The following is a 101,443-nucleotide window of genomic DNA, read 5'->3' on the forward strand; positions in this document are numbered from 1 at the left end:
AACACTGGAACTAGGGCCCACCAAATTAAATTAATAGGCAGCAGGTTTAAAACAAACAAAAGGAAGTATTTTTTTCACACAACGCAGTCAGTCTGTGGAACTCTTTGCCAGAGGATGTTGTGAAGGCCAAGACTATAACAGGGTTAAAAAAAAGAACTAGATAAGTTCATGGAGGATAGGTCCATCAATAGCTATTAGCCAAGATGGGCAGGAATGGTGTCCCTAGCCTTTGTTTGCCAGAAACTGGGAATGGGCAACAGGGAATGGATCACTTGATGATTACCTGTTCTGTTCATTCCCTCTGGGGCACCTGGCATTAGCCACTGTCAGAAGGCAGAATACTGGGCTAGATGGACCTTTTGGTCTGATCCAGTATGGCCGCTCTTATGTTCTTATATCCTGAGATGCACAGGCTGCCACAGCTTTAGTCATGGACAGGTCACTATACATGTTAAATTTTAAGCAATATATTCTGGGAAGATTTGTACTTCATGTGTTTACTCTTGGAATGACTCATCTCTCTGCATCTTGGAGTGATTTAACCAGTCTTTGAAATCTATGTCAAGAGTGAGAATTAGCTCATTATACCTAAGTGAATTTTTTTAATACACTGGAATGAGAATCTGTAATGCATTAAAGCCTCTTACACTTATCTAAAGAAGACCTCTTCATTTCAGATCTTCAGCATTTAGGACCTGATCCAAAGGCCATTGAAATCAGTAGCAAGATTTGACTTCAGTGGGCTTTGAATTAGGTCATTATTTTGCAAAATACTTTATATATGTAAATTCAGTGCTCTACATTTTGTTGAAATAGAATGCATACACAGACCAAGTGTGCATTCTATCTGCTTGTATATAGTTCTAACATAAATCTTTGAAGAAAGGAGGGATTGTTCAGTGGCTAAAGCATTAGGCTGGGACTTGGGAGACTTGAGTTCAAGTCTGCTGTACTATAGACTCCCTGTGTGATCTTGGGCAAATCACTCCACTGCCTCAGTTCCCTATCTGTAGACTAGATACATTAAAAAAATTGTGGTACACTCAGGTGCTACAATAATGGGGGCCAGATAAGTTCCTTAGATGAGATATATTAAATCAATATACAAATGTATACTCTGTATACAGTATGACACAATTTTAGGGCCTGATCCTACTTACTTGTGTAACCCCCAAGGAGATTACATAGATTCCTGGAGCTCTGTCTGCTGGCAGCTCAGGGAGGAGGAGCCAAGGCAAACTCAGTGTCTGCCCAGCAACCAATAGGGAGTGAGATGCCCCTCCCAGGGAGTTCAGGAGAGGGGAGAAGCCATTTTGGAGAGGCTGGAGCCAGCCAGGGCAAGGGCAGAACTGGTTGTGTGGGGAGCTGGTGAGTCCCAGGCCTGCAAGCAGGGTTCCCCTTGAGAGCTGGCCTCTAGGAACCTGACAGCCGATCCCTCACCTGGGTTTTCTTTCCCCATGGATGAGTCCCAATTGATAGCGTTTGCTGAGAAATTTCCCCAGCCAGGCTGGGTTCACCTCCAGCCCCCTAGGTGAGACTAGTCACCACATGGTCAGCTCTGCTAGTCCAGGGAAGCTGCTTGCTGAGTGTGTGACTGGAGGCTGGGCTAGGAGGCTACAATTTGGATGTTAGGGTAGTTGTATAATCTACACCTTGAGCCCTGCACCCCTTTGTGGTGAGGGGAAATCCTGGGACCAACGCAGCCTGATTCCTGCTTGAGGAGGATCTGACAGCAGACAGCAGCCCCTCTGCAGTGACTGAGGAGTCCAGCATCATCTTCAAACCTGAAGATCATTCATGGAGTTCATGAATGCACCGTCTTTTAGTTAGTCAGGGAATTTGTTTTGGGGACCCCCTACTCCCTGAACTGTGTCCTCAAGCCAGGGAGTAAGGGTTTGAGGATTTTATAACCTGCTGCTTATTATACCTGTGGAGGGATTCACCACCTCCTCCCACTTGTAGGTCCTTTGGGCTGTACTGAACCCAGTCAGCTACACTGCTAAACCACTGCAGAGAATTTTATAGGTCATCAAGGGCCCCAGCAAAGTACGCGTACCAACAGGACACTAATTTTACACTTGTTACATCAAGTCACGGGTATTTTCAGTGTGGGCACCGGTGACCCTAAAAATAGTATTTCACCCTGTTATGTTGTATTTGTTGCGTGTTAAAAATATATTCAACACAATAATTATATTAATGTGTTGTGTTATTTCTTGGAAGTCTCCAACTATCTGGCAAGTAAGTGGGGATTACTCTGTAATTAGAATTTTCCGCCCAAGCTGCCCTGGTGACCCTGCCAGGAAGGAGCGAGGGGGGTGGAGGCACCGCCAAATAATTTCATAGAAAAAAAAGAAAAAAGATTCACTCTGCTGAGTGGGTGGCGGGATCCAAAAGAACCCAGACCTGTCCATCAAAACCTGTAAGCGGATTGCCATTAAAGGAGGTAACCAGGTGGAGAGGGGCGCTACATTGGAGGCACCGCTGGGATCCCGTCTTTTAAACTCAGACCTTATATACACCCCTGCTGTCTTCCTGGGAAATTAAGTAAATTCCCAGTATGGATTGCCAGAAGAGGCTTGTGTCTTGGTGTGAGCTGGAGGGGGCTGACCCTGAACGCCACTTCCTGCTCACGAATATACCCACTGAATGGGAAGTTATTAGCCAGTGGGGACCTACTCATATGGGTAAGGGCAGCAAGATTAGACTCTTATTTTGTATAATGCCTTTCATACAAACTGTACCCCCAAACACTTCACAGAGTTAAATATAACTACAGAGTTATAAGAATAGAAGGAGAGTGTGATGGGGCATCCACCCCACACTGGCCTGTAAGGAGTATTTGCTGCATCAAGTTTTAATGCGCAATTCAGATGGTTTGGTTCATTTTGCTTAAATGATAGTGCCATCTAGTGTAGTACTAGCATAAAATAATCCAGCAGTGTTACCAAATCCATTCTCCTTGATCTCATGTTCCAGCTAAGGACCTTTCTACACTACACTTACAATTAAATCAAGCCAAGCATTTACTTTCAGACAAAGCGTACTGAGTCATGTAGGTACCCTGGACAATGCCTGTCGTGCAGTGCAAAGAACTACAAAGATTAGGCAATAAGAAGAATCTTTTAAAAAAATGTGAATGCCATGAAAAGCATCATATTGAGAGCCTGTGGTGGGGTGCATGAGCCCCACACTGGTGAACTACGGGTTAATGAGCAGCTTTGGGTCCAGAAGGCCCTGCCCAGTCACCCCTGCTGGGCATGCTCACATTGGAGGCTGAGCTCAAAAGGGAGCAGCTCAGGGTAGTGGAGCAGTTGTGTGCTGCAAGCTTCTGCAGAGAAACTGCCAGGTCTCCACATGGCTGGGACCAGGTCCCACTGCCCAGCAGACACAGGCCCTTCACCCCTGGGGGCCAGGACTGACAGGCTGTGACTGATAGAGGAAAACCCTCCAGAGCATGAACAGAGAGGACTCCAGGGGGAATCCAAATGCAGTCCAGTGGCGCCAGTGGAGGATCTGAAGCCAGGGTAGGAAATGGCCCAGGGAGCAGGTATGGGGGCAGCCACCCACGTGGCTGCACAGTTAAACTATTACTCACATGGCCCAGGGTCAGAACCCGGTAGAACAGGGTGGGCTTGGGTTCCCCTACCCCAGCCATTGACTCCTACCACTGGGTGGTGTTGCCTGGTTCAGACTTCAATCCCCTGACAGAGCCTTAAATTAAAGTACCTCATCTATCTATGGGACAGGCACTGCTCATGTAATCCTTGACCTCTTTGCTCACAGGTGCCAGCTGTGAGACAGACATCCATCCATCCATCTGCTAGAAAACTGACCGAAATCACCAACTCTATTAACATAGGTGACCAAACAGACATCAGATGGTAACAATTTATAGACATTGCCAATCTAGCCTTGATTAGAACTGTAAATCTGGAGGTGAAAGGCCCTGGAACCCATTACTTATCCCCTGAGTCATAGAGTCCCCTAGTTATAAATAAAAACTGAGCAAAATGATAAAATAATATATAGTAAAGATCATAATATCAATATGACATTTCTACTTAAATAAAATTTCCTCAGGGATAGTTCTGCATTCATATGTCTTAAGTAGCTAGACAGTGCCAATATTATAATTTTGATCAGAGCATGTTTCAAAGGGTTACTAAGGATAGTTTTAAGGGAAACTATCCTTAATTTCTTTCATTTGGAGAAAGGAAACCTCTTTACTGTTAATAAAATACACTTTATTTTGCTTTGTTATTGCTTTAGTTATTTTATATGGCAATGTTTTTTAATAAATGGCAATGTCTGTGGTGCCTTGGATGATGATAACATACATAGAGTCCCTTATGTATAGTTTTACATAAGGTACCTTATCCAGGCTTTGTTGACAGAATGGCTGGAATTGGGCCAGCACTGGTTTAAACATGCTTGTTGACCGAACATCTTATAATTTCTCTGTTCGGTGTGGGCAGGGCATGCTAGAACTGTGCTAGAAAAATGGTGCTAGAGACTGTGGGTAGTTTTATGCCCGTATGCTAGATCAGTGGTGCAAACAAGTACATTTCAGCACTCATCTTCTCCTGTCTTGCCCCTTTACCACAAGTAAAAAGTGACAAGAAGATTCAGGACGCTGACTAAACATGTTCTGAGTGTGATAGGAGAGACAGTAACGGTAACACACAGAGCAATACCCCCCATCTCAATAGAAAGAGGGGCTGTAACAGACAGCAACACCCCCACCAACTCAACCTGAGAGAGACTGTAATATACACATAGCAACAACTCCCATCTCCATATCCCCAGAGAGAGAGACACACACACAGACAGACCCCACTTACCTTTTACCTTTAAAAAGCAAAGCACTGTAAAGGGGCCCTAAACGCCCTGGTTCCAGCATGGGGAGGATTCCCCTGATGTAGGCATTGTGGAGATATCCATAAGGCTGCCCTCTAAGGATCCCCTTGCAAGGTCTGGCATAGAAAGCATATCAGGTTTGGGGCTTGGGGCATGAACCTGAGTGGGGCCTTGGCACCCAGTGCTGTGGAGATTCTGGGAAGCTCTGTAGCCCAAAGAACACCCAGGAGGCTGCTATAACTTACACAGGCCCCTGGGACTAAGTTAGATCTGGGGCCTCTGCAGCTTCCAGAGCAGCCCAAGCACAAGAGAGTACAAAAGTGATTTAAATCAGCATAAGCCCCTGTAGTAAGAGGGCGTGGTCACCCTTCGGGCCTGATGGGGAGGAATCACCGCCCAACCACTGGTGAGCGCAGCCAGGCCCGCCCTGCTGGAAGCAGATGGGTGTGTAAGGATTTATTTCTCTCTAGGCCGATCTGATCAGAAGATCTCGGGGAGCCTTACAATTTATCCTCCGCTGAGTCCCCCTTTTAAGCCCATCTATCAGAGCTGACTCCAATGAACTCCACACACACACAAATATAAAATAAACAACACCACTTTATTTGCTAAGGGGAAAGGAAGGAAGGGAAAGGGGAATGGATTAATGATTCTGGAGATTCGGGATAACACAAAGGCACACACACATGCACTCTGTAATACAAGATGTTATTCTACCTTTACAGATGTCAGCGATGAAGAGGCTGCAGAATCCAGATGACCGAAGCCAGCGATGAACACTGACCGTGGATGACAGATGAAATAGAGAGGTACGTATCCCTATCTTAACTCCCACCCTAACCTGGGTGCACGATTGATCTAACTAATCGGACTAGGTCCGTGTGTGGAAGTTTGCTTTCCCAAAATAACAAAACAACCAACAACCCCAACTTAATTAATAAGTAACTATTGCAGGTCAATAGTCAGTGCCAAGATTGTACCGCACTACGAGAGAGAGCTGGCCACTTGAACCTCTGACAACTCAAAAGCTCAAGAGCCCCCTGGCTCCTCCCCTCATCTGTCTTTATAGGGAGCTGTTGCCGGGCAAGGTCAGATTCCCGCTCTTCCTATTTTCCCACCCTTTTTTTGGTATAGAGGAACAAGAACCTAACACAAAATGGAGGCTACCTTGTTTTTGCACTAAACCAAGATGGCCTTTGATTTACAGAACTTATTTTAACTATATTTACATTAATAATTTGGCAAGATTAAACTGGAACTAACAGGTGCAACAGGAAGTATAAAAGGCAGGCCCTGCAGCTCAGTTGGGTTGGAGCTGCTGAAGGAGGCAGACGCCTCTAGCCTGCTGCTGGGGCTTGTTCCCAAGAGGGATCTCTGCAGCACCGAGGACCCAAAGCATAGGTGCTGGAACTTGGATTGCAGTGGTTTCCATTGTATACAGGGTTTACAGTTTGGTTTAATGGCTCTCAGCACCACCTCTATACACATTGTTCCAGCACCCCTGACCCAAAGGGATTGCCAGAGCTGCCAGCCGACAAGGGCACCAAGGAGCTGCTGGGAATGCTGCTAACTGTGTACCCCAGGGAGATGGTGGATACCCATGACGTGAAGGTACCCAGTGAGGGGATCATAGGAAGTAGCCTGGGGACACCAGACAATAGCCCGGTGTTGTGGACAGAATACTGGTTAGTGTGTTGTGGTGGGATCCCCGCTGACCGAGTGACAGAGCCCTCCACCACTGTTAGGGCCTGGACTGGGACCCAGTGGAATAGGGTGAGCCCAAGTACCCCAGCCACCAAGCCCACCCTTGGGGTGGCAGCCTCCCCGCTTTAGGCCAAGAGGCCTGCATTTGTCTGCCGTCTACCTGAGTTAGGACATTAGGCGAGAGACTGTTTGGTGCTTAGGGTTGCCAGATGTCCAGTTTTGACCAGAACTCCTGGTCAAAAAGGGACCCTGGTGGCTCTGGTCAGCACCACTGACTGGGCTATTAAAAGTCCGGTTGGTGTTGCAGCGGGGCTAAGGCAGAATCCCTGCCTGCTGTGGCTCCGCGCGGCTCCTGGAAGCAGCGGCATGTCCCCTCTCTGGTTCCTACAGGTAGGGGCAGCCAGGGGGCTCCATACGCAGCCCCCACCCCAAGTGCTGGCTCTGCAGCTCCCATTGGCTGGGAACTGCGGCCAATGGGAGCGGCAGGGGCAGTGCCTCCTGTCTGGCCGTGCCTACATGTAGGAGCCAGAGTGGGGACATGCCGCTGCTTCCGGGAGCTGCTTGAGGTAAGCACCACCTGGAGCCTGCACCCCGGACCCACTCCTGTGCCCCAACCCTCTGCCCCAGCCCTGATCCCTCTCCCACCCTCTGAACCCCTCAACCCCAGCCTGGAGCCCCCTCCTGCACCCTAAGTCCCTCATCCCCAGCCCCACATCAGAGCCTGCACCCCCAGCAAGAGCCCTCACCCCACCCCCACACCCCAACCCCCTGCCCCAGCCCAGAGCCCCCTCCTGCACCCTGAACCCCTCATTTCTGACCCCACCTTGGAACCTGCACCCCCATCCCAGAGCCTGTACCCCCTCCCACACCCCAAACCAGTGCCTCAGTCCAGAGCCCCCCCCATACTCTGAACCCCTCGGCTCCACCCCCAGCCCCGAGGTCCCTCCTGCACCCCAAATCCCTCATCCCTGGCCCCACCCCAGAGCCTGCACCACCAGCTGGAGCCCTCACCCCCTCCCGTACCCCAACCCCTTGAACCAGACCAGTGAAAATGAGTGAGTGAGGGTGGGGAGATCGAGCGACAGAGGAAGTGGGAGATGGAGTGAGCAGGGGTGGAGCCTCGGAGAAGGGACGGGGTAGGGGCTCAGAGGAGGGGCGGGGCAAGGGTGTTCGGTTTTGTGCAGGTAGAAGGTTGGCAACCCTATTATTTCTCCGACCTGGCGAGAGGGTCAAGGCCTTGCTGCTGAGGAGGTCAAGTTAAGATGGTCCAGAGTTTTAGTGGTATGCGTCTTTATGTGTAGATAAGAATGGTGCTGTTGGATACAATTATGTGGCACTTTTCCACCCATACTACTTCACATTTTACATCTTTCACTAGCCAGACAATGGCTTTAAAGACTCCTATCCCATGGCATGTTGCGGCACAAGTTTCCTTTCTTTATGCCATCACAGTTTCTGTTGCATCTCACCTTCTCCCTAAGCCTTTTGCACTACTTTTTGTGGGAGAGGAACATATGGTCTAAATTATTATGATCCATATAAATCACAAAGACTAAAATTTCACTAAAATGGATCAACTATTTAGTTGTCCCACTTAAAGATAATAAATCACAGCAGCACCAGAAACCTTTTAAGGAATAAAAATTGTTGATTACAAAGCTACTGCTCACCTCAAGAAATCGGAAGAAATCTTCACAATGTCTACTAATGAAAAAAACTTAGAATGCAGCAGGAAGTAAACAGATCAACTTGCATAATATGTAGTCTTTCACATTAAGTAAATTTACAGTATGAACTTTCAACCTAATGTTATTTATACAAGAATCAAAACAAGTATAACACATACTATATACCTATTATATGCAGTAAGCCTAATCACTAGAACAATTTTGAAAGGTTTACAAGATTACAAAGAGACAGAAATTCTCTTGAATATAAAAACACATCATGATGGGTTCTGAGAGCCTTATTAAGCCATTTTTGTTATGTCACAGGCCAAAGGAATGGAGATCCATTTCCCTGACTCTTCAAAGACCCCCTTCAGGGCTCTCCAGTTGCTACTGTGGCAGCTGTCAATCAGAAGGGCACAGATCCTCAAAAGCAGGGCTGCCCAGAGGGGGGGGGCAAGTGGGGCAATTTGCCCCAGGCCCTGGGCCCCGCAAGGGCCCCGCGAGCCCTGGTCCAGCGGCAGTCCGGGTCTTCGGCGGCATTTTGGCTGGTCCTTCAGTGCTGCCGAAGACGTGGAACGACTGAAGGGCCCCCCGCCGCCGAAATGCCGCCGAAGACCTGGACCGCCGCCGGGTGAGTACAAGCGCCGCAGCTCCCCCCCTTTGCCCCAGGCCCCCTGAATCCTCTGGGCGGCCCTGCTCAAAAGTATTTAGGTGCCTATCTGTCTCCTTAGGAGTCTAAGCCCACTGTTTAGGCACCACTAACATTTTCAAAACTGCCACTCAGCTGCCGCCTAACCCCATAGGTGCCTCAGTCTCCTAGGAGCCTAAGTTTTTGCCAGTCGGCATTTGCTGTCACCTAAGTCCTGACACCATCCCACAGTAATGAACAGCTCCAACCATTAGCTCATGCTAAAGCCCAGGAGGTCCCTAAGCGGGATTCTCAAACTACCCAGAGGATTGTCTATTCTGCCAGTGGGACCTGATCCCATAGGCATGCTCTGACCAAGCCTAAGACCTGATGCCTGTCAAATCCTGCAGCAGGAGGAATGTAGGCCACCATTACGTAGGGGGGATAGCACAGCACTTGCACAAAAGGCTGAGCTGGGAGCACAGGAAAACATAGGACAAGCATGAGAGAAGTACTGAGCAGGAGACTGAGAAAGAGATGGTTTTGATTACTAGGGCAAGGGCCAGCCTGACTTGGCTTAGGTGTCTAACTCCAGGAGAGGGTTTGCAGCTGAGGATCCTGAGTGGACGGAGGTGCCTATTTTTGGCCCATCAGCCAAGTGCACCAGGCAAGCTGCCTAGGAGCCTATACCCTCTCCTCTTTCTCCTCAGAATTTCACGCGGGCTAGTTTGGCTGCTCCCCATTCAGCTTGCTGGCTTCTGAGGATCTCTTTCCTAGGCACCTAACTCTCCCCATTCCTTGTATGGGGAGCCTGGGTGCCCAGCTTGGGGCTGAAGATTCCACTAGGTGGCGGGCCTCCTTGGTGTTGGGTGTTACAATGCTGAGTGGAACAACACCTAAATACATTTGAGGCTCTGGGCCAGGTTCCTGAGGAGAACAGAATGCCTTTCCCAGTCACATTTATTTCCCTGCTCTTCTAGTCAAATACCATTAAAATTGATACTGTACATAAAATTCTTAAAATGCCAAAATGTATCTAAAATGCTTCACTAAACATAATCACAGCATCTGTGAAGAATTCTTGTCAATTCATTAGTGCAGCAAATGGTATATTTTCTCTACTTCTTCAGTCTCTCCAATTTGGCCAGATGGGCAAAAGTGTTAAAAAGAGTTGAAGTGCTGCACCTATTTCTTTATATGAAATATCAAGTATCAGACCAGCTCATGATCAAACAAAAAGAAATTACTTCAGTGCATTTGAATCTTAATACCTCAAGGGCTTCTTAAAACATAATGTGGCAAATCCTTCACTTTGCCCCTGCTACTTGGTCATCACATATTTTAAGATGAGAATATGTCGCTGCGACACTGCTGAGTAATTTTATTCCAATATGGCTCATGCAACTGCAGATCTCAATTTGTCATTTTTATCTGTGGTCACATATAATACTGCTAGCCTCTAAATTTACTCAACAGCCCACTGGACATGTTTTTAGGTCTCTAATTGTCTTTATCTATCTGCACAGGCGTCGACTTTGTCCTTTCCCCAGAGGGTTCTTGACCCCCTGCTCTGCCCTTCAGACCCCGCCCCGACCCCTGCTCCTTCCCACCCTGCATCTTCCAGCCCCGCCCCTGCCTCTCCCAGCCCATTCTGTCCCTCCCCCAAGCACACCCTGCCCTCTCTCCTCCCCTTCACCCCAGCACCTCCTGCACACCACTAAACAGCTGATCCGCGGTGGGTGGGAGGTGCTGGGAGGGAGGGGGAGAAGCTGATGGGGGGCTGCCGGTGGGTGCTGAACACCCACCATTTTTTTTCCTGTGGGTGCTCCAGACCCAGAGCACCTACAGAGTTGGCACCTATGTCTATCTGCAAAGCCATATCTGTCAATTTTTTTCCAGGTGAGGTTCTGAGCTCTTGGAGGGGGTAGTGCTTCTGGAAGTTCCTATAAACAGGAAACTCTGGTATAGTTTAGATGGACTTGAAATATTTTAGCTGTTCCACTTAATATAAAAATTCCACAAGCCGGATAGCAGTCTAGAAATGAGGCTCTAGCAGCTGAACTCTAATGCAAGTAATGATCCAAAGATAGCTATTGACACTGCAACCATTTCCTTGAATCAATTTGATATAGTAATACATGTCCTCTTGCTGTATAGAAGATCTTTGCAACAATGGCTTTAAAAATTTGTAGTGCAGCTTGAGGAACATCAACAATGAGTTTTTAAGTGAAACTCTCAGCTTTTTTTTTTTTTTTTAAGTTTTTCATTCTCATGGTTGCAGAGAAAGTCTTGAAAACGTGAATGTAGTATTGTCAGTCACAAACATCCAAGAATCATGAGTCTGGCCCCCCCAAATTATGAAATTGTCTTAAAAATCATGTGATTTTTTTAAATGTAATAATAAATTTTAAATAAATAAATAATATTTTTTGTGTTTTTTATTTGCCTTTTGTTTTTTGAGCCTTTATTGTTCACTTGTCACACTTTCATGCTTTTCTTTGTAATCACGAGGGCTAGAAACTTACTTTTTTAATGAAAGTAGAGAGTCTTGCATAATCACACTTGTCTCCAGGAACACAGGGCTTAAATTAAGCAAGACTGATAAAACTACGAGAGCTGGCAATACCGGGAATCCTAATGCCTCAAAAACCAGAAGACAGAAAGAATACAAAGGCCCAGATCCTCTAAGGTATTTAAGCACCTAATTCCTTCTGAAATCATTGGATTTAGGCACCTAAATGCCTGTGAGGATCTGGGCCAAAATGTATTATTTTTTAAATCTTATGTTATTTAAAACAAACTCACGATTTTTTTTATGACATATGATATGTTAGAATGGGAAAAGGTACTGAGAAGGGCAGCAAAAATGATGAGGTATATGGAACAGCTTCCATACAAGGAGACATTAAAAAGATTGGGACTATTTAGCTTAGAAAAGAAACCACTAAGAGGGGATGGTATGGAGAATAGTGAATTTTTACTTAGCCCTTCATATAAGAACATGGGGTCACCCTATGAAATTAATAAGCATCAGATTTAAAACAAACATAAGGAAGTACTTCATACTATGTGGAATGTGGAACTCCTTGCCGGGGACCTTGTGAAGGCCAAAAGTGTAACTGGGTTCAAAAAAGAATTGGTTAAATTTATAGAGAATAGGTCCATCAATGGCTTAGCCAAGATAGTCAGGGAGGCAAACCCCATGCTCCAGGTGTCCCTGAATTTCCAACTGCCAGATGCTGGAACTGGATGACCGTCGATGGGACGCATCACTCAAAATTGCCCTGTTTTTTACATTCCTTTGAAGCACCCGGACCATTGGTCTGATGCATAATGGCCATGCTTATAATTTTAGAATGCCTGATCATGGGCAATTTTGTTCCGTCATATGGAGGTTCTTGTACCAGGCCTCATCACTGTAGTATCTGAGCACCATCCAGATATGATGAGACTAATGGCTATCGCATTTGGTTCATTTGCTCTCTCATCCCCTGGCATACTCCTCTCCCCCCCGCCCCCCCCCTTGTGTTTGACTGTAAGCACCGTTATTGCAACTGAATCCACACGTGCCCATCCTAATGCCCAGGGCTCCTTGCAGACACTGGGTCCTGCTGCCTGCGCCCAACCAGTTACACGATTAGGACTTTAGATTCAAAGCCCTCTGGGGCAGGATCTGACCCTGACTTGGGGTCTGGGCAGCCCTCCACCCCAATGGGGCGCCAGGCTAGGGCTTGCGAGCACGGCAGAATTCTGATTATAATGGTCACCAATCCCACCCCTCCAAGAGTGGGGGAGCCTGGTCAGAGAGCAAACCTCGAACCCGCGTGGGGTGACACGCTCCCTGACTGGGGGGGGGGGGTGCTGAGAGAAACTCCCCAGCAGTCCTGTGTGACACCCCCCGCCTGGCGCGGGTTCAGGCGCATCCTCTAGGGGCAGCAGTGGTAGCTGCTGCAATAACCGGAAGTTCCCCTTCTCCTTCCGGAAGTGATGTTAGCTCCCCCTCACCAGCGGCGGCGGCTCTAGACCCGGGCGCGGCGGGTGACGGAGGCGGCGGCCCGAGGAGCGGGCGGGATCATGGCGGACGGCGTGGACCACATAGACATCTACGCCGATGTGGGCGAGGAGTTCAACCAGGTACGCGCGGGCGGCACCGGTCCCTGCGTCGCCTGCAGGGCCGCGCGGCGGGGAGGAGGCGGCGCCGCCGCCGCCATTGTTGGTGTAGGCGCCCGGCCGTGGGTTTCCCGCGGAACGCTAGGCCGCTAGCGCAGGCCGCATGCGCGGGGCCCGGCAGCAGGGGAAGAGGGGAGGTCGCGCCGCTAATTCCGAAGAGGGTAACGGGCCTCAGCCCGGAGAGCGAGAGCGGCCTGCACCGGGCGTCTGCCACCGCAGCCAGCCCGCCCGCTCCCTCATGGCGCCGCCCCCCTCTGCCTTGTGGATGCGTGCGCGGGGGAGAGACTAACGCAGCCAGCAACAACCCCCCATCTCCCCACCCCGAGAGACCGTAACGCACCCAGCAACAACCCCCATCTCCCCACCCCGAGAGACCGTAACGCACCCCGCAACAACCCCCCATTTCCCCACCCCCGAGAGACCGTAATGCACCCAGCAACAACCCCCCATTTCCCCACCCCCGAGAGACCGTAACACACCCAGCAACAACCCCTCATCTCCCCACCCCCGAGAGACCGTAACGCACCCAGCAACAACCCCCCATTTCCCCACCCCCGAGAGACCGTAACGCACCCAGCAACAAGCCCCCATCTCCCCACCCCGAGAGACCGTAACGCAGCCAGCAACAATCCCGCCATCTCCCCACCCCGAGAGACCGTAACGCACCCAGCAACAACCCCCCATCTCCCCACCCCCGAGAGACCGTAACGCACCCAGCAACAACCCCCCATCTCCCCACCCCGAGAGACCGTAACGCACCCAGCAACAACCCCCCATCTCCCCACCCCGAGAGACCGTAACGCACCCCGCAACAACCCCCCATTTCCCCACCCCCGAGAGACTGTAATGCACCCAGCAACAACCCCCCATCTCCCCACCCCGAGAGACCGTAACGCAGCCAGCAACAATCCCGCCATCTCCCCACCCCGAGAGACCGTAACGCACCCAGCAACAACCCCGCCATCTCCTCACCCCCAGAGACCGTAACGCACCCAGCAACAACCCCCCATCTCCCCACCCCGAGAGACCGTAATGCACCCAGCAACAACCCCGCCATCTCCTCACCCCCAGAGACCGTAACGCACCCAGCAACAACCCCGCCATCTCCCCACCCTGAGAGACCGTAATGCACCCAGCAACAACCCCGCCATCTCCCCACCCCGAGAGACCGTAACGCACCCAGCAACAACCCCCCATTTCCCCACCCTGAGACCGTAACGCAGCCAGCAACAACCCCCCATCTCCCCACCCCCGAGAGACCGTAACGCAGCCAGCAACAACCCCGCCATCTCCTCACCCCCAGAGACCGTAACGCACCCAGCAACAACCCCGCCATCTCCCCACCCCGAGAGACCGTAATGCACCCAGCAACAACCCCCCATTTCCCCACCCCGAGAGACCGTAACGAACCCAGCAACAACCCCGCCATCTCCCCACCCCGAGAGACCGTAATGCACCCAGCAACAACCCCCCCATCTCCCCACCCCGAGAGACCGTAACGCAGCCAGCAACAACCCCCCATCTCCCCACCCCCGAGAGACCGTAACGCAGCCAGCAACAACCCCCCATTTCCCCACCCTGAGACCGTAACGCAGCCAGCAACAACCCCCCATCTCCCCACCCCCGAGAGACCGTAACGCACCCAGCAACAAACCCCCCATCTTCACATCCCCCTCCCTGAGAGACCGTAACGCACCCAGCAACAACCCCCCATCTCCCCACCTCAGAGAGACCATAACGCACCCAGCAACACTTCCCTCATCTCCATATCTGCCTCCCGAGAAACTGTATTATACAACCAGCAACATGCCCCCATCTCTGTATCTCCCGAAAGACTGTATTATACACCCAGTAACAACCCCCCCATCTCTACATTCCCCGAGAGACTGTAGCGCACATACAGCAACTGTTCAATATCTCTAAAGAGAGAGAGACTGTATTATACACCCAGCAACAAATGCCCTGCCCCCCCCCCCCCCCCATCTCTGTATCTCCCGAGACACTAACCCACACAGCAACTGGGGTGGTGGGGCTCGGGCTTCGGCCCCCTGGGGTGGTGGGGCTTTGGCTTTGGCCCCCCTGCCTGGGGCGGTGCCCCCCCCCCCCCACAGGTTGTGTAGAATTTTTTGTCTTCAGAAGGGGGTCATGGTGCAATGAAGTTTGAGAACCCCTGCTCTAGAGCAATACCTAACTCCTTTATCCCCATGGAATGAGAGCAGCTGTAACACAGATACAGAGCAATGTCCCCTCTTATCCCCATAGAGAGAGGTTGTAACACACACACAGCAATGCCTCCTGTAGCCACAGAGAGAGAGATTGCAACTGTAGCACACACACAGAGCAATGGCCTCCAGATATCCCCAGAAAGAGTAGCTTTAACACAGACATAACAGACAGAGAGAGTAATGCCCCCATATTCCTGTAGAGCAGGGGTTCCCAAACTTGCTTCACGGTGAACCACGGCCACTGGGAGCTGCGAGCGGCCATACCTGCGGACGCTCAGGTAAACAGAGCGTCTTGCGGCCCGCCAGGCGCTTACCCTGAACAAGCTGCGAACAAATTTTGGAACCCCTGCTATAGAGTGATTGTAACACACAGAGCAACAGCCCCCTGGGTTATTGACAGATACATATAGCAACAATCCCTGTAGAGAGAGCAACGGTAACACACAGAGCAATACCCCCCATCTCAATAGAAAGAGGGGCTGTAACAGACAGCAACACCCCCACCAACTCAACCTGAGAGAGACTGTAATATACACATAGCAACAACTCCCATCTCCATATTCCCAGAGAGGGAGACACACAGACACACACAAACAACCCATCCCCAGAGAAACTGTAACACACAGCAAAATCTCTCTCATTTCCATATTGGAAATCCACTTATCCCTTGAAAGTCTGTAAAACACATGATTCCCACCAGCACCAAAGAGGGGGTAGAGATAGTGTAACACATGCATGAAAATCCTTAGTCTACAGATGGATAAAGAAACCATAAAACGAGCATGATTTCTTGCCTTATCCAAGGTCTCCTAGTAGGAGAGACTAAAATGTGGCAAATTTATCATCCAGAGGGAAGGAAACTGTAAAATATGCACTGCATTTTCTTGCACACTGCAGAAATTAATAAATAAATATTAGGAGAGAGACTTGGACTAAGCAAAACTTGTCCAGTGTGTCTCCGGAATGTGAGAGTTGGACCAGTCCTGAGACACTTGGGGTATATAGATTAACAACCCTTTTTGCCTCCTAATGATAGAGCTTTGTGGAAACACATCTACTTTTTTCCTGTATTACAGCCAGTTGATTTTCAGCTGTTTACTCTTATAGTTCTTGCTCTTTCTCCTTTTTCATTCATCTCAAAAAGTCTACTTGCCCTTACCAAAATTCATGTCATGTTCTTATCAGGTTTGCTGTAACCTAGTTACCATCTGTATTTACGTCAAATGGGCTCTGGCATTACCCTAGGTCGTCATACCCCAGATTGCATTGTTTCTGCCCCAGAGCATGAGAAATTAAATAAAGTGGCCACCCTCCTGCAGACACTTCCAGACCTGCAGAGCTACTAATGCTCTGCAGTTGGCACTTGAGCACATCTTTTAGCAGGGGGAGGTTGATGTGTGTCATAGAGGGAAATAGAGAAAATGGGGGATGATGGGGCAAGAGGGAAATAGGTGATTGTATTGGGGAAAAGTTGTTTTATTTGGGTGGTGGATAGAAAAGGAACAGAAGAGTGATTATCACATGTTTAAATAAACATTTAGACATTTGCAATTTCTTTAAATCAATTAGTCATTTTGGTGAGACTACATATTACATAGGAGTGACATACCATAAAGTAAGCAGACAATGGAGAAGACTGGTTTGTTCTCTTAGGCCTTGTCTACTTGGAAAAGTTGCACAGATATAACATAAGGTGTGAATTTAAACGGATATAATGAAATTGGTGCAAAATTCTGTAGAAACACTCCTATTCCAGCATAAGAGTGCTTTCTTTGGTGTAGTTTAAGTTGCTTGGGAACTGGTTTAAATTAAGCTGAAATACTCTTATGGCAAACTAAGGGTCCACACAGGGTTTGCACTTCGTTAACTAAGTCAATTTAATTAAGCCAGTGCAAGCTTGTGTGTAGAGAAGCCCTCAAAGTGGGAATACCGTGGCTACAAATATGGTGCAGATACCTACCCCCTTCACTTCCTTCTTGAAGCCATTGTTGCAAACATGGCTGCCAAAGAGGAGAAGACGGAGAATATGCTGTCTCTTGCGATATGTCATTGTGATCCAGGGCTACCCAGTGCTGGGCATTCTCTACAGTCATTTTGATTGTCAGGACAGTGGTACCAAAGAATATTTATTCAAGCTTCTTGTTTAGATATCAGTTTGCCATATCACTTTTGTTAGGCCTTGTCTATACTAGAAAGAGTTTGCTGGTATAGCTATTTCAGAAAACCTTCCTAGTGAAGACACAGCTCATACCAGCAAGAGTTCTTTCGCTGAGACCGCTTAAACTAGTTCCCCAAACAAAATAAACTATAACAGCAAAAGGACTTTTTTGTTGGTGTAACTGCTTCTACAGTAGGCTTTTTGCTAGCATAGGTTGGTTGAAATATGGGACTCCTCCTCTCCCCCCCCCCCCCCCCCCCGATGTAGCTATGCTAACAAAAGTAGGTAGACTAGGCATTAGTTTCGACTGTCATCTTTCTTTCTCTGGCAGATTTTTTTCTTCCTTGCTGTAAAATGCTATTTTCCCGGTGGTTTTACCTCTGGTGATGGTGTTTCAAAACCTCTCTAGAAAAGCACTTGAAGTTTGTGACATTGTATGTAACGTTTCAGTGAAGAGCTCCAGGAAAGCAGTCATGAAACTTACCGAGCAGTTTCCACTGTGTGCTTCTGATCCCAATAAAGTGGCAAATGTCTAGAATGCTGTTCGATTTTATTCTGTGTTTTCTGGATAGTACATATCCTCTCTTACGTTAGGAAAAGGTTACATACATAATTGCGTACTACCTTTCTTTCTTAGCATCTAATTGAGTCAACAGTGCTCTAATAGACACTAGCTACAAACAAATCTGCCAAATGAAAAGCAAAGTATTAAAAAACAAAACAACCATCTCTGTTAAGTCTGAGGTTTCTTTTAATGTGGTAGTAATCCTGGAAATTTCTGCTGTGACTAATTAGAGCTGTCTCTCAGGCTTCTGGCAAGCTGCCACATGGCCCAGGTTGTCTGTTTTCTCTTTGCTCCAAAAATGCACACAAGCCATTGCTGCGCAATTGCTCATGGGCCTACAGTAAATTCCAGAGATGTAGTGGGGTTCAGGTTGTTAACTCGCACCTGCCAAAGATGGTCCCAGGCACGCAACTCCCTTAGCCAACTGATAATCTTGTTAAGGATAAAGATCTGGTAAGCAAATGAAATTGAGATAATAAAGAGGTTCTCCCCAACAATATTTAGTCATTTTGTCTTATATTGACTACTTAGCATAAACACACTCCAGAATACTAGGCCTTTGAATTGTCATCTTTGTGTAATTTTTCTCTAATCCCCATTTTTGGGGCTTTGTTCATCTCATTACAACTTTTAATTCCTTCTTGTTTGCATTTTTTGACCTTGTCACAATGCTCATTTTACTTCCTCAGACTTTGCTTATTTTTTTTACCTTTCAGACTGCCTTTCTTATAAGGTAGGTAGTGGCAGTTGAACAGTAATATTTTTAAATGGAAAGGTGCCAAGGAAAATACTGATCACCATCTTATTCACTTTTTCATTTCAGTTCTTCCAGATGTGAAGTACTTCTGATTATCATTCTTACTTCTACTACAGTAGTGCCTGGGTTGTCCTAATTGGGATTGTGGCCTCATTGTGCTAGGTGCTATAGAAATTTATATGAGATGGTCTCTGACCCCAAAATCATACAAGTGGCACGATCAGGGTGATGACTGGAAAATCTGTTGCAGCCTCAAAGTGGTTAGCATTAGTCAGTTCTCCTCTTTAGCAAGCATTTTACACAGGAGCCAAGTGCAAAGGGAACAGCTTGCTATTGTATAAAGTGCTATATGCTGCTGCTGTTGGTTTAGATCACCCCAATGCTACAGGAGCCACTAGTTTAGGATGGGGACTGAGAAATCCTGAAAGGGTTTGTGAATCCATTAAGTAAAGGGCAACTCTACTTATACCCAAGTTATTTCATTACATACCTCTCATTTGTATCAGTGACATAGGACTTCAGTTATGGTGAGCCACATCACTTTCCCTTGTCCTCTGCTTCAGGATTCCATACCGCTCCCCCCCTCCTCCCCATGCTGGTTGTCAGGTGGTCTCTTCCACCCTAGGCTGCTTTGATTCTATATATACACTACAGTACTACTGTAGTTTTGATGCTATCAGTTCAAGTACCATAATAAAACAAACAGGAAGAATAAAGACCTCCCATCTGAATACCCCCACAAGGAGTCCAGTCCTGGGTGTACACCCACACATAAGCCCCAGCCACGTTTGAATGAATGGCTTTGCGACCTATTGCACAAGGTGCAACATCACTCAAATTTGGCACTACTGCTTCTCCGTCATGATGAGCACATGCAGGTGTTTGTAGAGGTGTCCACAAGGTAGCTTGTGGTGGGGTTAGAGGGTAAAGGTGCTATCAGGACAGAGTTGTTAGTAGTGTCCTTTACTCTCCAACATAGGTTGGATACCCCCCTCCTCCCCAAGCCTTCAGTCCAGGCTGTGTGTGGGGCCTGAGCCTCTGTGCCCTGAGCTGGCCCCAACTTGGAGACCCTTAGAAGCCCTGTGAAGGGGCTGGCACTGCTGGGGCTCCCCAGTCCTGCCATCGAGCTCTTTGGGAGGCATAAGTCCCAGCTCCCACCTAGCCCCACTTACTGGGGCCTCCCCAAACTGGTTCCCCAGCTCAATTGTGCTGCTGAAGAAGGCAAAGTCTTTGAGGTTGTCTTCCTCGTACACCACCATAGCCCCATCTCATGCACTACGTTGCATCGCTACTCACCCAAGTTTTTCTTGGTTGTCAAGCAAGGTCACAATACTAGTCACTAAAATTTGCCCCGGCTGCCCCTCCACCATGATGGAGGAGAGGCACTAAAAGTTGCAGTGAGTATTAAAAGTTACAGTTTCTGCAACACAGTCACAGCCCACAAATTTCTTACTGTCTTACTTATAGTCAGCCTTGTCTGACCTTCCGCTTTCCTGTAAGCCTGTGGTTCGCTACCTTCTCTTGATGTTAAAACTGGCCATGGAGAGAGACCTGCACTGTTAGTGAGAACTGCGATAATGTTCTTTCCTGCAAAATTCAGATATATTTTGGGGAGCTATAAGAAAAAGCCCCAAAAAACGGGACTGTCCCTTTAAAAATGGGACATCTGGTCACCCTATTCAAAGAAGAAAAAATGGTTACTTACCTATATTGTAACCCATCTGCACCAGAGTCCCGAGTCACTATATTTTGGTGCAAAGGAACTCTCGGGGATCGGGGCAGCATTGCCCTTATATAGCCTTGAGATGGGCCATGAGGATGTGCAGAGTGTGTGTGCCACCTTGACAGGTACACCTACAGAAAACACTCGGGCTCTGACTGGGTGCACTCTCCAATGTGGAATACATATGTGCAACCACATCTCAAAGAACATCAGTTACAATACAGGTAAGTAACCTTTTTTTCTTGGGAAGATCTTGAGACAACACAGATTCATATGCCAGTAATACATGGACAACACCAACTATACGTCTCCATTATGTCAGATACAAACAGTGCCTTCCCTTAGCTGTTATAGGGTATATCTGCACAGCAAAAGCTGTGTAAAGACCAGCCTACTAGAGTTAGCTTGAATCTAGCTAGCACAGGTAATATAGCAGTGATGGTAGTGCACTCTGGGCTTCAGTACATGTAGTACAAGCCTGGGATGGATCCTGGGTATGTACTTGGCTTGCTAGCCCATTCAGAAGCTCATGTTGCACTGTCTTCATCACTGTTGTTACCCACTCTAGCTGGATTTAAACTAGCTAGGGTAGGCTAGCCCGTACACAGCACTAGCTCAGGTAGGTTAGTCAGTGCACAGCTTTTGCTGTGTGGACATACTGTTAGTGTCAGCGAAGAGCAGATGACTGATACTAAATGTGGGCAATACAGAGTGATGCTAGTGGAGAGAAGATAATGCTTCATAGAACTCAGAACCACATTAACACCCTCCATGGGGTGGGGCCAGCTGGAATCTTCATTGTTACTAGATGCCCAAATAAATATGGCTGCTGAAAAAGAGCTCTTCTGCCTAAAGCTGGCCAGGAGACTGCACCCCAGGGTGTCAGTTTTGGAGTAGGCCACAATGATCCATGCATTAATGACCATCTGCATTTATTGTTGCAACATATTGTACCTGATTGTGGAACACTGATGCATGTTGGTACCTCCTATTCTCTGCCTGTGGCACATAATAGTCTAGTTTCCACTGGACTATAATATTTTGGTCTAATTTCAGTTGTATTTAGTGTGCAGGTGCTGGGTAGTGTAGGCGGCATGTTATGTACAGGAGGTCTCTTCTGGCCTTAAACTCTTGACTCTCCGATTGTACCACATTGTCCAATTAGTTCAAAGTGAAACAGCTTACCTACTTAATAACATGGGTTGCTGACAGCGTATCACCACAATGTTCTGCTCATTTCACTGGCTACTCACTGAACCGAGTCAAACTTGGGGTTTCAGTACTGATCCTCAAAGCCCCTCATGACATTGTCATGAGCTGGTTTAAAAGCTTCTTCTCAGTAATTATAAACTCCCATGTCAGCTGCATTCCTCAGGAACTGGAACTACTAAAACATGTGAAGACTTATAAATGCAGGTGACAGAACTGAAAGCTGCTGGCCTAGAAGTGTGAAACTTGTTTCTGCAGGAAATTAAAATGATCTTGAACCTAATTTTCAGAACAAAGTGCAAAATTCACCACTTTGATTTAGCTTTCCTGCATTTAAAATAGCAATCAGGAGGGAAAGAAACAGAGACTCTTTGACTTACAGAATTTGTAAGACCGTTAAATACTGTGGTGGTGCGTGTGGCCTTCATATATTTACTGACTCAATTAATGTGTGGGTGAAGTAGATATTTAAAAACAAAAGTTAAGATACAACAGAATTTTATATAGTAGAAAGGGGTTTATGTGGGGGAGATCTTGCTGTAAAATACAGAACTTTGGTAGATGGAGATTTGTTTTGCCAAGAGAATTTTGGAGGTTCATTTCACAAGGGAGAAGATGGGTGTTATAACTTGGTATTTTTAGTAGTTGTGCAACTGACTCCTTTACAGAGCATCGGGAAACACTCTCCTCTTATAAAGAGTATGTAACCAGCTTTTCCTGCCCTGTGGTCTGGAATCCTGAAGTGGGGGAAAGCATCATGGGGAGTGGTTTAAGGGGAACGAACCTGTTATGCGAGGGTCTGAGGAGAGTTTGTTATGGCAGGGCCCTAAGGCAATGGTCTAGTCCCTGTAAAATAATAATTGTAATACAGGTAATGCCAGTGCGTTGTCACTCTGATTTTGTGGGTGAGGGACCAGTAAGACAGATGCTAACTTCATTTGCCAAGTTGTCCATTTATATCAGTGTTTTTCAACCTTTTTTTGGGCAAAGGCACACTTGTTTCATGAAAAAAATCACGAGGCACACCACCATTAGAAAATGTTAAAAAATTTAACTCTGTGCCTATATTGACTATATATAAAGTAATCCTCTTGAATAGGAATCAAATAAACACAAAGAAAGTATTTTATAATTACTTTATTATGAAATAGTAAGTAAACAGAAATATGAAAAATTATAAAATACTTTATTCAGTGCGCAACCTGGGCCTGTTTGGCTGAACACAAAGCTGATATTCTGGCTGGAATCGAAGAAAGACACACACGTAGCTCTTCGTCAACAGCTCTCAGTCTCTCTCTGTATTTAGTTTTTATAGCAATCATGCTTGAAAAGCTCATCTCACACAGATATGTAGTGGAAAATGGGAGCAATGTCAAAATAGCTTTGTTTGCCAGAAGGGGGAACTCCTTGGCAGTATCCAACCAAAAACTGTCCAAAGGTAGATCAGCAAATCTTAGCTTGAAACCACGATTTTGTCTCAGTTCAGTTAGTTCCTCCTGCTCCTGTAAAGTCATGTCCTTTCCACCAACTGATGCTGAGCTATAAGGGTCCCTAACCCAGTCAAGGCATTCAGTGGAGACTGAAGAGAAATAAAATGACAACTTCTCCTCGAGAGTTTTTAAATGTTTAACTATTATCTCACACAGTGCAGCAGTGTGAACACCTTGCCATTGCTTGGTGAGTGTGAACATTTCAAGATTGCCACTTTCCACGTGTTGATGCCAGAGTTGCACCTTTGAACGGAATCCATTTATTTTATCTGTACTTGTAAGCAGGTTTTCATTTCGGCCTTGCATTCGTGTGTTCAGTTCATTCAGATGATGAAATATATCTGCCAGGTATGCCAGCCTTGCACACCACTCATCACTTGCAAGCAGCTTTGCGTAATCTGACCTCTCATTTGTCAGAAATACTTTAAGTTCCTCCCGCAGCTCATACACACGAACCAAGACCTTGCCACGCGACAACCACCGGACCTCCGTATGAAACAGCAAGGTTTTATGCTTCGCTCCCATCTCCTCACACAAAGCTGCAAATATGCGACTTTTCACGGGTCGTGACTTTACAAAGTTTACCATGCGCACAACATCATCCAACACATGAACTAGGTCTGCTGGTAAAGTCTTGGCTACGAGGGCCTCACGGTGTAAAAAACAATGCGTAACAATCACATCTGGATTTCTTTCCTTCACTCTGCTTACAAAGCCTTTGGTGCGCCCGACCATGGCTGCAGCTCCATCGGTGCAGACACTTGTGCAGTTTTCCCACTTAAGTCCTCCTTGTTCAAGGTATTCTGATGTGACCCGAAAAATTTCTTCTCCTGTTGTTTTTTCTGGCAATGCCTTGCAAAAAAAGAAGTTTTCTCTAATTGCATCACCATCAACAAAACGCACATTGGCCAAGAGTTGAGCATGTCCACTGATATCAGTAGACTCGTCAAGTTGCAATGCAAATTTCTCACTGATACGGATCTTTTCCAAAACCACACTTTCGATGTCTGCAGACATGTCATTAATACGTCTGGAAATTGTGTTGTCTGAGAGAGGGACTTTGGCTATTTCCTTAGCTGCTTCAGGTCCGAGCATCTCCTCTACAATAGCTTTGCAGGCGGGAAGTATTAATGTCTCTGCCACAGTGTGCGACTTTTTTGACTTGGCTATAAGTTCAGCAACTTGATAGCTAGCTTTAAGAGCTCTTTCATTTACCTTTGTGGTTTTTCTCATGAAAGTTGCCTGTTTCTCCGTGTTTTCACGCAGGCGAACAAAATAGTCCGCATTCTTGTTTTGAAGCGAAGGGTGTTTCGTTTGGAGATGGCGTTTAAGTTTGCTTGGGACCATAGCACTGTTAGCTAGCTTTTCACCACACACCACGCACAGTGGAGTTGGTTTGTTTGCATCTCCGGTGAAAGTAAATCCAAATGAAATATAGCTTTCGCTATATTGCCTTGTGCCAGAGAATTTGCTTGAGCTAACCATCTTTGCTTTCTTTTGATCCCCACTCATACTTGGGCTCTCATCTGGCTCCAAATTTTGTTCAGAGTCCAGTTCTTTCCTTTTCAAAAACTTGTCCATCACTGCAGTATCTCACTGTCACTCAGTACTTACTGCGCTTGTCTCCTCCAGATAGCCGCTGTCCGTCACACTCAGCACTCTTCTGCGCATGTCTCCATCCAGATCCATCAGTCAGCGCTCTTCTGCTCATGTTTCCTCCAAATCCAGATCCATTGGCGCTCTTCTGCTCATCGGCGATCTACTGCGATGTCTCCTCCTGTCCTCCTCCTGTTAGTGTAACAGTGACACTGGAGCTATTTATAGTCCTTAACATCAGTGGTGGGATTCAAAAATTTTAGTAACCAGTTCCGACATTCAAGCATGGTTTAATATTTTTTTCCCACGGCACACCAGGCAACATCTCGCGGCACACTAGTGTGCCGCGGAACAGTGGTTGAAAAACACTGATTTATATGACTGTAAGTGGAGATTAAAAAATGTAAATGGCTGCATCAAGAGGAGTCTTCAATTTAGAGAAGATACTCTGGATTAAATCTTTTAATACATTTATTACTAGAGCCATAGCTAGGAATTTTTTTTATACGATGCCCCCTAATTGCAAAGAAGAGTATGTTGCCCATTTTAATGTTAAAATGTCTAAATTTTAAAAAGAACGTGGACTGATAACTCAATTAAAGATTGATTTATTTTATGCTTCTATCTTAGTCATTTCCCATTCCAACTCATATTGTGATGACACGGTGATACCAGAAAGTGGGATATAGCTTTCTTTGAAACAGTCAGTGTTTCTCCTTTATATTAAGTGGGATCATTAGAGTATGAAGTGCTCCCTTCTTGACCCTTTATTGGAGAATCAGGGATCAAGTTTGGGATCCAATCTCTGAAAAGTTTGGCTGTATGTTGTGTTCATTGCCAGGACTCTCATAAAAGCTCAAACCACTTTCCCTATCAATTTCTTCTAATATAGGAAAATATTTACTTTGTTTTTGCATAAGAGCTGAAGTTAACATGCTGCTATTTTGCTTACCAGCATCATTAATGTCAGCAACATGCTGAGAATAGGATTTGTGTTCTCTTGTTTGTCTCTATCAGTAGAACAAAATCATTGTAGGATTAAGCAGTAACTATAGGCTTTTTGTTAATTTTCTGTCAGTTTGGTGGAATTTTTTTAAAAGTAGAAACCAGAAGGCAGTAACATCAGATTTATATACATTTGAATGTAGATCAAATTGGGGCGTAAACTGTTTCACAAAGGAGGGATATACTGTTGCACTTCAAGCCCAAATGTGTCTGTCTTACCTCATGTGATAATTCTCTGGGACATTTAGAGCAGTATTTGTTTTGAATAAATATTAAGAGTATTTTAGATAATATGTAATCTACAGCATATTTTTTTGTATTTTAGGAAGCTGAATATGGTGGACATGATCAGATAGATTTGTATGATGATGTCATCTCTCCATCTGCAAATAATGGCGATGCCCCAGAGGACCGTGATTATATGGACTCTCTCCCACCATCAGTTGGAGATGACGTAGGTAAAGGAGCAGCACCAAATGTTGTCTATACATATACTGGAAAGAGAATTGCATTGTACATTGGAAATCTTACTTGGGTAAGTGTTGGAATTCAGCTACACACATGCTTTTTTATTATGGGCAGTAATCTTACTCTGATCAAATATACTCATTGTAGTTGACAGAATTTTACTAAAATATATAACTTTTTGGCACATAATACAAGAAAAATAATTTACTGATATCTTAGAACAGAGAAGCAGGTTTTCCAAACATTTTAATGAAAATCTTGGGGGAAGAATACAGTTTTGGAATGTTCATTAAAATGGAGGATATTTACAATATAAAGGTTCAGTTGTGTCTTACTTGTAGAATAAGTTAAAGGTGAAAGGGGAAGCTTTCTGGGAAAGCATGGTAGGTTTGCCACCCTATTAGGGCTTTGGGGAAATTCTGAAGAGAAGGAACAGAATAAATTAATACTATCTAGTGCCTTATGACTATAGACTTATTTATTTTGAATAATCCCTTGTTGAAGCTTTTACTTTTAAAAGAGAACTGTAATGTTCTTTGAGGTTTCTTTGAGAATTCATCCTCAAAGACTCTGCCTTGCAGTGACTTTCCAGGCAAAACTGTTCCAAGCATCTATCTTAAGAGTAGTGCCTGCAGTATTTTCAGGTACTACAGAACTAAGAACCAAACTTGTATTTCCCCGGGGAAATACGTTTTGTTGTTGGCACTAATTGTTAACCTTCAGTATACTTTTTAAAAATAAAAACGTGTAAGATGCTAAATCAGTATCTGAACTAATTAGCCTTTACTATGACAGTTAATCTGAAAAGCAATTTCTCACCCCTTCCATGCAAAATTTTGAGTTCATGGTTGCTTCCTCTGCTAAAACCTATACTAGTGCCAGGCATGCAGGAAAATGCGTCATACTTTGTTTTAAGTGTTTGATGTCGTTAAGCGTTGCAGTATCCTGATTTCAGGCTCTTTCCAGGTAAGTAATGTGTTTACCTTCTTAAGGATTGTCAAGTTTTTCTTTGATTTTTTTTTTTTTAAGTGGCATGAGATTCAGCAATGTAATTTGCTTGCTGTGAGCCAGAAGGGTGTTGAGGGTTCTATACTAGAGCTGGGGGGAGGATGGTATATAAGGAGTTTGAAAACTTGAACACCCAGTTCCCTCTCTCTCCTGAGATTTAGGGGGGGTTCTGGAGTTAAAGATTTTCTTCTTACTCCAACTCCTTCAGTACCAGTGCACACTTATGATCAGGGTGAACGTGTTTAACTTCAGAAATGGATAATGTTTGACTTAGACATTTGCTTATAGCAGAGTCAGTTAGATGTTGATGGATGTCACATATCCATGGGCCACTGAAGTGGCTGATAAACTCTGCTTTTCTTAATCTTTTTCTGTTTTTTTTTTTTCTCTGCCATCAGTAAGTAGAACAAAACTTCTTAGAATCTTGCTGTCTAAACCTTAAAAAAAACAGCAGTTCATGGTTCGGGATTTTAGTAAATTAAATTTCACTTGGGCCAGTTTTGGCACTGGTATAGAGCACCATGTATAAAGGGTACAAGTGTGCTAACACATCTGAAAGTGAAGCACACTATTGAAATGGTCTTGAAATCTGACCTTGTTCAGAGATGTAGGATTTTGGGCTAATAGAAACTGAGTAATAATCTATTTTAAAGAGGAAAAATTTGCAATCCTTGAGGTATAAAACAAACAAACAAAAAAAGTGACTATTGAAATTGGTCAGATTAAGCCTTGCAGCCTTGAAAGTATGTTTTTGTTTTTCATAAAAACAAAACTTCTTCTAACCTAGCTTTCTTTAAGAAGTAACTGTAAAGTGTCACTTTAAATGTTTTCTGGCCTTTTCTACAAACAGCCACAGAAAACATCCAGTGAGATGCACTACTACTTGATCATTTTCACAATAAAGTAAAAAGCAATAGTACAAACATACAGGATTAGACTGCTGTATTCATAGTGAAAATTGGCATCTTAATGTGTTTTGACATTTGAATATAAAAATATTTTGCAGTGGACAACAGATGAAGACTTAACTGAAGCAGTGCATTCACTGGGAGTAAATGATATTTTGGAGATAAAATTTTTTGAAAACCGTGCTAATGGCCAGTCAAAGGGGTAAGAATTTGTAATCCACGTTTCCTGCTATTGGTCATTGATCTGCTACAGTGAGGATGAGTGGTCTGTGTTTTCCGCAGCTAGCAATGAGATGTTTACTTTTGTTGGACAGCTAATATCTAGCAAGGGGTTTGTACCTTATTATTCCACATTGACGACTAATTCAATCACAGATATAAGTTCTAAAGACAATACTATAGGTTTCACTAGTCCCTGACTAGGATTGTGATATTGGCATTCCTTATACATTCATTTTCCTAAATTTCAGACTGTGTACTCTTAATTTTTTTAACCTCTCATCAGTGTGAAAGCCTTCTTCTTCTATCTTTTGACAAATCTCTTTTTTAAAACTTGATTTGTTAGCCTTTTATTTCTCCATTTTCATTTTGCCCAGCTCTGCCAGTGCCTCTCAATCCCTACTAACAACACATCTCAGAATCCAGTAAATGGTTTTTTGTTTACTATAAATTGTCAATTGTGTGAGTTTTGTGATGTGGACAAACTGACTATTTCAATTGTGATTTAAACTATATTTGATTTAAGGTCTTCATGAATGCCAGGTTAACTGCCACCCCCCTTTTGTGTGTGTGTGTGTGTGTGTGTGTGTGTGTGTGTGTGTGTGTGTGTGTGTGTGTGTGTGTGTGTGTGTGAAACTAAACTAACATTCAGAGTGCAGCTTTGATTAATTTATAATGAAAAGAAGAATCAGTTGCCTAATGCCAGTTTTATCAAATACAGCTCAATGGTGGAAGATCATGTCCTTTGGTAAAATATTGATTTTTTTTTAATCCTTTTAAGCTTGACTAAATTTGATTTATCTTGTTATAGTCTAGTTTAGTTATCTAAAACCTAAAATAAGTTTCCTTAAGAAATCCTAATTTGTAGAGGAGGAAATATTCATTCTTTACCTTTGAGCTGCTTTGAAAGTCTCTATGAGAGAGACAGCTTTCCTTAATCCATTTGTTGAGTTTATCTCTGCAGTGATTCTTTCCTTAATGAGGCTTTTTAGTCACTAGAAATGTATTCAAAAATTGGAAATTGAAGTAAAGGGTCTAAATTTTGTGGACATGCCAGCTAAACAGGTGCATACTGTATGGTTGAGCAGAAGAAAAGTTACTTTCCCATCTCCATCCTTTTCATGGGCATTTCAAATTGAATTGTGGGAAAATTGTAATTCTTAAGTTCATATTTACATTTAGCGTTCTTTTCTCATATCTTGAGAGTTGGCGTTATGATTTTTCAAGTATCTTTAAAACTCAATTAACCAAGTTTGTGGGGAGGATTTTTGTCAAATGTTCTTTGCTTGCCATGGATTTATCCTTTCTCTGGAAGGCCATCAGATTTTTCTGGTGCAAGAAATTGATGCAGCTTTCCCTCCTTCTTTTTAGGTTTGCCCTTGTAGGTGTGGGATCTGAAGCATCCTCCAAAAAGTTGATGGATCTCTTGCCTAAAAGAGAATTGCATGGGCAAAATCCTGTTGTAACTCCATGCAATAAGCAGTTCCTGAGTCAGTTTGAAATGCAGTCAAGGAAAAGTAAGTCTTCTCTTCTTAGTTGCGTTGTAACAAAGGTCCATTTCAGAAAAGGTATTGCAGTGTGCACTCGTCCCATGATAATATGTATGGCTCCAAATAGCTATGAAATGTTTACGGTTAGGGAAACTTGTCAAAAGGTGTCTGGAGCTAATACCTTTATGGATCTTTTCCCTATAGTTCTTTGAAAAATACTATGTGCGTGAAAGTATTCAGACAACCAGATTGAACAAAATGAATACATTAACAACTTGGACATTTGCAGACAAATTGGACTAGATTCTGATATCTGACTGAGCTCTGCTTGTTGCAGGACCTGGAATGAGATGGATGTCACTGCTCTGTCCTTCGCACAGCATTTGGGCCATGGCATAGCTTTGAGCTGCCTGAGGGCTAGTATAACTGGCTTCTGAATGCAGTGGGCCCAAGGTGCTCTTCCATAGCATGAAATACTTCTTTGTTCTAGCCAAACCCCTTTCCTCAGCTGAATTCCCTATGATGGAAAATGGGAAACAAGAAGATTTGATGTGTGGCTGGCTATGCCAGTCTGATCACACCAGGGGAATTCTTGACTAAGTGAGCTTTGCTGGGGCTTTGTTCTGGTGGACCAATATAATACAGTCAGAGCAGGGGCCATGATTTGACCCATTAAATCCACTTCACTCCTTTTGAAAGGAAGGAAATTATCAAGAAATAAAAAACTGCACAATGGGAAACACAGTTTTACATGTAATAAAGAAATTTTAAAAAATCATCAATGAACTTCTGATGTGAGTAAACATATTAATTAACTTTTTTGTATCATACTTTTTATTCAGATTCTATGCTTGGTTCCCTTCTCCACATGCAGGAAGAAAGGGAAAAAGGAACCAAGCATAGAAGCAGAATAAAAACAGCTATGATTCACTCCCTGGTCTTCTGGTCTGAACTTGCCTCTCCCTGGTGGCTGACAGCTCAAATCCGCTTGTGGCTCTGGCCCAGAGAATGGCTTCTGTTTTCTCTTCTCCTTTATTATGTAGAAGCGGAGTCCCTAAAAGAGTTAGTTAGGCAGGCGCCTCCATATTTCCAGGTCCTTTTGTAGGCTTCTAGGCTCTTTTTTCCCCTTCCCTTTTTATCTGTTTCGTGAAGAGCCTAGATATCTGTTGTAGAAGCAGCTAGACGTAAGAATAGCACCATGCGATCATCCACTTTTCTATCTGTGGACCCCTAGTTGTCTGCAGACCACATTTAGGAATCTTTGGTTTAGTGGCCTGAGCATGGGACAGGTGGTTAAGAGATTGAAATTCAGTTGCCAACTCTTCCACTGATTTGCTGAAAGAATTTGGACTAGTCACTTAACTTCTCTGTGACTGTTTCCCTATCTCTAAAATAGGGAGAAGGAGGCTTTATAAAGCACTTTGAGAACTGTGCATGAAAAATTCTATATAAATATGAAGGGTTAGTACTCAGCATTGTTGCAGTAACTATTGAAGAGCACACAGCAATGCTACCTCCTCACCCCCCAAAAAAACAAAACAAAAAATGAACTCGTTTGGTCACGAATTGGGGGGGGGGGGGGAACCCTTCATGTTACGGAATGATAATATACTTTTGCTTCCCTATTGCAGCTACACAATCAGGCCAGATGTCTGGAGAAGGTAAAGCTGGTCCTCCAGGAGGTGGCTCACGTGCAGCGTTTCCACCAAATAACAGAGGACGAGGCCGTTTTCCAGGTGGCATTCCAGGTGGGGACAGATTCCCTGGACCTGCAGGACCAGGTGGACCACCACCTCCTTTCCCAGGTAAAGAAACTAAAACCTTTGTTTAATTTCCTAGCTTACCACTTTCAGTTTTTAATATAGCCAAATATTAATATAGCACACTTTCTAATTTGTTTTGGGAATTACAGAGACCCAGGCAATTGGACTTGTTTACAATAAGTCTTCACTTTGTCACTGGAATGTAGGATTCTATGGGAGCTCTCACTGTTCAGCATAGGGGAATCCAACTTCTGATATCAAAGGGGTGTTTTCAGGCTCCAGAGAAGGAGCATGAGTATAAACAAGCTTGATAACAATATTATAACAAAAATCCTTAAAGTGATAGATAATTTTATTTAGTGTCACAATGTATATTTTAAAACAGTAGTTACACTGACTCACCACTCTGCGCAGGCTTGTCTGCGCTGATCTGTTAGTTCGATATCCAGTTAGCCTAGTTTGAGTGAGAGCAGTCACTGCAAAACAACACTCAAGCAGCAGAGAGCGATTGTATTAGCAGCACAGTTCAGCGATATTCTTCGAATGCTTGCTCGTGTGCTTTCCATGTTAGGTGTGTACACACTGCGTGCACCATTGCCAGAGATCTTTCCCTCGGTGGTATCCTTCGGGCTGGCTCTAGCGCCCTCTGGAGCTGTGCGCTTATATGCCAGTATAAGGGGCACCGCTGCCACGCACCCTCTCAGTCCCTTCTTACCACTTGTGACGGTTGCTGGAACGACCCCTCTTGCTCCAGCAAGGCTTTCTTCCCTGTGGTTTTTGGATCATAGTTCAGTGCGTATATATAGTTTTTGTAATTAGTGTTCGTGTACATAGCGTAAATAAATATCTTCTGTCGTCGAGGGCCTCTTTTGTCCCAGGGGCTGGGCATGCCCCGTCCCTGGGCTTCAAGACTTGTGCCTCCTGTGGCAAACCTATGTCTGTGAGTGACCTGAACTCCAGCTGCTTGAAGTGCTTGGGGGAGACTCATGTGAAGGACAATTGCCAGATTTGTCGGGACTTCAGACCCCGCACTAAAAAACGACAGAGACATTAGGTTGAAGGCTATCCTCATGGAAGTCGCTTTCAGACCAACCTCAGAGCAGAGCCGCTCTGATTCGGGCCAGGCACTTCGGCGTTGGTGCAAAACCCTCCCCTGAGCTCTTCCCGGCACCGTTCACCATCTCCAGTTCTGAGGAAGAAGGACTAAAAGCAGCTCTTTAACAGAGTGCAATCGGTGGTGCAGAAAAAATACAAGCAGGGAGAAGGCAGTACAGTGACATCTGTGCTGGGCCACTCTTCCGCTCCTGGGCCTGTGATGGCACTGTCAACTCTGCCTAGAGCGTTGAGTCCAGTGCAGGGCCTGACACCTGGAAGCCACCATAGTATCAGTGGTCTGACTGTTCCATTGACCCAGGAGGCGTTCCAAGTGGCTAGGGGCCTACTTTCTCGAACTCAGGCCCCTTCCCAACACCGTTCCCTCCCTGTACCTTCTAGGGGTAAGCTGTCCCTAATCCCATCATCCCGATCACCTCCAGTCCGCTGCCGGTCCCAAGAATTCCGGCACCGCATCGAGGCAGAAGCAAGTACTGCTCCACCAGGGTCTCCAAGAGAAGACTCCTGAGTCTAAAGGGGAGCCTTACATGCAACTGAAAGCCCGCCACCGGTACCTTGCCTATGTGCCACTGGACTTCGGTGCCGGCACCTGGCCCGCGGGTCACTGGCCTATGCAATGGCCTTACTGGAACTGCTGGGGCTTTCCCTTGGTACCAGATCCTCCCTCCCATTGCTCTTACTCAGTGGTTTCTGAGAGACTGGCTACTGCTCCTTCCCACTTGGCACCAGACCCCGACTCCGGTACCGACATTCAGGAGATGGCTCCAGATGTAGTTGAAGAAGAGGAAGGAGCCCCTCCTCCGGTGCAAGCCTCCTTCTCCCCCGACGAAGTTGTCGTGGGATCCTGTAGCCTGCTTCCGCAGGATGATTTCAGGACTCATCAGGACCTTCTGAAGTGGGTAGCTGTGAACCTGGGTCTTGAAATTGAGCAGGTCAAAGAGATATATCACAGCCTTATTGGTATTGTATTTGCATCCCCCTCACCCCTGGTGGTGTCTGCAGCAAATGAGAGGGACAGACAAGGCCAGTCAAGTGCAACCCCCAAACAAAAAGACACTAAAAGACTGAACCTTTTCGGAAGAAAGATTTAATTGACGGGTAACCTTCAACTACATATCTCCAACCAGCAAGCTTTGCTGGGGAGATACAGTTATAATCTATGGGACTCCTTGGCTAAGTTTAAGGAATCCCTGCCCCAAGATTCAAGGCAGGAGTTCACTGCTCTCATGGAGGAAGGTAGGAACATGGCCAGGACCTCTCTCGAGGTGGCTTTGGATGCTGCAGACTCGGCAGCCAGGACAATGGCCTCTGCTGTCACCATGAGACATTGTTCTTGACTCCAGTCCTCCAGGCTTCCTCATGAGGTCCAACAGTCTATTCAAGACCTTCCATTCAAAAGCTTCTCTTTTCTAGGAGTTGTCTGATACGAGACTTCATGGCCTGAAGGACTCAAGGGCCACCCTATGATCCTTAGACCTTTACGTTCTGTCAGCTTCCAGGGAGCACTTCAGGTCCCAACAGCCGCGTCAGTTCTCAGTGCCTCCAAGACAAGAGCCCTACAAAAGAAAAGAGAGAGGTTATAAACTGTGCCAACCACTTCCGTCCACCTTCAGCCTCCCATTCGGATTTTCAGAGGTACTCCGGAGGGCTCAACCAAGCCTTTTAAAGGTGTGCCCAAGGGCGCTGTATCAGTCACCATTTCGGATCTTCTTCCCCTTTTTTGTTTTTGGACCATCTATCCCTCTTCAGCCTAGCATGGTTATACATAACATTGGACCGCTGGGTGCTGAGTACAGTGTCTGTTATACTCTTCAGTTTTTATCAACCCATCTCTCTCACCCTCCATCCCTGTCCCTCTTCAGGGACCCTTCTCATGAGCAACTCCTCGTCTAGGAGGTACAATACCTCCTATGAATGGGGGTTGTGGAGGAGGTTTCACAAGACTTGAGAGGGAAGAGGTTTTACTCCTGGTATTTCCTAATCCCAAAGGCGACCTCCGGCCCATCTTGGACCTGCATCGCCTCAACAGATATCTCAAGAAACTGAGGTTCTGCATGGTTTCTCTGGCCTCCATCATTCTCTCCCTGGATCCAGAAGACTGGTACACTGCCCTTGACTTAAAGAACGCATACTTTCACATTTCTATCTTCCATGTTCACAGAAGACTTACCAGGTTTATAGTGGGTCAACACCACTAACAATTGCCCTCCGGGTTTTCAAGAAGTGTATGGCGGTAGTAGCAGCCTTCTTCAGACAGTGAGGCTTCTTCAGACAGAAAGGTCTACCGGAACCTCAACAACTGGCTGATCAAGGGTCGGTTGCAGGCTCACGTACAGAACATCATCAGGATGGTCTGAGCCACCTGGTCTGCTGATAAATGAGCAGAAGTCAACTTTTGTCGTGGTTCAGATAATAGAATTTATTGGGGGCGGTTCTTGACTCAACCCAAGCCAGGGCCTTCCTGCCCAAACCTGATTCCAGACTATGTCAGACCTGATATCCAGTGTCATGGTCCACCCAATCATGACTGCTCGGGCTTGCCTCAAGGCCTTGTGGCAAACCCCTTCTCTGCCCCCCCCCCCACCTCAGGTATGGGACCACTGCTATGGGGGCACATGGCTGCATGTACTTACATGGTCCAGCATGGAAGGCTGTGTCTCAGACCCCTTCAGATGTGGCTAGCATCAGTATACTCCCCGAGCAGACACCACTTGGACTCAGTGCTCATGGTCCCTCTCGTGGTCCTTGTCTCCCTGGACTGGTGGAAATCGATAATGATGGGAGTGCCCTTTGTTACCCCTCAACAGTCGGTAGCTTTAGTCTTGGACGTTTCAGACCTAGGGTGGGGAGCCCACCTCAACAACCTCAGAACTCAGGGCCTCTGGTCCCATGAAGAACTCTCCCTGCATATAAGCATCAGGGAGCTCAGGGCGGTATGCTTAGCATGCCAAGTGTTCCGTCCCCAGATCTCAGGTGAGATGCTGTAAGTCCTGACAGACAGTACCGTGGCTATGTTCTATATCAATAAACAGGGAGGGGCCAGATCTTCGGCCCTGTGTCAGGAGGCCATCTGTCTGTGGGACTTCTGCACGAAGCACTCTATTCATCTCTAGGTGTCACATCTCCCTGGAGAATGGAATGTACTTGCAGATCCCTTCAGCAGATCCTTTTTCTCTCACAAGTGGTTCCTTCACCCAGAGGTCATCAGGTTCATCTTCCAAAGGTGGGAGCTCCCCAGGTGGACCTGTCACTACCAGGCAGAACAGGAAGTGCCATCAATTTTGTTCCCTGCCCTGGCACAGCCCCGGCTCCCTCTCCGACACTTTCCTGCTCCTGTGGATAGATCTCCTATTTTATGCCTTTCCCTCAATCCCCATGTCCCTCCTAAAAATCAAATGGGACAAGGTGAGAGTTATTCTGATAGTCCGGTGTGGCCACATCAACACTGGTTTGGCATGCTCCTGGATCTGTCGGTAGCAACTCCACTCTCGCTCCCACTCCATCTGGACCTAATTTCAGAAAACCACGAACAGTTGCTTCATCCAAACCTCACCTGCCTGCACTGAACTGCATGGATGCTGCATGGCTGAACCCAGAAGAACAAGCTTGCTTAGAACAGGTCCAGCAGATCTTGATAGATAGTAGAAAGCCTGCCACCAGGGCTACCTACCTGGCCAAGTGGAAGTGCTTCTCAATTTGGGCTTCTCAAGGTGTGCTCTCTCCATCTCAATCTTCCCTCCAGTCTGTCTTGGACTGTTTGTTCCACATAATGCAGCAGGACCTGGCCCTCTCATCTGTCAAGGTGCACTTAGCAGCCATCTCAGCCTTCTACCCTCCAGTGAACAGCAGATCATTGTTCTCCCACAAAATGACAGTACTGTTTCTCCAGGGGCTGGAGAGGCTCTGTCCTCAGCCCCAAACCACCACCACCCTTTTCCCCCCGGGATTTAAACCTGGTTCTGTCAAGACTCACGGTTCCCCCCTTTGCTTTTTTAGCATCATGCCCCCTGTTACTTCTCTCTTGGAAGGTCGCCTTACTGGTGGCGATCACCTGGGCCAGAGGGATCTCTGAAATCAAGGCCTTTATGTCAGAACCGCCTTATGCTGTGTTCTTTAAGGAAAAAGTCCAACTGCGCTCCTATCCAATCTTCCTACCAAAGGTGGTGTCACAATTCCATAACAACCAAGCCATTTTCCTAACAGTCTTCATCCCGAAACTTCACAAGAACTCTGAGGAATGGCTGCTTCACTTGTTGGACGTTAGATGTGTCCTTGCCTTTTATGTTGAGAGGACTAAACCCTTCCTCAGGTCCACACAACTCTTTGTTGCAATAGTGGAAAGGATGAGAGGGCTTCCTGTGTCAGCTCAGAGGATCTCATCCTGTATAACCACCTGTATTTGGGCTTTCTCTGGCCACCTTAACCGCTCACTCCACAAGAGCCCAGGCTTCATAAGTAGTGTTTCTCGTGCAGGTCCCAATCCAGGACATCTGCAGAGCCGCAACCTGCTCGTCGATGCATACCTTCGCATCCCACTACACCATCACCCAATGGGCCTGAGACAATAGTAGTTTCGGAACAGCATTGTTGCAGTCAGTATGTCCGTGAACTCCGAGCCCATTGCCTTGGATACTGCTTGTGAGTCATCTAACATGGAACGGACATGAGCAAGCACTCGAAGAAAAAACGGTTACTAACATTTCGTAACTGTTCTTCAAGATGTGTTGCTCATGTCCATTCCATGACCCACCCCCTTATCCCTCTGTTGGAGTTAACCTGCAAGAAGGAACTCAGAAGGGTGTGGCTGGTAGCACCCCTTATACCAGCGCATAAGCTCGCGGCTTTTGAGGACTTTTTGAACCAGCCCAACGGATACCACTGCGGGAAAAATCTCTGGCACACACACGCACCTAACATGGAATGGACATGAGCAACACATCTCAAAGAACAACAGTTACGAATGGTTCGTAACTGTTTTTTCCTATTGCATATTAGCTTGAACGTCACAGCACTTGAGCTTTTAACTCATGCCCTCTGACAGACCAGTTAGCTTGTGTTTAAATCACCTCTTCACTTGAGCTAGAGATTTTTGTGTGTGGACGGGAGCTGATACTGCAGTGAAGAGAAACCCTCTGTGTGTTGTGGGGCAAGTTTAAGTATCTCTAATAAGTATGGTCGTGCAGCAAAATGAGTTGTCTGTAACATTCAGATTTAAATGAACACTCAAACTGAAAATCATTAATTTAAAAAAGAACTGAAAGCAGATTTGGGTGCTACACCCGGCCTTAGTTTTCCTTAACAATACTTGTGGATTTACAATCACTTTTCTGTATTTAAATATATATATTTCCTTTTTCTGTGAAAGACCCACACAAACAGCAAGGTTAAGCTGACTTAAATCTTTTCCAGTACTAGTAGCCTTTGGTGTTACTTGTATCAATAATAAGTGCCAGATTTCCAGACAGCAATATGATTTTAACAAGATATTAATGGTGTCCCTTTAAATGTTAATAGTCAAGTACTTTTTTGAACTTTATCAAATAATTTGCTTTTTCCAAAGGTGGGAATGCATAATCTCTCATGCACATCAAAATTGTTCAGTGAGACTTGCAAAAGTTTGGTTAAAATCTAATTATGGAAATAACTTAATTTTCCCATTTTTCTTTCAGCTGGACAAACTCCACCACGTCCACCTCTAGGTCCTCCTGGTCCCCCAGGCCCACCAGGTCCTCCACCTCCTGGTCAAGTTCTTCCACCTCCATTAGCTGGGCCTCCTAATCGTGGTGACCGTCCACCACCACCAGTTCTGTTTCCTGGACAACCCTTTGGTCAGCCTCCGCTGGGTCCACTTCCTCCTGGTCCTCCACCTCCAGTTCCAGGCTATGGCCCCCCTCCAGGTCCACCACCACCACAGCAAGGTCCACCTCCGCCTCCCGGCCCTTTTCCCCCTCGTCCGCCTGGTCCACTTGGGCCTCCCCTGACACTTGCTCCTCCTCCACATCTTCCCGGGCCACCTCCAGGTGCTCCCCCACCTGCTCCACACGTGAATCCAGCTTTCTTCCCCCCACCAGCCAATAGTGGCATACCTACTTCAGACAGTCGTGGTCCACCACCAACAGATCCATATGGCCGACCTCCACCTTATGACAGGGGTGACTATGGTCCACCTGGCAGGTGAGTGCTTTTAGTGTAGTGTGCTTGGTAGCACGTTTATTCCATGTAGGAGGCATCAGATTCTCTTTGGCTTTTAAGTAGCTTCTTTTCCACTTTCTTCATTAAAACATCTGTCAGAATGTTTTTCTAGGTGTGGAAGCATCCTCAGATGCAGTGTCCTTCTCCTCTTTTTCCCCCTTCAACTCAGACCTTTGTCTGCCTTCACTTTTTGTAATCTTGGTGTCATTATTGACCTTCTCCAACATTTTCTATTTCTATCTGACACTACCTCTGCAATGGTTTATTTATGCTTTTGCCTCAGCTATACCTCTAGAAATCTTCACCTTCATCTTCTCTTTCTCTATTTGGCAACTGTCTTCTCATGGCCTTCCCAAGTCCCAGGTCTGCAGACTCCATCCTATGCAAAATGCTGCTGTCCTTTTTCTTAACATTTATATAGTTCAGTATTTGTAATTACAGTAAAGAACCATGACTATATCACTTTCATCTTCATGCAATGCCACTGGCCCCCATTTTTGTCAGGATTGGAATCCTTGTCACAGAAACCCTCCATGGATTTTCTCCGCCTCTGGGACTTTTAACTTCCTTCCTCTCCCACCTCCATCTGCTTATTTAGTACCAATCTTTCTATAGTTGGTGCAAAGTCCTTCTCTGCAACTCCTGCTATCTGGAACAGCCTTCCTGATTCTCAAATCTTATCTGTAATATCTCTTCTCCTTTGCCTATACCATGGGTTCTCAAACTGGGGGTCGGGACCCCTCAGGGTGTCGTAAGGATATTACCTGTCAGTCTCCACCCCCAAGCCCCGCTTTTCCTCCAGCATTTATAATGGTGTTAAATTAAAAACACTTTTTTATATGTTTATTAGGGTGGTCGCATTCAGAGGCTTGCTGTGTGAAAGGGGTCACCAGTACAAAAGTTTGAGAACCACTGGCCTATACCTCTTAGTTTCTTTATACCTTCACTGTTTTTTATTATCCATTGTATTTGTGTTAAACTCTGTAAAGCATTTGGGGACAGTATGTAAGAAAGGCACTGTACAAAATGAAGTTTTATTGTATTTACATATAGATCTTATGAGTTACATTGGTCATACTTCCAGTGTGAGGAAGACATGCATATTCTGTCCTTTAATATTAATTTTATTTTTTCTGTTTCTGTTTGGACATTGGTTCTGGTTCTTCCAATTATGGAATTCATAAGTAAAAATCAATTATTTATAAATGTAATGTTCATATAGAAATTGTATGGAAATTTAGAGCATTTGGCATAATTACCTTGTATATAATCGTAATAAACACCAGGTCTTTTCTGGTAACCAAGATTGAGGTTGTCCACAGTTCGTAGAAGGATGGGGGAGGAAAGGGGTGGGAGAACAGGACAGAACCACTGCACTTGCTGTCCAATATTTTCATTATCATAATTTCAAAATTACAATCCATAACTATTTAAATTGTCATTAATTATATATCATAGGCGTTTCACTGGAAATAACATGTCCATAAGAGAACAATTACATATTCCATTGTATTGGAGGCATACGAAAAATAATACTCAAAACTCAGGGAGGTATGAATTTTTAGACATTTCCTCTTATGCTAAACTGGCTATAGGATCTTGTTCCACTTCTTGCTCTTAAGAGGATAGCATTGCTTATCATTCTGCATTTTCTTTCTACCAGAATAACTAACACTATTTTAGTAATAATATCCAGCAGTGAGCCAGTTTAACAGTCTCATTAACATCATCCTCCAGATATTCTATATAACAGAGACTGGCTGATAGAACACTGCAGAATTGGATGGGAAATTTTTTATCCCCATTTTGTATAGGTTAATTTCCATTTCTGTGGAAACCAAATACACATGATCAATAAAATATTATTTACAGCATTCAGCGAGAATACAAGAATTCCCTTTTACAACCCTAAGTGTAAGCTTGACACTTTCTCCTTAAGATTTCTTGTTAAAACAGTAAATTGGAGCACCCTTGAACTTGACCAGCAAAATATTGGAAATTAAAGCAGAAATAAAATCTTTGAAATGTTATTCAGGAGGTGGAGCATTAATAATGCTAGACCATATTTACTTCATCTGCTGCATAACTTAAAGTCCTGATGTGATAGTTAGAGCAGGGGACTAGAAGCCAGGAATTTGAGTTCTAATCCCATTTTTGATATCAATTCCATCTCTGTGGGCAAATCGCCTGACTCCCCTGCCTCAGTTTCCCCAACTATACAATAGGGATAATACCTGCTGGTGTTATAGGGATGTTGTGAAGATTAGTTAAAATTTTGTAAAGCATTTTGAAGATGGAAAGCACAATATAACTGCTTCTAAATCTTCAATATAAATGGATGATCAAAGATAGCTTAAGCACATTTACACAGCAGATGTTTTAATGGTATTGTACTTTTTTTTGCCTGCAAGTTTTGTACCATAAAACTTTTTTAAAAACAAAAACAACAAACCCAAAAACCTGCTTTCTGTCCTGTTTGTCACTTTGCTTAAAGTTGCAAACTTGAGTTGTTGATAACTGCAATGCTATCTTCACAAGCTTTGGGTTACTTTTTTAAACTTTAGTTTTATTAATTGCAGAGAAATGGATGCGGCAAGAACACCTTTAAGTGAAGCAGAGTTTGAAGAAATCATGAATAGAAATAGGGCCATCTCAAGCAGTGCCATTTCAAGAGCTGTGTCAGATGCCAGTGCTGGTCAGTAAATCTTCAGTGTCCCTCCTGTTCCATCCCACTAAAAGCAATTTTATATAATTTCCCCATGGGAATCTTGGAGATGTGAAGCCACTTTGATTTGATTTTTTTTTTTTTTTTTTTAAACACAGAGTGCCATCCTGATTGTAGATATTTCTTGTGACTGACTTGAACTATACTCAAATTAGATTTATATGGACACTTGCTGGGTACAAACATAGACCATGTTTTTAATAGCTGGTCCACAGAAGTGGCTTCAATGGCTGTTGCAGAGAAGACCAGCTGCCAAAGGATAATAGTTTTACAGATAGATTTTTATTACATTTTAATCTCTTTAACATCGAATTTACTTTCTTCTTTTCAGGGGACTATGGAAGTGCTATAGAGACCTTAGTAACTGCTATTTCCTTAATTAAACAATCCAAAGTATCTGCTGATGATCGTTGTAAAGTACTTATTAGCTCTCTGCAGGATTGCCTTCATGGAATTGAGTCTAAGTCTTACGGTTCTGGATCAAGGTAAAGCTTTCCTGTTTCATTCACTAGCTGCACTCTAAATAAACAAGACCTATAAAGGATAGGAGAAAGGTGTTTTATCCTCATTTTACGGATGGGGAACTGAGGCACAGAGTAATTAAGTGACTTGCCTAAAGTCACACAGGAAGTCTGTGGTAGAGCTAGAAATTGATCCTAGATCTCCTGAAACCCAGTTGATTGTCCTAAACAAGGCCATCCTTCCTCCCCAAACTGACCTCTGTAGCCTCATGTTAAATGTAATTTTAATTAGAATTATATTTCTTTACATGCTGCAATAATATGTAAACATCAAAACAAAATTAATTACAAACTTGTGAACAGATTGATATATAATCATGATTATGAATGTAGTTATTAAAATTACTTCTAAATTATACAAAATCAGTTTTCATTTTTATGGTAGTTATCTGTATTCTTGTCTAGATAATTTTAAATGGCAAGAAAATTGGATAATGTTCTTCTGTTATTATAATTATGTGTTAAGGCTACTAAGAGAAGACATGAGGGAGAAAGGCAGATTGAAGTCCATCAGGCTTCACCCAATACTAACCAGATATTCATATTTCTTCTAGAATTAACTCCATATGGAATTTGGACAGATACTCAGTTTGTAGTCAGTCCAGATACTGTACTAATAGTGTAACTTACTGATATTCATATTCAAACAAATGCAATACCACTGTCTCCACAAATTTTCAATACCTAAAATGGCTGCCACACTTGCAGCAGCCATTTTAGGTTGGATACATTCCCAAGAGCAGCTGTCTTGTCATCCTCTCCTCAGTTTTTTCTACCTCCTTCCTTTCTCCTTTCAGTCCCCAATAGTAACACATCTCCTCAAATGGTAAGAACAGGAAATAGAAAGTATTGTGCTGGATCTGCTGCTGGAATCCTCAAAAGTGAAGAAGAAATGGGTTAATTTGGAAAAGTGGGAGTAGGATACATATTCAGTATTCTCTGAATACCAAGTCTGCACTATTAAGTATTTGGTGGCTGCCTGAAATAAAAAAACAGATTCACCCCTTCTGTGCACTATACACATATGCATCTCTGTATCAAAATAAACATGTCCCTTTTTTTTTTTTTCTTCTCAACATTCTTGTTTGAGCATTTTCATTTTATTAAACAGGCAGAACTTAACACATCTTAATTTTCTGGTGTTGTGTGTGTATTTTCAGTAAAAACTAATGAAGTAATTTCTTTTAGAAGACGTGAACGGTCAAGAGAGAGGGACCACAGCAGGTCAAGAGAAAAAAGCAGGCGTCACAAGTCCCGTAGCAGAGATCGCCATGATGACTATTACCGGGAAAGAAGCCGTGAAAGAGAGAGACATCGTGATCGTGACAGAGATCGTGATAGAGAACGTGACAGAGAACGAGAGTATCGCCATCGTTAGAGAAGGTGGGCATTTCAGTTTTATGTTGTGTAGGGTTGATGGGTACTTGAATTAACAGTAACTACTTTGGCTTTGGGATTATTTATACAGTAAATATGTACACTTAAGTGTGGTCCAGCAATATGTATTGAATCCTTTCCTTCTTGTAGAATCTGAAGAGAACTTTGGTAAGTAATGACAGGTAACTATCTTGACTTGATGTGGGTTTTTTTCTTTTGCTAATTGCATGAATATGTAATTTCTGTGGTGTGGTGTCAATCTTTTTCAGTTTTTATGGATGGGAGGATTAAATATGTTACTGAAAAGGCAGTAGTAAATCAGACTAATCAAAAGGAGTCTGTTCTTGCTTCTCTAAACTTTGAAGATTAGGATACTCACAACTCTTAATCACATTTTGCAGTTTCATTTAAAGATTTAGAAATGTTTAAATTGTGATTATTTCATTGTAGGCAGTACTTGCATATATAAAATCCGAAGGCCTAAGTCCTACAGAGCTAGCTAAGTTGTTATACAGGTGAATTTTCTGTTGGTTGCAATGAAGGTTTTGCTCAAGTAAGGACTGAAACAGGATGTGGCTCTTTCTTTTATAAAATGTGACCTCTTAATATTTCCTGGTCCGTGAACTAAATTCAGGTGTTGTCCCCTTTCAGTTTTCTGTGCTGCACAATTGGTGATAGAATTTCTGCCTATAATCTAAAGATTGGTGAACAAATGTACAACACCGGGAATGGGTTTTTTTGGTTATTTTACACTCACTAAATGCTTCAGACATCCGCAGTCCTTTTATGGATTAAACTTTATTTAAAAAAAACAACAACCAACCAACTATGTAATTAGCTGTAGAGTAGCACTTTGGGTAGACACTTAAAGAACTCTGGCTAGCCACTGAAAAAATGTCAGTGTAAATATGCAATGAATATGTAACTTAGTTATATACACAGTTTGAGGATCTTGAATTGAAATTGCTTGAAATTGACAATTGAAACCAAAACCTCTCTGTATTTGTCATTTGGAAGTCATAATCTTTTCCTATCCTTGCGTATTTAGAACAGTTCTTTAATATACTGTGTTAAAAGTCACACTCGGAAGAAATGTCTCCTGACAGTACTTTATTACAAATTTGAGAAACGAAGTTTTAATGTGGCATTTAGTCATAGAAATTCATTTAAAAGACATTAATATAGTTGGAGCAAAACTATTCTGAGAATCATGAAAATCTTAGTGAGCCTTAAGTAAAAGGAGTTATATAAGCCATTTAAAGTGAATGTCAGTTTTTCTTGGCATGCCTTGTAGCATTTCTATGCACTAGAGACACAAGTCTGACCTTAAAATATCTGATCCCACTTAATATTGGGACAATATGTATTGTCCTTGGTTCATGCATTCCTTAGTGGCTGATCCATACAGTAATGGCCTATGGAAGGGGAATCAGAGGCTGAAAAGAGGCAGCTGAAGTGAAGTTGGCAGTCTTAATATACCTTAATTGCTTAAGTGACAGTGGTCACGGTTTTACTTTGTACAGTGTACTATTTTAGTACAAACATTCCTGGAATTGTAAAAAAAATTATTCACCATGGTTGCTAAGCATAAAATGTCAGAACAAAAAGTTTCAAATTTACATGATTGAATGTGGTTTCTTTCACTAAAGCGGATTTTCCTTAGCTACCACAAATTTGTTTTTAAATGTACAGTAGAACCTCAGAGTTATGAACACCTCAGGAATGGAGGTTGTTCATAACTCTGAACAAAACATTGTGGTGGTTGTTCCAGGAATTTACAACTGATCACTGAGTTAATACAGCTTTGAAACTTTACTATGCAGAAAAAAAATGCTGCTTTCTCTTTATTTTTTTAGTAGTTTTTGTTTAACACAATACTGTACTGTATTTGCTGGTGCTTCTTTTTTTTGTGGTCTCTGCTGCTGTCTCTGGTACTTCCAGTTCCAAATAAAGTGTGTGGTTATCTGGTCAGTTCGTAACTCTGAGGTTCTGCTGTATTTAAGTGCTACACGTAGGTAGTATTGTGTAGGAGGTAACCCAGTTGAGCTCAATGATAGTTGCATTTCCAAGGCTTTCACTTCTTCAGTGGAAGATGAGTAAATGATATTAAATACTGTTAATTTGAAGTTCCCTAAATAAAAATTAAGATGGGAAGTTACTTTGGATGCATTTGATTATTGAAGTTTTATATTTTCATGCATTCAGACCAGGTGTCTGTATCGTGGAACTTCTATACTAAGTATAGATATATTCTCTCCCACAAAGTGTCTGAGGGAACATGGTTGCATTTAGTACTTACCATAACACTGTTTTATTTATTTATTTATTTATATGCTCACACATTTTAAGCATGATGTGTGAGATTATCTGAATTATTATGGATTCAACTCTGAGTACACATGGATTTACATATGCAACCTCCCTTTAAATTTGTGTGTTGTGCACCAGGACTTTCATTAGAATTAAGAGGAGTTGAGTAGATATATTCCCCTTCATCAAGAGGAAAATAGACTGCAATAACTTTATTTAAAGGACAGATTTAGTGAACTACATGCAAATGAGAAGTTGGTATTTTAAAAGATAAATTGTAAACAGTTTGTCTTGTTGTCCTTTTAAAGAAGGGCTTAATTTTTGTAGTTTTTGTTAAGTACTTAATTTCAGTAATCTTCTGGTGTGTTTCATTTTCACCAGAATATATGTTTTTATACTTTTTTGGGGGGGCGGAGAGGGTTTGCATTAGATTTGTTTATGAACAGTAACCAAAGGTTCCCAGACACTTACTGAAATAATAGAAATACTGAGAGGAACATCACCCTTTCTGCCAGTGTTTTACCAGATAATGCGAGTTTGTCTGTGCCTAAAAGATATGAATGACAGTGGTTTTCCTCTCTTTATTCCCATGTAAATTTAGTAGTGCTGTGATACTCTACTGGCATATTTTAACAAAAATGTTAAACATGCTCATTTTAGAAGGGTTTTAAAAGTTCATTGTAAAGTTTTGTATGCTGTGAAACATTAATCAGTTTTTATTACTCATTTTGTCATTTGTATCTACTTGCATTCATGTAGCTGGATTAAATTTGAATAATTAATAAATGTTTTATACAATTTTATTGAAAAAAAAATCAAATGTACCATATCAAATTTTCACACTTCTGTTTGTACATTTAGAGATCAAAAACTAAGTTGTCAAGTTGACTTATGCGCTTTCAGTTGGGCAATTGGTCCTTAAGTGCATTGCCAGTGTAATCTTGGCAAATAGTTACTTAATTTGAATGTTTTCCTGAAGTCTGTAACTTTTGCTAGCGTAGTGGTATAATTATTAATGTAAAAGTGCAGAACGTGTGGTTGACTTTTTTTTAAAAAGTGAAATTTTCTGATGTAAAGTAATCTAGAAAATCAAGAACCTATGTGTTAATAATCAGAGGAATCTGATTTAGAGGAGGAGTAACACCAAAATGAACATATACAAACAGAAAAGTAATGTAACTTCATCAACATTAGCCCCTGATTTTTAGAAAGGTTTTAGTTTAACTGGTGGTTCAATTATGTATTTCAGCTATTACTGTCCCATCTTAATCTCACTGTCTGGATTTTAATAACTTCTGAATGTTACACATTATTTCATTTTATGTTTTTGTTATTTGGATAGCTGTTTTCTAATTGTATAATTTTTTTGCACAATTAAACTGAATTTGGAATGAACTGCAAAGAGAAAAGTACACGAACATTGTAATATTCAATATGTATGTAGACTTTGTGCTCCATTTTTCATAACTTATTTCTCTTCCTGTTCTCAGACCACTGTAAGCAAAATCCTTAAGCCTTCTAGTGTACTTCTGGAGTATACAGTCCCAAAATAAAGTACTTGTGTCCATCTGTAGTAAAATAATCTTGAGCAGGGGTTCTCAAACTTCATTGTACCGCAATCCCCTTCTGACAACAAAAGTTACTACATGACCCAGGAGGGAGACCAAAGCCTGAACCTACCACCACGGGCAGAGAGGCCAAAGCCCAAGGGCTTCAGGCCCAGGTGGGGGCCTGTAACCTGAGCCCCACTACCCAGGGCTGAAGCCCTTGGGCTTTGGCTTTGGCCCTGGGTGGTGGGGCCTGGGTTTTGGCCTTGGGCCCCAGCAAGTCTAATGCCAGCCCTGGCGACCCCATTAAAAAGGGGTTGTGACCCACTTTGGGGTCCCGACCCACAGTTTGAGAACCGCTGATCTTGAGTATTAGTGTCGCTTAAAAAAAAGAAAAAGAAATCACACAACTTGTCCTTTCTGTGTCTGTAGAAGAATATTGTACTTGATAATACATTGTTACAGGTAGATTCCTGTTTTCCATGGAAAATAAAGTTGAATGCTCATAAGACTGACAAGCACTTCACTTGTTAAATGTCAGATAAATGAGCCTGTTTTTTGAGAACTTGCAATTAATGGAAAAATGTTTATTTTGCAGATAGTTTTATTATTAAAACGAGTAACTATTAGCGTATCTCAAATAAACAATACAGTAGTACTGTTCAATGCCCAACTGTACTAAGCAATTTGGCATTGTTTCAGTGATAGTTAATTTTGGAGATATTGCTACCATTTTTCTCAGATACACCTAGTCTCTGATTTTAAAAAATATTGTACTTGGGGAAACATGATGTTAATTTGGAAACTGAAAAAGATGGCAACAGCTATAGAATGTGCAATATTATGTCTTTCTCTTTCGTTGTACTATGAAAACTCTTTACTTCTGTCAAATTAATAGGCCATTTTTTGTAGAGCTAGCATTCCTCATAAGAGGTATCATGCTTTTTGTATATTTGGTTGAATTCATGAAACTCATTCTGGAGGAGAGAGTGTAAAAGAGAAGCTGTACCTCAGTGGTATGCTCTTCCTTTTTTGCTGTATAAAATTTATTTTGTATTATTTGCGACTGCCTCAATGCTTTATGGGAGCGGGTAGTCTATCATTTAAAAGTTTTACAGAGCCTTTGAACAATTTCTGCACTTTCATCATCTCCTTCGGGGGTGCTCTGATAAAATCCATGTTTGGTTTTTTTTTTTTTTTTTAAAACAAAACTAATATCTTGCCTTTTAACTCTTTTCAAATGTATAATTGTATACCGTTTCTTAATCCTATTGGTATCTGATATCTTTTTTGTCTGCACACATTACTGTAATTTTCCTGCCAATCTTATGTTGCCTACTAATGGGCCTGGGATTCATTATATTTCCATCTTCCCTACACCTTGCATTCTCTCTTTTTCCCTAAGTTGTACAGTCAATATCTATGACTGAAATTTGCACTGTGAAGCAGTTCCACAAGAAATGTATCTTTAAGGTGGCTGCTTTACATTTGAAAACTGTCAAAGGATTGGCTGGATACAGTATTGTCCAATGAATGAATAAATTGGGTTAGGTTTTATCCTTTTGCTTACTGTGGTTTGAGAACTAAGTTGTTTGTTTAAAAAAATCCAACATATTTCCCTTTTTATGTTTCTCTGTGGCAGCTTGATCTGCCTTTCTGTGTCTTCCTCATACCTGAATGTGAAAGATACTTGCCTAACAGCTTTTTAATTTGTAAACTAAAACCTAGTTTCTTCTTTTCAAAGAGAGAAATTGCATTTAATTTTTTAAATGAATCCTTATGAAAATTTTCTGTATTCTGTAAAAGGGTATATATTTCAGTATATTGATGTCATATTTTTAGTAGTCTGTTTTATTATAGGTAAAACACAGCAACATTAAAAATCTAATTTGTTAGGCAAATTGGTTAGAAAATGCAAATCTCTCTGCTGAACACATTTATGAACTAAGTTACCAGTTATTTTCAAAGAATAGACAATCTGGGATAATAGAAAAGGTTTAAAGTGACATGAAGCTGGAGTTTGGGAATATATTTTCCTTTCATAATAGTTATTTTTGTGGGGTAGGGGTGGTTTTGGTGTCAACCTTAAAGTGTACATTAAGGTAGAACAAAAGTGTAAGGTAAGTACAGTAGTAATAGGTGAAGCATAATATGTAAAAGGGTAGTGAAAGTAGTGAAAGAATAGTAGCATTTACACTAATGATAAACAGAGCTGAATTCATACAAAGTCTTCTGACTTAAATACAGAAGAGCAAATGAATTTAGAGTCATGGTTGAAACTGTTCTCTGCTCACCCTGTCGCACATAAGTGTTACTGAAAAATATAATCACACTTTTGGAAGGTATGTAATAATATGGACACTAGGTTGAGTTGAGGAATGAATTTCAGCCTTGAAACTGAATTTTTGTAAGATTTGACCTTTGTGTGTTAATTAATGATTTTGTTTGTGTATAAAATAAGATAAAAGGAGAATTTTATTGCAGTACATGAACACGTTAGGAACTATTAGTATGTGGAATAAATCTGTATTTTTACCTCTTCTCTCTCCGCCCCCAAATGTGAATATACGGTGATAGACTGTAACTGTTCGTTGAAATGGATACGTTTGGTTAGGGTATTGCATTTATTTAAAGGGCATACGCACATTAAATATAACAATAGAAGAGAGTTGTCAGACTTTCATTTCATAGCTGTTTAAATACTTATATGGGACATGCAGAGGTTTAAAAAAAAAAATTCAAGCTGCTACTGCAAGCTCCACCAAATAAATAAATAAATAAATAAAAAGGACCTCTTGAGCCACATTAAAAAAAGTATATTAGAAAATGAAGATAATCTCACTCTGTATATGAAAAACAAAAAAATGCCCAACACTGGCAAATTAAATCATTACATAAATATACCTTAAGAGGTGAGCAAAGTGTTTGAGATTACTTTTAGGTGATGTGGGGGACATAGACCAAGACCAAAAGTTTTAGCCTTAAGCAGGCTATTCTACAAGTAAGATATTTAAAATGTGAGGGGAAAAAAATCAGTTTTATTAACAGGAACACTGAAAAACTCCGTATTGTATGGAAATAAGCAGTTCTTAGACAAAGAAAAAAGTTGTATTGCCAAAAGGCATTGACTAAAAAAAAAATTTCAGTATGTAACCTTTTGCATTTTACCCTTTTTATAAGCTGTTTTGTACTTCAGTTTTCTACAAAGTAGAATGTTGAAAACGTTAATGCATACAGATTTATTTCCTACTATAGGAAGCATTAAATCTAAGTTGGCAAATTAGCCAGAATATGTTGACAGGTTTTTTTTTTTTTTTTAATGAGAATTTATACCAGTTTGGGGAATTTTAGTGTTTTATGTTTTGTAATTTATAATTTAGCTTCAGTATAATCTTGACAGTCTCTTAAAATCTGCATAGTGCCCTAAATTAAAAAGTGGTGATCCCGTACAGGTTCTTCAAAAGTACCTGTGATTCCTTATGAACTCTAGAAAATCTAGCAAACTCTCCCGTTGGACTCAAACTTTTTATGCTGGTATTGTAAATCAAATGGATGCTTTTGGATCTGTTAACTGTCACTGTAGCAGTGCTGAAAGATCCACTATTTCTGCACAGCATTGTATTGCAAGAGCAGCAAATTCTGACATGCAGTCTCGCAGCTGTCATTTATTTATTTGCTCCTCTGAAACATTGAGATCCCGTGTTTGCATTAATAACTTGGCTTTCAATTGCAAATGTTTGTTTTGCATGCAGGTGACACTTTAGTACTACTTTGCTATTGAAAAATCGAGTTTTAAAAGCAGCTGTGGGGATCTGGTCTCTTTTGGAGGAGAGAATCCCCAAAGGAAGTCACTAGTCAATACATTTGTCACTTGATAGCAAACTTCATGAATTTGAAAAGGTCTTCCAGGCACTAGTTCAAATTTTAGTGATTCTGCTGTATGCAGACTGTAGTATATAGGTAATATACTCTTCTGTTTATTTTATTTTTTTTTAAATCAAACATTACCAGTCATTGTGGGGGAAGGAAGGACAACTAATTATCTATCATCCATACAATACAAGTTTGCTTCCTAATTATCTTGAACCATTTTAGTAGTACAAGAATCCTTATGACAGCTGTGCATTGGTGTGTTCATGAAATTGCTTCTCTAAATGTCTGATTTTTTTTAAATGACCGGTTAATGTGTTTGGTTCTTTTAAGCAACTTGATTTAAATTCTTATGAAGTTGTTGAATATAGAAATTGTGACCTATTGATAACGTACAGTTAACTAGTTGTGTTTTGTAATGGAATTTAAATGAAGCATCAGTGAATGGAATTATACCATCCAAGTATTATGTGAGCTCTACAATTATATTTAAATGAGTTGTTGTGATTCCTTTATTAGATACATTGGTTGCTGAAATAATTAGTCTAACTAGGATGTAGGGTGTTTTGTTTTTGTTTTGTTTTTGTGTGGGGAAACCTGAATTCTCATCTGTATTGTATTTTTTTAAACAAAGTGGGTTTTTGTAATTTTGTGACAGTACTTTTTTTTAAAATCCGGAGACCCTATTAATTTTAGTTTCCAAATTTTGTAACATTGGCATCAAGCTGATAAATTGCAGAAAATATTGTGCACTGTTAAATATATTACTAATCTGTAAAACACCCACTTCATTAAACATTTAGTGCAGTATTTAATTGTGAAAGAACCAGTTTAGAATTGCTGTAAATGGGTGGGTAAAAATGTAAAGAACAAATCTGGTTGTAGCATCCTCATCCAAGTACTTTTCTTATTGACTCTTGCAGTATGAATATTTCAGGAAATGTTCTATATAAATGTTTCCATCATTCACAGAAACAGTAGCTATTTGTTCCTTGTGGTTTGGTATATTAATTGTTAAATTGCATTTTTTCAACTTTCTTGTATAACTATTAACATTTAGTAAAAATAGATTTTTATAGAACAATTACACTTTGAGAATTTTCAGACAAACAAGTAGCTACTGCTTCAATATCTTTTATTTGTGTTAGATTACATTATGGTGAAGTAGGTGCACGACTTGTGTATGTATAGTTAAGCCAACATTTTTCTGTGTATTATGGGGACTAGCAAAATCTACATCACAAATTTTGACACATTACAGCTGAAGGAAGAGGAACACCTTGCAAAGACAAGAAACATTCTTCATGGAAAGATGCTTGTCCAGCGGTTTGCTTCTTATGATTGAACTGAGCCTGTAAGGATTCATGGATAAAATGAACAGGAATAGATCTGAATAAAGCAAATCTGCATACATGGTAACCAGTAGCTCTTTTACTTTTTTATGTTGCTTAACTGTTTTATTTGAGGGAAACCTGTGTGATTTAAAACTTATAGCTTTTGCAACTTTATTACTGGTTATATACATTTGGCAACTATAATGTGCAAGCAATTGGAAAAAAAGTCAAGTAAATCCTTGTTTTTATAGTAGTTTGTTCTTGTTAAAAATGTTCATATGATAATGTCTGTACACAGCACCACTTTGATTACAGTAGATGTAGTGTTGTAATAAACTCTTTAATGGGGCTGATGTGTAAAGCTGTTCAAGTTATTTGATGTTTACACCTCAGGGAAAGTCTTGTGTTCAGCAATATTTAAAGATAATGATTCTATGAAAACATTTATACTGTCTTTAAAAAAGCATTGCAATAGAGTTTTTGCATATGCATCAACCTAATCTTGCGTTCAGTGACTTAAAAATACTAATGCCACTCTTTCACACTTGATTTTGATATACAAATAGGTGATTACACAAAGGCTTTAATAATTTGCTTTTCCAGCAATTTTTACATAGATGGCCTGTGAATTTGCTGAAAGGCATGTAAAATTGTAAAAACTGCAGTTTGATTGACATTCTGTGATCCACATAGTCTGTCATTGTTTTGGGGAGAGGAAATCCTAGGTTGATGATTTTAGTAAACTGAAAACTGTCTCCTACAACATGCAGCTGGACTAAGACACTACAGTTTACATTATTTTCATTTAAACTCTTAATGTTGGGAAAATGCTGGCCTTTTTGAAATACAGCTGCAGTTGTTTACGGTTTTATGTTAATAATGCTTGTGTTTGTTTAGGCTTTTCCAAGGCCATAGGCAGTCTGTACATAGCTGTATATTAGAAAAATGTGACCGATGAAACCAGTCATCATGATTCCACTTTTTCAGATAATATGGATTCCATTGGGCTTGGTATTTCCTTAAAACTGGGGTTTATCCACACATCTGTGTAAAGGGGGGATGGTACGCTTGTACATTCCTTGTGCACTGGTGGGGAATAGTTTATTGCCTTAACAAAAAGTGAAATAGATTTAGTCATGAGGTTTTGCAAACTTGTCTAAAAACAATTTATTGGAAGTTGGAATTCAAACATTTTAATATCAGAGTATGAACTAAAGAATGAAAGCAAATTTCAAATGACTAGAATTTGTTCTAAATTTTATGAAGGATAAAAATTAGAATAATAGGAAGTATGTATAACACTTGGCAAATTTACAATTTGCTTTTGCAGACTGGTGTGGATGTTCATTCTTAAAATATATTTTGAGTCACTTTAATAGATTAGTCTGAGAAGTTTTCACTTCTTATACAGATAGCTTGCAGAGCATGTTTTAATGTTTTAAGCTAAGTTTCAAGACCTCAGTGGCTTCAAAAGGTAATCTTTAAAACAAATCATTGGTTTGTTTTATAACTTAATTTTATGTTAAATATTAAGGCCCTATTCAGGAAAACACATGCTTATGTGCTTTATTGAACTGGGGCCTATATCCTGTGCAACTGCAGAAGTGTTATATATAACACTGAGACTCTTAATTTAATTTTTGTCATCTACCATCACGCTAGATTTTCTGCAGATAGGCTGATAATATTGGACTTGCCCACATGCCTCTGCACAATTTTATTTCTTAAATTCTGTACCTCAGGTCCTCATGCATGGGATTATTGATGTTTGTCAAGCTACTTGCTTTTGACTTTCAGATGTTTAACCCTGTTTAAAAATGAAAACTGACTTTTAAAACTTTGTATACTAAACATTGTATCAAACAAGTCACATGACTTTTTTCCTGTTTTTGTGAATAGGTGTTGGTTTTAACTAGTTCTGATGTAACTTCTTAGCTTTCTTAACAAACATTTTGTTTATTTTCTGTTACTTGTAATAAGTTTAAGGGAAGAGATAACCTGCATATGCCTATTACATGGGAAATAGCTAATACCGAAGGGTCAGCAGGTAAGTAATGTGTCCACATGGCTAGAAAGCTTAAACCCAGAAAAGAAGTATTTTTTAATTTCATGACTAAAATTAAAAAAATTTAAGCAGGAACCAAGATTTTGTTCCATAGTTATTTGAAATTGATGAATGATACTGTTACTCTTTCCACATTGGGTATCATTTCTTTCCCTTCCTCATCCTTCTGTAGAGACTTCTATTGCTGGCAATGGAGGCACCAAAATATCCAACATAAGAGTTAAACTTTTAATAGAAATCTGTCTGGCTTGTTGGTGAGGTCCTAATATATGAGGCCCCTAATTTCTACCTAGTCTCAATATGTATATAGTTTGAGTGGTTAGATAGCGATCTGGTGTATCTTGTGACTAGATGGATTATCTCTTCATTGTGGGTTTACTTTTGTCAAATCTGTTCTGGTTTAATGTGAAAAGATCATGTGTGTATAAAAATAATCCAAAAACCCTTACAGACACCAAAAAGGAATATGTCCCATTATACGTTTCATGTGTGTAATTAGATCTGCAATGGAATTTGTATCATGCTTCAGTTTATTAAGCAGTACTGAAAATTTTCTGTGCCCTCTCAGGAGATGTCAGTTTGTTAGTTTACCAGCAGGTGATGCTGCACCTGGATGTTGCGTTAATTTCTCTTGAAGTGTTCTTTGGTATCCAATTGCATTTAATCTGCTTCTGTTTGTGAAAGGACAAAATAATCTGTTAGGAAGTACATGATATTTTGTATGTGGGCATTCATAAGTAACATTTTAAGTTAACATGATATGGCTCTTGTCCAAAGGATTAAATGGTTACCTGAAATAATGAATTTTTTTTAAAGCAACAAAAATAAGATTACTTTTACAGTCAGGTTAGCTAAGAAAGTTAGTCGGCTTTCTAAAAAGGTGTTTTTACGGACCAAAAAACAGTGGAATATATTGGGGAAACATGCACCTTTTGCTCTCGTTCCCTCTCTGTTCTTTAATGTGCCAACAACCTACATTCAGATTGTATTACACAAAACAGGCATTTGTCAAATTTTGTTTAAAAATTACATACAATTTGGCTCTCAAATGGCTATTGCATTTGTATGTGTAAGACAAAAGATACCTTATTAAATTTAGGCTTTAACTTATTTATGAGTGGATGTTCTGATTTGGTTTCTTTGTTGAGAGTATTGAGGTTTGTGGATTTTTTTAATGCTGTATTTTTTCAATCTGATTATGCTTAGTTGCATACCCAAGTCCTTGTAAATGTTTTCCCTAGCTGCATGTGGTTAATTGCAGATTTAAATGTTGTATATATTTGTCATTTGTGTTTCTAGTAAAAATACATGGCATTATTCTTTTTAGAAATAGCTTATTTCTTTTTTCTTTTCCTTTCCTTCTGTCAGTGTACAATTTACTGACTTTTTTTTTTTTTACTAATTTTATTTATGCAATCTTATGCCCCTTGCATAAACTGTTTATCAGTGTGTTTTGTGTAAACTAGGTTATGGCCTTAAAACCCTGGCTTTATGCTAGTTAAGGTACACTGTGTCATATAGCATTATATAAAAAATGTATGTTTAATATTTCATTTACACTTGAAAGACTTAAGACCCTAAATTCCTTTGCATTGAACTTCAGAAATAAAAACTTCATATTCTCATAGAAGAAAAGTAGTGATCAGATATACAGATTTCCTGTAGCAGACAGCATTCCTTATAATACATGTCTTTTAACTTTGGAAAGAAGCAGCATTAATTTTTAGGATCAAAATTATTCAGGTAGTGGATGATATTGTATGTCTTTAGTGTAGTGAAATGATTGTAGCATACAAGGCAAGACTGAATGTGCATTATTCAGAATCTCTGGTAGTCTCCTACAATTTAGGTTGTTTTTTTTTTTTTACAGTGGGATAATTCGTGGTGAAAAGTTCCGTATTAAAGATTCTATAATGTTTACAATATCGATAAAATGGCATCTTTTTAAAATAGGGATGGTCTAAAGGGTCATCTTAGATTCAGATCAGTTGTAGGCTCTGCTTAGAGGCTGAACGAAAGCGAAGGTTGTTTTTTCATGGAAATATCCATGGTCATATGTTCTCTCAGGATTTTTCCTGTGTTGGATCAGACATGATAAAGGGCCCCTCTAGGTTGTGAACCTTTGAGGCCTGTTGAGATTTGGAGGTTTGAGTCCTTTCCTTACCCCCAGTTATTAAATGTGGATATTGTGTTCTGGTGTAGATCCATCTAACCATCTTTTGAAACATAACTAGTTTTGTTACAGGTGCTAACTGGCAGGTAGTCAAATTTATAGTTTATCTCATTGAAATAAGGAGAAATTTAATTTGAAATTTCCCAACCAAACATGATGGTAACGTATACAATAATCTTAAATGTATAGAATTCATCATTAATAGAATTGTAATATAACCAATTAATAGAGCTTATTGACACCACAGCCCCTTGTTTAATGTATTTTGTATAGAAAAGATTTTGAACTGTTCATATTGTTGCCACATGTTGTGTTATTAAATATACGTTCCCATGACATCCTATAAAGCTGAGAAAATAAGGGGTATGCATTCTGAATACACGTGATGTCAAATTCAGTTTGCTTACTATTATTGATGTCTTGAAAAAAGTAGGTAGTCTTTGAAAGGAGAATAAATTCCTTTTTGGGAAATTTACAAAGGATAACTAGCACTGACGACTCCTTCAGCCTTTAAAGGTTATATGGTCTTCCTGTACTGTTCTTCTCCCTGATCTCCATTCTACTCAAAGGTGCAATTGTTCAAGACATAATTTTAAAGTGTGACCTTGGAAATTTTTGTATTAATAGAAATGCAGACTTATTACATTGCAAATTGTAAACTGATTGGTGTCTGTATGAATGCCTGACTCAAAAAGGTTTTTATGAATAGTAACAGCTTCCTAATACCAGCAGGCCAAAGAGTGTCATAAGGTATTGAGTTTCTGGAGACCTAGATTTCTCAGCAAGGTAAGGTGCATTTCTGAATACATTTTCAATTGAGGCACCTAGGATTCTAAATTAACTTTATTAAGACTCATTCCTTTTTCATGTTATGCTTGGAATTTTACATTAATTTTCATTTTTCATTGGTTTTCTTTTTTAATTACCTTTCTTCCAGCCTTTAGAAGACTATTTAGCAATTTGCTGTCCAACCTTTTTGTTGGTCTTAAACTGCAATACTAGTTTACCTTGTAATGAAGAAATAAAATTCAATTTTTATTAAAAACAAAAACCCTTTGTGTGTTATTTTTATTTTGTCTAACAGTCTTACAGCATTCAGCATGTCACATTCTATCAAACTGAGATATTCAGACAAATATAAAAGTAATATTGTGTGCGGAAATAGTTGACTAAATTCTCTTCTAGAAATATTTTCATTCCTTGGCCAACAGTTGTTCTTTTAATTTTGTCATCTTATTTTCAAAATAGCAAACACTTTTCTGCTCAGCTTTGGAAGAAGGAAAGTGAGAAACATTCATTAGCCTAAGTAGGACAATTTGATATTGGTAATTTCTAATACCGGAAGGCACCCATTTTCTCACCATTTAAAAAACCTGTGGTTCGCTGCGTTTTAGACTATGAAGAAAGGATAACTTTAAAGATTTGCATATCTTGTTTTGTTGTTAGTGTGTTCATTTTCTTCCTTAAATTAGTCTACATTATTCAAAAGCAAAAATTTGTGTATGCTATATACTGTAGTTTGGCACAAAAATCTCTGCTACCTGGCTTACACTAAACAAACTAAACCCTATCCTTTGTAATTCTGAGGATCTGTTCACCAGTTTGTCAACCCAGGAAAGCTTGAAAGGGGAAGAATTGCTGTACCGTGTGTATAGTTTTGCTGTTGGACAGTAAAGCTGTTGTCATTACAATTGAGATTTTGAGTCTATTGCTTGCAGTGGTTGCTCTGAAAGTGATGTGTTTGACATGGTTCAATTAACATAGCATTGTCCTAAAGTTGCACTTTGCAGTGTTGCCAACTTTCATGATTTTATTTTGAGTCTTGTGATACCTGGGTATTTTTTCTTAAAGCCCCCTCTCCTGCAGTCATATGTGAGAATCTCAGCTTTCATTTAGAAAAAACAAAAATTCCAGCTCTCATGGTTGCAGAGAAAAGGTTAAAAATAGGACCTGAATGTACCCCAAAGACTCAGAAGGCAAATAAAGTAAGCCCCAAGTTTTTTTTATTATTATTATTTTTTTTATTTGTAATTGAAACTTCAAAAGTGCGAGAGCCTGGGAGGAGCGAGATTGTGCCTGACTGGTCACAGTCAACTGAGCTCTCACCAGATCTCGAACAGGAGATTCCTTCCCAACTTCTCCCCACTTGTTGCCACTGTTGAGCCATGCAGCACCAGGCCCAGAAGAGCAATTGCCTCTTTCTGCTGCTCTAAGCAGCTCAGCCTTGTGGAAGAAAGCTGCCTCCAGTGCTGTGGGGGGGAGGGTCTCTTCACCCCACATCTCCTATCCTGCCCAGCAGTTATTTCTCTCCCATCTAAGCCAATCCTGTCCCCCAACCCTGCCATCAATTCTGCCCCTGGTCCCAGCCTCATCTCTGCAGCTCCTGGGATTCTTCCCTCTCCAGTCTATTTTTGGAGTGGGGGAGGGGAGCTGCAGCAGGTATCCGCTCTCCCCCTTCTCAGCCCAGTGTTGCAGGGAGGGAGAAGGGAAGTGGGGAAAGAGTACATCCCTCCCATTGCTCACAAGAGGGGAGGGGGAAGTGGAGCAGCTGCCCTGAGTTGCTGGGCTCTTTCTGCTCCCTCCTGTCATGAGATTGGTGTGAGCTCCTGAGGGGCGGGAGGGAGAGCAGCTCTACCTCTGCAGCTGTCCTGATTGGCTATTCTTTCCGAGGAGGAAGGCAAGTGGGGAAAGCAGCCAATCAGAGGGAGTTTTCCCTGAGGCAGTACAAAAAATGTGTGCCTCAGCAACGCGGCTGGCTTAGAAATTTTATTTCCTGCGTCTGTGAAGAAGAGCTGTGTGTGGCTCGAAAGCTTGTCTCTCACCAATAGAAGTTGGTCCAATAAAAGATGCTACCTCACTCACCTTATCGCTCTAATCTATGGAATCCAGCCAAAAGGGTAAATGGTCCTCACCACAGAATAAGTTTGACATCCCTGGTTTAAACCATGAATCTTTAACCATCAGCGTTGTCACACATGGAGTATTGTGGAACGAAGTTCGCACAGCAACATTGTGAACATGAATTGCTGTATAATCACAGTTGCATTCAGAAATTGATAGTACTGATACCTTCTGCTTGTGTGTAATGAGATTTTTAACAACAAGGATGAACTGGATAGAGAAGGATTCCAAATAAAACTTTAAACAGGGAAGGGAGGAGCCCTGTAGTTTCCTTAGGTCTTTTTTCAGTGGTGTGCAGACAGGGCTCTACCCTTAAGGTTTGGCATGGGACAGAGCCATGAAAGGTGCACAGAGGGCAGCTGTTGCATGACTGCTGTAAGGTTAAAACTTCAGGCTTGACCCCTCACATAACTAATGTAGTTCAGAATCCATTAATTTCACAGTTAAAGGCAGAGTAATACCTTTAGCAGCTCTGGGCTGCCACCCAGTTGGCTTCTGTAACTAAAATGCAGATCCTTCTCTGACACTGCCACATGGTGGAATTACTCATGGACTTTGAGGTCAGAAGGGACCGTCTGACTTTCTGCACATTGCAGACCACAGAACCTCACCCGCCCACTCATGTAATAGACCCCAACCTCTGATTGAGTTACTGAAGTCCTCAAATCATGATTTAAAGACCTCAAGTTACAGAGAATCCACCATTTACACTAGTTTAAATCTGCAAGTGACCTATCCCCATGCTGCTGAGGAAGGCAAAAAAAACACCCCAAAACAAACCCAGGGTCTCTATCAAAGTGACCTGGGGCAAAATTCCTTCCCGACCCCAAATATAGCAATCATTTGGACCCTGAGCATGTGGGCAAGACCCACCAGATAGACACCTGGGAAAGAATTCTCTAGTAACTCAGAGCCCTCCCCATCTAGTGTTCCATCACCGGCCATTGGAGCTACTGCTGCTTGCAGTCGCGGATCGGCTACATGCTATTGTAGGCACTCTCATCATACCATCCGCTTCATGCATTTATCAAGCTCAGTCTTGACGCCAGTTAAGCTTAAAAAGCTGTTCCAGAAAGAATTGAAGGCCTTTCAGGCAAAAGCAGAATTGAGAGAGAGAACCCCTTGTTTCCTGATAGAATTAAAGCTTTGCTGGACATGAAGAAATTTAACTTTTACATTTCTGTACTGAATCTCACAGTTGGAATTATTACTAGGATATTATCACTACACCAATTTAACCATACATTCCTTTATTTAATCTAAAGGCTGAATGGTATACAGTTGTGCTAAACATGTCTAAAAGCTTAAATAATAAACAGTTACTACACCCATAAGAGGATTAGACCCCGGGGTGCTCAAACCCATGTTGGCTGGCTCCAGGTTGGTGAAGCAGGTACTAGTAATGAACTCTCTGAGAGTGTACACTTTTATACCTTTTAACAAACAAGTGTCACTGCCGATAGCTAAGAATCAGTTTGGAGAAGTTTAAGACTGGACCCTTTTCTTAGGCCTGGAATAGACAAGATTTACAACTGGGCTCCCTTTCTGCAAGGCTTTTTCTCTTAGCAATTACCTTCCAAGTCCAGTTTTTACAACAAGGCTTACCCACAACTGCTAGCACAGGGGCGGGCAAACTTTTTGGCCTGAGGGCCGCATCGGGTTTTGGAAATTATATGGAGGACCGGTTAGGGGAGGGGGGCGTGGCCTGCCCCCTCCACACACACACGCACCCACGCTTCTTGTCCCCTGATGGTCCCACCCTGGGATCCCTGCCCCATCCACCCCACCCACCCCCCGCTCCCTGTCCCCTGACTGCCCCCGGGACCCCTGCCCCGACTGCCACCTGCCGCCCCATCGAACCCTCCCCCTTCCTGACTGGCGCCCCCCCCCGGACCTCTGCCCCATCCAACCACCCCTTTTCCCTGTCACCTGACTGCCCCCCTGCTGCCCCATCCAACCTCCCCCCTTCCTGACTGCCCCCCCAGGACTCCTGCCCCCATTCAACTCCCCTGTTCCCCGCCCCCTGACCACCACCCCGAACTCCCCTGCCCTCTATCCAACCCCCCTGCTCGCTGTCCCCTTACCGCGCTGCCTGGAGCACCGGTGGCTGGCGGCGCTACAGCCACGCACTGCGCAGCACAGAGCACCGGGTCAGGCCGGGCTCTGCAGCAGTGCTGCCCCAGGAGCTCGCAGCCCCGCCGGATGTGGCCTGCGGGCCGTAGTTTGCCCACCTCTATGCTATCAGAACGTTCACTTTACACAAAGGGCAAGGCGTTTTTTTTTTTTTTTTAAACTCAAGGTATTTAACCCTTTATGTACCTATCTAATCCTCTATTCACTTTTCTAGAAAAAGAGGGGACTCAGTGCAGAAAAGGAGGGCTTCAAGAGGGATGATGGGACTCTACTTCCTTTTAAAGTGAGAAAACTCCCTTACCCTGCTTTAGTAGTTCTCTTAGCAGCAATGGCTGTCAGCAGCTGGCTACTGTTGAAGACAGAAAGCCGGAGTAGATGAACCATTTACCAATATAGCAATTTATATGGTCTTGTGGAGATGACCTGTCACTCTGTTTTCTAACACAAATATAAGAGCAGTGCCCCCCCCCACAAATCCTCTGGCAGTGTGTGTGCAGAGGCAAAAACATCCCTCCTCCTCCTGATGACCTCAGGGTCAGCTTCAATGAAACCACTTTGAGCTCCCTCTTCCAGAGCTGCTATCCTGCCTCTCTTGTCACTGGAAGAGCGGTGCAGGGAAGTCAAAGGGAGCCTCAAAACCCACTTCATAGAAGCAGGCCCTGGTTTTTATCGGAAGTTCCCTTACCTGCACCCTCTGATGCATATGAGGCTTAATTTTTTTCTAGGTGGTGTCCCTCAGTCTCCCAGCTGCTCCATGGAGGTGTGGGGAAGAATACTTGTGTTCCTCTGTCCACCTCCCCACAGAGCCTCTCAGGGCTGTTGATATCAGAAGGGAACATGTGGTGTTTGAAGCAGTATTGCAGTTTGGACTTATCCACTCCACAGGACACAGGGAAACTGCAGAGGGCAAAGGCCTCAGTCTGCAAAAGGGAAGAAAAGTGGAAAATTAATCAAGGACCCCAAATTGGGTTGATCTCTGGTTGAAATGATTAAAAAGGATGAGAGCATGGACACTCACCAGGACCCCTGCTCTTACAAAATGAATCCAGTCCTGTGTCTAGAGCACACAACTCAAGTGAGGTCTACAATTCACATTGTTTCTTGCAAGGTAAATGAAGATGTGGTTTCTGGCAGACCACTGGAAATTTTTAAATCAAGATTAAAAAAAAAAAAAAACATTTAAAGAGATGCTTTAGTGCAAGCACAACTATTGGACTTGATGCAGGAATTATATAAGAAAGTCCAATGGCCTATGTTATGCAAGAAGGCATACTGCACTATCACAATGGTCCCCTTTTGGCCTTAAAAATCTATGAATCAGCTTGGCTTTGCAAAAACCTCTCAATCGTCCATCCAAACTTTGCTATTGAAAAAGTAGATGGGTCTTACATTTTCTAAGGCATTTGCACAGCATGATAAATTGTTTATTTCTCACATATATTTTGGCTACATAGAAGTTACCTGAAAACATAGCTGGGGGATTTTTATTATTATTATTATTTTTTTTTTTTTTTTAAGAACTCGTGTTGTGTTCTGTGCTGTACAAGAATCAGCTAGTGGGACAGTCTGCCGAGGAGTGTTAACCGTGTGGGAAACAGACACAGAACAATACTCACTGGGGGAAGATAATTTTGGCTGAGACACTTTGGACAGCTTGGAGGGATGGTATCGGTGATAAAGGTATCAGAGTGGCAACAGAGGGGTGGTAAGAGTACCCGAGGTGGGAGATCAGATTGGGAACAAGTTTTGACTGTTGGGATGGAAAGGAAAGGTCAGATGTCCAAAATGGGGAGAAGTGTCATGATTTAATAACAGCCTGGAGGGTTGGTGAGGAGTTGTCAGAGAAGGCACAGAATGTAAACCTGAGAGACGAGGCGGATGGTTGAGGGAGGAAGAGTGGAGGGCTGAGGAGGAAAATAGAGCTCTGTTTTGATCAGGTTGAGTTGGAGCTGGCACTGAGCCATAGAAATTCCCCCTACCTCCTGCTTATACACAGCATGGTGTGTGCCAGATTAGAAAAAAAAAACTCCACTAAACAGGTGTTAATCTGGATGTGTTTATATTGGTGCAGCAAAGGGTGAGCACACCCAGACCTCCAGAATTTGCCCAAAGACGTTTTTTCCACTACACTTACAGAAACTCTCTGCTGCTGTTGAAGTAAAGCTAAAGAATAGTTGAAGATTGTTTCCAAACATATAGTTCTTCCCTTCACCCATTGATGGGAATTTGCTGCCATTTTTTTTGCTGGTCCTGTTCATCACTTCTGAATAAGTCACAGAAAAACACTACATTCCCTACTGCTTCCCTTCAGACTGCATTCATTGCATGTCTTGCACTTCTGCATCTGCTCAAAGGGAAACTCAAATTGGGGGAATTTGGAAGAGAGAAGCTCCCCATCAACAGGGTTTGTCTACTTTACAGAGAATGACCCATTGCAAATGATGGATGTTAACAATGGGTGTAGCTGAACCTATGCTGAGGACTATTTAGCAGCAACTATAGACAAGGTCAAACCATGTGCAGCATTATTTCCAAAAACTGTTTGTCTCTGTTCAGCAGTTGTTCTGCCACGCTAAGCACCAGGTCATTTTTGTAACAAAGATAATCCCCTAATATTCTTCATAATAAAAAAAAAAATGCAGTCCAAATATCCCACACACTTTCAGACTATTTTAACTAACAGCCTCCTGCTGCCATCTAGTGGCTAAAAGTTTGCTTTTAAAGAACAAATAGCTCTACACTGAAATTGATCACTGAGAGTTGCAGAGGGGGAGCATTGAACTTGTGCCCCCTTTTCCTCTAATGCACTCCCCTTATTTTTCTTGGGTTTTTATTATGTAGAAAGGAGACCTATATGATTTTTTGAAAACCTGTATTTTTACACTTAAATTCAAGTCTTTTCTGCTTTAAAAGCCATTATATCGATGAGACGAGTGAAAATGTGGCTTCAGAAGAGAGTTAAAGTTGAGCGCTGAGAGGGGAGGGATTTTTAATTGGACTATTTGAAATTTTTAACACCTGTCAGTGTTTTGGAGAAATGTTGTCATTGTTACACATTTGACACCCATCTGTAAGGTCCCAAGAGCTACTCCAGCAAAAACCAGGCTTGGGACCTGGTCTATAGTTAAAAATTAGGTTGACATAGCTACCATGCTCAGAGGTGTGAGAAATTCACCGCCCTGAGTGTTGTAGTTAAGCCAATTTAGATATCGCTAGGTCAACTAAAGAATTCTTCCGTTGACCTAGCTACTGTGACTTGTGGATGTGGATTACCTACAGCAATGGAACAATCCCATTTCTCGCTGTAGGAAGCGCCTACTCTAAGGCACTATGGTGGCATAGCTGCAGTGCTGTAACTCTACCGCTGTAGTGCCCATAGTGGAGACGTGGCCGTGGTACTCCTGATCTATCCCAGTTTTAAGACGTCAACCTGACAGTCACCTCCTCTCTCTCCTTCCCACGCTCCTTAGAAAACCCAAACAAATACGAGCTAAACCTTTTCATGCCTTCATACATCATACAAAGTTCTTATTTCTTAGTCTACATTGTAAAAAGCAGCTGTCACCTTTTGAGCACTGTGCTCTTTCAGGTTTATCTGCATAATGTTTGAGAGTATGTTTATAATAATATCTTTCATGCTGAAATGATGTGCAAATTAGATACAAACAAGCATCACTGAAATACGCTTTCCAAGGTACAGAACTGTATAGACAGCAGGAAATGAAATTTTTGGCTAAGGCTACTGTGGCAAACACTTACTTTTACAGAAGATGATACGGGATTGGTAGATGTGTGTAGAGGAGACAGTACTTCTGTCTGAAAGAGTTGGCCCTTTAAGGATACATATTCGTGGTTCCAGAGAGTCTATATATTTCAAACCTGATGCTTAGAACATGAGGCATCCCCTTTCTTTGTTTAACCATCTGCTTACTAGTGACCGAAACAGAACTAGCCACCATCACCCTTTACAAATTTCAGACTGTGCTTTACTTAAATGTGTGGCTCTAGCTGGATGTGTTACAGCTCTTCACTCTGCAGAAAGGGGGATAAAACAGGGACCATTCATGGGTCAAGCTGTATAAGTCTCAGACTCCCACCTCAGAAGGCTAATTGGTGCCTGTACGTAATTAAAACTGCAGTCTCACCTTTGTAAATCGTTCTTCCTGGAAGCTTTACAACACAGGAGTTGACAGCTACCCATTCATTTCAAAAGCATGTACTGTAGAGGTAACAAAAAGGGTGCTCAAGTCAAAACAGCCAACTTAGTGTCTTAGAATAAACTTTTGGAAATAACATGTGAACTAATGTTTTTTAAAGTGCTTTGAAATGCTTATCCTTGCATGAAAGGATAAGAAGACAAATGTCTTATTATTGGCATAAAAATAAATGGAATCTCCCATCTACACCAATTTTCTCTATGAACAAAGTTCTATCTTCTCCTTCTGGAGCTGGAAGCATTCCTTCCAGGGATTGGCAATAATTGTACTGTATTTTGGAGACCAGAGAAAATCATATTGTGTATGACTGATCCCCAGTATGAGCCCCTACTTTTAACAACTGGCCCCATTTAATGAAGTTACTTGGAAAACAAATTATGCTTTTTATTCTAAATGAATCTGAAAATAAAACCGAGTTACTTCCAGGTTGATGTTTTAATTCAGCATTTATGGTCATAATACTATTAACCAGTTTGGCTTAGTATTTGTGAGCGGCTCCGATACCTCATTGAAGAGCCAGGCAAGGCTTAGGTAAAATTGCTTTATTTAAAGAGAGACAGGTGGCATGGCACCAAAACAAACAGTCCCCCCATCCCTAATTAAAGTAATAATCTGCTAAAATGTATCAGGAAAGCTGGCAGCCTGAAGTTCAGTACTGTCTGGAGCCATACTTGTGATATCTCTAGCTGTGTCTAAGCCTTGCTTTGAGAGGGCTCTGGGCCTGTTCCGATTGGTTCTCTTTCTGTGGCCCTGATCCTGCAGTGAGCTATGCAGGGGTTTGCCCACATGGAGCTCATCATGTAAGACCAACATGTGGGAAATTAGTCATAATCCCCCCACACAAACGAATTAAAATCTTCCTCCTTTATTTAAAAAAACTCCAATTACCTCCCATTAAACAAGTATGCTTGAGTTAATGTAAAAATAATTCTGAAACCCACAGTCTTCAGTTTTCCTATTCGTAAGCAAAGAGGCAACAGAATGATAGGCCAACCCTGACCATCAGAACCCAACAAGTGTAGGGTTGGGGTGGATATTGCCTCCTTAGGTGTAGAACATTTCAGCCTCTGTCTGCGTCTCTGTTACAGGGAGCTCCTAACCACAAGGAGGACTGCCAGAGCAAGAAACAATTATTCTAGCTCTCAAGGGCCATGCTATGACACAAACAAACATTCAGTCACTGTGTAGCAAACAACACGATATAGTAGCTTTTAATAATCAATCTGTAGTTCACCACCCCTTGCTGGATAGTGCATAATTGATCTCTTAATATTTACTTTTCCCTAGAAATAAGCCTTTCATATTCAAAATTCCCTTTAAGAGTACAGAGCTTTAAAAATATCCCTCTTTCCCCACTGCAGTCCCTGTCTCAGGGTAGGATTTGCGTGTTTCGTGATTACCCTGGGTCACAGCAAACAAAGAGTGTATTGGACAACAAACAAACAGAGCCACCCACACATTCCTACTTGTACACTGAGCAGAGTAGCCTTGTCCAGGAGAATTGCCCTTTGTGATGACAGGTATTAGTAACTGAACAGCTGACCTGCTTAACAGAGACCTGTGTGCTTCCTGTTCCATATATATCTACTGCTCTCCCCTGGGAGTCATTGGGCATGTTATTTACACTATGCCGTTAAATCAAACACATAATACCAAGCCTCTTGCCTGTTTGTACCTTATACTTGCTTTATACACAGAAAGGCCTATTTGATCATTAAAATCAAGGCTGAGGGCCTTGGTTTCGGCATTTCACAAGTAAATGTAGATGGATGAATTCACTCAGACTATTTGCAGATCTTAGTGTCTCTAATAAATCAGCTGCTAGGGGCTGGACTGTACCTAACTGCTGTACAAGGGTGGGAGATCATGTGCAGCAGCCCAGAAGGGGCTCAGAGGAAACAAGTCCATTGGCCTGTTTTCTCCTGCCCTTCCCCCCTGCCTGCTGATAAACTAATTTGCCCAGCTGCAGAAAGGGCTAATCCTGCCTGTGGAGTGGCGCGCATATCCCCCTGCATGCCAGGGAGGCCAGTAGGATTGCCAACTTTGGTTGGATGAATTCCTGGAGGTTTCATCACATGACATTATCTTTAATTAAAGATTAATCTTTAATTCCTGGCGATTCCAGGACAATCCTGGAGGGTTGGCAACCCTTGAGGCCACGCGCCCCCTGTCATTCTCCCTGGTGCAGTGCTGTTCTGTCCCACCGCCCACCATGGAGCTGTGCATACGAGACACAATCTGGTCCGTAGTGGTTACAGAATCACATCCTGCTGCAACGTGCCAGCAGCACTTTTCAGTCTCATTATGCAGAAGTTCCATTTAATTACGGCCTTGTTTCTCTGTAGAGTCCTTTTTTCTCTCTCTCTTTTCATCAGCCCAATGCTAGTATCTCCATCAGTCCCTGACACGTATTGCTGAGTGGTCTGTCGCTTTTCATGTGATCTTGCCATTTTTAATCCCAGCCCGCACTGAACATGCGTGGTTCAAATACCACATTTCAACAGCTTTTACCAGGAGTTTTCACACTGGAGGTAGCCTTCAAACCTACCAATACATCCATTTCGTGCATTGTATCTCCTAATTATCAAAGATTTGTGAGTAGTTCCAAAAAAAAAATTGAGTCTCTCTCACCAATCTTCTCCCCACACCCTCACCCCGCAGCAACGCGATAATGTGGCTGTGACATGGCCTTTCTCTCTAAGGTAGCGTGCTGATGGTAGAAGGGGATGGACGTGATCACTTGACTGTGGGGCCAAAGGAGAAGCTGAGCTGTCTCGAATGTAATACTTGTTTTGCAAAAGTTTGGGGAAATGACTGATCCGTGCCCTGAAGCATGCGTGAAGCCCCCTTCACTCACAGCTGTGCATGAGGAACTGCAAGGAGAAGTGGTGCACTTTTTAACGGAAGTCTTACAGTCCTGTGCCTACCTGGGTAGCCAGGCCATGCAATGTGCACAGGCAATTGTGGGGAGAAATTCTCCCCTCTCTGCTGCTCAATGGCTGCAGGAGCCTTCCCTGCCTTTATATTCTCCTTGTCCCTGTTGTGGGGAGGATCGCATGATCCACATGACAGTGGATTCTGGGGTCCTATCCCTGCAGAGCAGGGCTTTGCACTGTGCGTGAAGTGCACCCCTCAAATCCCCTTTCTTCCCATGCAGTTGAACTGCATCAGTTCTGCTGCCAGAGGATCCCTCCGTTGCCAGAGAAGCTAGGATTGTCCTGCTGTCTGCAAAACAGGGTCTATGGACAAACCTGCTGTAATACACCACATTGACCCTGTGGTTCAAGAATAGCCTATGGATCCGGGGTGGCTGAGGAATTTACCTGCCGCTCCGTTTACGCAACAGATTTCATTGGTTACTGTGGTTATTCTGAAATGGCATGTGCCCATTAAGACATTCTACTGAATGCTGCCGCAGTTCCCCCTGGGGCTGACCATCCTCCACAAAGCTGACCAAAGTGGGTTCGCTCCCATATAGATTCTTAATGGTGTGTCAGAAGATTCTTGTGGCCATTGTGAGATGAATTGTTCTTTCTTACATCCTTTCAGTCAATAAATGAGATCACCCGGTAGCTGAGTGGCAACATTTTTGGCACTAAGCAACAGGGAGGTGTGGGGTGAGCATGATGTTATTTAGATTAGGCAAGCCAGAGCAAAGAGCAGTACTTTCCCAGCAAATGTTATCCGTGGCAGACTCAGATATCAGTGAAAATTATAGGGGAAAATGGAACCACAGCTGCAGCAGCAGTTTGGTGTGATGCTGCTGCTCCTTCTGTTGGGCCATCAGAGCAGTAGCCATACTTGCACTAATGCAGCTTTTGCCCTGGAGTATGGTGTAGTGTCCACCTGTAGTCTTTTCATGGGGACCAATGTTTGGTTGCTACTCCTTATTGGTGTGCACCGGTCTATCATGATCGCCCTAGGGGGGGTGAGCTTATTTATGTTCAGATGAATTAACATGTCAGAAGAATCCTTCTTTCCCAATTTGAAAGAAAGCATCATCTTTTATGTGCACCACCAGCCCCACTTTCTGGTTCGGAGAGCTGCCCAGATGCTTGGTCTTCCTATTAAGTTTGGTGAATTACACCTATATCTGTGGGCAGCCACACTCTGAGGTCTGGATGTGGAATGGCCACACTGGAAGGGAGCCAATGCTGAGGAATTAATCCTATAGCCCCCTAGGCCAAGCCTTCTAGCTATAGTCCTTTGGTGATAGTGCTCAGACAGAGGCACATTCTTCTTTTGGGAATGTAGAATTGTCCTTGCTGCTCTTCACTTTCTTCCTGTTATGAGGAATGTTTTTTGTGCCACATCAGATCAAGAGAGACCTTTTCAGGAGGTCATCTCTCCCCCCTTTCCCCAATTGGACATCATAATCAATGTGAGTCACCAATAGTAGAAAAAGAAGTGTGAAAATTCTACAGGGCAGTAGCCCCAGGGCCATACAGAGAGCAACTATGCCTATAATATGAGGCTTCTTTAGAATCTCAACTGCTGAGGAGGAAAAAGCCGCTCCCAGGCCATGAAATTACAATCTAGAATCTCAAAACATGGGAGACTAATAGGCACTAATTATTTTCTGACTATTTCAGAGAGAGAAACGAAATGCAGTCTCCTTCCAGAGAAATGTGAATTGAAAGGGCTCTGATCCATACAAGGGGTAGCTGAAGAAATACCATCTGACTATTGCCAACCAATCCACTTAAGGGGAAAAAAAAGTGCCTTAAAATGTTTGTTGCTAGCAAACACTTCGAGAAATTCACATTCTCAACTTTGACATTAACACGTTTCATGTATACAGAAGCTGCAGTTTAGCTTGAAAAAAGATATTTCAGGTATTATTAATTTTTGAGTTCGATATTTGGTACAACTCTACAGAAAACTCATGGTGACAGAGGAGATTAGCCTGTTTCTTCAGGGGTCATTTATGCTTTTTTGTCTGCTTGGCTATAGCCATATTTATTATTTCTAATCCACACCTTGCTGCAGAACCATGCGTCAAAATCCTGATCTTTCAGAAAACAACCAAGAAAAACAACCAAAAAAACTAATAACCCCCTTTCTAGCTTTCATGGCAGTAAAAATACCTTAAAAGTATGCTCAGTGGGAATCAGTTCAGTGGTGCCTTCTGGAATCTGCACACAACAGAAACAATAGCTCAGAGGGGTGTGAACATCTCCATTGTTCTCAATAGGATGTTAATTCTGAAGATGACATTTAAAGTGTTAACATTGTAAATTATTTTAATGAGGATCATTTTAATAGAAACATCCAGCCTATTTCCTTACTCCACGTTTCCAACCTGCTACTGCCCGAGCTGCAAAAAGCACCCAGCTGCCCATCCCTCCAGTTCTTTCCTGCCCGAGCCTCCTGTTTCCCTCTTGACAATTTCTACAATGCAGTTGTGATGAGCAGGAGGGGGTCTGCAGGGGCTTGTGGGAGCCCTTTGTTAAAAGCAGGTGGCTTTTCAGGTCCAGGAAGGAGAATTTTGGCTTTTGTTTAAAATAAAAAGTGAGTCTTTAGGCCTTCTTATTGCACAGATAACCTGGACGCTATAAATTGATGTACAGTAACTGCTAGGGTAGAAAGGAATAAACAGCTTGGTTCATCTCTGAAGATCCTCTCCTGCCCCCCATACACACATTCTACTGACGTAAAAGAATAAATAAAGTATAAGTGGGTGGATGGATGGGGTGTACCTGAATAGTCATTTTACTAATTCTTCCCAAAATATTTACATCATCCCGGCTGGTGTGCTCATAATGAAGCTAACTCAGTGACCCGGGAGGGCATTTATTTCTCTGGTCCTCCTCCAGAATGATACAGCTGCTTGTTAAAATGTTTAGCTGCCTTTAAAACTAGGAGCAAGCCAGCTGATTGATTGATACTCACTCAGGAAGCTCCTATACCTAAAGTTGGGTGACATTTTTCGGCCAAAACTTTTTTCAGGGAAAAATGCTGATTCAGTGACACCAAAGTGTTTTGCGAATTCGTGTGGATTTCACCAGATTGTTCATTTTGAATAAATACAAACAAACAGAATCTCAAAGACTCCAAATGTCTCATTTTCAAAAGGCAACTTTGATTTTTCGGCTTGCAATGACTTTTTGTTTCAAAAATTCCTTTAATTTTATCTAAAAAAATCAAGAACATTTTAAAAGGGTTGAAATCAAACAAAACATTTTGTTTGATCAAAAATGAATGCTGTTTTACTTTTCAGTTTGCTGGCAGTTTTCATTTTCTGTCTGACCCCAAACCAACTTTTTTCCACTTTTCAAAATTAGCAACAAAACAAACAAATCCATTATTTACCCTGCGCTAGCCACACCCAAATGCCTGGTGTGAGCGCTGCTCAGGGGAATTCCCCCTCCTACGTCCTCCAGCATTTTGCTAAATCCTCACCTAACCCAATCCTTGCTGGCCACTCCCTGGTACACCAGGGTGGGAGGTAAACGAGTGCAGCTGCCCAGCATGGGAATCTAGAAACCCTCTCCTCTCCCCTGGTGCCTGCCTTCCCAGCCCCAGCTCAGAATAGGAAGAGCTGGTTTGGGAAGGGCCTAGAGCTTCCATCACCACACAAAGAACATCCACTCTCTAATCTGACTCCCATCACAGGCAGGAGATACCCCCTTCCTGACCCCAATCAGCCACTGGAGACCCACTCCCACACCTACCCCCCCATGTCAGAGAAGAGCCATCTACTTTAAGAAACAAAGGGGACTCAATTCTCAGCCAACCATCAACACAGAAGGGACAGGCTGCAGGACATCACCCCTACCTACCAGAATTGCTGCCATCAGAGGCCACAGGACAGCCACCTGCATCGTTGCTACTTCTGTCAGGAAGAGCTGCCAGGTAGGGGAACCACCTCAAGGAGCCTTCTATGAAATGGCGGGTGGGGAAAACCGTAGTGAGTCAAGAGGTGGTTTGCCAGGAAAAGGGGGGGGGGTGGAGTTTTGTGTCGATGAGGATTGTTTGTTGGGGGAAAGGGTGTAGAATTGAACTTTTATGTTTGGGGGCATGGGGAGGGTGTTTACCCAGGGAATGGCACACTTTTGAGGGAGCCCATCGTTAAAATATTGGAAGCACGGCCCTACTTCTGAAGACCTAGGAAGAGTTAGCAGTAATGGTTTATACTCCAGTCAGATCGCAGTGGGGGTGATTCCATTCTGGCTATCTACGTTCAGCTAGAACTCGCAATGGACGCAGAATTCTTCACTGTTGTGCTGCTATACAGTGTTTAAAGGTTTTCAGTGCCAGCGGTGGCTGCATTCAACGATGGATTCAGCGTTCTCTGATTACACAGTTTTATAGCTAGTCTGCTGCTTTGGCTTTTTGGAGAAAAACACTATATAAATGTCTATCACATACAAAGACTCAAAGGTCATATTATAAATACCCCCCAAATCAACATTTAAAACAACAGATTTGGGGTATTATCTTCACTAAATTGCCATGGTTGACATTTTTCATACTTCATGAAGTTAGGAATTCCTGAATGACATTGTTTAGGGCTCTCCTGTCTGGCCATACAGTGTATGGAAAAGAACTCTTCAACTTTGGGCCAGATCATCAGCAGATGTAAATTGGTGTAGCTCCATTGAAGTCACTGATATGTTCCAGCTGAGGATCTAGCCCTTGGTCTTCAGCGTTTCAGCCAACTTGGGAAAGGAATAGCACTGGATAGCAATGCTGTGCAGAACATGCACTTAGTCCCCACTGACAGAGACTTGAGGAAAGGGGAAGCATCTTGTACCAGTAATCCCTTTGGCTCCACTGGTGCTGATGGCCTCTGGGGAGAGGCCCCATAGATATCAATGGGAGTTAAGCACCTAAGTACCTTAAAGGATCTGGGCCTAGGACTCCCAAGTCTTTAGAATAGTAGGTAGATGGGAAAATGTGAAAGGAAAGATCTTGTGGGTCCAAAAATGGCTTGAAGGATCCTGTCCTCTCCCCACCCAGGAATAAGCTGTGATTTGTACTGGAGACAGTATTGGACCTGATATTACATTGGCACAAATGGGACTAGAGACATATATTTTTACACCCAGTTTGGCAAACTTCTGCAGTGCTCTGTTAAAATCAATCTGTCGACAGATGAATGAGGAAATGAAATAATGTATGTGTTTCTTTCAGTAACAGAAAACCACACATTTTTACAGGGAGTCAGAAATACTAATTTTGGATTTCCCAAGAGGGATTTCTTCATAGCGCTGTTCTCTTCCCCGCCTGTATTTTCACAATTCTCCAGATTTAAGACGAAAAACAATACAGTACTGTTCTGGGGTGGGTTGAGGTGAAGTTAATGGTGACTGTACATCTCAGCAACTCCAGTGCAATAAATCCCTACAAGCACCTTGTCATTAGCCAAAAGAAATAGATAAACTCAGGAAATTCAGGGAAACTCATACACTGGAAAGTGTAGAAAATCAAAGTTAAGGTGCCCAAACTAGATTCAGCTCTGGACTTTAGGCTAGTACATGATGTACTCAGTAACCTAAATGTGATCTCCAGATTTTTTTACTACAGAGTGACAAATATATATACACCCTCCCCTGAATAATGTTTTTTTCTGAACTTCTGCTTTTATGATGTCCAATTCATTTCAGGTTTTTAAATAAAATCTTCCCTCTCAGACCTATTTTATCAGTTTTGAAGCTGATATTCCTGTGGTTGAGTATTCAGGCTGGAGTGGCCTAAATCAGGTTTGTAATAGAAATAGAGTGACAACATTAACTGCAGAGTGGCTATTGTCATTCTACAGTGTTACAGAAACAGAAATCTGAGGGGCTGAGCCTGTAGTATTTATACAGACAAAATTCCCATTCACATTTTTTTTTTAAATTTACAGATCAGAGTCTCCAAAGTACTATAGGGATTTTAGATGTGATGTGCAGGCCCTGTTGGTATCAGTGTAAAGGGTGTTAGTGCCCTAATTTAGCACACATCCATGGAATAAAGGTATTCTCCCACCACTGGAGAAAATGATATATTATAAACTATTCCCTTAGGGTGTAGAAAGCCAGTCATTAGTGAGACGTATTACTGTAAGTCACAAAATAGCACTTGATCAGAATAATAATACCTAGCAATTATACAGAGCATGTCATCTGTAGTTCACAAAAGAGGTAAGTATAAATATGCCCTTTCTGTGTATGGGGAAACTGAGGCGGGGTGCAGTAACTTGCCCAAAGTCACCCTGCAGCCCAGTGGAGGAGTTTGAACTAGAATGTAGATCTCCTGGATCTCAATCCAGTCCTCTGTCCACTAGACCATACTGCAGCTCCAAATACATAGCAGAATTTACAAATGCCACAGTGAACTATGAGATAACCTTTTAACCCAGCTATCAAAGTATTTGTAGTTTGTCATGCAAAGCTGATGAAACAAAACATTTTGAAGGTAACAGGATTTTTGGAAACATGCAGATTATATTGGCTCTTGCCTATTGGTTTTTCCATGAACTCCATACACTAATCCTGAATTACAAAAGGCAGTCAGAATTAAGCAGCTATGCATTTCCTTTATAAAATGCCTTAGAGCAGTGGTCCCCAACCTTTCAGTGTGGCGGGCGCCTGACGACTAGCCGCCGAAATGCCGCGGAGGAGCGCGGCCGCCAGACAAGCAGCCGCCGAAATGCCACCGAGAAGCAGCGTCAGCAGCGCTTCTTGACGTTGCCGCTTCTCGGCAGCTGCTTGTCCAGGGCGCTTCCTTGTCAGTAGGCGGGCACACATAGATGCGCCCGCGGGCACCGCGTTGGGGACCACTGCCTTAGAGTGACTCCAACAATGTGGGTAAGTCCCGCAGGACAGATGCTGGCCAAGCTTCAGGGCTAATTACAAAACTCACTTCTTCAAACTAGCCTTCCGACAGTCCCAGCACCAAAACAAATACAATGGAGCAGCGAGAGAGAATTTTGCACCCTTCATAATTTGGAGAGACCTTAGACACCACATGGTGACAGACATCATGTAAGAACGAAATAGGTAGATTGTGACATTGCAAGCTTGCTCTCCCTGCTACAAGGAGCTTCGCCCCTGGAGTAGAAAAACCACCTTTCCAGGGTGAGAGCATGGTTTAATTCTCATGCTAATTAAAACCTTTACCTCTGTCAAGACTGCAAAGAGTGGGTCAGTCATGGTGGTGGGATTTGTGCGGGGGATATGGATGAATGTCCAACAGGTACTGGTCTCAGATCATTAGCTCTTTATAAGCCACTGTAGCAGCCATCAGATGGTAACCACATTTGGCCTGTATGTCCTGAGTCAGAATTGTAGCAGGGATCTAGCAATAAAACACCAGGTGAGTGAGCTAGCCAGTTCCCCATGGCTAAGCGATTTTAACCTCTGGGCAGTGACCCCAAGAGTACTGAGAAATGTCCAGGCTGCTCGTGGCCTGTTTCCACTTCGCTCAGGAAGTGGAGACTTCAAGTGGAGGAGAGGAGATTACAGTCTCACCAGTGTCTCTCTTTCCTTTTAGTCTCAGTGGTAGGAGCCTGGGTTTGCTATGCTGCCAGCATGAAGATTTTGCCTATCCTGGGGCTTTTCCTCCTGCCTGTGGCTGCTCATGGGAAGATCGACGAAAGGTGTGAGCTGGCAAGAGCAATGAAAAGGCTTGGGCTGGATGGATACTGGGGCTACAGCCTGGGTGTAGAATTGAACTTTTATGTTTGGGGGCATGGGGAGGGTGTTTACCCAGGGAATGGCACACTTTTGAGGGAGCCCATCGTTAAAATATTGGAAGCACGGCCCTACTTCTGAAGACCTAGGAAGAGTTAGCAGTAATGGTTTATACTCCAGTCAGATCGCAGTGGGGGTGATTCCATTCTGGCTATCTACGTTCAGCTAGAACTCGCAATGGACGCAGAATTCTTCACTGTTGTGCTGCTATACAGTGTTTAAAGGTTTTCAGTGCCAGCGGTGGCTGCATTCAACGATGGATTCAGCGTTCTCTGATTACACAGTTTTATAGCTAGTCTGCTGCTTTGGCTTTTTGGAGAAAAACACTATATAAATGTCTATCACATACAAAGACTCAAAGGTCATATTATAAATACCCCCCAAATCAACATTTAAAACAACAGATTTGGGGTATTATCTTCACTAAATTGCCATGGTTGACATTTTTCATACTTCATGAAGTTAGGAATTCCTGAATGACATTGTTTAGGGCTCTCCTGTCTGGCCATACAGTGTATGGAAAAGAACTCTTCAACTTTGGGCCAGATCATCAGCAGATGTAAATTGGTGTAGCTCCATTGAAGTCACTGATATGTTCCAGCTGAGGATCTAGCCCTTGGTCTTCAGCGTTTCAGCCAACTTGGGAAAGGAATAGCACTGGATAGCAATGCTGTGCAGAACATGCACTTAGTCCCCACTGACAGAGACTTGAGGAAAGGGGAAGCATCTTGTACCAGTAATCCCTTTGGCTCCACTGGTGCTGATGGCCTCTGGGGAGAGGCCCCATAGATATCAATGGGAGTTAAGCACCTAAGTACCTTAAAGGATCTGGGCCTAGGACTCCCAAGTCTTTAGAATAGTAGGTAGATGGGAAAATGTGAAAGGAAAGATCTTGTGGGTCCAAAAATGGCTTGAAGGATCCTGTCCTCTCCCCACCCAGGAATAAGCTGTGATTTGTACTGGAGACAGTATTGGACCTGATATTACATTGGCACAAATGGGACTAGAGACATATATTTTTACACCCAGCTTGGCAAACTTCTGCAGTGCTCTGTTAAAATCAATCTGTCGACAGATGAATGAGGAAACGAAATAATGTATGTGTTTCTTTCAGTAACAGAAAACCACACATTTTTACAGGGAGTCAGAAATACTAATTTTGGATTTCCCAAGAGGGATTTCTTCATAGCGCTGTTCTCTTCCCTGCCTGTATTTTCACAATTCTCCTGATTTAAGACGAAAAACAATACAGTACTGTTCTGGGGTGGGTTTTGTTTTCCTATCATCTATAAATTGCATGTGTAGTAAGGTACAAATCTAGGCCTGGAGGCTAAGACTGGAGCATCTTAGCTGTATTTGTTATGTGGAAACTGAGGCCCACACCACATACAATCTATCTATGGCATTAAATGGCTCCCATCATCGAAATGTGTGAACACTCCATGCCACCTCCATGAGGTATGGAATGAAAGCACACAGAGACTAAATGACAGAGGAAATCTGTGACAGAATGGGGAAGCCCTAACCACTGGTCCGTCCTTAGTTTCATAATAATAAAGAACAAACCCTAAGTGAAGGAAGCTCTAGTCCATTTGAATTTAGTTTTAGCTTTAGGTGTTGGGATTTTACATCTCGTCACAGTCCATAATCCCCTCATTTGGAAGGATTATTCCAGGGGGAAAAAGGTTGTTGAGGTGAAGTTAATGGTGACTGTACATCTCAGCAACTCCAGTGCAATAAATCCCTACAAGCACCTTGTCACTAGCCAAAAGAAATAGATAAATTCAGGAAATTCAGGGAAACTCATACACTGGAAAGTGTAGAAAATCAAAGTTAAGGTGCCCAAACTAGATTCAGCTCTGGACTTTAGGCTAGTACATGATGTACTCAGTAACCTAAATGTGATCTCCAGATTTTTTTACTACAGAGTGACAAATATATATATACCCTCCCCTGAATAATGTTTTTTTCTGAACTTCTGCTTTTATGATGTCCAATTCATTTCAGGTTTTTAAATAAAATCTTCCCTCTCAGACCTATTTTATCAGTTTTGAAGCTGATATTCCTGTGGTTGAGTATTCAGGCTGGAGTGGCCTAAATCAGGTTTGTAATAGAAATAGAGTGACAACATTAACTGCAGAGTGGCTATTGTCATTCTACAGTGTTACAGAAACAGAAATCTGAGGGGCTGAGCCTGTAGTATTTATACAGACAAAATTCCCATTCACATTTTTTTTTTAAATTTACAGATCAGAGTCTCCAAAGTACTATAGGGATTTTAGATGTGATGTGCAGGCCCTGTTGGTATCAGTGTAAAGGGTGTTAGTGCCCTAATTTAGCACACATCCATGGAATAAAGGTATTCTCCCACCACTGGAGAAAATGATATATTATAAACTATTCCCTTAGGGTGTAGAAAGCCAGTCATTAGTGAGACGTATTACTGTAAGTCACAAAATAGCACTTGATCAGAATAATAATACCTAGCAATTATACAGAGCATGTCATCTGTAGTTCACAAAAGAGGTAAGTATAAATATGCCCTTTCTGTGTATGGGGAAACTGAGGCGGGGTGCAGTAACTTGCCCAAAGTCACCCTGCAGCCCAGTGGAGGAGTTTGAACTAGAATGTAGATCTCCTGGATCTCAATCCAGTCCTCTGTCCACTAGACCATACTGCAGCTCCAAATACATAGCAGAATTTACAAATGCCACAGTGAACTATGAGATAACCTTTTAACCCGGCTATCAAAGTATTTGTAGTTTGTCATGCAAAGCTGATGAAACAAAACATTTTGAAGGTAACAGGATTTTTAGAAACATGCAGATTATATTGGCTCTTGCCTATTGGTTTTTCCATGAACTCCATACACTAATCCTGAATTACAAAAGTCAGTCAGAGTTAAGCAGCTATGCATTTCCTTTATAAAATGCCTTAGAGCAGTGGTCCCCAACCTTTCAGTGTGGCGGGCGCCTGACGACTAGCCGCCGAAATGCCGCGGAGGAGCGCGGCCGCCGGACAAGCAGCCGCCGAAATGCCACCGAGAAGCAGCGTCAGCAGCGCTTCTTGACGTTGCCGCTTCTCGGCAGCTGCTTGTCCAGGGCGCTTCCTTGTCAGTAGGTGGGCGCACATAGATGCGCCCGCGGGCACCGCGTTGGGGACCACTGCCTTAGAGTGACTCCAACAATGTGGGTAAGTCCCGCAGGACAGATGCTGGCCAAGCTTCAGGGCTAACTACAAAACTCACTTCTTCAAACTAGCCTTCCGACAGTCCCAGCACCAAAACAAACACAATGGAGCAGCGAGAGAGAATTTTGCACCCTTCATAATTTGGAGAGACCTTAGACACCACATGGTGACAGACATCATGTAAGAACGAAATAGGTAGATTGTGACATTGCAAGCTTGCTCTCCCTGCTACAAGGAGCTTCGCCCCTGGAGTAGAAAAACCACCTTTCCAGGGTGAGAGCATGGTTTAATTCTCATGCTAATTAAAACCTTTACCTCTGTCAAGACTGCAAAGAGTGGGTCAGTCATGGTGGTGGGATTTGTGCGGGGGATATGGATGAATGTCCAACAGGTACTGGTCTCAGATCATTAGCTCTTTATAAGCCACTGTAGCAGCCATCAGATGGTAACCACATTTGGCCTGTATGTCCTGAGTCAGAATTGTAGCAGGGATCTAGCAATAAAACACCAGGTGAGTGAGCTAGCCAGTTCCCCATGGCTAAGCGATTTTAACCTCTGGGCAGTGACCCCAAGAGTACTGAGAAATGTCCAGGCTGCTCGTGGCCTGTTTCCACTTCGCTCAGGAAGTGGAGACTTCAAGTGGAGGAGAGGAGATTACAGTCTCACCAGTGTCTCTCTTTCCTTTTAGTCTCAGTGGTAGGAGCCTGGGTTTGCTATGCTGCCAGCATGAAGATTTTGCCTATCCTGGGGCTTTTCCTCCTGCCTGTGGCTGCTCATGGGAAGATCGACGAAAGATGTGAGCTGGCAAGAGCAATGAAAAGGCTTGGGCTGGATGGATACTGGGGCTACAGCCTGGGTGTAGAATTGAACTTTTATGTTTGGGGGCATGGGGAGGGTGTTTACCCAGGGAATGGCACACTTTTGAGGGAGCCCATCGTTAAAATATTGGAAGCACGGCCCTACTTCTGAAGACCTAGGAAGAGTTAGCAGTAATGGTTTATACTCCAGTCAGATCGCAGTGGGGGTGATTCCATTCTGGCTATCTACGTTCAGCTAGAACTCGCAATGGACGCAGAATTCTTCACTGTTGTGCTGCTATACAGTGTTTAAAGGTTTTCAGTGCCAGCGGTGGCTGCATTCAACGATGGATTCAGCGTTCTCTGATTACACAGTTTTATAGCTAGTCTGCTGCTTTGGCTTTTTGGAGAAAAACACTATATAAATGTCTATCACATACAAAGACTCAAAGGTCATATTATAAATACCCCCCAAATCAACATTTAAAACAACAGATTTGGGGTATTATCTTCACTAAATTGCCATGGTTGACATTTTTCATACTTCATGAAGTTAGGAATTCCTGAATGACATTGTTTAGGGCTCTCCTGTCTGGCCATACAGTGTATGGAAAAGAACTCTTCAACTTTGGGCCAGATCATCAGCAGATGTAAATTGGTGTAGCTCCATTGAAGTCACTGATATGTTCCAGCTGAGGATCTAGCCCTTGGTCTTCAGCGTTTCAGCCAACTTGGGAAAGGAATAGCACTGGATAGCAATGCTGTGCAGAACATGCACTTAGTCCCCACTGACAGAGACATGAGGAAAGGGGAAGCATCTTGTACCAGTAATCCCTTTGGCTCCACTGGTGCTGATGGCCTCTGGGGAGAGGCCCCATAGATATCAATGGGAGTTAAGTACCTAAGTACCTTAAAGGATCTGGGCCTAGGACTCCCAAGTCTTTAGAATAGTAGGTAGAGGGGAAAATGTGAAAGGAAAGATCTTGTGGGTCCAAAAATGGCTTGAAGGATCCTGTCCTCTCCCCACCCAGGAATAAGCTGTGATTTGTACTGGAGACAGTATTGGACCTGATATTACATTGGCACAAATGGGACTAGAGACATATATTTTTACACCCAGCTTGGCAAACTTCTGCAGTGCTCTGTTAAAATCAATCTGTCGACAGATGAATGAGGAAACGAAATAATGTATGTGTTTCTTTCAGTAACAGAAAACCACACATTTTTACAGGGAGTCAGAAATACTAATTTTGGATTTCCCAAGAGGGATTTCTTCATAGCGCTGTTCTCTTCCCCGCCTGTATTTTCACAATTCTCCTGATTTAAGACGAAAAACAATACAGTACTGTTCTGGGGTGGGTTTTGTTTTCCTATCATCTATAAATTGCATGTGTAGTAAGGTACAAATCTAGGCCTGGAGGCTAAGACTGGAGCATCTTAGCTGTATTTGTTATGTGGAAACTGAGGCCCACACCACATACAATCTATCTATGGCATTAAATGGCTCCCATCATCGAAATGTGTGAACACTCCATGCCACCTCCATGAGGTATGGAATGAAAGCACACAGAGACTAAATGACAGAGGAAATCTGTGACAGAATGGGGAAGCCCTAACAACTGGTCCGTCCTTGGTTTCATAATAATAAAGAACAAACCCTAAGTGAAGGAAGCTCTAGTCCATTTGAATTTAGTTTTAGCTTTAGGTGTTGGGATTTTACATCTCGTCACAGTCCATAATCCCCTCATTTGGAAGGATTATTCCAGGGGGAAAAAGGTTGTTGAGGTGAAGTTAATGGTGACTGTACATCTCAGCAACTCCAGTGCAATAAATCCCTACAAGCACCTTGTCACTAGCCAAAAGAAATAGATAAACTCAGGAAATTCAGGGAAACTCATACACTGGAAAGTGTAGAAAATCAAAGTTAAGGTGCCCAAACTAGATTCAGCTCTGGACTTTAGGCTAGTACATGATGTACTCAGTAACCTAAATGTGATCTCCAGATTTTTTTACTACAGGGTGACAAATATATATACACCCTCCCCTGAATAATGTTTTTTTCTGAACTTCTGCTTTTATGATGTCCAATTCATTTCAGGTTTTTAAATAAAATCTTCCCTCTCAGACCTATTTTATCAGTTTTGAAGCTGATATTCCTGTGGTTGAGTATTCAGGCTGGAGTGGCCTAAATCAGGTTTGTAATAGAAATAGAGTGACAACATTAACTGCAGAGTGGCTATTGTCATTCTACAGTGTTACAGAAACAGAAATCTGAGGGGCTGAGCCTGTAGTATTTATACAGACAAAATTCCCATTCACATTTTTTTTTTAAATTTACAGATCAGAGTCTCCAAAGTACTATAGGGATTTTAGATGTGATGTGCAGGCCCTGTTGGTATCAGTGTAAAGGGTGTTAGTGCCCTAATTTAGCACACATCCATGGAATAAAGGTATTCTCCCACCACTGGAGAAAATGATATATTATAAACTATTCCCTTAGGGTGTAGAAAGCCAGTCATTAGTGAGACGTATTACTGTAAGTCACAAAATAGCACTTGATCAGAATAATAATACCTAGCAATTATACAGAGCATGTCATCTGTAGTTCACAAAAGAGGTAAGTATAAATATGCCCTTTCTGTGTATGGGGAAACTGAGGCGGGGTGCAGTAACTTGCCCAAAGTCACCCTGCAGCCCAGTGGAGGAGTTTGAACTAGAATGTAGATCTCCTGGATCTCAATCCAGTCCTCTGTCCACTAGACCATACTGCAGCTCCAAATACATAGCAGAATTTACAAATGCCACAGTGAACTATGAGATAACCTTTTAACCCGGCTATCAAAGTATTTGTAGTTTGTCATGCAAAGCTGATGAAACAAAACATTTTGAAGGTAACAGGATTTTTAGAAACATGCAGATTATATTGGCTCTTGCCTATTGGTTTTTCCATGAACTCCATACACTAATCCTGAATTACAAAAGGCAGTCAGAGTTAAGCAGCTATGCATTTCCTTTATAAAATGCCTTAGAGCAGTGGTCCCCAACCTTTCAGTGTGGCGGGCGCCTGACGACTAGCCGCCGAAATGCCGCGGAGGAGCGCGGCCGCCGGACAAGCAGCCGCCGAAATGCCACCGAGAAGCAGCGTCAGCAGCGCTTCTTGACGTTGCCGCTTCTCGGCAGCTGCTTGTCCAGGGCGCTTCCTTGTCAGTAGGTGGGCGCACATAGATGCGCCCGCGGGCACCGCGTTGGGGACCACTGCCTTAGAGTGACTCCAACAATGTGGGTAAGTCCCGCAGGACAGATGCTGGCCAAGCTTCAGGGCTAACTACAAAACTCACTTCTTCAAACTAGCCTTCCGACAGTCCCAGCACCAAAACAAACACAATGGAGCAGCGAGAGAGAATTTTGCACCCTTCATAATTTGGAGAGACCTTAGACACCACATGGTGACAGACATCATGTAAGAACGAAATAGGTAGATTGTGACATTGCAAGCTTGCTCTCCCTGCTACAAGGAGCTTCGCCCCTGGAGTAGAAAAACCACCTTTCCAGGGTGAGAGCATGGTTTAATTCTCATGCTAATTAAAACCTTTACCTCTGTCAAGACTGCAAAGAGTGGGTCAGTCATGGTGGTGGGATTTGTGCGGGGGATATGGATGAATGTCCAACAGGTACTGGTCTCAGATCATTAGCTCTTTATAAGCCACTGTAGCAGCCATCAGATGGTAACCACATTTGGCCTGTATGTCCTGAGTCAGAATTGTAGCAGGGATCTAGCAATAAAACACCAGGTGAGTGAGCTAGCCAGTTCCCCATGGCTAAGCGATTTTAACCTCTGGGCAGTGACCCCAAGAGTACTGAGAAATGTCCAGGCTGCTCGTGGCCTGTTTCCACTTCGCTCAGGAAGTGGAGACTTCAAGTGGAGGAGAGGAGATTACAGTCTCACCAGTGTCTCTCTTTCCTTTTAGTCTCAGTGGTAGGAGCCTGGGTTTGCTATGCTGCCAGCATGAAGATTTTGCCTATCCTGGGGCTTTTCCTCCTGCCTGTGGCTGCTCATGGGAAGATCGACGAAAGATGTGAGCTGGCAAGAGCAATGAAAAGGCTTGGGCTGGATGGATACTGGGGCTACAGCCTGGGTGTAGAATTGAACTTTTATGTTTGGGGGCATGGGGAGGGTGTTTACCCAGGGAATGGCACACTTTTGAGGGAGCCCATCGTTAAAATATTGGAAGCACGGCCCTACTTCTGAAGACCTAGGAAGAGTTAGCAGTAATGGTTTATACTCCAGTCAGATCGCAGTGGGGGTGATTCCATTCTGGCTATCTACGTTCAGCTAGAACTCGCAATGGACGCAGAATTCTTCACTGTTGTGCTGCTATACAGTGTTTAAAGGTTTTCAGTGCCAGCGGTGGCTGCATTCAACGATGGATTCAGCGTTCTCTGATTACACAGTTTTATAGCTAGTCTGCTGCTTTGGCTTTTTGGAGAAAAACACTATATAAATGTCTATCACATACAAAGACTCAAAGGTCATATTATAAATACCCCCCAAATCAACATTTAAAACAACAGATTTGGGGTATTATCTTCACTAAATTGCCATGGTTGACATTTTTCATACTTCATGAAGTTAGGAATTCCTGAATGACATTGTTTAGGGCTCTCCTGTCTGGCCATACAGTGTATGGAAAAGAACTCTTCAACTTTGGGCCAGATCATCAGCAGATGTAAATTGGTGTAGCTCCATTGAAGTCACTGATATGTTCCAGCTGAGGATCTAGCCCTTGGTCTTCAGCGTTTCAGCCAACTTGGGAAAGGAATAGCACTGGATAGCAATGCTGTGCAGAACATGCACTTAGTCCCCACTGACAGAGACATGAGGAAAGGGGAAGCATCTTGTACCAGTAATCCCTTTGGCTCCACTGGTGCTGATGGCCTCTGGGGAGAGGCCCCATAGATATCAATGGGAGTTAAGTACCTAAGTACCTTAAAGGATCTGGGCCTAGGACTCCCAAGTCTTTAGAATAGTAGGTAGAGGGGAAAATGTGAAAGGAAAGATCTTGTGGGTCCAAAAATGGCTTGAAGGATCCTGTCCTCTCCCCACCCAGGAATAAGCTGTGATTTGTACTGGAGACAGTATTGGACCTGATATTACATTGGCACAAATGGGACTAGAGACATATATTTTTACACCCAGCTTGGCAAACTTCTGCAGTGCTCTGTTAAAATCAATCTGTCGACAGATGAATGAGGAAACGAAATAATGTATGTGTTTCTTTCAGTAACAGAAAACCACACATTTTTACAGGGAGTCAGAAATACTAATTTTGGATTTCCCAAGAGGGATTTCTTCATAGCGCTGTTCTCTTCCCCGCCTGTATTTTCACAATTCTCCTGATTTAAGACGAAAAACAATACAGTACTGTTCTGGGGTGGGTTTTGTTTTCCTATCATCTATAAATTGCATGTGTAGTAAGGTACAAATCTAGGCCTGGAGGCTAAGACTGGAGCATCTTAGCTGTATTTGTTATGTGGAAACTGAGGCCCACACCACATACAATCTATCTATGGCATTAAATGGCTCCCATCATCGAAATGTGTGAACACTCCATGCCACCTCCATGAGGTATGGAATGAAAGCACACAGAGACTAAATGACAGAGGAAATCTGTGACAGAATGGGGAAGCCCTAACAACTGGTCCGTCCTTGGTTTCATAATAATAAAGAACAAACCCTAAGTGAAGGAAGCTCTAGTCCATTTGAATTTAGTTTTAGCTTTAGGTGTTGGGATTTTACATCTCGTCACAGTCCATAATCCCCTCATTTGGAAGGATTATTCCAGGGGGAAAAAGGTTGTTGAGGTGAAGTTAATGGTGACTGTACATCTCAGCAACTCCAGTGCAATAAATCCCTACAAGCACCTTGTCACTAGCCAAAAGAAATAGATAAACTCAGGAAATTCAGGGAAACTCATACACTGGAAAGTGTAGAAAATCAAAGTTAAGGTGCCCAAACTAGATTCAGCTCTGGACTTTAGGCTAGTACATGATGTACTCAGTAACCTAAATGTGATCTCCAGATTTTTTTACTACAGGGTGACAAATATATATACACCCTCCCCTGAATAATGTTTTTTTCTGAACTTCTGCTTTTATGATGTCCAATTCATTTCAGGTTTTTAAATAAAATCTTCCCTCTCAGACCTATTTTATCAGTTTTGAAGCTGATATTCCTGTGGTTGAGTATTCAGGCTGGAGTGGCCTAAATCAGGTTTGTAATAGAAATAGAGTGACAACATTAACTGCAGAGTGGCTATTGTCATTCTACAGTGTTACAGAAACAGAAATCTGAGGGGCTGAGCCTGTAGTATTTATACAGACAAAATTCCCATTCACATTTTTTTTTTAAATTTACAGATCAGAGTCTCCAAAGTACTATAGGGATTTTAGATGTGATGTGCAGGCCCTGTTGGTATCAGTGTAAAGGGTGTTAGTGCCCTAATTTAGCACACATCCATGGAATAAAGGTATTCTCCCACCACTGGAGAAAATGATATATTATAAACTATTCCCTTAGGGTGTAGAAAGCCAGTCATTAGTGAGACGTATTACTGTAAGTCACAAAATAGCACTTGATCAGAATAATAATACCTAGCAATTATACAGAGCATGTCATCTGTAGTTCACAAAAGAGGTAAGTATAAATATGCCCTTTCTGTGTATGGGGAAACTGAGGCGGGGTGCAGTAACTTGCCCAAAGTCACCCTGCAGCCCAGTGGAGGAGTTTGAACTAGAATGTAGATCTCCTGGATCTCAATCCAGTCCTCTGTCCACTAGACCATACTGCAGCTCCAAATACATAGCAGAATTTACAAATGCCACAGTGAACTATGAGATAACCTTTTAACCCGGCTATCAAAGTATTTGTAGTTTGTCATGCAAAGCTGATGAAACAAAACATTTTGAAGGTAACAGGATTTTTAGAAACATGCAGATTATATTGGCTCTTGCCTATTGGTTTTTCCATGAACTCCATACACTAATCCTGAATTACAAAAGGCAGTCAGAGTTAAGCAGCTATGCATTTCCTTTATAAAATGCCTTAGAGCAGTGGTCCCCAACCTTTCAGTGTGGCGGGCGCCTGACGACTAGCCGCCGAAATGCCGCGGAGGAGCGCGGCCGCCGGACAAGCAGCCGCCGAAATGCCACCGAGAAGCAGCGTCAGCAGCGCTTCTTGACGTTGCCGCTTCTCGGCAGCTGCTTGTCCAGGGCGCTTCCTTGTCAGTAGGTGGGCGCACATAGATGCGCCCGCGGGCACCGCGTTGGGGACCACTGCCTTAGAGTGACTCCAACAATGTGGGTAAGTCCCGCAGGACAGATGCTGGCCAAGCTTCAGGGCTAACTACAAAACTCACTTCTTCAAACTAGCCTTCCGACAGTCCCAGCACCAAAACAAACACAATGGAGCAGCGAGAGAGAATTTTGCACCCTTCATAATTTGGAGAGACCTTAGACACCACATGGTGACAGACATCATGTAAGAACGAAATAGGTAGATTGTGACATTGCAAGCTTGCTCTCCCTGCTACAAGGAGCTTCGCCCCTGGAGTAGAAAAACCACCTTTCCAGGGTGAGAGCATGGTTTAATTCTCATGCTAATTAAAACCTTTACCTCTGTCAAGACTGCAAAGAGTGGGTCAGTCATGGTGGTGGGATTTGTGCGGGGGATATGGATGAATGTCCAACAGGTACTGGTCTCAGATCATTAGCTCTTTATAAGCCACTGTAGCAGCCATCAGATGGTAACCACATTTGGCCTGTATGTCCTGAGTCAGAATTGTAGCAGGGATCTAGCAATAAAACACCAGGTGAGTGAGCTAGCCAGTTCCCCATGGCTAAGCGATTTTAACCTCTGGGCAGTGACCCCAAGAGTACTGAGAAATGTCCAGGCTGCTCGTGGCCTGTTTCCACTTCGCTCAGGAAGTGGAGACTTCAAGTGGAGGAGAGGAGATTACAGTCTCACCAGTGTCTCTCTTTCCTTTTAGTCTCAGTGGTAGGAGCCTGGGTTTGCTATGCTGCCAGCATGAAGGTTTTGCCTATCCTGGGGCTTTTCCTCCTGCCTGTGGCTGCTCATGGGAAGATCGACGAAAGGTGTGAGCTGGCAAGAGCAATGAAAAGGCTTGGGCTGGATGGATACTGGGGCTACAGCCTGGGTGTAGAATTGAACTTTTATGTTTGGGGGCATGGGGAGGGTGTTTACCCAGGGAATGGCACACTTTTGAGGGAGCCCATCGTTAAAATATTGGAAGCACGGCCCTACTTCTGAAGACCTAGGAAGAGTTAGCAGTAATGGTTTATACTCCAGTCAGATCGCAGTGGGGGTGATTCCATTCTGGCTATCTACGTTCAGCTAGAACTCGCAATGGACGCAGAATTCTTCACTGTTGTGCTGCTATACAGTGTTTAAAGGTTTTCAGTGCCAGCGGTGGCTGCATTCAACGATGGATTCAGCGTTCTCTGATTACACAGTTTTATAGCTAGTCTGCTGCTTTGGCTTTTTGGAGAAAAACACTATATAAATGTCTATCACATACAAAGATCAAAGGTCATATTATAAATACCCCCCAAATCAACATTTAAAACAACAGATTTGGGGTATTATCTTCACTAAATTGCCATGGTTGACATTTTTCATACTTCATGAAGTTAGGAATTCCTGAATGACATTGTTTAGGGCTCTCCTGTCTGGCCATACAGTGTATGGAAAAGAACTCTTCAACTTTGGGCCAGATCATCAGCAGATGTAAATTGGTGTAGCTCCATTGAAGTCACTGATATGTTCCAGCTGAGGATCTAGCCCTTGGTCTTCAGCGTTTCAGCCAACTTGGGAAAGGAATAGCACTGGATAGCAATGCTGTGCAGAACATGCACTTAGTCCCCACTGACAGAGACATGAGGAAAGGGGAAGCATCTTGTACCAGTAATCCCTTTGGCTCCACTGGTGCTGATGGCCTCTGGGGAGAGGCCCCATAGATATCAATGGGAGTTAAGCACCTAAGTACCTTAAAGGATCTGGGCCTAGGACTCCCAAGTCTTTAGAATAGTAGGTAGAGGGGAAAATGTGAAAGGAAAGATCTTGTGGGTCCAAAAATGGCTTGAAGGATCCTGTCCTCTCCCCACCCAGGAATAAGCTGTGATTTGTACTGGAGACAGTATTGGACCTGATATTACATTGGCACAAATGGGACTAGAGACATATATTTTTACACCCAGTTTGGCAAACTTCTGCAGTGCTCTGTTAAAATCAATCTATCGACAGATGAATGAGGAAACGAAATAATGTATGTGTTTCTTTCAGTAACAGAAAACCACACATTTTTACAGGGAGTCAGAAATACTAATTTTGGATTTCCCAAGAGGGATTTCTTCATAGCGCTGTTCTCTTCCCCGCCTGTATTTTCACAATTCTCCTGATTTAAGACGAAAAACAATACAGTACTGTTCTGGGGTGGGTTTTGTTTTCCTATCATCTATAAATTGCATGTGTAGTAAGGTACAAATCTAGGCCTGGAGGCTAAGACTGGAGCATCTTAGCTGTATTTGTTATGTGGAAACTGAGGCCCACACCACATACAATCTATCTATGGCATTAAATGGCTCCCATCATCGAAATGTGTGAACACTCCATGCCACCTCCATGAGGTATGGAATGAAAGCACACAGAGACTAAATGACAGAGGAAATCTGTGACAGAATGGGGAAGCCCTAACCACTGGTCCGTCCTTGGTTTCATAATAATAAAGAACAAACCCTAAGTGAAGGAAGCTCTAGTCCATTTGAATTTAGTTTTAGCTTTAGGTGTTGGGATTTTACATCTCGTCACAGTCCATAATCCCCTCATTTGGAAGGATTATTCCAGGGGGAAAAAGGTTGTTGAGGTGAAGTTAATGGTGACTGTACATCTCAGCAACTCCAGTGCAATAAATCCCTACAAGCACCTTGTCACTAGCCAAAAGAAATAGATAAACTCAGGAAATTCAGGGAAACTCATACACTGGAAAGTGTAGAAAATCAAAGTTAAGGTGCCCAAACTAGATTCAGCTCTGGACTTTAGGCTAGTACATGATGTACTCAGTAACCTAAATGTGATCTCCAGATTTTTTTACTACAGAGTGACAAATATATATACACCCTCCCCTGAATAATGTTTTTTTCTGAACTTCTGCTTTTATGATGTCCAATTCATTTCAGGTTTTTAAATAAAATCTTCCCTCTCAGACCTATTTTATCAGTTTTGAAGCTGATATTCCTGTGGTTGAGTATTCAGGCTGGAGTGGCCTAAATCAGGTTTGTAATAGAAATAGAGTGACAACATTAACTGCAGAGTGGCTATTGTCATTCTACAGTGTTACAGAAACAGAAATCTGAGGGGCTGAGCCTGTAGTATTTATACAGACAAAATTCCCATTCACATTTTTTTTTTAAATTTACAGATCAGAGTCTCCAAAGTACTATAGGGATTTTAGATGTGATGTGCAGGCCCTGTTGGTATCAGTGTAAAGGGTGTTAGTGCCCTAATTTAGCACACATCCATGGAATAAAGGTATTCTCCCACCACTGGAGAAAATGATATATTATAAACTATTCCCTTAGGGTGTAGAAAGCCAGTCATTAGTGAGACGTATTACTGTAAGTCACAAAATAGCACTTGATCAGAATAATAATACCTAGCAATTATACAGAGCATGTCATCTGTAGTTCACAAAAGAGGTAAGTATAAATATGCCCTTTCTGTGTATGGGGAAACTGAGGCGGGGTGCAGTAACTTGCCCAAAGTCACCCTGCAGCCCAGTGGAGGAGTTTGAACTAGAATGTAGATCTCCTGGATCTCAATCCAGTCCTCTGTCCACTAGACCATACTGCAGCTCCAAATACATAGCAGAATTTACAAATGCCACAGTGAACTATGAGATAACCTTTTAACCCAGCTATCAAAGTATTTGTAGTTTGTCATGCAAAGCTGATGAAACAAAACATTTTGAAGGTAACAGGATTTTTAGAAACATGCAGATTATATTGGCTCTTGCCTATTGGTTTTTCCATGAACTCCATACACTAATCCTGAATTACAAAAGGCAGTCAGAGTTAAGCAGCTATGCATTTCCTTTATAAAATGCCTTAGAGCAGTGGTCCCCAGCCGCCGAAATGCCACCGAGAAGCAGCGTCAGCAGCGCTTCTTGACGTTGCCGCTTCTCGGCAGCTGCTTGTCCAGGGCGCTTCCTTGTCAGTAGGCGGGCGCACATAGATGCGCCCGCGGGCACCGCGTTGGGGACCACTGCCTTAGAGTGACTCCAACAATGTGGGTAAGTCCCGCAGGACAGATGCTGGCCAAGCTTCAGGGCTAAATACAAAACTCACTTCTTCAAACTAGCCTCCCGACAGTCCCAGCACCAAAACAAACACAATGGAGCAGCGAGAGAGAATTTTGCACCCTTCATAATTTGGAGAGACCTTAGACACCACATGGTGACAGACATCATGTAAGAACGAAATAGGTAGATTGTGACATTGCAAGCTTGCTCTCCCTGCTACAAGGAGCTTCACCCCTGGAGTAGAAAAACCACCTTTCCAGGGTGAGAGCATGGTTTAATTCTCATGCTAATTAAAACCTTTACCTCTGTCAAGACTGCAAAGAGTGGGTCAGTCATGGTGGTGGGATTTGTGCGGGGGATATGGATGAATGTCCAACAGGTACTGGTCTCAGATCATTAGCTCTTTATAAGCCACTGTAGCAGCCATCAGATGGTAACCACATTTGGCCTGTATGTCCTGAGTCAGAATTGTAGCAGGGATCTAGCAATAAAACACCAGGTGAGTGAGCTAGCCAGTTCCCCATGGCTAAGCGATTTTAACCTCTGGGCAGTGACCCCAAGAGTACTGAGAAATGTCCAGGCTGCTCGTGGCCTGTTTCCACTTCGCTCAGGAAGTGGAGACTTCAAGTGGAGGAGAGGAGATTACAGTCTCACCAGTGTCTCTCTTTCCTTTTAGTCTCAGTGGTAGGAGCCTGGGTTTGCTACGCTGCCAGCATGAAGGTTTTGCCTATCCTGGGGCTTTTCCTCCTGCCTGTGGCTGCTCATGGGAAGATCGACGAAAGGTGTGAGCTGGCAAGAGCAATGAAAAGGCTTGGGCTGGATGGATACTGGGGCTACAGCCTGGGACACTGTAAGTCTGCTGCCTTGGAGGAGATGTCCATGTGATTCAGAGGATGGGCAGGTGATTTACCCATTGAATTAATCCTAGACATTAGAGATGGAAAAACCTCCTAGGTTATCTAGTCTGTCCTTCTCGGCACAGGCTGGTTCCCTGCAGTGTATTGCCTACAGCTGTGCTCAGCCTTGTTTAAAATGTCCCAAGCAATGGGAATACCACTTCTTCCCTGATACCCTCCCACAGTTAAACAGATTGCACTGTCAGGAACCTTTTCCTGACACCAGTCTGAGAGACCTTTCCCCCAATTCCATCGCATTATTCCTAGTTATAGCCTTTGTACAATTCCACGTTTGATGTCTGCACCCCTCACGCTCTGCTCTTTGAGCCTCACTGTAGCTGAGCAGGGAGACAGTGCTGGACTTGAGATGCAGAGCACAGCACAAGGCCTGGGTGGGAGGATCACCAGCAGCAGCTCAAAACCCCCAATTCAAACTTGTGTGATTAAATTCGAGACGATGGGCTGAGGGAGAGGGATCCTTGGAGAGCCTGGATGGAGAGTAAGGGGTGGGGCAGTTTAGAAGTGAGGAAGAGAGGGGGAATCGGGACTCATAGAAGAGCACATAAGATGAGTGGGCCCCACGGGAAAGAGAAGGGTGAGGGCCTTTCTTCATTTGTTAGCAGTGATAGGAAATTATTATTCAACCAGTTTGTTTTTAAGGTTTGTTTACCTGTGTTCTGAGCCACAATCCAGAGAGTTAAACACACATGATGTTTATGCGGCCTTGAATATCTCAAATCAAAGACTCCTTCCTTCTAACCTGACTAATTCAGATCCACTTGCTGTAAATGAGGAAAGAATAAGGGTGCTCTGGTTAAAGTTTACCATCATTGCTAATACTTATGCAGCGCCATCTATGGAAACAAAGGTGACGGCACTAGCGTAGATAAAACTTCAGCAGGTGCTGTGGTTTAGACCTATTTTCAACAGGAATGGACAAGGCAGTATTAAAATGCCAATGGCTACCTGGAGCCCTCTTTACAGTAGGTCTTTCACCATTGATCCTCCCCCTGTTGGAAACAGCAGGAAAGAAATGTTCCATCTCACTTAACTGCATTTTATGAGTTTTATGCATTTTACACGCAGAGCCATTCCCTGCCAGAGAAATGTTGATGTTTCCCCATGTCTTTCCTTAGTAATATTTATTGGTTTTGATTTGCATGTTAATAATATTTTCTTTAGAAAGGTGTTGCTATCTCTGTAGCATTTTACCCCAAAACACTGGTGTTTCCTTCAAAGATGTAGGCCCCATGCAGTGTTCAGATGACAATCAAAAGTTTTATATATAGAATGGTTTTTCTTACACTTCATATTTAATAAGGATTGTGACTCTTATGAGAATAAAGGGAAGAAAAGCTGGCTGTGTGTACTTTGTATTAAATCATTTGCATAATCTACAAACAGGTGATAAGGGGTGTTTAGATCCATATTTCTGTAAAATATCAAGCTATGAGGAGTTTTTATCAGCAGAGAAAATACATCAATCTGTGTGTGGTTATTTTTTTAAAACGGAACCTTCACAAGGGTGTGCACAGCAAGATACGAGAGCGACTTTAACACAGGTGCCACGCATTATAGCTAACCTTCCAGAAGCACTGACTATGGGATTTTTCAAATCAACAGCTGCTGGTGGTGCAATGATGGCAAGACTCCAAGAGCCAAGAACGCATGTGGAATCCAGTGTCGTGGTAGGTGCAAAGTAATCTGCTTGACACCATTACATTGTTCACTCTGTTTGTGTGTTACATCCCTTTCTCCCACGGTGCGTCTGTCTCTCTATTGTATTGTAAGCTCTTCAAAACAAGGACTATCTGCTACTCTGTGCTTGCACAGGGCCTAACACCACAGGCCCCATTCTTGGTTGGTCCTTAGATGCCACAGTAATAAATGTGATTGATTAATACAGAAATTAGTTTTTATTATTATTTATCAGTTTTAAGATGACTGATTCAAAAAAATGAAGAGGAAAATGTTGATTTTTTTCCTCCCACTATATTTACTACTGTATTTCTTTTTTAGCCTTACTGACAGCAGACGTTACAACGAGTGTAAACTGTGCAAAGAGAATTGTTCGCGCTTCCAATGGCATGAGTGCATGGTATGTTTAAAACTATTACAAGAACTAGTAACAGTGACATACTTGTATGTGTAAACTTAGGGGGAGACTACTTAGAGAAATGTATTTCTTGATCATCTGAGGTTCCCCAGGAGTTCAAATCCCAGTTCAAACACCAATGTAACAAATCCATAACTACCAAGAGCTTCAAGATTATGTCTGTGCAACACAGCAGGGCCACTTGATATTTCATTGTGGCAGTGGGGATAGAACTTACATCACTTTAGCCCCCTCCAGCTGGAGCTAAAAGGGAATGTGCGTTAGTTCTATTTAGCAAGATAGAGCTTCTGGCACAAAACTGAGTAAATTTGATTCCATCCAGTAAAGAGCAGTGGTACAAATGGTACAGAAGATGCACCAATTGGTACACCAATCCTCTGTGGCAGGAATAGCAGCTCGTAAGTGGGCCTTTGACAACCATCTGGCAACTTTTTAGGAAGTGTTGGCAGACTCGGGATTTATTCAGGCATGCATAGCTCCAGGATCCAGTTGAGCCATGCAGAGTAGGCAGGCGCTGTGCCAGGATTGGGCCAGTAGCAAATTACTTGTTATATTAGCTTGTCTCTCTGCAGAAAAGTTAAAAGTACATAAATTTCAGGTGTGTTTTTTTTTCGGGGGGGGGGGGGCGCTCTGCACTAATTGATGAACTTGCCACAATCAATTAACATGATTTTTAACTCACACAGGGTGCCGTGGAAAAAGTACTGCGGAGGACGAGATGTCTCCCGGTGGATCAAGGGCTGCAAGCTGTAAAATGTTGGGATTTATCCCAGCTTGGTTCCCTTGCAAATAAGCAGCTTTTCACATAGAGCAAAATGTTCCCTCTGCTTCTTCCCTTTTACAATTAATCATGTTCAAAATAAAACAAACTCAGGAGAAAGGTGTGCAGGGCAACTGACTGGTGAAATGCAAATATTTTACTCCTTGCTGGTAAGACTGTGGATCTTTCCATGTAACGAGCTATGGTAACTTATTTTGTGTTATACAAAGTTCAAAAAATATATGATTACCTCTATATTATATATGCATATCCAGATAAGTCAGATCTGTTTTTCCTCTATGAGATCCTGCTACTATTTTGTTGTGCTAATTAGTAGTATTATGTCATCTTGCTTGAGAGCTCACATTCATTACAATCAATACAATTACTTACTTTGCACATCATTTTTGTGATTATTGGTTAATATACAAGAGAAACTGAATATGAGATTATGAACTTGGGCCCTTTGAAGAACTGGCCCTGGCACTATGAAATAAAGAATGTGAGAGAAACATGTCATTGGGAGACTACATGTTTTCTCTCTTGAGTATCATAGTTTGTAAAAATATGGTGGGGAATTGTAATGTGTTATATATAATTATATTGCAAAAACACACATATGGGTTTAAAAAAAATCTGTTAAGGTTGTTAAGCAAATACACTCATGTCACTCATCATATGATTTACACAACCCAAGCACTTAAAAGCAAAGCAATGAATAGTTAACAACACTGGACCTCTTACACTGGCCACATGACAAACACACACACTGGTCCCAGTTTAACAAGGTATGTAAGCACATGAGTCATCCACTGAGGTCAGGGGAAGAGGAGAGGGACTCCCAGCACTCCTGCAAACCCCAGCTAGCAGATGTTCCCTCGGAGACCGTTACCATCTGGCATTTAGCTCTCCACTTGAGCTGGGGCGTAACAGGCAAGAGAAATCAGGGAGCTGTAATCACTGCCTGATGGCTCCCTCCTCTTCTCTGCTGTGACAAGTGCAGTCCTGATGCACCAGAAAATCTGGCCCAGAATATCTTCCCTGCCTTCTCTCCTTTTTAAAAAATTTTTGTTCTTAAATGACACAGTCAAATTCATCAACATCTCTCTGAATTCTTTAGTTCTATTCCACACACTTTTGAAGTAGTTCTGAAATTGTGTAAACCTGAATATGCTGTTACTACAAGACCTTTCAGTTTGAAAAGGATATTTCAGCATGATGTGGTATATCCGGGCCTGTATCCTACAAGCTTTACTACTTAGGAGAACTTAAAATGTCACTTCAAAACTTCCTATGCTGCTGCTGATGCCAAAATGCCATATTATTGCTGCTCAGCCCCATGCTAATGTGTACAGATTTTCCCCATAACATTTGCTTGCAGTATTGATAATTTTTGTTAAAATTTTACACAGCAAGGATTATCCTTAGAACAATCATACATTAATGTATCAATATCTCTAGCTGGTACATGCGAATATGCAAAGACAAAATTTTCATGCCAGTAGGTGTCACTAATACACTTTTTAAAACTTGGTTTGATGACAAGATATAATTTTGTGTTAATATCTGTTGGTTAAGTGCACTTTCTGCTCCAAGAATATCCTGTGCTGATAAACTAAAACATTTCTGGTTTTCTGAACTGGTAAATTATTTCATATATTTCATTTTGTTCTGCTCTAAAATGAAAGGGCAACCACAGATCATAATAAATCACAGGGAAGGATGTGTTGAAAATACTAGATCCTGATCTTGCTCCATAATTAGAGAAATGCCCAAGAAAAACAAACAAACAAAAACTAACAACCACCCCCTTTCCAGGTTTCATGGGAGTAAAAATACCTTAAAAGTATGCTCAGTGGGAATCAGTTCAGTGGGGTCTTCTGGAATGTGCACACAACCAGAAACAATAGCTCTGAGAGGTGTGAATGTCTCCATTGTTCTCAATGGGATGTTAATGATAAAGCCTTAAGATGACATTTAAAGTGTTAACATTGTAAATTATTTTAATGAGGATCATTTTAATAGAAACCTCCAGCCTATTTCCTTACCCCACATTTCCAATCTGCTACTGCCCGAGCTGCAAAAAGCACCCAGCTGCCCATCCCTCCAGTTTTCTCCTGCCCAAACCTCCTGTTTCCCTCTTGACAACTTATACAATGCAGTTGTGATGAGCAGGAGGGGGTCTGCAAGGGCTTGTGGGATCCCTTCATTAAAAGCAGGTGGTTTTTCAGATCCAGGAAGGAGAATTTTGGCTTTCATTTAAAATAAAAAGTGAGTCTTTAGGCCTTCTAATTGCACAGAGAATATAAATTGATGTACAGTAATTTCTAGGGTAGAAAGGAATGAACAGCTTGTTTCATCTCTGAAGATCCTCTCCTCTCTTCTCCCCTCCCCCATTTCACTGACATAAAATGAAAGAGGTAAGTATAAGTGGCTGAATAATCTTGTTGGGGTTGGTTGGGAGCCCTGAGCCAGCAGTACCGCCTAATGGTGATATTCTGGGGCGTAATGCCTGCTGGCGAGAGTCCAAGGAGCCGCTTTGCCTAGCAGCACTATCAGGATAGAGTTGCCTCATGGCAAGCATGGGGAGGTTAGGGGATCCCAGGCCTGCCCTACTCCACTGGTTTCCAACCCAGGGCCCTTCAAAAGAAGGAACGTTGACACAGGGTTCAGGTCCCAATACCCCCAAGCGCGTTCCCTGGGTCACTCCAGCATCATCCCCAGGGTTGGACATGTGGAGTTTCTTTTGTGTCTCTTCTGCTCCGTCTCCAGCAGCTCCTCTGCTGGCAACAGCAAGTTGTCCCTTTCAGTTCCCGTGGTCAGCTGGCTTCCTGCGGTGCAACTAGGAGGCTTGACCCTAGTGGCTTGGAGTCACGGCGGCTCCCCAGCAAGAGACTGCTGCACACAACCGCTCTCCTCAGTCAGCTCACACTAAGCCGAGCTGCTGCTCATCTTTGAATGCTCCCTCCACTGGGAGCATGCCCAGCTGGGGTGAGGGGGCATTGCCTCTTGGGCCAAGAACTGCTCTTTAACCTCTACTTTGCCTTTGATATACCCCGTCACACACCCTTCCCCTTGGGTTAGGACCTGGCAGTTGTTTTTCCCCCTGTTCCCTTCCGCTCGTGAGATGAAATCAGCGTTAGCGTGTGCCTTCCCTGGGCAGTGGAGTTCTTGAAAGTCATATGGCTGAAGGGAAAGATACCACCACATGATCTAGGCGTTGGTGTCTTTCATTGAATTAAACCATCGGAGAGGAGCCTGGCCTGTAATGAGCTGAAAGGGATTCCCTAGCAGATAATATCATAGAGCTTCCACTGCCCACTTCACCACCAGCGCGTCCTTCTCAATTGTCAAGTACTTGGGCTCCCAAGGGAACAGTTTTCTGCTCAGATATAGCACTGAGTGTTTCTCGCTCTCCACCTCCTGGGATAGTACGGCCCTGAGGTCAACTTTGGAGGCATCCGTCTGTAGGATGAATGTCTTTGCAGAATTAGAGTGAAAGAGGCCCAGCCCCCCAACTTAGTCGGGCTTTCCGTCCATGGTTTGGTACCTTTTATGAGGGTCTGTGTGTGTGCAGGGGGGTCCCCTAGCAGAGCAGAGACCGGCACAAAGTGCCTATAATAGTCCACTAGCCCAAGAAACTGCTGCATTTGTTTCTTGGACAAGGGGGCTGGGCAGTCACTCAATGCTTGTATCTTGTCCACCAGGGGCTGTAGCTGGCCCCACTCCATGGTATACCTAAGGTACACTGCCTCCCTTTGTCCCAAGCGCCATTTGGCCAGATTCCCAGTTAATCCCGCATCCTCGAGGGTTCGGATAACTGCGGTGAGACGGCGCAGGTGGTCCCCCCATCTGGTGCAGTAGAGAACTATTGTCGATGTAAGCATAGGCGCCGACTCCGTGAGTGCTCTGGGGCTGGAGCACCCATGGGAAAAAATTAGTGGGTGCTCTGCACCCACTGGCAGCCAAGCTCCCCTCACCCCCCGGGGGCAGGGATTTGGGGAAGGAGTTGGAATGGGGGCAGGGCCTCATGGAAGGGGTGGGTCTGGGGTCAGAGGTGGGGTCGAGCACCCAGGGGAAAGAGGGGAAGTTGGCGCCTGTGGATGTAAGTGGCAGCATACTGGTCATGGGGTCGTAGCAGTTGATCCATTAGCCCAATGGCATGGTGACAAACTGATACAGGCCAGAGGGTGCAGAAAAGGCCATTTTCTCCCTGAATGTTCTGGTAAGGAGGATTTGCCAATACCCTTTTGTCAGTTCCACAGTGGAAATACATTCTGTGTTCCCTAGCCTCTCCAATAGTTCATCCACCCAGGGTCTGGGGAAGGCCTTGCAGTGGGCTATGGTGTTGCCTTTTCTGAAATTGATGCAAAACCTCATTGACCCATCTGGTTTTGGTACTAAGACTATGGGGCTCCTAAATTCACTCTGTGATTCTTCCACAACCCCCTGCAAAACCTGGCCTCAGGTTCCTCATAGATCTTCCTGGGCGAGGGTCGATGCTGGTCCTGTGCTTCTGTCCTGGCATGGTGGCTGTGATGGACTTCCCCGGGGTGCAACCTGGAACTGGGGTACCTCTGGCATACCCACCTGCGCCCGCCTCTCACATTGTGAGGTTGTGACAAGCTGCAGCCTGCTCCTGGTCCTGCACTCAGAAAAATATTTACACAGGCAGAGACACACCCAGCTGCAATTACATGAAGGCATCTCCTCAGCCACTCATCAACTAACAATAGCGATACTCCAACTAGCTCACCCGCCTAGGACCCCAGCACTATACCATCTTGCCCTGGTCAAAAGCCTGACCAGTATAGGTTTGTTACTCAGTCCCCCCACCCCCACCCCCAAGTGGAGAGGGCAAGGCACCAATTTTTGTTTCTGAGCAGATTCCCCAAGCACTTCTAGCAAAACACACTCTTTTAGGTAAAAAATATAAAACAAATGTATTAACTACAGAAAGATTTTAAGTAATTATAAGTAATGATTACCTAAGAAATAAAACAAAACTGCAAACTAAGCTTTAGAAACTAGATAGGATTTGAATCAAGCAGTGTCTCACCCTGCGATCTAGTACAAGCAGGTTACAGCTTTTGCATACACAGACAGAAATTCTTCTGTCCCACCTGGGACCCCCTTTCCCAGTTCAGTCTTTGTTCCTAAGGTGTTTCCAGTTGTTGTGTTATGGGGGGGGGGGGTGAGGCCCAGTGATGATGTCACTTCCCCCTTTTATAGCTTCTTCCATGTGGAGGGAACTTCATTGACCCAAACAAAGCCTCCAGCAGTTTGTGGAAAAGCACAGGCAGCAAAATGGATCCAATATCACATGATTTAGTCACATGCACTTGCATGCTTCAATGAGTCATGGCAGCCGTTACCCATATTTTGACTGAAGCATCCACAGGAAAGCTTATCTGGTGAGGATGAGCTTTTCCCATGGCTCATTGTTTTCGCTGATGGGCCATTACCTTGGGTAGCCCCTTCACAATGTGCTGGCTAGACTGGATGTAAACTACTTTGTGGGTGCAAACACATTTGAAATA

At 43.0% G+C, this 101,443-nt stretch overlaps 1 protein-coding gene and 1 pseudogene across 1 annotated transcript; both read left to right on the plus strand.

Annotated features, from left to right (window-relative positions):
* The first annotated feature begins 12,936 nt into the window (after positions 1–12,936).
* On the plus strand, positions 12,937–52,948 carry CPSF6 (cleavage and polyadenylation specific factor 6). Its single transcript, XM_065402751.1, has 11 exons — positions 12,937–12,996; positions 26,086–26,295; positions 28,243–28,346; positions 29,735–29,880; positions 31,485–31,658; positions 38,399–38,903; positions 40,380–40,472; positions 41,501–41,616; positions 41,978–42,131; positions 43,356–43,550; positions 52,533–52,948. Exons 1-10 carry the CDS (start codon positions 12,937–12,939, stop codon positions 43,543–43,545), a joined length of 1,752 nt encoding a protein of 583 aa, XP_065258823.1. The 3' UTR covers positions 43,546–43,550; positions 52,533–52,948.
* A 19,958-nt stretch (positions 52,949–72,906) lies between these two features.
* LOC135884574 (lysozyme C-like) lies at positions 72,907–95,977 on the plus strand (annotated as a pseudogene).
* The last annotated feature ends 5,466 nt before the right edge of the window (positions 95,978–101,443 follow it).

This window comes from Emys orbicularis, chromosome 1 (genome assembly GCF_028017835.1).
Source record: "Emys orbicularis isolate rEmyOrb1 chromosome 1, rEmyOrb1.hap1, whole genome shotgun sequence".
Taxonomy (NCBI): Eukaryota; Metazoa; Chordata; order Testudines; family Emydidae; genus Emys; species Emys orbicularis.

What these genes read in the sequence shown, in the direction of transcription:
- CPSF6 (XM_065402751.1), top strand. Translation starts at nt 12,937, where the DNA reads ATGGCGGACGGCGTGGACCACATAGACATCTACGCCGATGTGGGCGAG. An exon ending in ACATTGGAAATCTTACTTGG is followed by an intron (nt 26,296 to 28,242) that starts GTAAGTGTTGGA and finishes AATATTTTGCAG; the next exon opens with TGGACAACAGATGAAGACTT. An exon ending in TGTGTCAGATGCCAGTGCTG is followed by an intron (nt 41,617 to 41,977) that starts GTCAGTAAATCT and finishes TCTTCTTTTCAG; the next exon opens with GGGACTATGGAAGTGCTATA.